Source organism: Xenopus laevis, chromosome 1L, assembly GCF_017654675.1.
Source record: "Xenopus laevis strain J_2021 chromosome 1L, Xenopus_laevis_v10.1, whole genome shotgun sequence".
NCBI lineage: Eukaryota > Metazoa > Chordata > Amphibia > Anura > Pipidae > Xenopus > Xenopus laevis.
Genome location: NC_054371.1, coordinates 150300540 through 150412472, shown reverse-complemented (window position 1 = coordinate 150412472; position 111933 = coordinate 150300540). Strand labels below are relative to the sequence as shown.

At 38.7% G+C, this 111933-nt stretch overlaps 4 protein-coding genes across 7 annotated transcripts; 1 reads left to right on the top strand and 3 right to left on the bottom strand.

Annotated features, from left to right (window-relative positions):
* Positions 1-3818: 3818 nt before the first annotated feature.
* On the bottom strand, positions 3819-7826 carry nedd8.L (neural precursor cell expressed, developmentally down-regulated 8 L homeolog). The gene is made up of 4 exons (XM_018259334.2): positions 7668-7826; positions 7268-7315; positions 4805-4887; positions 3819-4085 (listed from the first exon to the last, which is right to left on the bottom strand). The coding sequence occupies exons 1-4, from the start codon at positions 7683-7685 to the stop codon at positions 4001-4003; spliced, it is 234 nt and encodes a 77-aa protein (XP_018114823.1). The 5' UTR covers positions 7686-7826; the 3' UTR covers positions 3819-4000.
* A 30-nt stretch (positions 7827-7856) lies between these two features.
* Positions 7857-19707, top strand: LOC121394268 (GMP reductase 2-like). The gene is made up of 10 exons (XM_041564813.1): positions 7857-8457; positions 10927-11046; positions 13183-13302; positions 15213-15296; positions 15726-15899; positions 15989-16070; positions 16417-16523; positions 17379-17421; positions 18215-18374; positions 18561-19707. Exons 1-10 carry the CDS (start codon positions 8329-8331, stop codon positions 18739-18741), a joined length of 1200 nt encoding a protein of 399 aa, XP_041420747.1. The 5' UTR covers positions 7857-8328; the 3' UTR covers positions 18742-19707.
* A 16389-nt stretch (positions 19708-36096) lies between these two features.
* On the bottom strand, positions 36097-55798 carry tgm1.L (transglutaminase 1 L homeolog). 2 transcript variants are annotated; one of them, XM_041564797.1, is made up of 15 exons: positions 55692-55798; positions 48883-49082; positions 48415-48606; positions 47528-47746; positions 47236-47354; positions 46746-46853; positions 46353-46527; positions 45328-45466; positions 43155-43258; positions 42921-43009; positions 42622-42775; positions 41219-41503; positions 39923-40083; positions 39349-39485; positions 36097-38168 (listed from the first exon to the last, which is right to left on the bottom strand). In XM_041564797.1, exons 2-15 carry the CDS (start codon positions 49046-49048, stop codon positions 38024-38026), a joined length of 2193 nt encoding a protein of 730 aa, XP_041420731.1. In that variant the 5' UTR covers positions 49049-49082; positions 55692-55798; the 3' UTR covers positions 36097-38023. The 2 variants fall into 2 exon arrangements, with proteins under 2 accessions (XP_041420731.1, XP_041420737.1); XM_041564803.1 differs by lacking the exon at positions 55692-55798 and adding an exon at positions 49454-49564.
* Positions 55799-85867: 30069 nt separating this feature from the next.
* On the bottom strand, positions 85868-110878 carry rabggta.L (Rab geranylgeranyltransferase, alpha subunit L homeolog). Of its 3 annotated transcripts, none has more exon segments than NM_001093286.1 (17): positions 85868-87273; positions 91057-91144; positions 92314-92427; positions 92523-92639; positions 95840-95928; positions 96463-96551; positions 100885-100936; positions 101052-101157; positions 101317-101409; positions 102542-102624; positions 103653-103736; positions 104112-104309; positions 104396-104583; positions 106478-106602; positions 107113-107223; positions 108192-108219; positions 110801-110859. In NM_001093286.1, coding segments are annotated over 16 exon segments (1698 nt in total). In that variant the 5' UTR covers positions 108195-108219; positions 110801-110859; the 3' UTR covers positions 85868-87115.
* Between the last annotated feature and the right edge of the window lie 1055 nt (positions 110879-111933).

Sequence of the window (111933 nt, the reverse complement as noted above, 5' to 3'; positions counted from 1 at the left end):
AACCAGCATTATTAGAAATGTTCCTGACTTTTTGAAGTGATCTGATAACGTTATTCTGTCACGCCAGCCACTCGTTAGCATTTGTAAACTTGATTATATTACGTTTATTCAATTTAATTTCTTCAGGATCATAAAGGAGAATAAAGTACCCCCTATTGTAAAATATAAGGATATTATAAGTTACCGAGGAGTTTCATGACCATATACAGGTCCATATTAGGGTTGCCACCTATTTTAAAAAAATTTACCGGCCAATGATGGGGGTGGTAATGCCGCGACAAAAAAGGGGCGGGTCACGGGTAAATGGGCGGAGTATGACATAAAAAGGGGTGGAGCCACGTACAGCGTGACACAAAGGGGCGGGCCCCATCACAAGAGGGGCAGAAGATGAGGGAGGGGTAAGTTTCTGTCGGAGGGCCAAGGGCTTTTGTTATAGGTATTACAAATTACCGGCAGCTACATTGCCGGTAAATTTGTAATATCGGCAGGGTGGCCAGGGCAGCCATCAGGGGGGGACAGGGGGGAGAGTTGTAGGGGGCCCAGAGGGTAAGGGGGGCCCCGGCCACACCACACTTACATGATTATCCGGGCCCCCCTGCTTTCTGAGAGCTGCCGACTTCGGGAAGGCATGGACGTTTAAGGGGCCCTGGCCACCAATTTTCTTATAATCTGGGGGGGGGGCCTGGCCACCAATTTTTTTTTCTTATGTGGGCTCCTAGCCACCAATATTTTTTTTATGGGGGGCCCTGACAACCAATATCTTTTTATTTTTTATTAACATGTGGGAACCTTAGCCACTAATATTTTTTTTTTTTTACTGTGTGGTGGGGGGCGGACCTGTGGGGTGGGCGGACCTGTAGGTGGGGCTTGCGGTGGGCGCAGCCCAGGAAATGTTGTCGTATGGGGCCCTGTGATTTCTGATGGCAGTCCTGCGGGTGGCAACCCTAGTCCATATACAGGTCATGGAACTCCAAGGTAACTTCTAATATCCTCATATTTTGCAACTGGGGTTACATTATTTATTATAATACACAAGTTTCAGTGAGTCATGTGACAGAAATGACATCAGAACTCACCATTTATAAGGATATAATTTACAAGATATTCATGGCTTTTGTGTATTATATAGATATATATGCAGGAACCATTGGACTAAGTTTATTCTGAGTAAGGAATATGGAAATACAGGTATTGGCTTTATTATCTGAAACCATTTTGACAGATATGTTTTTTTTGTTCATAATCTGGATCAGCATAGTTTAAGGCTAATAGAAAACATTATAATATGTTAATATTGCCACCAATATAAATTCAAGATAGCTTAGTTAGGGATCAAGTACAGGGTGCAGTTTTACATTACATAGTAGAGAAAAAAAGGATAGAAAATTAAAACCATTTGCTTAAAATAAACTTTATGTGAGATGGCTTCCTGTAACTCTATTTTTTTTTTTATAAATGACTTTTATTGCTACAGACATTTTAGGAAAACAATTTCTGTCAGGCTGCAAAGTTTTATAATAAAACACAACTTAACTACTAAAACAAGAGTGGTGTTGTCATATCTTACAAGTTGTCACAAAAGGGCCTGTAATTCTAGTTATTGGATTTCTGGTATTTTAGCTTGGAGGGCCCTCTTGTATCAGTTATATTATATATTTGTCTGTAATCTGTATGTTAAATATATACACCAATTTATTGTAAAGTCTTGCGGAATATGATGGCATTTTATAAATATTTATATATGGATCAAATGCATTCCTGTGCTAGGAAAAAGCTATAAAGTAGAGAAGGGGGGTTATGGCTGCTCCATACTCACCTCATGTGTGCGTGATTAGTGCAGCTCCATTCTGCTCTGTCGGGTGCTCAGCCACCAGCGTTCCCACTGTAATCAAACTTGCAAAAAAAATGGAAAGGCGGCACTCACAAGAAACCACCTTTTCTTTTTAATCGGAGTGCTGCCTTTCTATTTTTTATGCAAGCTAGAAAAAACCTAAACAAATGTGTGTACTGTGGCACTGAAATCTGTTTTTTAAAGAGCAAACAGATTTTCTAATATCTAATTTTGGAATTTAGCATGGGGCTAGACATATTGTTGGTTTCCCAGGAGCCCTAAGCTCATGTGACTTGTGCTCTGATAAATTTCAGTCACTCTTTACTGCTGTACTGCAAGTTGGAGTGATATCACAATGGGCAACTAACCAGATAGCAGATATCTGACACCATTGCTGAAGGATTTGTTTGACATGAGAATAGCACCAAAGCAGTAAAAACCCCTGCTTTTTTTCTGATTGGGTGCTATTCTCATGTCTAGGAAGCACTTTAAGCACTGCAAACATGACCCATGTCGTGGTATAATGCAATGGGAAGGGGAGAACAATAGCTATCCCAAAGCAGTTCTATCCTGAAGTGCTGACTCCTTCTCCGAATTCAAGATCAGGCACAATGTACTGAAATGGGTGCCTCCACATCAATATTACAGCTAAAAAAACATTTGTTGGTTCAAGAATAACATTTTAAATAGTATAGTGAATTATTTGCAATGTCATTTAGAAATAAAAAGTAAACCACAAAAAGCATGACAGAATGCCTTTAACATCTGAAATTGAAACAGTATAACAGTTACTCGACAGCTATAATGGACCAGTTTACACAGGAAACGTGAGGAGAGACAAAGAGAGGCTAATTAGGAGGCTCTCAAATAGTATGCTGCAAATTGCTCTGAATATTTCTGGAATAAGGTCTTTGTTGTCCATCAACCCTGGAGTATCCACAAAGCACATCCTATAGACCACATGAACAAGATATAATGAATTGGCATAAGGATAAGTGAAGTCCCTCCCTATATTGTAGGCAATAATATATGGTGGTGGTTTTGCTTGGCCAAAAAATATATCTTTAAAATGGCCTCTTTATTGGAGCTCCTTATATTTCTGCTACAGTAACTCTCCAGGTTTCAAATGAGGGGTGGGCGTGTCTGAACGGTCTCTGCCAGAAAGCACAGTAGGAGAGTTATTGGCAATCACACAAGCAAAGTCAGGCTTCAGTTTCCTATCAGGTCAGTCTAGCTGTTGATTGGTTCCTTTCCTACAGTACAGTGTGCCGCTGGCTCCCCTGCACAGCCTGGGACAGGAGGCAGCAGGAAGTGGAACAGATGGGTGGGACTATATTCTATATTTAAAAAAGCTATAATGCACTGGAACACTGTTTTTCACACAATATGTCCCCTTTAAGTTAAACCACACAGATAACTTTCAATTTCACATCATACAACTGCTGTTATTAAAAGTACATTGCCACATCTTTTTCTGATAAACCAAAACCAGATAAATCAATAGCTTTTTAATGCATCCAATTTAGACAGACTAAATTTAGACTAAAATGTTTGAGTGATTTGATACTACTATCATGAATTTGCAACAGAAGCAACCACCATAAGCTTAAGTCACTAATGCAGGAGGCTTTTTCCAGTGCTTCTCTGCTCAGGAGTGATATAAGTGAGCAGAACAGCAGGGGGCACTCATGTTGCCATTATCTATGATAAACTTCTAATATCATAAAAAAATTGCTTGGAAGGGCACTCTGAGCAATTTTGCATGAATTTGTAGGTATAGTAACCTTTACATTTCTTTTTTTTCAACACGTGGTTATGTTCCTATCACATTCCCCTCCCATTTCCTAAGCAACTCTAAGCTTGCTATGTGCTGCTGTAAATACTGTCTCTAGAACAGATGTTCTATGTTATCTCTACCAAAAGTAAATCTGCCATATGAACTCTGTCTTATAAAGAGAGATTAGTGCTCCAATGAAGAGGCAGAGAGGAGAGGGGATCATTTATTTAGGGAAAGAAAATAAACTCATGCAAAAAAAAAAAAAATCAATACCGTCATTATTTTACAAACAAGCAGATATGAGGGGGATACTACAGTCCACTCCGCAGTCCCCCACAATGGATGGAGCTTAATCACCAACATTCCACACAGCAGAAGGCTGCAATCCAGCTTCAGCAACCCCCTCGAAGTGCAAGGACCAAATGTAACACTGAACCACCCTGTATCTTGTAGTCAGCTGCTGTTTTCTCATCATTCCTGGAGATGAAATCAGATAACAACAAGATAAGAGTACAGGCATACAAATGTGAGCAGCCATTTTAAGAAGGAACATTTGTCTGCCCATATATCAGTACCATGTCAATTATTTTGTATCTAAATGTCAATACAAAGGCTTCTATAACAATATATATGTGTATGTTGGTCATCAGAATTAGCTGCAGACATTCTAGAACAGTAGTCCCGAACCAATGGCTTGTGAGCAACATATGGCTCATCAACCACTTCAATGTTGCTCTCAATGGCCTTGGAGTAGGTGCAAATATTTGAATTCCAGGCTTGGAGGCAACTTTTGTTTGCATAAAAAACAGATGCACTGCCAAATAGAGCCTTCTGTAGGCTGCCAGTCCATATAGGGGCCATAAAATAGCCCATCACAACTCTTATTTGGCATGCACAGGGACATTTTTCATGCTTGTGCTGCTCCCAAACACATTTAAATTACATTATAATGTGGCTCATGGGTAAAAAAGGTTGGGACCCCTGTTCTAGAAGACACAACTTAAAATAAAGAGAACTTTAAAAAATATATAGTATATTTGCCAAAGATTGTTGTTTTTAGCAATATATACTATATATAGTTGTGTCAAAGCGTACTACATCAATTATTATGATATGGAAAGGATTCTTCAAGCTGTACCTAAACATAGGCAAGACATATGTGCTATTGCTGGATATAAGGCGTCATTACTACTCACATTTGTTTTCCACTGTAAATCAATCTTTGTTGCTGTGGTGGGATGCCCTCCTTTTCCTCCACTCGCTCCTTTATCCTCTCCACCTACGCAAAACATAATATACCAGTAGTTTTACAAATCAAATTCCCTAGAATCAACACAGTTCAGCATTCACATTTCAGTTAGATTTCTTGCCTTAAATTACTGCCTCCCCTTTATGATCGGTGTATATATTGCTACCTTTACTCCTATGAACTGTAGTAGGTGCATATATATATATATATAATATTTATTCTGCACATTGGAACCTTGAAACCGTGACACACAAATGCCAACAGTTCTTAACTGCTTGCTTGAGAATGCATAAGGGAATGTAAAAACATATAAAAACTCTGATCCAGGTCTAGTAACCAAGGCAACCAACATTTTCTGGTCTGTGAGATGGCAAACATCTAGTTTGTTTCCATGTTCTTTCAACTTTGTTTTTTTTTTTTCAAGTTAGAAAACAAAAATCTCTAACATTTCTTATAAAATGTTTACTAGGTAGAATGGCACAAATTATCTCAGAGCATTAAATGTATTATTTGGCATCTTCCGTTAGTTTAAAAATGTAGAAAATACGCTCATACCCCCCAACAAATATCGTACTGCTCAATTACCCAAACCTGTGAGCTTATCCTCCGTAGAGCTCATATTAGTTAACTTAAAATAATTCCTTAAAGCCTATATCAGAACTGATGTCAGAAAAGCATTGATAGAAGTCACAACTAGGAACAAGTCTAACGTTGCATCTACAAGGAATGATGCCTACATCATTCTGTAATAGTCAGGTAGTGGACAATAAAGGGCTGTATTTCAACTGACATACGAGTAAAGGGTGAAAATTAAGCATTGCATGTTATTGACCAGGACACGACTAAGATATTGGTTGTGATTTTGAGTCACATTGAACAAGAGGCGGTATTAAGCATGTTGTCTCTCACAGGCATACAACCCCTTTATTCTACATCCCAAATCAAGAGAAATATGTTGTCAGTTTAAGGCTTCAAAACCTGTGCCATATATTATGAATTCAGCAGTTCATAATTTTTAGACCAGAAATACAACTATGTTTGGAAACGGATCACATGTCTACCAAAGAATTTTACACGTTTCTGAATTTTTTACATTTGCCTTCAGTTGTCCATTACAGGTATGGAATATGTTATCCAGAAAGCTCAGAAATTATGGAAAATGAATTCCATTTTAATCAAATAATTCAAAATGTATTTCCTTTTTCGCTGTAATCATAAATCAGTAGCTTTCACTTAATCCCAACTAAAATATATAATTAATCCTTATTGGAGGCAAAACAATCCTATTGGGTTTATTTAATGGTTACATGATTTTTTTTAAGTAGACTTAAGGCATTAAGGGGTTTACCAAACACAAATCATACAAAGAGTGCAAATTGGATTCAGTACATTTCTGATTAAAATGTTTGCCAACTTTATGGCCAGAATCAGTTTTCTTGAGGTTTACGCATTTGTTTGGCTCAAAACAGAAAATTTTAGCAGTGCAGCTGCCCAAACTCTCTTGCCATAGCTCCTAGCGATGGAAATCCAGCTGAAGATTTTGTGGGAAATGTGGGAAGCAATATATTCCTAGCAATAGAGGATCCGCACTCTCATTTTCATTTCAAAGTTATAGCTTTTATTTTTCACATCACAATCCGACTTTCGGTCCCTCCTGGGGACCTTTCTCAAGGATAATGTGCACAAACAGTGTAACCAATTAAATACCCTCCCCCTCCAGTGAATTTGGCGCCCTCCTGACGTCATGAGTCCATATATAGTCATTTGAATAAATATTTTCCTTTTGTTGAAGAGAACCCGTGTGTCCTTATTTTCTTTCACCACTAGGTGTCAGTGTTGAGCTTGTAAGTGACAATATAACCACATTTCCTATTACTTCTATGGAGGAAACATTGTTGCAAAGTGTAAGGTGTTACAAAAGAAACAAAAAAAAACATTTTTTTGTTTCTTTTGTAACACCTTACACTTTGCAACAAAGTGTCGGATTGTGATGTGAAAAATAAAAGCTATCACTTTGAAATGAAAATGAGAGTGCGGATCCTCTATTACTTATTCCTTAAACATTGATAGAGCACCTCGAATCAACCATTGTCAGAGGTGCGGGCATTCCAGAAAAAGTATATATATATATATATATATATATATATATATATATATATATATATATATATTTATTTATAAAACACCAAGTGAACTCGGATATAAATGTACAGATATAAAAAGTATTCCACACTTTTTCTTTTGTTTTCAACATCACGTACATGACTTTGCTGTGAGGGCAACCTCTGAGACTGTTCTATCAACTCAAATGTTCAAGTCTGCTTCCATCAACTTGATTTAAAGACTAATCAGACTGTTAAAAAAAAAGAGTTGTACTCCCAGGTCTGCACAATCATGCGTTGCCTTTTACCTTGTCTGTTGGCTCAATGTCAATTTCGATCTCCTTGCCAGTCAGCGTCTGAAATTATATAAAAAGAGAATTATATACTGAACAAATGTACATTGTTTTCATGATTTAAAAATGTTTACACAGCACCAACTGCCTACACATCCGCCATCTACTGTGAGCATTGGAGGCTTCTCAAAAATGACTAAGCTCACTCTCCCAGGCCCACAGCAGCAAAAGCTATCATCAATAATAAGCCACTGTCTGGAGCTCCCAACATGCATCTGGCCTCTGTGCAGTGATCCCCTTTCATTCTCCCTCCCTTTCAGCCTAAGATTCGTCTCACGATGCAGCCTCGATCGTTGCATATGTCCACATTTCCAATACTCCCCGGGTCATCAATTTACAATGTAATCCCCTTTACCTTCACTTTGATCAACATCCTGCAGTTTCCTGTGTGTAAGCCTTTCTGCCGCTATCTCTGCCGCTGGCTGCGTAACTTCCGGGAGCGGGCAGGAAGTTACAAATGACAGGGCTTGTGACGTCACATCACCCGGAAAAAGCCTGACAGGATTCTTCGTGACACAGTACAGTAGTATACGTATATATGAATGTCTGTTCTTAAATTGCATTAGTTCATTCTCAATTCATTCTACCCAGAGCACATGTAAATGGATATTCTGGGGTTCCCATCTTCTTAGCTGGTTGCTTCCTACTATACAGTCATTTACTCGTGCGCAGTCATTTGTATCACGGTGCCATACTGTAAATGTCGTGCGTGTCGTGTTGCTGTAACTAAGTTAAGGCTTGTACTGGGTATCTACAATAGCTAGTTCTCACTTCTCTCTTTCCTTTCACATCTGCTCACTGTCTCAAGTATTCTCTTTTTCCCCCCTTTAAATAATATTCATCAAATCATGTCCTGTAATGTTGCCACCTTTAATGAACATCTAAATTATTTTCTATTAATAATACTGGCATCTAATATTCTTAGCAATGGGATTATCTGTCAGGTGGCAAACCTAGTACCCTTATTTTACTAATGTGCAAAGTGCCATATCAATCACCTAAAAGTTAGAATTCAAATGCAAAGATCTGATTGGTTGCTATGGGCAGCATTACCAGTGATACTTGTCTCCAGGGTTGCTAAACACACCATAGACTCTTTCTTTTTACAACTCTTCCATAAGAAGCAACTTGGATTCATCTGGGATGTAAGTACCAGCTTTGCACACTGTTCGTGAGTGATTATCTCAAATTCTTCCACTTGCTCCAGGTCCGTTAAGCTAGTTTAATTGGATGATTTTATTTCTACCATAATTTGCTGCTGATTCTCAACTGAACTAATAAGAGTTCTCATAGGGCCATTGGAAGACGTTCACATTTTTAACTTGAGCCACTAGTTCTTGTTTGGGATCATTGTTCTTCTAAAAGATGAAAAGATGCACATTTGGCCATGTTTAAGTTACAGTACTGATACAAGTTCTCTTGCAGTATTTTATTGAATGTTGTACCTTTCATTCTAAGTTTTATTTAAATAAGATGCCAAGACCCTATTATGAACAGCAGCTAACCACCATACTGGTAACTTCTGTTACGGGTTAGCAATATCAACATTTCTACAACACTTAATTGTGAAAATGAACCATGTAAAAGTTTGTTTGGAGCTCTTTCATGTAACTTAGTGTGGTTCTATGAGGCTGCCTTTCATCATCAGGGATTTGTCTTACCGGATTCTGCTGTAGAAGCACTATCATTTAAATATTTTAGGGGGGGGTAATTTGGTGGACACTCTGACCTGGGCTGATGCTTCTCGGGGTTCATTCTTCTAGATTGCCACACTACTGCTTTGTCTTCTTCACAAGTGTCCTTTTTAAAGATTAAAGGGTAAAAATGCTATTCCCAACCAAAGGTGCGGGCTAATAGAGCCTGCATTATGGTTGGGGATAACAGTCGTTTTTTGTTTCTTTTTTAAATGCCTCCGCCAGCACTATGCTACCCGCGAGCAGCCATGTCCGGTCACTCACATGCGCATAATGAAAATTTCCCCACCGTATTGCTCATTATGCGCATGCGATGGACCGGACATGGCTTCTAGCACTGGGAGCTCCCTCCCACTGTGGGTAGCGTATCGCTGCCGGGGGCATTATCCTCTTAAAAAACTATTGTTATCCTCAACCGGAATTCGGGCTCTATTAGCCCGCACCTTTGGTTGGGGATAACATTTTTACCCAACAGGTGCCCTTTAAAGGGGAACTCCGGCTTCCAAAGCGAAATTTGATAAAGAGGCCCACATAACACAGAAACCCCTAATATACCATCACAGTTACCTGTTTCTTCAAAAAGTATGAATAAATGCAATTTTCTATGCTGAAATCCAGCTGTTTAACAGTTCTTCTCTTTCTGCATCATTTGAAATCCTGGCTGGGAAGGAGGGACTAAACACTGATGTTACATATATATGTAACAACTTCTCCGCAGCTTACAGACAGCATGCATGAACTACAGAATCCACAATACATTGCACTGGAATATTCTGTTCCTTATTGAAATCATGTGTGCAGGGAATTGTGGGGTTTGGAGGATGCGGGCTGAGGACAGATGGCTGTTGATACAAAGTAACGGTAGTCAGCCAGCTCAGCAGAGTAGTCAGACAGATCAGCAGGAGAGCAGGGGGCTAAGCTTAGCTAACTGTTCCAAACCATTACAAATCATGAAAAGTCTGCATATTTTTTAATTGATGTATATTGTAAAGTTGCTTGAAATTATGTTTACTTTTCAAAAAGCTTAAGTTATGTTTGTGTGTTGTTCCCCTTTAAAGATAATGGAATATGTACAGTGTACAGTGGTGTAAGGTGCTAAAGCAATAAAACAAGGTAGCATGGGGCTCCAGATGAAATAATTACAGTTTAATACAATTTTAGTGGAAGAAGCACAACTAGCTTGGTCCAAAATCCAAAATTTGTTGTACTAGGGCTGGCCATGGAATAATAGATGTGCAAAATATGGGGTAATAATGCTGCTTCAAACTGCCAAAAAACAGAAGCTTGGATCAAAAGTTTATATTCCAGGACCATGATCCCAGAACAAGGGCAGTGTAACAGTGTAGCGGCTCAAGAACAGAAAGATGAACAGCCTCAAATGCCTCTATCAAACCCCTGATATCGATACAACTGAGACCTGTGGCAATAGATATAACTTAGGTTACAATGACATTTTTAAGTATAACCCGAGCAACCTAAAGCAAACCTGCTTGGAAGAATGGATCAAACAGTGACCAAAGCTAGTAAATTCTTACTCCTTTATTACTTTAAAAAGATGGTTATACAAACTATTGAGAGGTAAACATATTTAATTGTTTCCTCACAGTATTTTATAACATGAAACTAATTTTCAGTTTCAGTATTTTGAATTAAAAATATCACAGAGAACAACATTTTAGAGTTAGATTTGTAATTCAGTTAAATTCAGTAAAATTCAGTAAAATACGAGGATTCAAGGTTCTAAATACTTTTGTAAGAAACTGTAGCTTTATCTGCTGCTGCGATAGTAGTTTAGCAAAAGGAGGGTTACACGTTGGCTATCCCTTTTCTTATGTGTCCACCCATGTCTCCTATATAGGTGCTCTCTGTTCTATACATCAGGCATTTCCTCACTTCCTCATCTATATCTATATTTTTCAGCTAGTTCTCCCGTTCAGTGGTCTAAGTAGCAGAATGCCGCGAATCGACAATGATATTAAATTGGATTTTAAGGATGTTTTGCTACGACCAAAGAGAAGCACATTAAAGACTCGGAGTGAGGTGAGTGTACATTAAAACTAATTTTGGTGCTGACAAAGGAATTGCTTAATTCACCATTTAGTTTAGTTGAAAGGAAGACTAAACCCTAAAATGAATATGGGTTAAAATGCCATATTTTATATACTGAACTTATTACACCAGTCTAAAGTTTCAGCTTCTTTATAGCAACAATGATCCAGGACTTCAAACTTGTCACAGGACAGTCACCATCTTGGAACGTGAGTTTTGAGTAGCTGTTGACAAGTTAAACATTAGGGGTCATTGCAAATTTACAAGCAGAAAATGAGGTTTGTCTGTAATATAAGCTGATGTTACAAGGCTGATTATTAAATTCTGATGCTAATTTTAATGGTTTCTGAGCTCACATGTAGTAATTATATGTATTAATTACTAATCAGCCTTATATTGGGACATTGATATTCTATGTGTACTGTATATTATGAGTGGGTCCCTTCACTCAGTAAGTGACAGCAGCACAGAACATGTGCAGTGAATCAGCAGAAAAAAAGATGGGGAGCTATAGGGGCATTTTTGGGGGCACAGATCTTTACTGCTAAAGGGCTGTGGGTTGCCTTGGGTTGGTACAGAAGTCCAAATCATAATGTAAAACATTTCTAGCCTATTTTTTAAGTTAAGTTTTAGTTCTCCTTTATGTAAAATCAAATAGTCCATGTCTGGATAAAATCATGCTACCAACTGCGTTTACAGATCAAATCCACAACCTTTATAAGACATGGATGACTTCATATCTCATTCTCCCTCCGTTCTCCTTACAGTTGTCAGGTTGGGTAGAGTTGGGTTTAAATTTGGGCAACCATAACAAAATGCCACTGCATTCACATGGAAATCTGTGAATATTCTTCAATGGTTAATTTACCATCTCATGTAATGTTGGCTGGAGTTCAAGCCTTGAGCCCCAGGGAATCTTATGAATAGTGTGGAACAGCGACATATTTGTAGTGGGATACAATTCTTGGCCTGTGAATGGCAGCACTGCTTCTGCTTGTTGCACAAAGCTCTCAGTCAAGACCCCAAATAGAGGGTGCCTTACTTTGCAGCAATCTTTGAAAGAGATCAACATTTTTATTCTTCTGTCAGCATTCATGTGCTACTGATATTGGAATGTATTAAATGAAGTTACAGGTATGACAACCCTAATATCCATGCCATCAAATATCTTGGGATGCATTATAAGAAAGTGTCACCGTTATGGCTTCACATTGTTAATCTTATATGCAGTTCAGCCTTCGACAATTAAAATTAGGCCAAGATTTAATTGGAAAAAGGCTTAAAAATCTGTTTGGCTAAGGATTGCATCAGACCATGGCTGCAGGTCTCTCACCGTCTACACAGCCCCCCCATGTGATACAATCCTTGGCCCAGGGACCAAACTGTTGCGTCTTCCAAATTCTCCCTACTAACCAGGTGCATATGGGTGTCTAAGTAGGCAAAGATCTGCTTGTTTGGAAAGGTGTATGACCCTTGCATGCCTAGCTTTAGTCTGTTTTGTGTTGCATCAACAAACAGCACTTACAAGCTGTTCTGCTTTTGTCTCTCTGAGTTATTAGCTGATTGATCAGAGGAAGTAGATTAATTTATGTTTACAGTTTATCAGATGCATTAAGCAATAAGATGTTGACTCCATCTGTATAAGGAGAAGGAAAGGCTAAAATTAAGTAAGCTTTATCAGAAAGGTGTTTATAAATACACCAGTAAACCCTCAAAGTAATGCTGCTCTTTCAAAAGAAACACAGCATTTTTTTCCTTCTATTGTGTCCACATGGACTTCTGTACCAGGCTTCCTGTTTTCAGCATAAACCTCCAGGGCAGGGCTTGAGCATGCTCAGTTTGCTCCTCTCTCCCCCTCCCTTTACCTCCTCACTCCTCCCCTCCCTGCTATAATCTGAGCCCAGAGCTTTGAGTGAGCAGGGAGAGACTCAGGCAGGAAGTGATATCACACCAAGCTAATATGGCAGCTGCTATCTTGAACAAACAGACAGAGCTTCTAGAGCTCTTTACTCAGGTATTGTAAATCATTCTGCAGAATAAATATAGTTTTATAGCTTGCACTATTGTGACTAATCTATTCTCCTTTAAAAAATGAGCAATTCCCTACTGTCATTATTTGTCTTGCAGGTGGAGCTCACCCGTTCTTTCATGTTTAGGAACTCCGGACAATCCTATCAAGGAATCCCTATTATCGCTGCCAATATGGATACTGTAGGGACTTTTGGGATGGCAAGAGCCCTGTGTAAGGTGAGGCTTGTTTGTTTATAGTAGATAACATGGCACAGGTGTTTGCACTTTTCAAACTCTCTCGTCTATTTTGTGTATTTTTACTTTTGCTCTTAAATCTAGGTAGAAATGTAATATAAATTGAAATGCAATGTAGTGTAGCCCGCTCGCACAACCCTGGCCTTCAGCAGTTCAGCGCCTGGTGCACGGTGTTGGAGGGATCAGCACCCCCCTCAGCAAATTGTCCAAGAAGACACTGGCACACAAAGGCTAGTAACAGCAGGGTTATACCCTTGCGTGTTTATTCTGCAAACGTGCAACGTTTCGGGGTCATCATGCTTGACAAAGTGGTCTGACCCCGAAACGTTGCACGTTTGCAGAATAAACACGCAAGGGTATAACCCTGCTGTTACTAGCCTTTGTGTGCCAGTGTCTTCTTGGACAATATAAATTGAAATGGCCATGCTAATTAAATCAGTTTAAATATTAAGATATTAATGTGTAGTAAAGTATTTGTAAACTTTTAAAAAAATGACTGTAAAATTGCTCAGGATGCTTTTCTAAATACATTTGCATTATGCATTAATTTTTTGTTTTTGTTTAAAAGAGATACACCTAAAATTAAACTGTATTTTTCACATTTATCATAACATTGGTTTACACAAGCTTTATAGTTTTGCCGTAAAAGTACTTCTTGATGTACTTTCTGATGATTTTACTTACCTAGTCAGGTTGGCAAACAGTAAGGTTTAGGAAGTTCAAGTAACGATTTCTCACAAAAGCAAACCTACTGATGATAAGTGATCAACTTTACCTATAACCATATCACCTATCACCATAACTTTTTTATGTCCATTAATATTTTGAAAATATATTTTTTTTATTTTGCAACAAGAGTGCCACCTACTGGTCACAAAACAGAAAACTGTTCTGATGTTCTGCTAAACTTCGAGATTCTTTCCTGAGCAAATTTACTTTCGTTGTTTTAAGGTTTACATGTTTTTTAATGCTCCTGTTAATGGCTTTCCTTAAATTGTGTAAAGGTGTTACAGACGGTGCATGCAAATGCCTTACTATTAATGCTCTGCACAAAGGGACAGTTTTTCCACTAAAGTTTTTGTTATAGTTTTCAGAGCCCTTTTCTATTGTCATGTGTTCATACTTGGCTTAGGTCTATGAAAGAATAAACAGACAGCCTATGGGGTTTGGTTAGCACTAAAAAGGACTTTAAAGAAGCAGGCAAAGGTGAAGCACACAATCCATTGAGTTTGCTTTTAATTTGTATCAAGAAAACATAAAATATTATTAGGAATCATTTACAGTGGTTAGACACAACTGCTTGAGAAAAATGCTTATAAGACCAATTTTACATTTTTATAATTATGCTTTATGTCTCCTTGAACATTCAAGGAGACATTTTTGCTTCCAATAATTGCCCAGAGTTGATTCTGTTCTTTGTAGGGAGAAAGGTAGGCAATGAGGTTCAAAATAGGTCCTGGCATTTTAAGTACTCAGAGGCCCAAACAGCCCCCCACCAGCCCTCTAAATAGTCACTGTCTATAGCATCTTACAGCAGCCCCTCTGGCATTTGCCAGAATCCACAGATTTTGGCTTTTGGTGACTTGCACGAAAGTCAGAACATTGTTACTGACTTGACCATGTCTAATAGTAGGTTGCTTCTCATTAGAAGAAGCTACACCAGACAGGTTCACACTTTAGTTATCTTGCCTAAGAGCCTCCTGTGCTTTCTTCTACTTTCCTCTACACACCCCAACATATTGTACTGTTTTCTAGTCATCTACAAATATATATTGTATGTATGTATATTAATTATTTTTTTTTCCTAATCAATCCTCTCTGTCCAAAAACAGTTTTCTTCTATTTAAGCTCAATTCTGCTCTGTCATCTAATATTTAACCTTCTTCTCTCAGTTTTCTCTCTTTACAGCCATACACAAACACTACACAGTGGAGGAGTGGAAAGACTTTGCTGCAAGTTCCCCGGAATGTTTGGAGGTAAGAGGTTACTCACTTATATAACGAAGCCCCCCCCGCATTCAATTAATTACTACTATTATCTATAACCGAGACATCTCACACTCAAGCAACTACTACTAGTACTTAAACTGAAATTAATCTTAATTATGTACACCTTTTATACCTAAACCAACATGCTCACTTGTTTACAGTAGTATGCATATGGCAATTTATATATGCGTTGTGCTGTTTTTGTCATCTGATATGAGCACTTTCATATATTAGGCGGATACTAGCTATATAGACAAACATATACATAGAGAGATAGACTAAACAACAGACTGTTAATTGCTTTGGTTTTCTATCCATAGAACCATTTGATTTATATGTTTCTACCTTTTCAAACCAGAGCTTTTAGTGATTGTAAGCTTTTGTCTTTACACTGTGTTGTTTAATTACTTTTTGCAGAATGTTGCTGTGAGTTCTGGGACAGGTCAGTCAGATTTCCAGCATTTAGAGAAAGTCCTGTCAGCTGTCCCTCAGGTTCGTTACATCTGCTTGGATGTGGCTAACGGATATTCAGAGCAGTTTGTACAACATGTGAAGGATGTTAGAGCCAGATTCCCTAAGCACACCATTATGGTAGGAACGAAGTTAGTGTTTGTCTGTTGTACTTATACTTGTCTGTTAGCTCTTTTCCTTCTTTTAACCAGAGATATTTTTGTCCATAGGCTGGAAATGTTGTTACTGGGGAGATGGTAGAGGAGCTGATCCTGTCTGGCGCAGATATTATAAAAGTTGGCATTGGACCAGGTATTAGCTCACATTGCTTCCTCTACATTTACACTAATGGACTTTACCATACATGTACAATTATTGAATTTACCCACAGGTGATACTCACATTCTGAAAAGGAACCTGCTTGTGCTGCACTTCCCAAGCTACAGACACACAATCTCAACTCATTTTTATCATCGACAACACATACATTCTTCATAGTCTATGCTTCCTGAAATGCAGGAAAGGTTGTTCTTTAGTACACAGCATACTATTATGTTATTTTCCTACACTCTCATTTCTTGTTGTCTGTACATTACAGTGTGTAGGTTACTGAGTTCCATAGCTATCAGAGTAGCCTCTTAGCCTCATTCTCCTGTAGGTTCTGTCTGTACAACCCGGAAAAAGACTGGAGTTGGATACCCCCAGCTAAGTGCTGTTATTGAGTGTGCAGATTCAGCACATGGACTGAATGGCCACATTATATCAGTGAGTAAAAAATGTAGACAATCAATCAAATATGTTGCCTACTGAAAAAAAAATAATCAGAAATAATGTTCTTAGGTTCTGTCTTTATTTTCTGCTTGGTTTGGTGTATGGATCATCATCTTTTTCCGGTTTTTATAGGGTTTGTGCATATGCAGTTATCAACTGCACTGTTACTTTCATGTTTCTGTCAGTTTAGTTTATTTCTTACATATCTATATTGTACAATAATACACATAATCAATTATTATGGGCTATTTGAGAATAATCATGACATACAAGGGTACCTTTAAGCCTTTTGCATTCACTGGTGTAAATTGCATGCTTCTCAATCTTGTTGCAAATCTTTTTGCAGTAATGTTAATCTGTGTCCCAGTTTATTTGTACTTCTTATCCTGTCATCAGTCAGCCCATCCATAATGCTCTTAACAGAACTTGTACACATATGTAAAGAATTACCAAATATTGAAAAGACTGGTTGTATAAGGATCATTCTAATAGATTAAGCCAAACAATTTATAATTTTGCATTTCAGCACTGAACTGTGTGATTGTATGTGTCCAGCCCTTGAGATGATTGATATGCTGAATGAACCTCAGTTCTAAAATCAATGAATGGCTCAAGTAAACAATTTGCATGTATGAGGTTGTGTGCTGACCCACAAATTCACAAGCTGTTGATCCCATTCCGTTCAATCACTGTAATTTGGCCACCCATATGTGTATTTGACTTAGTGAGAACAAAATAATTTAGGGTTGTAGATATTATAAATAATGACTGTACATATGTAAAAATCTATTTATTTTTTTTAATACTTAACAGAATTTTAAACAAATACATCTCTTTTTACTTTTTTAGGATGGAGGTTGTAGCTGCCCAGGCGATGTTGCAAAAGCATTTGGTAGGTATCCTTGTTTGCATTGTGTAATGGTGCCCTAGCCAAAATCTAATTTTAAAAAAAGTGGAAAGTTCACCTCAGACAGCAAGTCAGCAACACTCCTTCTATCTGGTTATATCTTGAGTCTTGTGTATCCTAGGCAATCTCTCTTTTAACCCTTTGCAACAGTGATACCGATTTTCAAAACAGATGTACTCTATTTGACCTTTGTGAGTTAGTTGTATTTATCATCTTTACTCTGACTAAAGCTGAAGTAGTGTTAGCGGCGATTTCATGTATTTATATTGCAATATATAGTGAATAAAGTACCCCCTTTTGTAAAATATAAGGATATTATAAGTTACCGAGGAGTTTCATGACCATATAAAAACACGAGGCCGAAGGCCGAGTGTTTTTATACAGGTCATGGAACTCCGAGGTAACTTCTAATATCCTCATATTTTACAACTGGGGGTACTTTATTTATTATAATACACAAATTTCAATGAGTCATGTGACAGAAATGACATCAGAACTCACCGTTTATAACTGATGACATCAGAACTCACCGTTTATAAGGATATAATTTACAGGATATTCATGGCTTTTGTGTATTATATATATATATATATATATATATATATATATATATATATATATATATATATATATATATATATATATATATATATGTATATATATTGTTTTCACATATAATTACCATATTGATTTCACATAAAACATTGATAATTGAAGTTACAGTTGGGTACCACCTTGCTAAGCGTATGCACTAACAGAAACTATTTAACTCATCAAGGAGCTGGAGCAGACTTTGTGATGCTGGGGGGGATGCTGTCAGGACACACAGAATGTTCAGGAGAGATAATTGAGAAGAATGGCAAGAAATATAAGCTTTTCTATGGAATGAGTTCAGAGACTGCAATGACGAAACATTCAGGAGGGGTGGCGGAATACAGGTAATCAAATGAGGAACACATCAAATATTTCTGTAGACATAATATATTTAAAGGGGATCTCTGCCCAAAAACTGTTTTTGCACAGTGAAATATAATGCTATTCCGAACAACTTTCCAATATCTATTAATTAAACATTATAAATGGTCTATTAAAATATGTTCTCACCCAATCTCATCTCAATTCAGGGCTTCGGAAGGGAAGACTGTGGAGGTTCCTTTCCAAGGTGATGTAGAACACACCATCAAAGACATCCTTGGAGGAATTCGCTCCAGCTGCACGTATGTGGGAGCTGCCAAACTGAAAGAATTAAGTCGTAGAACTACATTCATCAGGGTCACTCAGCAACTTAATCCAATGTTCAGCTAATTTATTAACAGACCTCACATGCCGTATTTAGTAACTCCTTTCCATATAGTGTTTGCAGTCACTGAATCCTTCCAGTGTTTTCTAGTAGTGTGAACTGTGTGAGGGATTCTTATTCTTTCCTTCACGTCATGCCTACCTTGGGTTGCCAAATCATTGTTATAAAATACACATATAATATAAATCACTTTCATAAATAATAAGTGCATTATATGTACTACTTACATTGATTGCACAGTTGTACAATGAACTAGCACCATACCTGCTGTTCACAATGCTGTAGCCATATCACTGCCACTTTCTAGTTTGAGGGCGATCAGATCCCTGTTACTTTGCATTATTATACCATCTATTTACATAAACACGCTAATCACATGTATCCTACTCTCACTGGCATCATTATCAGACATACTGACAATCTCTGCTCTGTGAATAAGTGTCTCCAGATAAATAAGTGAGCCAGATAATGAGATGAACTAGTCATTTCTTTCCAGTTTTAATATAGTGAGAGGAAATCCTCACCCACTTAACAGTGATATTCCCTTTCTTGCATGAGGAACAGTATTTGTGTTTTTAAATGTAATGAATACTATCTTCTCTAACAATGAGCATTTTCTATTGGAATGTGGTTTATTGTTAAACTGCAAGAGGCACTTAGCTGTGTGCCTGCAATTTATATGTCTAAAGTGCATTCCCACCCCTATGTCTTATTAACTGTAGTAGGACCAATTTCCATAATGTTGAATGTATGTAATTTGTACTCTTATAAATTAACGTGCAAGAAAAATTGGTGTTTATTGTTAAACCTCTAAATTAACTTTTTAGTGTCCCAGCAATTTCATCATCTATGATACATTCCCGACCTAGCTTTTATTAATTTAAATATTAATGAGGACCAGTTTCCTTTACTTGATGGTGAATACAACTGCATGTGGTTGATACTCTTACCAGTAAATATTTTGCTTTTAACAGTGTAAAGTGTTATTTTCTTTTGTGTTACACTGCTACAGCATTCTGGCAGTTTCACTGTATACGTAGTTACATAGGGGTTGTAGAAGTTGAAAATGTTTTCTTAAATAATTCCTACCTAAACTGACCTTTATCCAGAGCTGAAGCTATCCCCCAGAATTCTACATTTTTTTCCCCACAAGCTTGTTGGACATTCATCATAAGTATCAACACCAATTGCAGTAAGCACCAATAAATAGGGCGCTTCTGATAATGCACTCTGTGAATTCTACCTTGTTAAAGGTAAGTTGTGTGCAACTAAGTTGATACTAGTTGCCATTATTTTATTGTCAGAGGGCCAATCAACATAGGGAAATTTCTCCCATACAACCAACCACCCCCTTTTTTTTGCCCAGCACACTGTGCATCCCCCCAGTATTTATATTGCTATGTAAAAAACAGTTTACTTAAGAAAAACCTCAAGCCAAAACCTTAAGCTGGCCATACATATAGAGATTCGCAAGGTTGCCAAACAAGGGAATGTCTCCCAATATGCCCACCTTGAGGTGGGCGGTATCAGGCTGATCCGATCATGGGCCCTAGGGCCCAACAATTGGATCACAACGAGGAGAATAAGGGCTGTCGGATCAATGAACTGATGCGGTCTTCAATCTGACTCGCCTTTTAACTTGTCCGATCGATCAGGGAAGCCAGTCGGAAGGGCCCCACATGCTGCCCAATAAGATGCCCACTTAATCTGTCGGCAGCTTATATCTGCCTTTGTAAAGGGACCTTAAGAAAAACATCAGCACATTTCTCTGTTTACTGTCTAGTGCAGGGGTCCCCAAAGTTTTTTTACCTGTGAGCCACATTCAAATGTAACAAGAGTTTGAGAGCAACATAAGCATGAAAAAATCCCTTGGATGCCAAATGAGGGCTGTAATTGGTTGTTTGGTAGCCCCTATGTGGACTGGCAGCCTACAGGAGGCTCTGCTTGGCACTATACTTTGTTTTTATGCAATTACAACTTTCTTCCAAGCCTGGAATTCAAAAATAAGCACCTGCTTTGAGGACACTGAGAGCAACATCCAAGGGGTGGGAGAGCGACATGTTGTTCAAGAGCTACTGGTTGGGGATCATTGGTCTAAGGAAATAGCTGTTTGTCTTTGACTGCACAGTTACAGGAACTGACCAGCACGTGGCACCGTTGTTACAAAAGCCATTATATCAGCAATTAATAAAAGTTTAAATAGCTAATGACAACATATAGAAATAAAGTAAACATTGTATTTGATTTAGCAGGGCAATATACAGTAACATGATGAAGTTATCTTAATAAAAATTCAGTTTGAATAACTATAGCATAGGAGCTTGGAAACTTTAGGGCTCGTCTGTATTATCCCTTTCTCAGTCTGTAACCTACAGGCAAGGTGGTATTTTCTATAGAGGCACCTGAGGCATGTCCATATATTAGCATCTTCAGGGAGGTGGCTTACGTGCCTATATTTTTTACCGCACCACCTGACATGTGCAGCTAAATCTGGCAGCAATGCTGCAGGGAGGGAGGGGTTACCATCCTCCTGTATGATTGACACCTGCACACATACAATACATGTAATGATGCACATGGCAAATCTAGGGCATCTCTGAATATCAATCCAGAACTGCATATGGATTGAGACCCAAAAGTGGTCCACATGCAGCTAGAAATTACTTTTTATAATAGAACACAGAAATAAAGTTGCAAGGTTCAAAATTTCTTCTAAAATAAATCCAAAATGTTGATTCCCATACTTGATCTCTGTCCCTAACAAAATGCTCTCTGCTTAAAGCCTTTCCCCTTTAGTACAGCACCAACTTGCATGCTCATTCCCCAATTTTATTCACCCCTTCAGGAGTTGTTTTTAAACTTTCCCTTATACACCCTTCATTTGCCATGTTTGTTGTGCTCACCTTCACTTCTTACACTACACCACTCTTATGCCATTCCCTCTCTGCTTTTCTTCCCAATGTTCCTTCTCCATGTACCCTTCCCACCCCCTTGTATTTATTTTTACCTTCCCACCTTCATGGGTCATTGTCTTTTCCCTCACCCTTTTACTTTGTACATCAAGAAAGCCATTACACCTATCCTTATCCTCCTCTTTACTATCTACATCATCATATGTCATTGTTTCTCCCTATCTTTTCTCCATGTGACCTTGCCTTCCATTTAGCAACTTTTAACATCTGCATCTCTATGTGCCAATCTTTACTTATTCACTGGTTACATTCTACACTTATGCTCCTTTGACTCCCCTTCTCTTTTTCCTTGTTCCCTTATATCCCTATCCATTCCCTCTTTTCTGCATTCAGCTTTACCCATATGTCATTATTCTTTCCTGAAAAAGATTGTTGTGCCGTTTGTTAACATGCCTCCGTTGTGCCCATTCCAGCTCTAAATGAGCCAAAGACAAATCCCAAGGCATCGGCACCAGCAGGAGGAGCTGTGATCAAGAGTGTACTGGCACCATTCTGAATTTAACTTTTCTGCAAGAAAAAGAAAAGTCAATAGGGGAATTGTATTTTTTTACAGGAATGCAGAACATGGTGAAAAGTTATTTTTATATATTGAGCAACAAACCATTTGACAGCTGACATTCTTTCATATTTGTTTATTTTTTTCAATATATGAGTGAAATAAAAGGGTGGAGAGTTCTCATGGAAACCTATGTCACATTTTGTATCTTAGTTAGCACTTTTGCAGCTGTATTTCCATTATAGCCTGGAGGCTGGGGCACAGTGAAGTGGAAAGGGCCATTTAAGGTTACAGAAATATATATTATATTATCTGGCATTTCTATGTGTGGAACTTCACAGGATTACTGTTACTATTATACTTATTTGTTGTTTTGAGCTAAGAAGAACCTGAATTTAAGTTTAGCCTAAACTTTCAGATCTAATGTAAAAGATTCCCTGGTCATTTACTTGTGACATTTAGCACAACAAATGATTCTGTTCATTTTCTCATTTATTTCGAAGGATCTAATCTGTTAATCTGATTCTGTGTAGACATACACAGGACTTTATTATTGTGTTACCAACACATGGATAAGAGGTTCACTTAGGTCACTTTTCATGAATATCATCTGACGAGTGGCACTCAAAAAGTGCCATTAATTCTCTGTTGCATTGAGATCAGGATTTGGGCTGGGCTATTGTAGTTCACCTTTTTGTTCTTTAGCCACTAATGTGTTACTTCAGCCTTGTATTTGGAGTCATTGCCCTATAATATATGTCCCTCTATTTTTCACCATTGCATTTAGGTTAGGGATGCACCAGATCCAGGATACTGTTCCATCTTACTCCTGCTGCTGTTCTTTATTTGAACTAGGAATGGTTATATATTGAGCATTCATCGTACAGAAATGACTGCTTCATCACAATCCTGCTGTGATTCCTACGCTAAACAACATTTTTCATTTGTAGTAGTGACACAAAAAGTAATGGGCACCTATGGAACAGATCCTTTGTTGTCCCTTCCATATTTCTGCTGGAGAATCTAGAAGTAACCCTGCTAAACATCATGCAGGAGCACTGAAACATGACTAGAATAAATATTGGGCCAATCTCATCTTATCTTTCTTTACAGACATCCCAGTTACATTGGTAAACAGGAATTATTCAAGGGAAAGAAGGTCTAGTCCTTAAAAGGGTTCCCCTTTAAATGAACTTTTAGTATGACATAGAAAGTGATATTTTGAGAAAATTTGCAATTGGTTTTTTATTTTTTATTATTTGTAGTTTTTGAGTTATTTTGCTTTTTATTCAGCAGCTCAGCAATTTACATATGTTGGTATGAATAAGAGACTGGAATATGAATATGAGATGGTCTGCACAGTAAAATGAGACATAAAAAGTGGCAATAACAATACTTTTCTAGCCATACAGTACAGAGCATTTGTTTTAAGATGGGGTCAGTGTCCCCTATTTGAAAACTGGAAAGAGTCAGAGGAAGAAGGCAAATAAAATAAATATATAAATAAATATATGAAGAGTGTATTTTTTTAACAAATTACTCTGTATGCTGCTAGACACTATGTTAAACTGCAGTTGAGGACACTGTTCACATAGATCCTTGTGTTGCTAGTATTCCTTTAAAGCCTTAAAGGAACACTAACACCAAAAAATAAAAGCGTTTTAAAGTAATTAAAATATCATGTACTATTGCCCTGCATTAGTAAAAAGTATGTGTTTGCTTTAGAAAGACTACTATAATTTATATAAACAGGCAGCTTTGTAGCTGTGGTGGCAGCCATTCAAACTGGAAAAGGAGATAATGCACAGACTATTTAGCAGATAACAGATAACCTCTGTTATATAATACAATGGTACAGATTGCATCTGCTATGTAACCTGTGCTTTGAATGACTGCCCCCATGGGTAAACAGAAGCTTGTTTATATAAACTATAGCAATGTTTCTAAAGCACGCACACCAATTGTACTTGTGCAGGGGAACAGTACGTTATATTTAATTTACTTTAAGCCAGTTTACATTTTTGTTGTTACTGTTCCTTTAATGCCAAAATAGTAGCCACTTGCCAAGTATCTGTTTCTTGGGTTTTGCATTTTCAAAGAACAATGCATTAAATCATTTCAGATTGCCTCATAGGAATGTTATTAATCATATGCTGATAATAAAAAGCTGCATACAATAAAGATGCTTTCCTTTAATTAGCATAGTCACTTACTTGTGAAAATAATTTGCTGGGACACTTACCATTCAGTAGGGGCATGAGGATTATTATTAATTATACTGATTATTATAGTATTGTATAATCCAGCTGTGCAAGAGCAATCATTGGGCACTGAATTCTTTTTAGAGGAACTTTTTGTGGATTTAACATTTGTGGATAAACCTGAAATGAACTAGGGTCCCTGGTAATCAGGAAAACATGGCAATTCTATTATCCACGCTGCATCCTGAAAAGTGATCACCAATACCAAATCAAATGAAATAATGTCAGAGCGCTGGTCCCTTGTTTGGACGTGTATATTGAGTGAGCATGACTTGGGGCACAGACAGTACATTGATATTGGCAAAACAGATGCACAGGAAGGATAGACAAAACAGAAGATGGTGAGCAGATTACAGATCCAGATTTACAATGCATAGTGCAAAAAAAAAAAAAAAAAACTGTTATTTTGCAGACTGCATTCTGCTTGTGTAACTTACCATAGGCCTCTGCGCTCCATTTCTGAGCAGACAGGAGGGCACCTAGGTTGTGACAGGCATTCAGGAGAGGCATATATGCTCCACCTCCTCCTACTCCCTACCTGCATGTTATTCAGAGATAAAGGGTCGGGAGCACAGGCACTAAAAACAGTGATTGGCTGCACCTTCTGATGCTGTCATGGGTGGGGGCAAGTGCTCTGTAAGTGAACACTAAGAAGGTCGCTCTTGTGCCCCATTGTATATAAATAACCACTCATATATTCTACAGTCAGGGACGGACTGGGCCAGGGTCGGTCTTGCCCAGGCCAGAACCTAGGGTTGCCACCTTTTCTGGAAAAAAATATTTTATTGATGTTTTTTATTGATTTCCCCTTTAAATAACATTGGCATCAAGCAATATTTTTACCGGCCAGGCCAGTAAAATAGTGGCCAGGTGGCAATGCTACCCAAATCCCGCCAGTGCTCCCTCAGACCGCTGATCTCTGTCCCCAGCCCCAGTGGGTCCTGTACCCAGGGCCGGATTTCTTCTGTGGCCGCCCCTAGGCCGTGCGGTCCTAGCGCCTGTCCACAGTACCCCCCGTAAGCACACGCTCACATGCGCGTAAGCGCTGGCGAACTGGTGAGGCACGGTTGGGCTACATGCCGTCCCTATTTTTTTGCCGCCCTAGGCCCGGGCCAGTGTGGCCTCGCCACAAATCCAGGCCTGCCTTCACCCACCAGTCAAACCCTGTTTACAATTCGCATCACTTCTAGTTTTACAGCTGCCAAATACTGCGTACCTCCCAACTGTCGCGTTTTTAGAGGGACAGTCCATTTTTTGACAGCTTAACCCGCAGTCCCTCATTTGTACTAGAAAGTCCCATTTTTCTCTGCACTGAACAGCCAGAAAAAGAAACAAAGTTTCTAATTTAATTGGCTTTTGGCAGAGAGCCCAGAACAGCTACAACAGCAGATAAGATACTTTTGTAACAATTTTGCAACAAGTAATTGTTACAATATAAGATAACAGGTCCCTTGGGAAAAGTTAGATTCACAGCTTAAAGAGCAATTCACCTTCATTAGCAAAACTGTAATAACTGAAAAAAACCCACAGAAATATGTTCAAATTTCATAACATGCCAAATTTTGTAAAATGAACATGGTAAAATAGGCGTGGTCAAAACATTTTCACTGCGATACGCGTGCCAACTTTTTGTTTTTTTGCACATACCTCCAAAATGTTGGGAGGTATACAATACTGTTCTGCTTCCAACACCCCTAAACAGCAAGTGGCCTCTGGGGCACAATCACCTAAAGGCCCCAGACAATAGCAGACATGGGGAAACCATCTCCTGCCTCGATTCAGGTAAGCGACACATACTAACATACAAACTTACTATTTTAGGGCATGGGGTTCTTTATTGCACACACACACATACACACTTACATTCACACATACAACACACAATATAGGGGCCGCAAACATTACCAGGAGAGGCAAAAAGCCTCCTCTGGTTACGTTTTTGAACATGGAAATTTGGCTCTGCTAGTGCAACACTCACTGCACTAGCGATGCGGCCCCCTGGACCCACTCCGGCACTAAAATGTGAAAGCACTGAGTGCGGGGAGCAACCCCTGATACGCCACTGTCTACAATACTGACTAATCTTTTTTTTAAAAAGTAATATTTAAATTAAAATAATAAAGTCATTCAATTATTTTTTAAAAATGATTTCCTGTTTTTTCTTTAGCAGCAAAACAATCCAACCCCAGTTCCCAAGCATTACAGAAACTAAATCCTATACTGGTTTTTGGAGCACTTAAAGGAGAACTAAACCCTAAAAATAAATATGGCTAGAAATGCTATATTTTATATATTGAACCAGCCTAAAGGTTTAGCATCTCTATAGTAGTAATAAGCTAGGCCTTTAAAGTTGCCACAGAAGTTTCCCATCTTGGATTTTGTCAGTGACACTCACAGTGGGCTTTGAGCTGCTATTGAGAAGCTAAGCTTAGGGGTTGTCACAAATCATCAAGCAGAAAAATTGTGTTTTTGTCATATAACCTGATGCTACAGAGCTAATTATTAAATTCTTAAGATAATTGTGCTGGTTTCTGAGCTGCCATGAACCAATATTCTGAATTATGTACTACTTAGATACAAGAGGTCCTCTACATTCAACCCATTATAAATATATTAAGGCCATTGAGAAATTGTGTGTCATAAGTTACTACAAAAAGCCTTCCCATTTAAATAAAACAGGGATTGTTTGTCCACATATTGCAATATATTTAAACTGGGCAACTATGTAAAAGTCATCACTGGTCTGGCCAGTCCTACACTCAACTTTAATCTGATTCATTAAGAATTCTATTGCTTCATTATACATTTTTACAAAGGGACTACGTTTTACCGGCAACTTACTAGCTGCTTTTTAAGGTTAAATCTCCCAAACATGACGTTGACATAGTTGTCCAGCTTAAATACTGTATATTGCAATATATGGACAAACAATCCCTGTTTTGTTTAAAGGGTAAGGCATTTTTCAGTAGCAGTATGCACAAAATGTCTTATATATTTTGATAATGGGTTGAGTGCAGAGGACTCTTGTATTTATCCATGTGAATTTTGGGGTCACAGCCTCATTGCACCCCCTCCTAATGGTTTAAAAATGAGTGATAAGCACAACTTTCCCTTGTATATTAATATTTATAAAAAGAAGAAAACAGCTCCAAATTGAACTGCTAAGTTCAAACTTCAAAGTGCATAAATATGGAATAGGGATACAAATAAATGAGACAGACTAACTACAAGCATGTTCAAACAAAACTGTTATGCCTTCTAGAGATATTGCTGACTCTTCAAAGGACACACATAACATTATGTAAAAATGGTTTTAGAACATGTTTTGCATTACTGGCTTTTTCATGCTATATTTCCAAGATGGTTAAAAAATATTTTGGTCTCGTTTCAGGTTTTGCTTTTCTATCAACAGTTATTAGTTACTTAGATTGTATAGCTTGGATTAAATTGTACTTAGTTATTAATTACAAGTTGAAAACTTTCTGACTTCCAGTATACCCCAGAATGTGGATAGTTTATAATAGGGATGCACCGAATCCAGGATTCGGTTCGGGATTCGGCCAGGATTCTGCTTTTTTCAGCAGGATTCAAATTCGGCCGAATCTTTCTGCCTGGCCGAATATGCATATGCAAATTAGGGGTGGGGAGGGAAATCGCTTGACATTTTTTATCACAAAACAAGGAAGTAAAAAATGTTTTCCCTTCCCGCATATGCAAATTAGGGGTCGGATTCGGTTCAGTATTCGGCCGAATCTTTCACAAAGGATTTGGGGGTTCGGCCGAATCCAAAATAGTGGATTCTGTGCATCCCTAGTTTATAACATTGCTTCTGAGAATTACCATTTGAGAGATCGTTATGTTCATTAGTAGCACATGTTATTTTGTATTTTGTTTGTTGGTTTTAAACGTGGGAGGTTTTTTTTTGAGAATATATACACTTGCCTCCTGAACTACTATTCTATGTCTAAAGACTGGTATTTTGGGGGGCTAAAACTACCATTTCGCCTTTACTCATACCCATCTGAAAGTTATTTAGGCCGTGTGCCCCCGTTATACATCATTGTATTTGATCCCTTTTCACATATAGAGTGACTTGTTATAATTTGTAATAATATTGTATTTGTTAGGGAGTATATCTCAAAGTGTGTTTCCCCATTATTTGGATTACTTTACAAGTTTCCCAGTCACTCCCACTGCCATAGGCAGATAAGTGATATAGTTATAATTAGCTTAACTACCATAAGGAAACACTGAGGGGCAGATTCACTAACGGGCGAATTTTCGCCAGCGTCAGCTTTGCATTCCTCTCACCGCTTTACCAGGCGCAAATTCGCTACCACTACGCTAATTCACTAATTTGCAAAAATGCGTCCTGGGCGCCAATCACTGGCGACTTTCCACTAGCGTTACTTCGGCAGTGCAAGCATTTCATAGCGAAGATGCGCTAGCGTTCACTTGTGCCTAGCGAAAATTCGGTAGTGCTCTTGTGCTGAGGTCAATTTTCATACGGCAGGTAATTTAAAGTTGTATGGACGTCTTTATTATAAATGTTGGTGAAAATGCTTGAAGTAACCACTTTTTATTACAAACGTCCAGGGAACCTTAATAAAGACAAGAGAGTTAAAGGATCAGTAACATCAGATTTTAGAAAAAAAAAAGAAAACGAAAAAAAAACTCACAAAGACAAATAAAACTTTGAAATCACTATGTTTTATTAAGAAATAATTTACCGAAACTCCGATTGCGCTCCTCTTCAGAAAAAGCAATCCAGGGATCCATTGTGCGGTGCTCAATTTGTCCTCCCTGCCTTCCTTATAGGAGACAGCCAGGGAGGAGAAATTGATTGCCGCACGATGGATTGTCGCCCTGTCGCCTGAGTGCAAGCAGAGTTTCGGTAAGTTATATATTAATAAAGACTTAGCGATTTCAAAGTTTAATTTGTCTTTGTGTTTTTTTTTTTTCGATGTATACTAGCGATTTTTTTTTAAAAAAAAATATGTAATGTTACATAGAGCATGAGCCCACTGTAAAATGAATGTTTCATATGTTATAAAATGTCTGGAGAAAAGCGGTTACCCAAAAAAAGTTTAAGTCGGGACTTTTGTAGCAAATTCTACTTCAGAAAAGGAAAAGTCGCCAGCGTTTTTGGAACTTTAATGCATTTTCAGCTCACAAGATATGATGTAAGTGACAGAAGATTGAGGAAGATCTATCCACTCCATTGCACTTCGCCTGGTCTGAGGTGGCAAAGTCAACTCTGGTGAAAGAGGTAACGTTCAGTAAAATCCGCACTTTAGTTAATTTGCGGAGTAACGACCTTTCACCAGAGCGAAAAGATGTCTGTTGATATAGTGTGTACGAAGGCTAACGACAGCCTCTTTTGCTAGCGAATTGGCACCTGCGAATTGGCGATTGCTAACGCTGGCGAAAAGTCGCTAGCATTAGCCACTTTGTCCTTTAGTGAATCAGCCCCTGAGTTTCTAAATATGTAAATATATAAAATAATACATTCAGTGAATGCTGATTTCAGGTGATGTCTGTCATCAATAACTGTCATAATAATAATAACCTGGGAGCTAGGATACAGCAATGTCTAACAATTGCATCCTATTTAAAAAAATCTGTACCATAATATTTTATATTCTGACTGGTTCCATGCCAGTCATTTGGCTTCATAAAACAAAGATACTGTAGATGAAGCAAGATGAGAAAGGGACAACTATTGAGACTTGGGTACAGACCCTGTAGTAATGAACTGCAGTGGACAAAATATGGTACGATATATTCCAACAAATTACAGTCAGTTGTGTCTTTCATATTAAGTGTCCCTTTATTAATTTATTTGGAAGGTCTAGGATTTCTGTGGTTTATGGTTAAGGCACTATAGTGAGGAGTGGAATAAATAAATGTAGGTAGGACAGATTACAAAGGCATCTGAGCATAGCAAGCAGGCACACACTGTACTTCAGATTTCTAAAAGTATGAAACATAAACATTGTATAGCACAGGAAACGACACTGCGGTATTTATTCTTGTGTAAATATTAAGTCAATCATAAATATAAAGAACTTGTCATTTTATAAAGGGATTATTCCTTTAAAGTTACCATGACACTCATTAGTCAGTAAACAAAAAGCTGTTTGCAGAAGCCTAAGAGGAACACCTTGTAACTGAAGATTTTAATAGGCTGAGCAGGGAGTATACATACTTAAAGGGGTACTGTCTTGGGTAAAAAAAAAATGTTTTCAAAATAAATCAGTTAATAGTGCTGCTCCAGCAGAATTCTGCACTGAAATCCATTTCTCAAAAGAGCAAACAGATTTTTTTATATTCAATTTTGAATTCTGACATGGGGCTAGACATATTGTCAATTTCCCAGCTGCCCCAAGTCATGTGACTTGTGCTCTGATAAACTTCAATCACTCTTTACTGCTGTACTGCAAGTTGGAGTGATATCACCCCCTCCCTCCCCCCCAGCAGCCAAACAAAAGAACAATGGGAAGGTAACCAGATAACGGCTCCCTAACACAAGATAACAGCTGCCTGGTAGATCTAAGAACAACACTCAATAGTAAAAACCCATGTCCCACTGAGACACATTCAGTTACATTGAGAAGGAAAAACAGCAGCCTGCCAGAAAGCATTTCTCTCCTAAAGTACAGGCACAAGTCACATGACTGGGGGCAGTTGGGAAATTGATAAAATGTCTAGCCCCATGTCAGATTTCAAAATTTAATATAAAAAAATCTATCTCTCCCTCCCAGTCCTTCCTGGAAGCGACCATAACAGTACTGCCCAAGCTGGGTAAAGACCCGACAAACTGCGCTAGCTACCGTCCCATTTCCTTATTGAATGTTGACACGAAGTTGTACGCCAAGATGTTGGCCAACAGATTGAAACCCATACTGAGCACACTTATACACACTGATCAGGTGGGGTTTGTCTCCGTTCTCCAATATGCCCAAAGGCATAAAATCCCACTCATCATGTTATCAACGGACGCGGAGAAGGCCTTTGATCGGGTAAGCTGGAAATTCCTCAGGGAATCTCTCATGCAGACTGGTCTGGGGCAATCATTTATATCTAAAATAATGGCATTATATACAGTCCCAACGGCTAAGATTAGAATAAATGGAACTCTATCAGAAGCCTTTTCTCTCACAAATGGAACGCGCCAGGGATGCCCCTTGTCCCCCCTGCTCTATATATTAACAATGGAAAACTTAATAACTGCAATCAGGAATAATAATATGATACAGGGCATGAAAATAGGTGAAAGGGAGGTTAAAGCAGCTGCATTTGCAGATGACCTATTCGTTTATGTGAAATCCCCATTTCTATCAATCCCTCCACTCATGCAAGAATTGGACAGATTCGGCCTTTATAGTAATTTTAAAATTAATATGACCAAATCTGAAGCGTTAAATGTTTCTCTGTCCAAACCCAATCTACTCAGACTGCAACAAAATTTTCCATTTGCATGGCAACCTAATTCCCTCAAATACCTCGGGATTCTGGTCCCTCACGACAGTTCCACTGCCGCGACACTCAATTATTCCAAATTGCTAAGCAAAATTAAGGCAGACCTACAAAGGATTGACCAGTCACACATCACTTGGTTTGGGAGGATTAACTTTGTCAAAATGATAATCCTACCAAAATTCCTCTACCTTTTCCAGACCCTCCCCACACCGCCTAAAATGACTATCTTGCAAAAAGCCAATAAGCTCATCACGCAATTTGTTTGGGCTAACAAGTCACCCCGGATCAAAATGTCAGTATTGCACAGGCGCAAACAGAATGGAGGAGCAGGCTTACCCGACTTATATACTTATTGGCAAGCAGCAACCTGCACTAGACTGGTAGACTGTTTTCACCATCGGGATCAAAAAGATTGGATTCAGATAGAACAGTCTCAGGTGAAGCAGCCTTTAGAGGCGTTACCTTGGATTATTCCCAAAGATCGGCAGGACGCTTCGATGTTACCCATAACTATACACAATATATTATTGACATGGGACAAACTCATACGACTAATACCCTTATCAGTTCGGACAGGGCCAATGACACCCATGATTGGGAATCCAGTGTTTCCGCCGGGTATGCTTAGTAAGGGTTTCTTGGCTAAATGACAGAGGGAGAATTATCCCTTTATAAAGGTGAGAAGTTTGACAGGAGTGGCCCCTCTAGAAAATAGTTTAGAGACTCCCACGCAGTCCTTTGCACAGAGGTTTATGCACCATCAATTAACCCATTGGTTTCAAACACACCCAGAGAAAGACTTGCTATTGGCGGACAGTACAGCATTTGATGATCTCTGTTTAGCTAAACTGAAACCTGCTCATACTCTAGCGCAGGTGTACTCCATACTCTTGGAGCTGAAAGGTACCCAAGAACTTAAATTTAAAGCACACTGGGAGAGAGACCTTAATACTTCCTTCAGTGTCAAAGACTGGGAACAATCCTTTGTCCTTACTCACAAACTGGCAACTGCGTGCAAAGCACAGGAGACTAACTATAAGATTCTCACCAGGTGGTATAGGTGCCCCACGACCCTGCATATTATTTACCCCGGGGTGTCCGATTTATGCTGGCGCTGTAACATGGAGAAAGGGGATATGACACATATTTGGTGGGGCTGTCATTTATTGCAACCCTTTTGGGTATCAGTCTTCCATCTCATCTCTCAAGTCATAGGGGTAGATATCCCACCTGATCCCTCTTTAGCACTGCTAACGATACCTTCCCCCACTGCACAGTTGAAAATTGTACCAAAGGGCTTTGTAGCATTTGCAATAGCGGCAGCTCGAACTGTCATTCCCAGATTATGGAAGAGTACTAGACCGCTTACAGTGGCTGAATGGGTAGCGGAACTCAATCAGATACAACGTATGGAAGAGTTATTCTCATACACAACCAAATCCCCCACCAAGTATATAGAAACCTGGGCATCCTGGACCTTATTCAAATCATCCCTGGATTATACCCGTGCTTTGGCTGCTGTATGATGTTCCTTAGTGAGATGGGTAATATCTGCATATGTGAATTTCTTTTTACTGTGAACTAGATGATAGATTGTGATGTTGTTGTATTATTAGGATTTGTTAGATTGTGATGTACTGATCCACCCTTGTCTTTTTATTGTTTTGAAGACCCTTGCTGCAACTGATTAAAAGGAAGTTAATGGGTTCTACTTATGTTGTTCCAGAGATATTGTCAAATATTATGTACTACTGACTGCATTGACTATACATACATCTTGTGAATGCAACCAGGGGTCACACCCTTCTGATATAATTTTTTATTATTCTTATTATTTTATGTTTTCTTCTTTCTGTATATTGTCTTTGTTTTACCTTTTTGAAAAAAGAAAACCAAATAAAGAATATGTAAAAACAAAATCTGTTTGCTTTTTTGAGAAATGGATTCAGTGCAGAATTCTGCTGGGGTAGCACTATTAACTGATGTGTTTTGAAAAAAACATTTTTTCCGATGACAGGATCCCTTTTAAGTAACATCCTAATTCTGTGATATATTAAACCGGATTAGGATCCAAAGGTGAGTGTGTAACATATAACAACAATGTCACTGATTGTGAATAAAATGAACAAATCAGATATGTGCTTTTTCAGTTGTTGTAGCTGTAGCAGTTACGGTACCTTTCATTTGAAAAGGAGATGATTTCAGCAGCGTGTCTTCAGCTAGACAAGTTCAGACAGAGAGTCCCTATTAAATCATGCCTTTCTTTTAAAAAGGCACATAACATGCACTAGTAGTTAAACAACATTTCACAGAGCTGTTCATTCATCTAGCTCACATCTGCAATTGCCAAACCACTTTATCTTTTTATAACATACTTTGATGTCTAACATGGTGTGGAGATATTGACACATTACTCTTGTGGTGCCCTGAATATAGGAGGCATTTACCAAGTGGAAGGAAGGAAAAACAGGTGCAATCCAAAACTTTTTTGCACTTTGTACAGTACCTTCAATTCTAGTCGAACTTCCGCAGGAGTTAAGAGCCCTGCAACTACCCACATGAATACAGCACTGCCCATGTATTTTCATAATGTTTGGATGTATGGAGATATATAAGTTTCCTCCTTACCACCTCCACGCATCCTAATTGTTCTTCACTCAAAGCTTGGGAGCAGTGGAGGTTGCAGACCACAACTGGGCTGGAGGTGGCAAGATTTTGCAAGAGGTTGGAGTACTGTATGTGCTCCAGCATATTGCAGGATTTACTGAAATAACTGTTAGTTCAGGGGGCAGCTTGGGAGGAAGGCACTTTTATAGCAAAATAATATAGAACTCTTTATTTTAGTAAAACTGCCACATTCCTTTGGACACATAGTGAGCAAAGGGCAGGCAGAGTATGACACACACAGTGAGCATATAGCAGGCAAAGTATGGCACACACAGGGAGAATACTGCAGTCAGAGTATGACACACACAGGGAGCATAGGGCAGGCAGAGTATGGCACACACAGGCAGCATAGGCAGGCAGAGTATGGCACACACAGGGAGTATAGAGCAAACAAAGGATGACACACACAGGGAAAATACTGCAGGCAGAGTATGGCACACACATGGAGCATAGGGCAGGCAGAGTAGGGTTCACACAGGGAGCATAGGACAAGCACAGTATGGCACACACAGGGAGCATAGAGCAGGCAAAGTATGGCACACACAGGGAGAATACTGCAGGCAGAGTATGACACACACAGGGAGCATAGGGCAGGCAGAGTGTGGCACACACAGGGAGCATAGGGAAGGCAGAACAGAGCAGGAGACAGGGAAACCTATCAGGACCACTCTAAGATGTACTACATACAGTGTCACAGTGCTTGTGCCCCACCAGTAGTTTGTACGAGGTGTGAACAGGTGAACGATGTGGGCAGTTTCAGTCTGTGTGAACAGTGCAGGGCTTTAGGAGTGTGAACAATAGAGGTTTTACATATGTGATTTTACTGTCTGAATTTGAGGTGTAAACAAAACAGGGGCCAGTTAATCTCAGTACTGATACTTTTTAAAGTTTACACATGTTAAGCAGACACATCAGGCAGACTTTCATGTGGGGGCCACACATAGGCTGCCAGTTGGACAGCACTGCTTTAAAGGGTCAACAAAGAACCCTAATACCATAACTGAATGCTCCCTTAGCTTGCAAAATATGGTTATATAATGCAGGGTTGCAGAGAACATTCCCTGGTTGTTATTGGTAACCACAAAGGGAACAAACACTGTAGCTGCTGAATAACAAGCAGTCAGTATGTGCATTGCAGGCTGGAAACGCCTAAGGAACAGACAGCAATCAGGTGGGACAGAGGTGTGCCTGCTGATGAGTTAAAATTCAGGTATTTGAAATAGAACAGTGTATTCTCCAAACTAGGTCACAGTAAGGAGATGATGCAAGGGCTTTACCTTACTTAGTCGTGTTGTCATTTACATTGTTAACCACAAAATGCTCAGTGCCAAAATTCCTTAGTTTACCATCTGTGTTGTCTTCAACTATTTGGATCTGATAAACTGCTTAGTATTAATATTGTAGTCTATAGCTGATTAAAAACTTAAGCAACATGCTTTCATTATGACTACTGTCAACACATGACAAAGGCACAAATTGTTCTTTTAATATTAAAAAAAATATTTATTAAAACATTAAAATATATATTTGATTTTCAGAATTAAAGAGGGCTAAACAAGTGCATACATTCAATCTAAGGGTTTATTTCCCATCACCTGTAGGGCCTTTACTGGCTACAATGGGTCCTTGCAGGAAAGCACAATGGCTGATGGGAAAAAGCACATTATTGTCCACTATAAAGTGCAACAAATATACAGTAACATTGCCAATTGGAGGGAAAATCAGTTACATAATTCAAGGAGAATGTCGTGCTCACAAAAGCTTAAATCTAGGAAACTGTAGGAACATTTAGAAAAAGGAATACAAATCTTGAACTTTCTTGTAATTTCTCAAGAAGATATTTTCTCCAATTTCATTATTACAAGTGTTACAAAATTGTAAATTACAAACTGGTCCAAAGGTGGCGACTGCCAATATATATATATGTATATATATGTATAGCTTGGCAAGATGGAGACTGTAACACCTTATTTCAGTGGGGTCCAATCTGCGACCATTCAGTTTAAGAACGACTGTTACAGCTGTAGGGCCACAGGTGGGACAATCCTTGGCCCCACCACTAGGAAATGGTTGCCCTGCTTTGTAAAACAAACATAAATGGCAAGCGCAACATTCATGATCTTTTTTTAAAAAAAATAACAACAACAAAACAACAAAAAAGTTTGCATTGGTAGTTGGCAGGTGAATGAAAGCCTGGTTAATACCTTGCCCTCCTCCAGAGTCCTTCCTTCCCCCTTGTGAACCACACCACTGGGGACCCCCAAAACTTCACAGCTTGTTGTACTTAGTTATAAAAAGGAGAGTAAGGCAGCAGGGTTGGCTGGCACAATTTCAGGTACTCTTATTGGTGAGTATGACCTGGAGCATGTGCAGTTGAAGCCAGGTCCAGACTTAAACAGGCTTTCATTTCCCTTAAACTGACTGTACATATGCCAATATACATTACCTATAAATATTTACTTTCTTTGATCACAGTTAAGAACAACAGTCATACTGCAGAACCGGTGGTATTAATGTATCTGCATCGTATATTAACAAAGTTTATGTGCTGAAATGGGACATCACTCTATATAAATTTAAGTACAGTGACCAAGTATTGCATAATGAATACAGGACGCTGTATCTTGAAAGCCTGTGATTGCCATCAGCTACTGACTATTAAGCTACTGAGCTTCGCCAAACATGAAATACATTTCTTTTGACCTTGTTGCAAACCATCAAATAAAGCTGTGACATCAATAATGTTTTTAAGAAAGCCATAAGAGGAGGATAGGGGATGGAGGAAAAAGCAGATCTGACTTGTGAGTCCAGAGTTGAATCCAAAAAGCTGTTTTACCTTGAGAGTTGGGGAATAAACACCCTTTTCACATAACCTGCAGCCAAGTGCTGTATATCTCATTGAACATATCTGGCCTTTCTGGCAAAAAGCTATCTTTGTCTTAGCAGCCATACAGCATAGACTGCAGGTTTGCTTTACAAGCTTTATTATATCATAATTAGTTCTGATAGGGAGTGACTAACTCCGTGGACCCATGGAATTCCAGAATACATTTCATTTCTATCATTTTTTCTGGACTGGGCCTTATGGGACAGAGATGCAACGTATCCCTAAGATATTCTTTGCAGTTAGTTTACTGAGCAAACAGTTGCAGTCCTTCTAGTGAATGAAGTCTGGTAACCTGTCTATATGGCAAAAATCTGAACATTGAGTTTGATGTCACATAAGATTATCATCTTTAACATGATAAAGTCACTTGTTATCGTTTGGCATTTTCCACATTTAATACAAAAGTGTGAGGTCATTGTGTTGCACCTGTATCACCTAATAATACTGAATTAATAGTGCAGATTGGCTCTGGATTAGCTATGACTCTGTTCTGCATTGGTGCTGAATGGGCACTGCTTTGGTTTAGGAGGATTGTACAACTACTTCTATGACTCCATGTACTTGGCTCAATTCGTTACTCTCCAAGCTGGCGATAAACTGTCGAGGACCAGGACGTCTAGGTGTGAAGTGCTCTGTGACGGTTACAGTCTGGAGAGGCTCAATATTACTGTGGGGAAAAAAAGAGTAGATTTAACTATAAAGCAGGAATGTGCCCGTTATTCTAAATACTGTATGCTCATTTGATGCTCAGTCTTTTCACAGTAGAGTACTGCAATATTTTAGCCTCTGCGCTGTGTGCCTCCTCTAATTCTGACAAGTCTGGATTCATAAAGTAAAGGTTTCTTGACATAAAGACTGTCAATTCCTTAGTGACATCCTGTGACAGCATAAAACAGCAACTACAAGTCTTTCTATCAACTGCCAGTAGCCTCTGTAATGTCGCACTATGGCTTCTTAAATCAAATGTGATGGAGATGGAGGTTTTAAACAAGCAGATCTGGGATGATTTGAATGACTTCTTGGAAAAATATAGTATCAAAGGCTACAGTGATCTTAAGATCTACAATTAGATTAGTATAGGTACAGGTATAGGATCCCTTATCCGGAAACCCAATATCCAGAAAGCTCCGAATTACGGAATGTCTCCCATAGACCCCATTTTATCCAAATAATCCAAATTTTTAAAAATGATTTCCTTTTTCTCTGTAATAATAAAACAGTAGCTTGTACTTGATCCCAACTAAGATATAATTAATCCTTATTGGAAGCAAAACCAGCCTATTGGGTTTATTTAATGTTTAAATGAATTTCTAGTAGACTTAAGGCATGAAGACCCAAATTACGGAAAGATCCGTTATCCGGAAAACCCCAGGTCCCGAGCATTCTGGATAACAGGTCCCATACCTGTACCAATTATGTAAGTGCATAAATTGGTCTGTATGTGCATATAAAAGCACTGGGGGTCAGTTGGAGAGGTTAAATTTGAGAGGTTTAAATTATTTCATACAACATTAACTAAGTAATTATATCTTTGTTGCATCTAGGCTTTTTGCAACCTTTAATATAACTAAGCCTCAGGCAAAGAAACCAACATTTTATAGACAGGGAATATTCCCATTTTCAGAGAGTTAGAAGGATGTGTTTCGCACTACAGAATACCTTTTTTGTATTTAAGTTTAAACTGCCCTTTAATATAAGTGGGCCTTAGGCGAAGAAACAAACATGCAATACATGAGAAATGTTATGTCTGGAGAGAGAGAAGTGTTTTAGATGAAAATGGAACAGTAAGAGATGTATTTAGTAGTCCAGTTTTATTAGAAGCAATGAATAAGACATAGGGCACATACCCGAATGGTATAACCTTGGGCCTCTGCAGACCTGGCCCTTCCACATGGAACACAGCATTGTGTAGAGTTGTGTTAAGTGGGTTCTTGAATACAACTTCTGCCACTATCTGTTGACCAACGATAGCATCTCCCTGGACCTGCAACACAATGGCAAACATTGTCACTTACATATGTCTCAAACCATTCAGACAGACTACTGGTTCATGTTTATGGCTAAAAGTATGGCCACCTAGAAAGGTCTGATCAGGGTTCCATCATATAACAGTTGAGAAATCTGCAAAATCCAGTTGGGAAAGGACCACACTGGCCTGTAGATGCACTCCTCTCCCAAAATTCTCTTTAGGCCCTTTCAAAGCATCCAATCATTGGCCAGATGCCAAAAAGATTAGATCAACTTTGATTTGACCCCTAGTAAAATAACCCTTACATGTACTTTATGATTCACAGTTTGTGACTTCTCCCCCCTTGCTTCTCTTTAAGCACTGAAAATATTTTCTACAACATTAACGTGGTGGAATTCAACAAGTGATGAAAACATAGTATTGAAATTTTACATTAATGCCCCACAAATTACCTTGATGACCAGATCTGGAGTCCTTGTTCTAAATGTGTGCTGTTTGGCAAGTCTCTGACCCGTCTCTTTTACTATTCCAGACACAGTGAGCATCATGGCGCCCTGATCCACTAAATGCTTACTGTACTCTGCATAACTAATCAGCATCCCAACTGCCTTTCCTGTTATGGGAACAGATATAAATAGGTTATTCAAGTACCAAGTAAAAAGCAGAGAGAAATGAATTGGCAACCACAGCAATGTTAACATGGCTTAAGAAAAGTAAAAATATTGCATGGGCGGAGTTTATTATGGGTCTGCCCCATATAAAATTTTTACATTTTGTTCTGTTTCCATCATTCCACACGCTGGAAGAAAAAAAAAAACTAAAATATAATGTAGCGTGATACACTACAAATAATCAATGACCACAGGAGTGGTGTTATAGCTGAATGTGAATGGGATTTCAGGAAACATGAGAAGAGCTCTCCTTAAAAGTTGAGTCTAAATTGATGCTATTAAGCAGTAAGTATAAATTGGGTACATACACTCGGTGACATTTATATAGTGAATAAAGTATCCCTCTTGTAAATTATAAGCATATTATAAGTTACCGAGGAGTTTCATGACCTGTTTTTATACAGCTCATGGAACTCCGAGGTAACTTCAAATATCCCCGTTTCTAACTGATGACATCAGTACTCACCATTTATAAGGATATAATTTACACGATATTCATGGCTTTTGTGTATTTTATATATATATATATATATATATATATATATATATATATATATACATTTTTTATGTACAGAAAGTACAAAATGAATCATTGTGAAACACAGCTGTCTCGCATGTCTTTTTTCCTATGTCTGCAATGTCTGCGAAAGAATTTTCTTACTATATACCTAGAGGGTATAAAGCTGTAAATAGAAGCTATGTGTAATTGGCACATTTATCTAGCCACATACCGTGTGTGAGTGTTAATTTGGCCCTCTGTTAATAGAGAAATATACTATCTTTAACTTAATTTATTGTAATTTGTATTTTTTTTGTTATTCTTTTTATTTTCTCTCTCTCAGGAACCTTGAATCTGCCACCTCATCCCCAAATATGATGCTTAATGACAGTCAAGCAAGATCCCCATCTTCTGCTTTTAGAACCTGTGGCCCCCTACACTTTGACATAGGGGAAGAGGTTCCTGTTTGACACTGCTTGCGCAGTTGGGCAGTTCAGTTCCTGAAGGGTTGTGTTACGCTCCCTGTAAAAGTAAATGAAAGTAATAGGATGACAAAATAATTACAAAGTAAATCTAACCTTCTCCAGGATTCACTAACACCTCTTTGGTCTCATTTTTGAATGATTCTTTGCAAACTCCATTGTAGTACATGACACCAACAGCCATGGACAAGGACACGCATCGTCGACTATTGCTGTTATTTTTCAGTATTACTCGGATATTGATGTCACTTCCCCTGATGACACCATCCTGTGACTCAACAGTCATCACCACATCACTTGTTCCTTCAGCATCCACAGACGCCATTGGTTTGTTTGAATAGCCTGCAGCACTTCTCACTGAGTTACGCTCTTCTGCTGATCCTGGGATTGTGCAAAGGTGAAAACGGTATGACTATTATTGCAGAAGAAATGATACTCGACACATGTTTAGTATACTGTGCCACATTGGGGCAGATTTATCAAGGGTCGAATTTTGAAGTACTTCGACATTCGACCATCGAATTAAAATACTTCGAATTCGAATATCGAATTCAAACTCTTTGTCATCGAACGGCTATTCTGCGGTCGAAGTAAAATCGAACGATCGAATGATTAAATCCTTCGAACATTTTTATCGTACGATCAAACGATTTTTGCATCGACTTAGAACAATGCTGTAGAAGGTCCCCATCGGCTAACATAGCACTTCGGCAGGTTTAATTTGGCGTATAGAAGTCAAAGTTTTTTTAAAGAGACAGTACTTCGATTATCGAATGGTCGAATATTCAAACTATTTTTACTTCAAATCGAATTCGAAGTAAATTCGAAGTCGTAGTATCCTATTCGATGGTCGAAGTATCCAAAAATTACTTTGAATTTCGAATTTTTTTACTTCGAAAATTCCCTCGAATTCACGTCGACCCTTGATAAATCTGCCCCATTGTGACACAAAGTAAATCAAATTAGTGTCATATTATATACCCTATTTATAAGTAGGTTTTGCAGTCACCTTAGTGTTTTATAAAAACATACTATTTATTCCGCACAGGGAACATTACATGTAACCAGAGATTTTTTTTTTTATTCATATATGTGAGCCTAATAACACAGTGGCCTCCAACAGGCAAAACTTTATGGAATATGGTTGGTACAATGCGCTTCAGCTTCACTGCGCAATAATATCTCAGAAACAATTCTCATTTTATTCAGCAGGAGAAACCATCCAATTCTTTTTTTTATAATGTATGGTTCTGATTTTTGGTTTACCAAACATTATAGCCATGTAATGCTCCACTATTTTTTTTCTAACTACCACATTATTTTTGCCCTTTTATTAATGCACTGACATTTCTAACTCCTTGTCTGCCGTCTATGACTAATAGGGTGCAGCCTTGAGACACAATATAATGCCATTATAGGTCTTTTTTTCCTTTAGAATTCACAGCAATAAAACTACTTATAATAATTTATAGGATCTGGTACAGTCTGGCTAAAATTACCTTCTGGGTACTTGTACAGGTAAGTAATGTCCTCCCGTCCAAAAGAGCCAACTGCTTTGGTGCTCATACAGTGACCAACTGCTCTCTCCTCCACGAGAACCTTCTTAAATTGACCATTTGGCATTCGCTGGTAGCAGATCTTGTCACTGTTTACCTTTGCACATAAAATACATACTGATAAAACTACTTTTCAGACACACAATGTTTGAAATGCAGACTAACAACTTGATCCAACTGATTAATAAGTGCACACTAGAAGTACAAATTAATTGAAAATATCACACAATAATTTAAAGTACCTCAGCAAAGATGAACGGTGCGTCATATTTTATATTGGTCTGTCCATTCTTTATGGCAAGTACAGGGCAAGGACCACAGCAGTAAATGCCTGATAAAAGGAATAACAGAAAGAACATGTGAGGAAAAGAACATATGAGGAAAGAGACTACACTGAAAAGGGAGAGGAAGAAAAAAGGTAAAAGAGAATTTAGTGTGAGTAATTGAGAACAAATAAAGAGGCTGGGCTTCCGCACCATTGCTGGTTTCCTGAGGGGTAGCATCAATTGCCTGCCAACCACCATATCCTGCAGGCAGGTCTGGGCGTGTCATCCAGCAATCATTCCACACATGGTAATTCCTGGGCACAAACAGACATGAGAAAATTATTACAAAGCCAAACTTTTAAACAGCCAGACATAAGACAAATAGGATGTGTATCTGTATATACATTTGTTTAGGTTAAACGGGTATGTTTGTGTCTGAGAAAGAGTGGCAGAACATATTTTGTGTGTAAGAGCCTGGATTTTATATAAAAATCAGAAAGCTTGTGATTGAACTAATGCATTTGTTATACATAGTTATGCATAACTAAGACAAGCTAGAATTGATTGACAGTTTTTGTGAGAGAGAGACTGCGAGACATAATTCTAATCTGTGCCTGTAAAAATGTCATATATATAAAGCAATTGTACTTTCCAACTGTAGCATCTAGCTTCTAACGTGGCACAGTGGGGGCAAGAGAACGTTGTGCTTTACACTGTACAGTAAATACATGGTTCCTTTGAGCAGTACCCCCAAAGCTGTGTCATTTTTGCATAAACAGAATTGGCTATGTAAGAGATGTATGTGTATACCATGCATGCATGATGCCAATACTTACATATTTAAAAACTGCCAATGTTGTCACTTTGCCCCACCTTAGTAAATTAGGCAGCTATCAATGTTAGTTTGTGTATAAGAGGGGAAGCGAACTGATTTCAAATGACTTGCTCATACAAGCTTGTGAGAGAGTTTATACATGTGTGTGACACAGCTTAGAGTTAATTTGAAAAGACCCAGGACAAAATGGCAAGCAACTAAAGGGGCGAAAAGTCATGCATCTTACTATCCACCACTGTTTCCCCCTCCTGCTGGGACAGGTAGAACAGATCTGGACTGGGAATCAAAATAGGCCCTGGTATTTCAGGTACACAGAGGCCCAAACAGCCCCCACCAGTCCACTAGATAGTTACTGTCTATAGCATCTTACAGCAGCCCCTCTGGCATTTGCGAGAACCCACAGATTACCAGTCTGGGCTTGTGGGAGGGGGCCACCTATGTGCCATACTCTCCTGCAGGTCTGGACTGAGAATAAAAATAGGCCCTGGCATTTCAGGTACACAGAGGCCCAAACAGCCAACATAAAGGCCCAATCAGCCCCCACCAGCCCACTAAATGCTGAATTTCTATGGCACCTTATAGCAGCCCCTCTGGCATTTGCCAGAACCGACAGATTGCCAGTCCGGACCTGCACTCCTGTCCCTCACGAAAAAAGAGCTGTATAAGGCAAAACCCGCTGGTTTCTATGCTCCGAAACAGAGCCCAATAAAGCAATTCATCAAAGTTTTCTGGATAAGGTTTTTTTTCAGTAATCTGAACCATTATGCCTTAAGGCTACTAAAAACATTTTAAACATAAAAAAATTGTATTGCCACCAACATTGTTACTTTCAAATACAGTACAGAGAAAGGAAAATGTTCTCTTATAAACAGCAAAAAGATCCTTAAAATAGCCTAGGATCAGAAACAAAACAAAAAAGTCTTACTTAATCAGTTAATAATACATTTTCCTGATTTTGTGCTCCCAGCATAAAAAGAATATTAAGTGGCTGCTGCAATTTATATTATTTTTTTTTATTTTGTATGGGTTTCTGAGATATATGCAGTTTTTGATTGCTTTTTGTAAATTGCAAAAGTGCTCAGAGAAGTTCTCTGAGTAAAGCTGGCCATTCACTACAAGATCTGATTGTTTGAAGAGGTCACCAAATGAGTGGATCGACATCTGGCCAATTTCCAGCCAGATATGGTTCAGGTGGGCCCGTTGAAGAGCCCCATACACAGGCTGATAAGCTGCTGAATTGGTATTTTAAGATTACATCAATTTGTTTTTGGGTTTAGATTCTTGCTAAACTGGCTTTTTCTACATTGTTTCAAAAGTCAAAACCACCAGGGCAGATAATAGCAAGGGACAGATCCATTTACAAATAACTTTGCTTAAAATTAAATTTTCTTCTAAAAGGAATTTATTTACTTGGAACCTATATTGACTTTTAGTGCTCACGTCGCTTTACTAGAGACTAAATACATACTAAGAGGTTTGGAGGTACAAGATTCAAACTTGGATTATATTTCTCTCGGACATTGTGTATAAAAATATCTGCAGACTCACCAGACCGAGTCACAGTTCTTTTCTTCAATGGGCTTCATGTTCTCATCAAAATAGATATCAAATGTGAGGTTTCCATCAGCATCATGAGCAGATGCAAAATTGGTTATGGTTCGTCCAGCAATTCCAAGACATCGTAGGACTGCAGTAGGAAATAGAATCAGAGGGTTATTGAAAGTTATTAGGACTAGGAAAAGAGCACAAAAATGCAATATATGTTAGAACTTAAACAAGAACATGCAGTGTCACCAGGATGTGTTTTGACCAGGGGAGAGAAATAATTTGTCCTGGCTCCCAGAGAAGGCTGGTTAGGCACAACAATTTTTTAGTGGAACTGTGATCTACTTACTTCCCTTTGTTTCAGACCTCTAAAAAATGTAACAGTCAAGCTCAATTGTATGCATATATTTAATTAAAACTATAAAGCATATTTCTACAGTTCAAGACAAAATATAAATTACAGAGTCCTTGGCCAGAACACAGCAACAGTATGATTTGCATACCTTAAGTGCTCATCTGAGAATTAAGGAGTCTTAACCTACTCTATTTCTCAGTAGCAGCCAGTTTACCAAGGATTGGAGACGGATGCCAAAAGGTTCGGCTCATCCAATGGAGTAACTAGATGTTACTGGGCCCCACAGAAAATTCATTTTAGGGCCCCCAACATATCCAGGGGTTGTCCTGGTTACGAATAGATGTCTGCTGAATAGGGTCTGCTTCCTCTGTAGTTACGCCCCTGGGCTCATCCTTAGAAAGTTCTAAGCTGGCCAAAGAAGCGATAATAAAACCTGCTAACTCTGCCCCTCCAGATTGAGCAGCTTGTTAGCCTGTCTAAGAATGAATACATTTCTAATTCTTATGAATGAATTTCATTATGCAGTTTTTGGGTGGTGATACTCCTTAAGTATCATTGGTCAGTTCAGTTGACAATTACTGATTTAGCTGTCTTACTACTTTTGTGACCTTGACATACTAAGACATGACATTTATTCATTAATAAATCATGAGGTTTATCCCACACTTATTACCTGTAGTCGTGACACCACCAAACACCCAGCACTGTCCATATTTAATTGGGTTTCCAGTTTGGTGATATCGGAGTAAAATGTCTACACTTCCAACCCAGGCAACAGGATTTACTCCATCTCCATAATTTCCAGACCAGCTTCCTGCAATCACACCATTGTCATCCATTGAATTTACCTATGGAAGAGTAGGAAAATAAAAGGAAGGCAGGAAGGTGAATTGCTGGCGATCCTTGCCAGTGCAGAAGAACCCCCATCCCTTCCCAACTGCATACTCTCACCCCCCCCCCAGTTAACAGTTTGTTGTGTATTATACAAATATTAGTTACAAAGCTGTAAAACAATATAAAGTCTACTCATTATAGAAAAATAAGACACCCTAGCAAAGTATCTCACCATGGCGGAAACGACTCGGGTGACAGTTATGGGATCTCCTCGTGAACCAGGTGCTATACGACCACGGTCTAACAGAAAGAGGCAGGCATCAAGGATTCCTTTATCAAACTGTGGAAAGACATATGAGCTTAGATAAAATAATCCAGATAATTTGGGGTTGAGACCCACTCTATGGTCAATCATAGATTTACATAATACAATTAATGGATTGGGATCATTCGGTGGGTTGATTTCAGTGGATTAACACCTCACCTATTTATTAGGGTGTGCATTTGAAATTTTTGCGAAAATTCGCCGCCGTCAAAATAATTTTTCGGCGGCGCCGAAAAAAACGGACGCCGTTTCGCGTATTTTTTGCCGTTTTGAGAATTTCGTGGGAAATTCACGAATTGTCCGGCAAAGCGAAACGGCACAAATTCGCCCATCACTATTAAGAAAGAAAAGAGTATAGCTAGAAAGAAACCCCTCCACTTATCCCTCAGTTTCAGACCTGTCCATAGTTCCAGGATCGTTCTCCAATCTGATTTTCAGTGCCATAATATATCCTGCCAATCTCATTAAGCACGTACTCCTGACGCCATGCTTCATTATCCAAGAAGACTGAATCCACTGTTAGGGGAAAAGATGTAAATCATGACCATTAAAAAAAGGAAAGGTGAAAATACAGCTTGAGTCAGGAACAGGCAGAACAATAAGGACAATAGACACTGGAAATTTGAGATGCAGTATTTAGGCACCAGAGAATGTGTTGAAAGTGGAGAATGAGATAACGGCAAACTTACTCCGGCACCAAGCATTGAAGAGGATATAGACTTTGAGATTGGAGTTTGATTCTCCTCCGCTGTTAGTCTTCACATTCATTTGGTAAAGTCCCACCGGAGCCTGAGCTGATGTGTTCAACCATAGATATGCATTACAACCACTGACCTCGGCTACTTGACATCCCCAATTACTTTCATCAAATTCATTAACTTGTTGAAGGGTGATTGGCTGAGAATTTGCTAAAAAAAAAACAATGTAATATATTAATGGTCACAGTATTAGAGGATTAGAGGATGGAGGATGAGTAAGAGAGCAGTAATAATGCGAAACAAACTCAAGATAAAGCAACATAACCACGAGCTGCTCCATACATAACCACTAGTGTTGTTAGAACATGGCAGCCTTCCATGAAATCAAAGCATATCACTGATCACACAGACAGATGGAAACACTTAAAATTACTGAGAGACAAATCATTTGGAATAGGAAGCACATAAAAGGCAGGGAAATATTTGCTACATTGGATTATTGTTTTGTGAGATACGGTGCAATCCCGGAAACTACAGTATTAAAGAAAACTGCATTAAGGCAACTCTTGAAAGAGTTGCTGATACTATAGTCTATGATTATTTTGAGATAAATATAGCAGAAATATATATCTCAGAAACCATTATAAATAGGAAATGAATGCAAACTGCAAAAGTACTCAGAGATTTACATGAAGTAACAAAGCCAACTTTCCTAAAAACTTTACTTGCCCTTTCAAACTTTTATGTCATCTGACAGTATTGCCAGGGTAGTCAATAGTGGTGATGAGGCCCTCCTTTACCACACAGACAGCAGTACAGGAACTAGTTCCAGAAAAGGTAATAGATGTAGTTATAGCAGTAGTGCTGCGTACACTTACCCATTTGCAGCACAACAGAGATGTGATCACTCTTGGGGTTGAATGCTCTCTGGAAAGTAACACAAATTTTGAAGGGCTGACCTCTACGCACAATCAGCTCATCATATTCAAATTCATCGGTATGGTGAGCTCTGCGTGTTTCTCCTCCACGCTGTTTCAACAGATCCACACTTTCAACCTTCAGTGCTCCCCCTGAAAATCAGTGAATAGTTTAGGAGATGTAGTGAAGTTAAAATTGAGGCGCTAGGACTTGTTCAGTGAGTGGGAGAAAATGTCTCACAGACTGATAGGTGGGCAAACTAATGCAGATTTTAAAGAAAGAAGAGTTGCTTGGATGGAATGAGAATATGAGAAGACTATGTAAAGATCTATTCGGTAATTAGAAGAGAAGTAGTAAAAACAGCAAAGGTAACACATCAGGATAACAAGACAGAAGACAGGGTGGATAGTTTTCTCCTACTGTCTCACCTATGGAAGGTGTAGGAGAAGGTGTGGGGAAAGGAGAAGTAGGGGGTCCATCAGGTTTAACTACTGGTCTCATAGGATTGTCTTGATTATTTTGGCTTTTGTCTCCGCAGCAACATGGGCAAAGCTTCTGCCAGAAGGACTTTTTCCTCTCCTCGTGCCGAGCCATATTTCCTGTGGCAGTAAGTGCAAAGCAAACAACTCTGTGTGATCAGAAAAAGAGAAAGGGTTAAACATTGGAATTAGTACACAATTAAACATAACTTAAATTTTAAAGAGAAGCAGAAGAATAAATAGTCATGTGAGAGACAGTTGTTATTGCCTGGAGGTTTCTTTAGCAGATGAGTAATGTTATTTTACTGTTTAGCCCAAAGCTGGCTCTATAAATTAAAGCATGTGGGCTCATGATGATAAAAACAATCACCGGCTAATATAAAGAGCAACACAATTATCTGAGGAAGACTTTGCTTCTTTAAAGTACTCTCTCAGTGGCAGGAAAAGCTCTCTCACTGCACGCTCTAGACTGAGCAGCGTTCATCTGTAGTAACTGAGGCACCCATGTTCTGTGTCTCACCAGGTCATTCTTGCAAAGTGTTACAGAGGCAACCATACAGCTGAATGACTTCCCAGCATTGAGCATGAACTTTTCACCTAATGTTTCTAATGTTCCACCCTACACCCAAACTTGCTATCGACCTATGCCTCCCACCCCTGACATCCTGCCATAACACTTAACACAGCGAACCAAAATAAGAACCGAAAGTGCAGAGGAAGTTAACGTCCACCACACCCACCCTCTTCTATCTCCTCTTCTACATTGTTTTTTTTTTTTTTTTTGCTGTACTACTTTTCTCTCACACACCCTGTCTAACTTCCCATACAGTTCATTAAAATGGCTGCTTGACTGATTCATTGGGGCTCAATTACTAATATAGAGCAAATTTACACCGCTGTGGCCCAAACCATAACAACCCATCAGATATTTGCATTCATTATTTTACCACCAGTAGACTGTGCAACGCTAATAGCTATATATGGGTTACTGTGGTAGTACAAATGTGCCCAATTTTTTTATTTCATTGTACTTATATTTCCAAAACGATTTATGAAGATTATACATAATTCCCATCAGTCCCTACAACAGAGGAGTTTACAATCTAATGTCCTTATAACATTCACACAGTAGTAGTAGTAGTAGTAGGGCCAATTTCATTAGGAGCCAATTAGGAAAGCCCAGTTCCCGAAGGAAACCCCAGTTCCCGAAGGAAACCCATGCAGACCGTTCGTGACAGCGAACTAAAGCAGGAAAAAGAAGTGCAAGATGTGGATCTGGGCCGGCGGGGCCCACAACAGCTGGGGACCCACCAGGTTTTTTCTTGGTGTCCCGCCGGCCTAGTCCGACCCTGCATGCAGACAAAATGAGACCCACTGAATCTGGTAACCAAACAGCAATTGAATATATGCACTTACTAATGGACAAGTTTCTGGATTTAAGTAAAAAATTTATTTTTGCAACTGCAAATATTTCTATCCGATTTTTGAAAAGATAAGCCTCATGTTAGTATTTTTTCCTTTGTACACAACAATTTAATGATTTTTTAATGTTTCTGAAACACCACTATAATCTATGGCCAAAGTTATTGTAAATTCGCCAAAATTCTTTAACCATATGAATTTTCGATGAAAAATCACCAAAAATTCTTCATGCCTGGATGAAAATTCTTCTAATGATAACACTGAACATCTTTAAAGAAAAGTCTGTGAAAAATTAGCAAGTACAGGCAGAACAATATTTTTCAAGTGTTTTCACACAGGAAAAACTATTGCTTGTACAGAAAGAGGTAAGGCAAAAAAAACGGTAAACACACTTTAAAGACATTCTCAAAATAAGATATTTCTGCATTGTCAGTAAAAAAAACATGTTTAATTTCATCCAAAATTGCACCGGTTTCATTAAATGGAATATTATAGATCTAAATAATATTGTAAATAGGAAAAGCCACCAAAACATTAAATCACTGAAAATACGTCTGCCATGCATTTACAGCAGTACTGGACCTAGGACTGGGAGCACCAAAGGCAACTACCCCCACACACACGCACACACACACACCAGCCTGCTCCTCTCTTCTCAACTCAGAACACACACACTGTCTTTCCCACATTCACATGCACCGAATTGCATGCGGGAATCTGAACTTCACATGTGCCTATATTAGTGGAAGGCAAGCAAAAAAGATATATATGCCCAGCCCCCAACAGTTGCACCCAAGGTACGTGCCTCTCCTGCCTACCCCTAGCTCTGTTCCCTGATTTCCAGATGTACTGTGTTGTATTCAAACTGTGGTGAATGACCTAAGACTACAGCCACATGGGTCTGTTACTCCGACTGTGTATAAACGTAGACAGAGAAACAGCCAATCTACTCCCATCTTCTCCTTTCTATGTCTGAACTGACAGGCATGGCATCAGGACAGGAAATAATGCATTTTCATGCCAAACCCCATCCTTGTGTCTATAAACAGACCAATTCAGTGCCTGTCGGTTCAAATACAGGAAGGACAGATGGGAGCGAATTGGTGTATAAATTCAGGCGGAGAAACATCCTAGTGGCAGTAGGCTTAGGGTGGCCCAGGGCCCATAGTCTGAAATGAAGCAAATATACAGTAAACAGAAGCAGAGCCATGATGGGCCAGGAGTGGAGCTGGAGTGGCATAATGTACCTGTGAACTCCCCCAATTTCCCTGACAGTTGCCCAGTTTTGGCCCCCTTCCTAAGGACTCCCCCATTTTTTTTCAATTTCCCTGTGTGTGCATCCATAGTATGTATTCAGTGCTACGAAAAGGGCCTCTGTGCATTTGTGTGGTGGTATAATTCAATAGGCTGCACTAACAAATTTTCATCAGACTCCCCTGTCCCAGCCAACAGTAATTGACAGCTATGGGGTAAGTCTGTGGCAAACCTGGGTGGATCAGGGAAGGGGACAGGCCCCCACCCATGACTGGAATATAGGTTAATCTACCACTGTGTAAAAAATTGCATATAGGTACCTGTGAATACATTTTTGGAGAACGGGTTTCTTTTCAAAAGCAATTACGAGGATATGTTAAACCTTTAGTCAACTTAGTTCTCATTTACCAAACTTGTGTCTTGGACATCGCACTCCTCTCATTAATGTGATTAGTGCTACCTTACACAGGTTGGGCTGTACTGATCAGGAAATTACAGGTCCTTGTGCTCAATTCAGGGGCACTGTGCCAATGAGGTGAGTTTGTACACTAGCCTCAACCTGCAGCACCGAGCAAGTTACCAGGGTCAGCAAAAAGCTGTTCCTGCTAGTTTTAGGAGCCAAATTCTCTGTTTTAAACTGTAAATTCGGCTCTCTGCAACTAGCGATGCGGCTCCCCTGCAACCCCTCCAGTGCAGGAAAGGTAAGAACTGGGGGGGGGGGGGGCATTCTAGTCTCAGGCAGCTCTTGCCCCAGAAATGCTGCTGGCACCATTCTGGAGAGCAAGTATCTGCTTCTGTGGGCACTCACTGTGGGGCAGGGTGCAAAGTGTAAAAAACACGGTGGCTTGCTTCCCTTTGAGTAACCTGTGCATGTTACTGAACTCATATACACATATCACACAGTCATACTGTATTCAGTTGTGCAAGCTTGTGTGGTATACACAGGATTATTTGTAAGATGACACAGCTAAGCATGAATTTAAAGGGAAGAAAACTCTTTTGTGAGTAATGACTGCACCCTGTCAAGGCTCACGTCTAAACTATGATTAAATGCTTTGCAGTTGGCATCTTTGTGCTGCATACCAGCACCACAGCCTGGCTGGAGGCACAGATTGCCCAGTCCCACAGCAGCATATTTATAAATACAAACCAGCTTTGTGGGGAGCAGCTGAGTTACCACAGAAGGATAGAAATAGCCACCATTCAGCACTTCAAAAGATTCCAGTAGGGATGCTGGGAGGAGTGTGTCTGCAACATGTGGAATACTGAAGGTTAACTATATCTGTTTTAGGTGCTGGATACCTTAATGTCCTTTTATATTAACATGAAGTATGTTATACAAGGTCGTAACTTCAGAGGTGAACTACCCTGTGCACTGGGTCGGACTTGCCTGCCGGGACCATGGAATAAACCCAATGGGTCCCTAGACTCTTGCTCTACTTAATTCGCCATCGCATAATAATCTATAATATATTAAAATCGAGTTTTTGCACATGGACTTTTAGAGTTCTTGAAAACATTTCATAATCCGAGTGGCTTCTTCCGTTCAGCTTAGTGGTATGGAAATCCCCGGCATTGAAACCTATGAGGGTAGTACAGTCACAGACATCCAATCACAATGGTTCCATTGAACTTCAGTAAAGTGTTGGCAAGTGTTGCCTTTGACTTCATTTGACTTAATTCTACTAGATACTTTATCTTAACTGTTTTGTTTTTTAAACTCTTAAGGAGTAGTATACCTTTAGGTTAACTTTTATTATGTTATAGAATAGACAATTCTTTGACTCAAACCATTGCCTGGTTGCTAGGATAATTTAGAACCTAGAAACCAGATCCGTGCTAAAATTCCAAACTGGATAGTTGAACATTTTTTATTTTAATGTAATATTGTTATAGCCATTCCAGCTTCTTCTTTTTTTTTTTTTTTTAAATAAAAATGATATTTTTGATGTTTGTTTTGTTTCCTGGTGGGCCCCAGGTAGAGTCCTGTAGTGGGTCGGGTACATGCGGGTGACCGCAAAAAACCTGTGGAACCCTGCAGGTTGCAGATAGAAGTTTCGGGAGCGGGTATAGACACGGGTCAGCGGTTCTCCGGGTTTGCGGGTCGCGGGTCTTCTCAATAGAGAGTTTTACTCCTTTTTTTCTGATCACACCAACTTCTAATGATGTCACTTCCGGTTTACAATGACAGCATGTCCTGTTTCTTGATGGTCAGTGGGTCGCGGATCGGGTTGCGGATAAGGTACTTGCGGGTCCGGTAGTGGGTAAGTATGCGGGTTGCGAGTCCGGGTGCTGGTTGGGTTCGGGTTTAACAAATTGGTTCTGCGCAGGACTCTAGCCCCAGGCACCCTCAGTTCAAAACTGCCTGTGCATCTGGTATCTATTTACTACAGTCATGACTACCTTGGCCCACTCCTGTACATTCACTACAGTTTGCCATTTAGAACCATATTTGTGGGAAAAATTATCCAAAAGCTCCAAATTGAGGTAGGTTATGCAGCTTTGCATTGAGTTTATAAGCGTTTCTAACTGCAATAAAAATGGTGACATATTCTGTTTACCATGGCACATTATCATTTAATCATTTACTCATAAAACACAGAAAAGTCCTAAGAGGCTTTATTTGACAAGTAATACATAACTGACTACATTTAATCCGCAACCGAGAAAATAAAAGAAACCATTTTCTAAATCATATCAAGAACCGTTGCAAACAAATAAGGTTCCTCCCAAATTCTTTATCTTTATCTGACAGTCGCCGGTTCTTTTCCAGCAGTCATATGACATATGCTAAGATATTTATATCATGCACATCGGCGCATGGAATGCCAGAAGTTACTAAAACCTCCTACAAATGTTTAATGATGTTAGAGGTCACAGGCAACACATATTATCAAGGATCCTCAATACACATTGTATGACCCTTTAAGAATACGTTCTCTGTGAACACAGACATCTAGAATTTTGCACATACAGTATACAGTTAAATGCATGGAGCTACAAGGCAAGCCAACCATCTGGTCACAGATCTGTGCACCTATAATGTCATGTTGCTGGAGCTCCCTGTGCCGGATTATAGGGTTATGATAATGACGATGATTATTATTATTAATAACCTGTATTTATAAAGCGCCAACATATTCCACAGCTTTGCACAATAAATGGGTCTATACACTCAACATTCACATTATATAAACAAACAAAAATGATGCAAGAGGTAATGATAAAACAGACTGCCGATACCTGGAGCCAGTGAGGACTAAAGGTGTCCATACACGCACAGATATTATCGTATGAAACTTTCATTCGTACAATATTCATTGTGTGTATGGCTGGAGACAAGGAGACTGATATTAGCTAAACACTTGGAAACTGGTCGCCCATCTCATCGATCAGCCAAGATGGAAAATTTTGATTAAACATATGCCCGGTTTCTGCTAAATCGTCAGAGTTACAATTTTAGCGCTTCTACCTGTATATCTGACCATTCGGCTTTTAACGTTTGTAATAAAAACAAACAATCTTTCCCAATGTAATTGTTAAATGTATGGCCAACTTAACCCGCAATATCTTCATCTGATCCTTAGCTAGAACTGTAGTTACAGGTTTGGGGAAATTATATCTTTCTCAATTGGACAGTTCCCATGGGCTTTCAAAGGACCCCTTATTGAATCCCTTAAGGCTGTTGTAGATGGGGAGTTACAGTTTGACAAGCACCTTCTCTGTTGATTAATAGCGTTTCCCTTAGATGGATGAGTCCAGCCTTGCTGCATTGTCTGGGACCCTCATTTCTTCAACCTTGGTCCAGCTTGAGGGATGTTGAAGGTTGTAGTGTAACAAGAATCAGAGACCGACAAGTACAACATCCATAATAACAGCAATAAGGAAAAGGGTAACACAGACTGTATTATCTGTATCTTTTTTTTTAAATACCCCAAGTGATTGAGAATGGAAAACTACTTTGCCAGACTTAAAAGCTGCCCTAAACTTCTGTACTGCTGAGATGGAGACTGTGCCAGCACCCCCCACACACACACATTCATATGTCCCATGTCCCCCTGTGAAATGAACGTGGCACTGACCTTCCTGTGCAGCTGCTGTGGAGGCGATAATGACAGCTCCTCGGTGCTTGTGTGAGTGAGTTCTGTGCTATGGGGGGTGGCTATAAATCCCGGGGTGGATCTGACCTGTCATCCCCACCCAACTAGGCGGCCCATCCCGCACTCCCCTATCCTATTGGAGTGGAATCCATGGAATGTGGGACATGCAGCAGTGTTAGTGCGCATCATAGTTCTCCCACGGTGCCCGTTTGCTTACACTCGTCATTAGGGTGACTATTATACCTGTCACCTGTCTCTATAGTATCTCACACACCCTTGGTGGGACACAAATCTATCTTATCATTGCGCCATAACTCCATATAAGAATGCTTGTTGCCTTTCCGCTGAGGCAACAACTGGAACAACTGGAATGTACAGCTATGGGCAGAGTACACTGACTGCTTGTTCTTGCTGCTTTATAATCACCGTGACAGAGATACCTGCTGTCTGTATTGTGGTGTTATTTGCAGAAAGCACCTTATCTGTGCATCTGCTAAATACTTCAATACACACACACATGCACGCACAGCACATTCTCCCCTCATTCCTTCATTCACACAACAGTTTGTCTTGTCACTATAGAGAAAAGATTTACATTTTAAGGATAGAAATTAATTGTATATCAGGCTAAATCAATACTTTTAATTTTTGGTCTAACTGGTCCCTTGGTGGTGACACGCTAAAGATTCCGGGGAGATTAGTCTCATCGACAAATCTCTTCTTCAGGCGACTAATCTCACCGAAAAGCCTTCCAGCCTGCTAGAATGTAAATCGCCGGTCGGGATGGCACTCGGAGCGCTTTGTTTTCCAAAGTCACCCAAAATTGCCTCACAAAGGAACTTCGGGCGACTTTGGAAAACGAAGCGCGCCGAGATGCCATCCCGACCAGCGATTTACATTAAGGGTCGGACTGGGGGGCTCGGGCCCACCGGGACTGCTGTCCAAAGCCCCCCCCCTTTGGCGACGCCCATGGGTTACAAACCCCGGTTTCACCGTGTGCTTGAGTGAACAGAGCCACGTGACGCACATGCGCAAACGGTGTTGCATGACACCATAAATTGCTCTTTTTGTAGGGCAAGCAGATCGGGAGAGGGGGTCTGGGCCAGCGGGGGCCCACCGGGTTTTTTCCCGGTAACCCCCTGGCCCAGTCTGACCCTGTTTACATTTTAGCCCTTACCCAAATGATGAGCCAGCTACAGGCTGAAATATGGCAGCTACACTTTTTAGGAACTGGCATTTGCCTAGGACAGATAGTAGCAGTACTGTATCTACAAGGACTTGCTCAGGTTGGGGGCACCCTACAATATGAATGATTGATAATTTCAACCCCTTCCTCTGCACACCTTTTCTCTCTGCAAACCCATCAGTCATGATCTGACCTCTACATTAAACTACCCAATGCACGAAAAAAAAAAGAACACTTTATTTTGCCTTCCAAATACGAATATTTCTCTAAATAGCTGACATTTAGCAGGTAAAAAAACTATATACCTGTATTTGTTTCTTCTCTTACTTCTGGCTAAGCAATAACGGTATGTTTTCATATGTGTCCAAGTCAACCAAAGACCCTTCAAAAACCTTATTTTAATCTGATATATATATATATATATATATATATATATATATATATATATAGTTCAGAAAAATGAAGGAAGAAATTAATCACATTAGTCCCTGGCACAGTAAATTACAGTCTAATGGCCATATACTTTTTAATTACAATCTTTACTGGAAAAGATCTTTAGAGCAAAGATAGTTTATTCCAATGCAGAGCTGAATTGTCAGATATACAGGTGAAAACAATAGAATTCTACCTGTATCTGACGATTCAGCAATAACAATGTTGCATTCTGAAAATTTAATTAATGAGGCATATTCCTGCATTTAAAGGAAATCTTTTCTCTGTCTTGATGTGCCATTGTTTTACTTGTAGCATTCCTCTGATCAGGTTCAGGAGTCACACACATGACGTAACCTTAATAAGTTAATGGAGGAGAAAGACTTTTGTGTGGTTAGATTTGTCATCCAAGGAACAGAAGAAATACCTCGGGCTGTTTGGCAGTGGGCAGAGCAATTTGACGTATGCCGGGATTAGGATATTATTACAGATTTTATTGCAATCTTTTATTGCCTTTATATAACATAGGATTCCATTGAAAATTCCAAGGTCAAAGTTTCCTAAATGTAATGCACACTAACTTCTTGTTTATGAATAGGCTTCCACTCTTAAAACACCAACACACAGAAAACTTTAGGAAGGGTGGGTAGCTGAAATTGGAATTTATTAACAGCTGGATCAATAAAGGTAGCTTGCTCTGGATCATGGGTGTGAGAGGCCCCAGTGCATAGTTTCATTATCTCAGCTCATTTATCTTTATCCATATGTAATCTACAAAATATCTAACTCCACCCTGATGGGGCCCTTATGTACGTAGCAGTCCGCTTTTCCTTTTCCATTATTCTGGATCAGGTTTATTACACAACTGTGCAGTGTAACATTTAATAGTGTAAAACTGCTGCTGAGGTTGAATATATGTGCTGAAAAATGATTTATTCAATGCACATATCAGGTACCGTATTATTAAGTGTATTTAGGAATGAGCAACATACAAACTTTAGTTTGTTTAAAAGGGATCATTTTATGTAAAATTAGAAATGTTTGTTCTCTTCTATGGAATCATGTTTTAAAGGGGTTGTCTGGTGTTTCCTTCAAAACTTCTTATATTTTAGTATAATTAAAAATCTCTCCTCTGAATGTCTGCTGTTAACCACCATTGTGATGCAGGTATGGAATATATTATCTGGAATCACCCTGCCCTAAAGTTAACTTTTAGGGGCACATTTACTTAGCTTGAGTAAAGGAATAGAATAAAAAATACTTTTGTTTTTTTTGGCTACTTCGACCATCGAATTGGCTACTTCGACCTTCGACTTGGAATCAAACGATTCGAACTAAAAATCGTTCGACTATTTGACCATTCGATAGTCGAAGTACTGTCTAAAAAATACTTTGACCACCTACTCCACCATCTAAAACCTACCGAGCATCAATGTTAGCCTATGGGGTCCCCATAGGCTTTCTAGCAAATTTCTGATCGAAGGAAAATCGTTCGATCGATGGATTAAATTCCTTCGAATCATTCGATAGGAAAGATTTTTCCTACGATCGAACGAACGAATATCGGTAAATCATTCGACTTCGACGGTCGAATATCGAGGGTTAATTAACCCTCGATATTTGACACTAAGTAAATGTGCCCTTTAATGTTAGGGATGCACCAAATCCACTATTTTGGATTCGGCCAAACCCCCGAATCCTTTGTGAAAGATTCGGCCGAATACCGAACCGAATCCGAACCCTAATTTGCATATACAAAATTAGGGGTGGGAACAGGAAAACATTTTTACTTCCTTGTTTTGTGATGTCACACAATTTCCCACCCACCCCTAATTTGCATATGAGTTCTGATGTCATTTCTGTCACATGACTCACCGAAACTTGTGTATTATAATAAATAAAGTACCCCTTGTTGGAAAATATGAGGATATTAGAAGTTAACTCGGAGTTCCATGACCTTGTGTTTTTATATGGTCATGAAACTCCTCAGTAACTTATAATATCCTTATATTTTACAAGAGGGGTACTTTATTCACTATATATATATATATATATATATATATATATATATATAGTTTTAAATTACATGTCTTCTTCTTCTGACCCTTTCCAGTTTCAAATGGGGGTCACTGACCCCATCTAAAACCTAATGCTCTATAAGGCTACAAAATGTATTGTTATTGCTACTTTTTGTTACTCATTTTTCTATTAAGGCCCTATTCATAATCCAGTCTCTTATTCAAATCAATGCATGGTTGCCAGGGTATTTTGGAACCTAGCAACCAGATTGCCGAAATTACAAACTGGAGAATTGCTGAATAAAAAGCTAAATAACTCAAAACAACAAATCATAACAAATTAAAACCAATTGCAAACTGTTTCTCAGTTGCCTCAAAGTTAACTAAAAGCTTGTTACATTGAAAAAAAAACTCAGGGCTATTTAATTATTATAGAGAAAGCTCAAATCAGTCCATAAAGAAATTATTACATTCTTTGCTTTCATTGGTTACAGAACAACTGTTACAATGGGAGCATGATAGGCAAGGGCTTAAGTAGAGGTTTACAAAAGATGTAGCAACTAATGGAAAAAATTGTAACAGTTAAGAGAACAGCTACTGAACTGCAGATATGAAATCCAAATAAAAATCAATTTTTAAAACTTATATTTTAGAAATATTGTAAAAAAAAAAATTAAGGCTCTGGTGGCTTAGCTTTGAAAAAGAGAAGATTTTGTAGAGGTGAAACGCCTGTACAAAAGTTTGATATGCATTCCAGTAATGTATACCATAACTGGAAAATTGACATTGAATTGTTTTCGTGCTCAGCCATTCATTCACATTTATTATCTGTAATTAACGTGTGAAGGCTGTAAGTTACACAGGAATAAACCAAGCAAGCAACAGCTTTTAATGGACCAGTGATTTGCAAAAAAATATTACACACAGGTCTAGGATGGCAGCATGCCCACCATACAGTTTACATATATTTATACTGTTTGAAACTGTTATTAATGAAGGCAGGGCCTCCATCAGTAATCACAGGGGCCCATTGTACTAGATTAAAATGGCCCTTCACCAAAGATTACTAATTATTAGCCCACCTGTCAACTGGCCCAGTGGCCATGTCAACAAGTAGAATGGAGCCCCCATAGAAAATGAAAAAATTCCCTGTGCATGCATGGTCAGGCCCCCTGATGAAAGTCTTGCCCACTCTCTTGCAAGTCATGACCACTTCACAACTCATGGATTGCATCTTTTGTTTCTTCAGCCCCCTTTCCAATGACGTCACTGGCTGGAGTACCCCCTGTAGCCCCCAGATGGTGGCCCTGATTGGAGTCTGACAAGTTTGTTGAGGTTAATACAAATAATAATAAAAAATATATATATTTTTTTATATAGATTGGTTTAGGGTGGCATAAATTGGTAAATGTGACCCTTACTATGACTAGAAATAAATTCAGGCTGCTCATTCAGCAGGTGTGGGTGTAGGGGTTTACAAATAAACTGGTCATGAAGGCTAGTTCTTGATAGTTAACACATAACCCCATATGTAAGAAAAGGTACTAAGCTTGCCCAGGAGCAGTTACCCTTAGCAACCAATATGATCTTTGATTTCAAGCAAGTGACCAGTACATGCTACCTGTTGATTGGTTGATTGGTTGCTATGGGTTACTGCTCCTGGGCAAACTTAGTGCCTTTTATTCCATAACCCCATATTCTATTGTACAAGTAATATTTTTGCATAGGGAGCTCTTACAGATGAGTTAGTCCGTGTTAAAGAAGATAAAGAAAAAAAGCCTAAAAAATAATATGTCTAGAAATGCTGTATTTGATATGCTGACCCTACAGTAACAACCAGAAGGTTCAGTAGCTCTATAACAGGAATGATCCATGCCTTCAAAGTTGTCCATAGTCCATAGGCTATCTTTAGCGTGCCAGTGACACTGCACATGCTCAGTGCTAATATTAGGGGTCATCAGATCATCAAAACATTAACAGAATGTGAGGTTATATATGTCCTGATGATTGATGTTGATTGTCAATCTATTCTAAAATAGAATATCCTGGATTCTATGCTGGAAATATTAAATTAGTGTTAGTACTTTAATTATTACTAATCATCCAAGTATTGTAAAATGTTTATTGTATAAGTACTGCAAACTGCAAGGCAGACCCTAAGCACAGGTGATAAGAGCCAAAGGTTTGAACTAAGAAACAGCAGAGAAATTATAGGGGGCACATTTGAAGACACAGATTTTCACAACTAATGGGTTCTGGTGGCCTTGTTTTCAACATAAGTCTTATTTATTGTGCTCATGTATACCAAAAGTACAGTTCTAATGTGAAAGACTGTATTATGAAATGCACAAACATGTGTGTGAAATCCTCCATATGTCAATTTCAGTGCTGGACTCCTGACTTAAGAGACCAGTTCCTTCCTATGCAATTTATCTTACAACTGTCACTGATACAGAAGAAGCAGTAGTCATTTTATTCAGTAAAGTCATAGAGTGTACTCTTATATAACTACACATTGCAGTAATCTCTGAAAGCAGGAAAAGAAATTCAGGGCTGATAAAACCACTTCCCTTAGATGTACCAGGCACAGTCAGTGGCAATTTTAAAAACTGTGTGTGGGTGGAAATAAATACAAAATGATGTGTTTTCAAACAAAATTTTGCATATGCACCACAATTTGTTGTGTGTATATATGTGTATATATAAATTAGAGAGAACACTGGTCAGTGGCTGTGCCTTCAAATAGCTCTAAGATGTTAACTTCAGTAGTAGAATATAATTATTCGATACATTTCTCTTTTGACACTCTCTGTAAAGTGCTTTTTAAATTGCTGTTTTGTTCAAGTCTCAGGCTCCAGTTTATAATGCAATTATTCTTTATATTTTACCCTCTCATTATTTTCTGCCAATTTTAATATTGAGAATATTGTTAAATATTGTTACATGTGGTTTAATCAAGTTTTTTTTTTAAAAAAAACTCCAATATTCGAGATGTATTATACCCAGACCCTGGAAATAGCTCAAATCTAAATATACACCACCTAAAACCAGTCAAAGTTATATAGAAGCCAATGGCGGAGGTCCCTTGAACCATTTGAAGAGGTCTGCTTGATGTTCAAGGTTTATTCTGAGGGTTTTGCTCGAAAACTGGAATAATTCCAGCAATTCAAGTTTTTTTTCCACCGAATTCCAGTTTTTGGGTTGCAGCACTCGAACTCACATAATCAGGTTTTTCACATTCGCATTTTTTCTTAAGTAAAATACCATTCAAGTTTTTGATTTCATTCAAGTTCATTTGAGGTAAAAAAAACACTCGACCTTTGATAAATAACCTATGACAATATATTGATGTAGAACAACATATGACACATATTTCATAACTGTCCATCTGTAAATGGCAATATTGAAATGTAGGCATGGTTGTGGCTGCAGAGTAACATCAGTATAAAACAGATTATATACATATTTACAGAAATGGTCCTGCGAGTGCCAAAGAGAAGAACCACCTATGATTTTTGTTTTTTTGGTGTGTGTGTGTGAGTGAATAATGCTGAGTGAAGCACTTCATAAATATGAGGAAAATTAAAATAGTTTCTATTTTAAATATTATAACAGTAATTATGTTCCTATTTTTTTTATTGACTTACTTTTGTAATGTTCATCTCTCTCTTTTTTTTACCATTTCATACTGTATATTTCTACCACCCATTATAAAATATAAATAAAAGAAACTTTAATTTTTGTAACCATTTGATATAAGATGTTTAATATGAAAATATCCCCAAGATATTATCAAATACATTGTCAAAATGTCATCATAACTGAGCAAGAATATGTATATCAAGGATAGAAAAAGAACCCCTTATTAACCAATTAGTTAAATTATGAATCCCTTGTTAGGGTTGAAGTGCACATTTATTGGTGCTGTATTATTAAAACTCTCATCTACAAATTGTATCTAGTGTATATATTAATGATATGTCCCCACAACACGCAACCAATGATTCTCTATGTTACAAAAATTGGATCAACAATGAATTAGTGCAATTAATTAAACCTCCTTCGATTAGTTGAGGTATCTAAAGTGCATGTGCTTCAATAAATTAATAAGCCATTGGGATTAATTGCTTCAATTTAAAGTGACTTGTGTTAATAAATTGATCAGTAATACATAACCTTCAAATTCCCATCTCATACAGCTCAATTCATTTGAAGGCTAGGAAAATTTCTAGATGGCGGAGTTGTCCCAAGAAATTAGCTCTCATTTGCTATCTATGGGACACCACAAAGATGGAGAAGTCAGCTATACCTGGGACTGTGGTCTTGTTTTTTTAAGCTTTCCTATCTGTTAGAGAGGACTAACTAATCTAAAAAACCACAAATCCCAGGATGCTTAGAGAGAAGGAGAGATTGAGAAAAAGAGAGGATTGAACAAGCTTGAACAACAACCACCCACAATTTGTTAAGTATACCTAAAATCCAGAATTAAGAAATTAGTTTAAAATTTCCAATAGTATTCTAAAATATGGGCCATCTTGCGTTTCGCCTAATAGCTTTGTCAAGGCAATAAATGCGGCTGCGCCAGGGGCAATCTTGCCCAATTTGCCGCCTGATGCGGCCTTTGTTTTTGCCGCCCCCACCTCCCCCATGGCACTCACCTTCAGCGCTGGACGGGGGTCGGGGGGGTCCACGTCGCTAGTCCAGAGATTGCAATTGCGCTCTCTGCACTAGAGAAGCAGAATTTCCGGGTTGAAACCCGAAAATTCAGCTCTTAGTTACCAGGAACGGCATTTTTGCTGCCCCTGGCAACCAGGGGGGGCGCTGCCTCCTGAGGCGAGTGCCTCAACTCGCCTCATTGGCGGAGCGCCCCTTGGCTGCGGACGCTTGTTATTTATCACTTCCCCAATTGGCACAGCGTAATGTCGCACCGAAAATTATGCACAGCGAAGAGATTCATAATTTAACTAATTGGTTAATAAGGGGTTATTTTTCTATCCTTGATATACAATTTTTATTGGCACTGACGCTTGTCAGACCCTGGTTTTAAATAAGAGTTTTGAAAGTGGTTATTGCAAGCGTTATCTAAATTGCACCAAGTTGAGCAAGAATATGGCAATCTACATTTTGGCCATTCATTGAATATGTGTCCAGTAATAAAATATAATATTAACTATCTTTATTATTTTATTTTTACTAGGCAATATGTTTAGTTGATTGTATTGTCTGGTCCAGCCCCAAAAATATGTAAGCCAAAACTGGTAAGGGAGCTCTCCATAAAGTAGTCAAATGCCTGGGTGCTTGTTAGTAACAAAAGTAAAAAGAGCAGTTAAATGTTACAAAATGATGTCTGATTCTTTGTTTTGATTTAATGGGGGTATGCTTTCCTTACATTTTAAAAGGGATACAGTATCTGATCACAAGGGTTTTATCTTAAGAGAGCAATAAATAATTTTTTTAACCATTTGATGAGAAAGATACAGATCTTTCCCACATTATATTTTATTTGTTTAAATTTGGATTATAACAGCTGCAGATATCAAAGTAATGGGAACAGAAAGGTTGGAACAAAACGGATCAGTTTGTTTGGCAAGGTCTTCAAAGAAGTAGATCTTTACTTGATTTATTCGCCAAGTTGCTGGGCCATCGGGTGGCACATGAGTTACAATTATAAGGAGGCTTACCATTGCCAGGGCTTATAAAACTCATATTTAATATGACTGCCTATATAACAGCGCTATTCGAATATTGAGAGGTGATTAGAGTGTTAAGATTAAGCTTAAGGTTAAGTATAGGAGAGAGTTTCATCGTATAAGTGCAATTTTAGGACTTTGGGGTATGAGCAATTAAGTACTCGTTCCCAAATCTGTAAGGAGACTTGCTATTGCCAGGACCTATAAAGCTACTAGACCCTGAGATCAAGAGGGGCCTGGACCACAAAATCTGCTGCACAAAAACCTCCATCCTGAGCCACTTTCTAATTTCCCTGGGCAGACACACATGTAGAGAGTGAGGGAGGTGGGGACGGGACACTTGTTATGCCACTGCCTTTAAAGTGAGATTAGCAGATTTTCAATTGAAATCTAGTGACTCCTATAAAAACACCACATTTATTTAGGCGACAACTCCTTTTGAACCACTCCCCCTAGAGCAAAGTTTTGAGCCAAAAAGCAGCAGGGACATTGTTGATCCAATACTGTAGCTGCAAGCAGGAATACTTTTCCTTCGGGACCATTGTCCTGAAATGAGGACTCTCCCACTGAAATGGGGACTTGTAGAACCATACCTCAAGGGGGACAAGGCTTGCAATTTGGGAGCCACTGATCTATATTACAAACAAAATACATGGTAAGAAAGAAGCCCTCATATTATAAATATTATCAATATTATAAAAGGAGCACAAACTTGGGATTAGAGTCATTAGAATTTATTGTGAAAGCTTTGATAATTGAATATGATTTCATGATTGCATATAAATTCTCTTCCAGTTGTTGAGAAATTGCCTTCAATTTCAGTGGAAGCATGGAGTGGAAATTACAAAAGATCTAAGGAATGCAGGTGCAATATACACCCAAATAAGTAATGAGTAACAAGCAAAGATAGACAAAGTAAACATTTTTTTAAAATGACAGTGAGGTGTAGAAGCAGGGCCATGTAACTGTAGACATAGGGCTAGGCAACATGACGTTCTTAACATTTGTTAATATAAAAATAATAGACAATTACAGAGCTCCTAAACATATTTCTTTTCAGTAGGTTCTTGATTGAGAGGTTACATGAAACACTCTCAGTGAAAAGCAGAACCTCCCTTATAAACACAAAAACAGACCAAGATAAGCTGAACATGTGTGAATTCTAGTGGACCACATTGCAGCATTTCCTAGATCACATGACATAACTGCCCTTCTGATTTGTTGAATATTGTCACTGCATGCTGCTGTTATAGCAGTGTCACTGGTTTGGAACATGCCTTGCATTACTACAGACCACTATCTCCCAGCTGTCTTACTGTAACACATTCCAGACATAAGCATATGTACATTCCAGTAAGGAGTCCATCTCTCTCTCTCCCACGGAAACTGCTTTTTAAAACGCAAGGGCTTTTTAAGGTCCTCTTTAGATTATTGGGCAATAATTCTGGTAAATGTCGAAGAGAGGTTGTTTCTTGTTAATTAATGATTTTACATTTGCCTCTATAATGCCCATCTAATTTATATTTATATATCAAAATGATAACCTAATTTAAATAATAAATATATTCTTTAGATCACTGCCTTACTGATAGATGCTGGAACGGAAAAGTAAGATGGCTGTAATATGTCATTGGAAGACAATTTTGTTTTTTCTCAAAGTGGTTTTGTCCCAAGTACCGTTTAAGGGAATGCATAATAAAAGAAAACATAATTCTAAGCAACTTTTCAATATACATGTATTACAATTTTTCTATGGTTTTTAAGTTATGTGTATATGCATTGCTATTAAAAGCAATGTCTGTCGCTTTTGATGGCTCAAACTATGGTAACAGTGTAAGACAAGCAGCTGATTAACAGACCTCTCTTTGCTGGGGAACTCAGTCTCTTCCAAACATTAACAACCAGGAGTTAAGCAAATGCTGCTTTCAATAGCAATTGTTTTTTTTTTTTATAACTTTAAATATTGGAACGTTGCTTAGAATTGTGTTTTCTTTAATTAGGCAAATTTTAATTTTGGGGTTGACTTTGCCTTAAAAGAGCAGTAAAGGTGCCACAACTATTAAATAAAAACAACTGAGCAAAGGGAATTGACTGGGGTTTGTCTTTTTCAGAGTGAGTTGTGCAATATGCACAGCTGGTTTCTGGACAGACATAATGTACAACATGGTGAACTCTTGTGTTGTATACTAGCAGCTCTGTAGGTAATCTATATTTTCATACCTTCTTTCATGTCTTAGAGCTTGCATACATTTACCAAAGCAATAAATGGGCACTAAAAAATGTTAAAGCTTAGGCAATGTGAGTGTAGCTTGCTAGTGCCCACACTGGCATGTGAAGTTGGTAGGAGAACAGCGTCACTGCACAACAGCATGCCCCAACAATACCTCCTTGTGAGACAAGAATTATTACTGAGCTGTGCCAGAAGATTGGATTGTTTATATTACAGTACCTTTGTCTAGGCATGTTGCAGGAAAGGTGCCAAAAGGACAGGGTGACGGTGCAGAACAAAGGAGAAGCAAAAAGTACCAGTAACTGGACTGGAAGGTGAGGGAAATGCAGAGAAAGTAAGAATATGGAAAACCTGGAACAGGATAATGGAGTAAGCCATACAACCCTTCTTAAAGGAACAGTTCAGTGTAAAAATAAAAACTGGGTAAATAGATAGGTTGTGCAAAATAAGACAATTAGCCAAAAATGTAATCTATAAAGGCTGGCATGAGTGGATGTCCAACATAACAGAACCCAATTGTTCAGTGAGTTTCAATTGATCCTTAGCATGCAGCTCAGTTTCAAAAGCAAACAGTTATGACCCATGTGGCCCCCCTTCAGATCACTGATTGGTTACTGCCTGGTAACCAATCAGTTGAAACCAAGAGAGTGTTCTGACTATTATGTCACAAATCCAGTCACTGCAGCCTTTATAGATTACATTTTTGTAACTAACTATATTGAAAACATTTTTTATTATACACAGCCTATCTATTTACCCAGTTTTTATTTTTATACTAAACAATTCCTTTAAAATGTTATAGCAGCCTCAGCAGGACTGACAGACAGTATTTTTTTCCTTGGTAAGATTAATAGTGGAAAAATGTAAAGGAGTTTGGTAAAAAGTTACTGATAATTACATGACTAGGCCTCTTGCAATTCTATTTTTAGTGTTTTTTAAAATACAAGTCATTTGAGACTGCTAATACCAAGCTTTTTACTCAACACTTCACTTTGATTATCAGGGTGTCTGTGACACAATTGTTAAAGGACAAATACATATTGTGTACTTGGGTCCAAACACCTTGCTGCACTTCCACAAGGTTGTCTGTGTGTCTGTTCTATCTCTTCTGATGAATGTTATGCAAATGTACCTACTGATGAAAGGGAGCCCTGGAGCTAGCACCACCCAAAGACTCACGGTTCCCAAAGACTTGCGACCAATAAATAGGAAGAAAATACTGTCTTGAATGCTTGCTCTGGAAGTGGGCAATGCCCAAAGGGGGTATTTACTAAAACTTGACTTTTTCTCACTGTAATAAATTTTTTTTTGACAAACACGAATCTCCTTAATTTACCAATAATTCTTCTCAAAAAGTTGGTGCAAAATAACAGCGAAAAATTGTGCGTCGATTCGAATTCTACGACTTTTTTGAATTGACGCTCTGAAAACTCGACATTATCGAATTGTCTACGCGACAACTCGAATTTATCAGATTATTGAACGAAAACCATCGCAGATCACTATGTCAAGACACATCTTCAGGGACATCTGTCATTGACTTCTACATGACCTCGACAGGTTTAGCTGAAGTGTTTTCAGATTTTTAGCAGCTTTGGGAATGAATCTCTAAAAATTAAAGTTTTTTTTTCCTATAAAAAAATGTTAGTTTTCACCTTTAAAATCGCAACCAGAAAAATCTGAGGTTTAATAAATAGGCCCCTAAAACAGCTAGATGCAACTTGCTCCTGATACACAGTAGCATCATTGAGTAGGTCTAATGAAAGAGAAATGATTGACTGGTATGAGTTACTACTCTAGAGTAGTAATTGCTCAGTTTTTGTGAATTTTCTCCCAAATATGACTATTATGGGTGATTACATACACATGGGCTATTAGAAGAACTTGTAATGCATTATGACAGGGCTTATTGTACTGGAGGCTGAAGTTGGGTGCATGGTATATGCAGTAAAACTATTGCATCTGTGCATAACACAATTGGTTGTTGTATGACATATCCAACTGTTTTAGGTGTAATTACAGCATTTTTACAATGTGCCCAATCGTTATTCCCCGCTTATTGGGGTTGTATTGCAAGTGCTACTAAGTGCACTCGTCGCATAGAATATTTTTCTATTCTGTTCTGGGTGATAAAAAAAAAGGGAAGAGGGAGAAAGATAGGGCGAGGCCCTACTGTAAAATGCTGAGAGGCAACTTTGGGAGTGGTTGAACACTGTGCACTTAAAGGGGATCAGACACAAAGGGTACATTCCTCAGCATTATACAAATATTGCTGCTTCGGATGAAGTAATCACTCATAATATGAAGAAACACAAAACACACTGATAGCATGCTGGGAATGTGAGAATCATAACAACACCAGGAAACTAGAGGGGCTAAAGGGTCATTCTGCATACATAGTATCAGGATCATGGCAATCGACCTTTTGCAATAACATGCCATTTGTCATTCTGACACGGGAACCCACAAACTGCCCTGCCTGTTTCAGATATTTTATTGTCAGAATTAATAGCAGCACTGTAATAATGACACTATTATAGCCATTACTTAACCAGTTTATTATGGATCACATTAGTAAACCTTGCATGACATAAATTAATTGTTTTGGGTGGGGAAACAATCATCTTCCTCGAGTTCACACAAGGCAATTTATCTTGTGCGGCATTCAAGGATAAAGGAAGTGACATGAGCAATACGCCGACAATTACTGACATCACACTACATAATAGTGTATCTCTTTTAAACAAAAAGTGTATTTAAAATAATTGTTTTAAAATCGATGTAACATTTTAAGTTAAACAAAGTTAATCTGTGAAACGTGAATAAGCTAGAAATTGATTGGGTATACAACAACACTCTGATAGTTTGTATTGCAGGAGGCTTAAAGTGGCCATAGATGTAACAATTATGATCTTTCCTGGAAAACATCTGTTCAAGAAAGATTGTTTGTTTCAACATACACGTGTTGAGCCGAATTGTCAGATATACAGGTATAAACAATAGAATTCCACCTGTATCTGATGATTCAGCACTTTCCAGTGGCTGATGTTTGGATGCCTTCAAAGGCACCCAATCAAAATGTTCTGCCTGGGCTGTATACGCACCGAATATCGTACAAAAATTTGTTTAGTACAATAATATTGGTGTGTGTATGGCCACCTTTAGGGGGTGAATTGGTGAAGACATTTGCTACAAATAAAACTAATTAATGACAAATAAATACAAATCAATTCAATAACTCCCTCATTGTTAACAATATGTGCAGTAAGTTATATATGTATGTGTATACCTATGCTGGCATTGTTTTTCATTTCTTCCAATGTAGAATTTCAGTGGCATTGCAGCATGTGCAGAATTCAGGGCCGGATTTACATAGTGGGCGCCCCTAGGCCCACTACCGTTCGTCGCCCCTGTCTCCTCCAGGGGGACAGGAGCAACGGGGATTGGCACACAGGAAATTTAAAAAATGACTGTATCTCCAGTGCATCCCCAGTGTTTTTGAACCAATGTGGGTGTGGTTGGGCAGCATGCTGCCCCCCTAAAATCCTGCCACCCTAGGCCCGGGCCTAGGTGGCCTTTCCACAAATCCGGGCCTGGCAGAATTGCATCAGCCTCAATTGTGAGTGATGTATCAAGACAATGCCCCCCTAGGCTCACAATCCCATGCAAATTTCTCTCGCACTTTGTTCCATTATGGTCTGTACAAGCAGTGTCGGACTGGGACACCAGGGGCCCACCCAAAAACCTTAGAACAGGGGCCACTCTCAGTACTATTATTCTTCTTTTCTTTTAAAATTATTTTTATCGAGATTTTCATTAAAATACAAGGATTTGACAATATGATAATCATACATGTTTCAACAAAGAGCAAAAGAAAATTACATACGAATAAAGGTCAGAAAATTTGTCATGAAAACAATAAACAATTAACATAAAATATTAAAATAATAATAAAGTAAAATAAAATAAAATAAAATAAATAGACCTGTTATTTTTTCCTTGCAAATTAAAACCTGCCAATGAAAGTATAAATAAATAACACTCATGTGAATGAAGGCACTAAACAGTTCCTCTAACGTGTCATTAGCATAAATCTTGTCCCATAAGATTAAGGATAAATGACTTCCTATCAGCCTCTAAAGTTGAAATATAAAGGGACCATCTATTTTTAATTCTATTTCTTTGGAGAAGATCATCCATTCTAAATCTAATTACCTCTTGAGTACATAAGTTAAATAGATAGGAAAGCATATCTTTCAAAGAAGGGGGGTTCTCTTTTATCCAGTACAAAAATATGGATTTTCGAGTAGCTGCCATAACCAACCAACAAAAAGACAATATTTCATCTGAAACAATAATAGGAGAACCATTGTAAGATACCTGAAAATAATCTTTCACATCTACTAAAGCATACTGCGGGTTTAAAGAAACATCTAAATTAACTGATTTTTTAATAAAACCTATAATTTTCTCCCACAGGTTTCTAAGAGTCATCACTATTTTGGAACAATAAGCCATAACCTAAGTGAATGAGCCGAAATTGCTGATCTCTCCAACACTCAGAGCATATATTCTTTCTGAAATTTTGAAAAGAATTCAGGAGTTCACTGGAAGAAATATTAGTTCCCAAAAATGAAGACCATTTTTTACTCGAATTCTCAAGTGGATCTATATCTTTGGAAACTGAATTTAAAAGATGTAATGAGATCTATGAAATACCATTTAGTTTAATATCTTCAGCTAATTGTAATAAAGATTTATAAAACTGATGATGACGTAGTTGTGCTTTTGTTCTATTATCAATTAATTGGAAACCTTGTCTAATCTGCAAATAGCTTAGCCTTTCCTTCTCAGAAAGACAATACTTTTCTTTAACTATTTTCCAAGGAAGTGGGTCTCCCAAAATAGATTCTAAAATATGAATAATTTGATAAATACCAAACTTTCTCCATTTATAAGAAAATTGATTCCTTTGCTTTATAGTAAAACCCCTCAAAAAGAATGGAGAGAAAAAAGGTGAGACATTGAAATTCAGATTATTCTGTTTACATAAAATTTTCCAAGTACTGGTTGGATCTCTAAAAATTGGATTTCTCTTAATATCTATATGCTGCTCAGACCAGTTTTTATGCAAAGAAGATATATGTTCTTTTGAGTCCAAAAAGAATTCCAGATCCAGATTAGTACATTTCTCATTACCAGACAACCATTCCACAATGTATCTAATATTAGCACCAATATTGAACTTTCTAATGTCGGGGACATTAAGTCCTCCTAAACATTTAGGTTTCCTAAGTTTAGATAAAGAAATTTTAGGTTTTTTTGCTTAGGATTCGGTCTTACTTTTGCACATCAAGATGCTTTAGCAATAATGGAAGGTTCGGGATAGGAAACGCAATTTTTGGGAAAACTAGCATTTTAAATAATGCTATTCTTCCCATTAGGTTCAATGGACTATCCATCAATGTTTTGCAAAGGGTATTCATTATGTGACTTAATGGAGAAAAATTTAAAGGGTACAATTTAGAGAGATCAGAAGAGATCATTATCCCCAAGTACTTTATTTTACTAGAAGAAGATTTAATTTAAAGATTAACTAGTAATTGTCTTGGAATGGTGGAACAAATGTTAAAAATATCTGTTTTACTGGAATTAATAAAATATCCCGAAAAAGTCTTATAATAATCAAAAAAATTTAAAATATTTACGTTGGATTGCTAACAATCAAAAGAAGGTCATCAGCATATGCTAATGATTTGAAATGTTTACCATCAATCGTCAAACCTTGGAATATATTTGAAGAATCAAGAAATCTAATTAGAGGCTCCATAGAAGTATTAAACAAGAGTGGAGACAAGGGACAACCTTGACGAGTTCCCCTGAAGAGATAAAAAATCTCTGATAGTTCCCCAACTGCTGCAATTCTTGCTTTGGGATTCGAATAAATAGAGCTAAGCAATAACATAAACTGTCCTCTAAGACCAAATCTGTCACAGCATGCCGAAAGATATTTCCAAGAGACATTGTCGAAGGCTTTCCCAGCATCCAAACTCAATACTAAGCATGGAATCATAGCTTTCTTGGCTTTAGAAATAATATTTATTAAAATACGTATATTCTTAACCCCAGTTCTATTTTTTACAAAACCATTTTGCTGAGAAGAAATAATATTGGGTAGTAATAAAGAAACTATTATTCCTCATCTCCACAATCAACCTCTATTCTCCTCGTCTGTTTTCTTTACATACTATAATCTATTATTCCATCTATTTAGCCTCTTTGTTCTCATAGAAATAGGGAATGGCCATGAAATAGGCCAAATGTTAAGCAGCATGAGGGGCCACTGACACCTTGGCCCACCGGGAGTTTTGCTGGTATCCCGGTGGGCCAGTCCGACACTGTGTGCAAGTTATTTTTCCTGAAATCAGGTAGGTTTGTGCTTATTTACATAAACTCATCAAAGGGATAAGGGGTGGAATTTTCTTTGTAGCACCATTTTTGCTGCCAAAAGTTTGTGACATATTGAACCTAAAATTTGGAATGAAGCAAGGGACAGGTTTGAATTTTTGCATTGGTGAATGCTTATGGATCTGGATCTACTAAGGTGTTGCACTCTCATTTCTGATATCTACATTTCACAGTTTGTACGTATTGAAAATGTCTAGACATTGGAAGGAAATGTATAAATAACACATATTTCATATTTTTAGTTCTTATTTCTTAAAGGAGAAGGAAAAGCCTTTTTACTTGGGGTTGCCAAAAGTTAGCTTACCTGAAACCCCAGGCCGGTGCACCTATTAGGAGAAAACTGCACCAGCCTGGAAGTTGTTCAGGTTTATTCTTTCTTCGAATTTCGGGGGGCAGACACATGCGTGATAGAACAAAATAGCCGGCTTTTTCGTTAAACTTCGGCTTTTCACCCTACTATGCATGCGAAGCCACAAGAAAAAAAGAAGAAGCAAAAAGTAGATCGCTCCGTGGTGCTTGCTGGGCTGGTGCAGTTTTCTCCTGATGCATCAGCCAGGAGTTTCAGGTAAGTAAATGCGATCACTTGGGGGTGCCTAACTTTTGGCACCAGGGGCGATTCTTGCTATAATGCCGTCTGAGGCGGCCTTCTTTCGCCGCCCCCTTCCCTCCTCCTGGCACTAACCTTTATAGCGCCGGAGAGGGCAGGGGCGGTCCGTGACGATTCGTGCAGAGAGCGCAATAGCGCTCTCTGCGCTAGAAGAGCCGAATTTCCGGTTTGAAAACCGGAAATTCGGCTCTTAGTTACCAGGAGCGGCATTTTTGCCGCCCCTGGCAACCAGGGGGGCGCTGCCGCCTGAGGCGAGTGTCTCAACTCGCCTCATTGGTGGAGCGCCCCTGTTTGGCACCCTCAAGTAAAAAGAACTTACCTTCTCCTTTACCTGGGTTATAAGCCGTAAAGGGGTAGTTCACCTTTTTTTTAAAAGAATTGTTTTTATTGGCAATTTTTAAAACACATGAACAACAACATGTACAGCTTGTGTAACAAAATATTAAAACAGAAAGTGTTATAGATATGTGTCATATGTGTTATAGGCCATAGCCACATTCTACATCCACATTCTGATGCAGGTATTAAGTTAATGACCACATGATTGTATGATCATATACTGTACAGTAGTCATAGTTGTCAGCTTAGCTGTGACAGAGAAAATCAGTGTAATCTTAAAGTGATGAAAAAACAAACAAACGGGTAGTTCACTCTTGAGTTAACTTTTAATATGTCATGGCCAATTCTAAGCAATATTTCAATTGGCCTTCATTATTTATTTTTTTTATAGTTTTTTTTAATTATTTGCCTTCTTCTTGTGACTCTTTCAAATAGGTATCACTGAAAAAATGCTCTATTATGTTACAAATGTTTTGTTATTGGTACTTTTTATTACTCATCTTTCTTTTCAGGCCTCTCCTTTTCATATTCCAGTCTCTTATTCTAATCAGTGCATGGTTCCCAGGTTAATTTGGACCCTAGCAACCAGCTTAATGAAACTGCCGACTGGAGAGCTGCTGAATAAAAAGCTAAATAACTCAAAAACCACAAATGATAAAAAATGAAAAACAATTGCAAATTGTCTTATAATATAGTACGTAGAGATCATACTAAAAGTTTACTCAAAGGTAAAACCTTTACTTACTCAGACAGTTGGGAATTTTTTTAAGACAAAATGACAGATAATAGGAAAGGGCCTGAATAGAAAGATTAGCAAAAAATAGAAAAAACGTAATCCGCGTTGGACTGGGCCAGCGGGACATCAGGAAAAAACCCAGTGTTCCCAGTCACATTCACACATATGAGTTATTCAGATCTATGGAATTCAAATTTCACATTCTATATCAGAGATGTTTAAATATATTTGTTAGACCCCACGTCGATGGATAACAAATACTCAGGGTGCCTAGCCCATGACACACACATATACCTATACAGTAAGTAGTTAAAGGGCCAGCTATGAGCAATGTTCCCAAATTGGTACTTCCGCAAACCTCCCAACATTTTGGAAATAGAAAGAGGGACAAAAATATTTGCCACACCCATTTTTGTGGCCACACCCCTAATTATTATGTTCAGTTTACAAAATTTGGCAGGTTATGAAAATACATCTCTGTGTTTTTTATGTTTTATTATAGTTTTGCTAATGAAGGTGAATTGCCGTTTAAGATGCAAGTCAGTTTCCCCAATATACCTGCTTATCTTAAATTGTTACAATTGTTTCTTTGCTTATCTTAAATTATTACAAAAGTATCTAAGTGCACCTGGTGGCTGTTCTGGGCTCTCTGCCAAAAGTCAATTAAGTTTTAGAAACTTTGTATATTTTTCAGGCTGTTCAGTGCAGGGTCACCCTGAACCTGATTTCCTTGAGCTCCTGAAAACACTCTATGAGCGACTATGGTCGCTTATTAGTCCCTACTACAAATACTTGACCAGTCAGTGTTGGCTGGGGCCCACCGGGCTGTCACCTCAGGGGCCCCCACCTCAGCCACTGAGTTGCACTGAATTGCACACCAGAAAATTAATTACCAGTGATAATTCTCTGCTTCTGCGGGCGACTAATCTCCTGTAAAAGCTTTCCTACCGGCAATAAAGTGACTTGCTGGTGGTAAAACCTATATGTCATTTCAGTCTTCCAAAAGTTGCCGGCAAAAGCAGAGATTTATCACTGGTGACTAATCTCCTGGTGTGCCATTGCCCTCATTAACTCCTCTGCTATCATAAACCACCTGCTGTTATTCTGGAATTTTGTGAAATAAAGCTTTATGGGTAAAAACATGACAATTTCACCTGTATTTGCACTTAGTACATTGCACTCAGGATAGTAAGTGGGTCCTAAATACATATTCTCTGTTTTTGCAAAAACAATATGAAACCCATTTTTGCACCCAGGCAGTAAATCATTAATCAAGTATTAGAGCCGATATTAGGGGGCCCATTCCCTAAGTTTGAGTGAAGGAATAGAGGGAAAAATACTCGAATTTCGAGTAGTTTTTTGTGCTCCTCGACTATCGAATTGGCGTAAATTCGTCTGTATAGAATGATTCGAATAGATTGAGCGCAAAAATGCTGCGACTATTCGCCCATTCGATAGTCGACGTACTGTCTCTTTTAAAAATACGTTGACTGCCTACTTTGCCACCTAAAACCTACCGAATTGCTTTAAAAGCCTATGGGAAAGTCCCATAGGCTTGTTTTCTAAGTTTTTGATCGAATAAAAAGACATTCGATCGATCATTCGATCGAATGAAAATCCTTCGATCGAATATTCAATCGTGCGACTATTCGCCGGGCGAATATTCGCCCATTCCACTATTCGCCGGCGCATAAATTTGCCCGAATTGCCTATTCGATTCTATTCCCCAGTCGAATTTCAAGGGATTTAACACCTCGAAATTCGACCCTTGATACATCTGCCCCTAAGAGTGCAACATCTAAATAACCATAGTCAGCACTCACAACAGGACAATAAGGGGGTTATTTATCAAAGGTCAAATTTTAGACTTTGAAAGAACTTGAATGAACTCACAACCTGAATGGTTTCTAATTTAAGAAAAAACTTGAACGGAAAAAATAAGCGTTAACAGCCCAAAAACTCAAATTGATCAACTTTTTGGTGAAAAAACCCTCAAATCGCTCGAAGTCATCGAGTTTTCTGGCAAAACCCTCCACATCATGCAGGCTATTAACATTATTGACTCCTACATGACCTTAACAGGTTTTAGATGGTGTATTTTTGGATTCGAGCTATTTCCAGGGTTGGGGTATAATAAATCTCAAAAAAATTACGTTTTTTTATAACTAAAAAGATAGATTTTTGATCAAAAAAATTACCTCAAAAACTCAAATTTTTGTGGAAAACATAACTTCATCCTTAATAAATCTGCCCATAAGTTATGGAATCTTCCATGTAAATAATATAGGAAGATCAGGCAGGGGTCAAACAAACCGGGCGCCCAAGGCAACCCAGCCAGCCGATTCGCCCCCTTGCCGGCACGGCTGCGAGTGCGCATGCACGCCCGCTTTTTTCATTCGTGGAGGGGGAAGAGAGCAGGCACAGATGCACGCTGGAGAGTGCCGGTGGGTGAGAAAGGGTCCGGACCAGGGGGCCTACCCCTAGTTCCGGCCATGAGCAGGACTGTATTTAGGTCCGACGCTGCCCTAGGCACCAGACCTAAACACACCCCCTATATGACACGCGTGACGTGACTTCCGCCAACCAGCCCGGCCCCATAGCCCTCATCCCCCCCAGCTCTTTCACCAGTTTTTCTATGGAAATCCGTGGAAGAGGCTGGGCAATTATTTTTAATTTAAAAAATAAATTTATAGGCACCCGAGGGCCGCCGAGGTGCCTTAATATAAATACGCCCCTGGCCCTGAGGAAGACTATCCCTTATTCTAATAATCACAAAATCAAATAATAGAAGATTTTTCCAATAAGCTTTCGTTCAGATAGCCCAGTTGTCTAAAGTCTGCGAACACAAGTTTGACTTATGAAGTAACAATATTACTCATAGTTTGCATTTCTTCATGCTCTGTTTGACCTGTTAAGACCCTGTATTTTGCAAGATGCATTTAAAACAAAGAACTGCAAAGCACTCAACTAGCCCTTTCTTGCAATATATTTCTTAAGAAAGTCTATAGTTCCCTTTTTGTGATAGTGGTTATTTTTCCTGGAAGTGATGTGAAGTTTAGGATCTATTATCTGGAATGAATGGGACCTTGTGTTTTCTTTATGAGGAGTCTTTCTGTAATGTGCAACATTATAGCTTAAAGCAACTAAAATATTACATTTAAAAAGAATACAGTAGGAATATTTTGCAGTTGAAATGGATTTATACTATAACCACTGCCATCAGATCAAATGCAAGGTATTGTCTTTCTACTGCAGACAAAAAAGCAAATCAGACAAATATAAAGAATTGTTAATTCAAATTGGGCACTGGGATCTTTCATGACAAAAGGATTGTATTTGGAAATGGTCCAAAAAGAAGAAAAACACATGACACTAAGGGGGTTATTTACTAAACCTCGATTTATTTCAGATCTGGCTTTTTGGGGCGTGGGAAAAAATACTTGAATTTTTCAAGATTTATTATACCCTGATACTGCAAAAAGCTTGAATTCAAAAATCCGGATATCAAACCTGTTGAGGTCATGTAAAAGTAAAAAAGTTTTCGAGCGATAACCTAAAAAAAGACCAAATAATTTGTACGTTTTTGAGTTTACGCTAAATTTTTTGAGTTTTTTCCTGGCCTGACTTTTTCGAGTTATTTTATTGATAAATATGGTAAAATTGAGAATGGGAGTTTAGCTGAGCTTTGTTTAATAAAAAAATTAGATCAACTTGGATTTTAGTAAATAAACCCCTAAAACATATGCAGTGCTTTCCTCCCATCAGACCAGTATAACAACCTGTCAGAGGAAAAATCCAGCATGCAAAGGTAATTACACTAGGTTGCAAAGCAGTACCGCAGTCATAAAATTCTTGGAATAATTAACTCATAACAAGCTGCAACAGAAACAATATACTGTAAGCCTTTAAACTGCTGTATTTTATTTGGGTTGCATCTTATGTATGTCTTTTTCCATTGTATTATGAATGTACTCAAGATCAAGATAATTTGATACAGGTATGGGACCTGTTATCCAGAATGATCAGAACCTGGGGTTTTCTGGATAAAAGATCTTTCTGTAATTTGAATCTTCGCACCTTAACTAGAAAATCATGTAAACATTAAATAAACCCAATAGGCTGGTTCTGCTTCCAATAAGGACCAAGTACAAGGTACTGTTTTATTATTACAGAGAAAAAGGAAATCAGTTTTAAAGATTTGGATTATTTGGAAAAAATGTAGTCTATGAGAGATGGTCATTCCATAATTCGGAGATTTCTGGATAATGGGTTTCCGGATAACGGATCCCATACCTACAATTTCAGATTTATCCCCTCTTTGTCAGCATTTACTGGGGAAAACAATCATTTTAACATCACACACATCATGAATGAGCTGGGGGCTTGCAAAAATAGTATTGTTTCTGAAGTATGGGCTCTATTAGTCCCCAACTCCGAGGGGCAGGGCCGGCCTTAGGCCAATTGGGCCCAATAGGGCCCCGCACCTCTGGGGGGCCCCGCACCACAGGGCAGCACAGATAATATTTCCCTCAGCACATGATGCTGCTTGGCCTGCCCCCAACTTTGAGAGTCCAGCCCATCCCCAAATCCATAGGTCTAGCCTGCCCCCAACTCTCATAGGCCCAGCTTTCCTCCAACCTTGATAGGCCCTGCCTGCCCCCAATCCAACCAAGCCTGCTCCCAAGCTGAATCGGCCCAGCCCCAAACTAATTGGCCCAGTCCACTCTCCTATTTCCTCCCTCTCTCTCTTACCCTGTGTGCCCCTATTATGTTACCTTGTCTGCCCCTTTCCTTTCTATTTTGTGCCTGTATGCCCTTATTTTCCTAAATACTTGGTGTGTCAGTAGCCAGCAACACTTTGTCTAGGGGCCCCGCCAACATGGTCCCAATTGGGCCCCACATTTGATAGGACCAGCCCTGCCGAGGGGGACACTGTTTTTCTGTGATAGGTGCCCAATACACGGGAAGGTTTTTTGATGACCTATAGGCCTTTGTAACAGGGGGAAGTGTTTGCCTCTCTGCTTGATATCTGTTGGAGAGAAACCTATCAAACAAAGACACAATGTCTCATTGTAGGATTTGTTATTAAGTAAATTTGGAAACATTATCAAGGGTCCATGGGATATTGGCATAGCTGAGACAGTGTGCTATGGTGACCATATACTGTCAGATTTGACTGTTAACCAAGTCAGAAGCATATTGGTCCATCTAAAGGTGGCAATACACAGGGAGATCCGCTCGTTTGGTGAGGTTGTGGCGGTGGTGAATATAACAGAACTTCATGGCAACCTGCAGCAACCTAATTTAAGCGAGATGTATATTTATTATGGTGAACAGCCAGGGGTGCCTAATATTTCCATGACAGCATTCTTGTCACCAATATAGGTAAAAGATGGTTAAAGCAACAGAACCACATGTCAACTAAGGGACTGAAAACCTATGTGTAGGTGCAACTCAAAAGGGCACAAGAAAGAACCAACCCAAGAAACAGAAAATAAATTTTAATGCTAATCTATACACTAAAGTAAATGAGTCCCTTTATGTACTGGATTCTGATTTAATTTGGTGCCAATCTCCCCTTCCAAATAACTTCCATGTATTCACAATCTTAATCACAAGATGGAAATCATGACAATTCTCAGTAACCAATACCTTATAGTGCTGTCCAACTGGCGGCTTGCAGACCCCCTTGTGTGGCCCCCCCACATGAAAGTCTACCTGCTGTGACTACTTACCTTGTGTAAGATTTAAAAGGTATCAGTACTGAGAGAAAATGGCCCCTGCATTGTTTACACCTCAAAACTCCTGTATTGTTCACACCTTTAATCCACTCTGCATTGTTCACACCTATAACACCTCTATTGTTCACACCCCTAAAATCCATGTACTGTTCACACCTCAGCCCCAGGCTATAAGTGCCCACATTCTTCACCTGTTCACTTCAGATAAACTGCTGCACCAGGTTCTGATAATTTTCCCTGTCTCCTGCTCAGGGCTGGGCCATACTGGCCTGGTGCCCCAGGCAACTCGGCGGCCGAGTTGCCACCTCCACAGAGCACGCGCGTACATGAGAGTGCGCATGCATGCTAAGAGCCATGTTCAGCGCAATCCACACTCCCCTTACATAGGCGCAGCCACATCACCGTGCATGGCACACTTCTCTCACGTAGGCGCGCACATGCGCACAAGTAGCAGGACTGCATACCGGACTGGGGTAGGCAGCAGCTAAAGGTACGTGCCAGGCGCCCCCAAGCTTTGCGCCCTAGGCACATGCCTACTCTGTCTGCCTGCCCTATGCTGCCTGTGTGTGCCATACTCTGCTTGTCCTATGCTCCCTGTGTTCCATATTCTGCCTGCCCTATGCTGCATGTGTGTGCCATACACTGTCTGCCCTATGCATTCTGTGTGTGCCATAATTTGCCTGTCCTATGCTCATTGTGTGTGCCATACTCTGCCTGCCTATGCTGCATTTGTGTGCCATACTCTGCCTGCCCTATGCTCCTTGTGTGTGGTCATAATCTGCTTGCCCTATGCTCCTTGTGTGTGGTCATACTGTGCCTGCCTATGCTCCCTGTGTGTGCCATACTCTGCCTGTCCTATGCTCCTTGCAGGCCCGGATTTGCGGCAAGGCCGCATAGGCCCGGGCCTAGGGCGGCCAAAAATAAGGGTGGCATGCCGCCCAGCCGCATTATGGGGATGTGTGCGTCCCCATTCAATTACACCAGCTGCGCCGGCGTTTTTTCGCCGTGCGCTGGGAAGGGGAAGTGTAGGCGGTGTACTGGTCGGACTGCGCAGCCTAGGGGCGGCCGGCAAAGAAATCCGGCGCTGGCTCCTTGTGTGTCTGTCATACTCTGTCTGTGTGTGCCATGCTCTGACTGCAGGAAGTGAACCTGGTGGGGGTTGTTAGCATTTGGAAATACCTGTTAGGGGGTCTCCAATGTCTTTAATCATGTGCTGGGGGTTGCTGTGCTATCCACAGGGGAGGATGAGACATATGGATTTAATGGTATGTCGTAATATGATTAAATAAACTTGTTTAACAAATGAGTGATGAGTGATATCCCTGCAGTGAGCACCAACCGTTTGGTTTTTTGGTGTGTTACCACAATTAATCTGGATATCGTCTTAAAAGTTCTTGTGGTAACATGGGTGTGGTTTAAAAGAAGGAGTGGTAAACACTGGCTTCCATTATCAGCCCTCCACCACGTACCCCAGAAGAATTCCAGCCCTCGGTACCACAGAAGTTGGACAACACTTTCTTATAGCACCACTCAGGGCTGGAACTAGGGGTAGGCAGAGTAGGCACATGCCTAGGGCGCAAAGCTTGCGGGGCGCCAGGCATGTACCTTCCACACTGCCTACCCCAGTCCGGGCCTCTGAATCCGGCTTGCTGCTGTTGCCGAGTGAATGCGATGCCGAATGGTACGCATGCGCGCGCTCACCGTGTGGGGAGGGTTGACGCTGCGTGTGCTTGCGTAGGAGCGCATTCGTGCGCTCTCGAGTAGGCGCGCATGCGCGTGCTGATATGGTCGCTCGCGGCGGAGGGGCGATGTGGCCAGCTGGGTTGCCTGGGGCGCACAGCTGGCCTGGCCCGGCCCTGGCACCACTGTAAAGCAGGATTCCACTGTAAAGCAGGATTCTTCCAGGGTTTGGACTAAGGCTGTCAATAAATCTGCACCTATGTTGATGTTTAAAGTGTCTTCTTATGTTATTTTTCTCTATCTGCAGTTGGCAGTTCTCTCCGGTGCTTTCCCTGCTTGATCTTCCAGTAAGACTCTGGTCTATACACAGTGCCTGCACAATCACCTGCCATATGATTCTGACTGACTGCCATATATATATACAGGCCCGGACTGGCAATCAGTGAGTTTGGGAAATGCCAGATGGGCCGCTATCTTAAATATATTGCAATATATGGACAAACAATCCCTGTTTTGTTTAAAGGGTAAGGCATTTTGCAGCAGTTTAAGGCACATAATATCTCAATGTCCTTAATATATTGACAATGAGTTGAGTGCAGAGGACCTCTTGTGTTTGTATATATAGGAATGTATACTGATCCAATGATTTAGATTGATGCCTTCCATTAACCACCAAGATATACATGATTTTAATCATTTCACAGGAACCCTTCAAAAAAGCCCTAAAACAAACAGGCCACTTATACAACTGGAGCCATTTACTAATGAGCGAGAAGCAGTGGTGAAATCAAGATGACACTATAGGGCAGATTTACTAAAGGGCGAAGTGACTAACGATTTGCCAGCGTTACCAGTTTCAGGGACTTCACTGATTTACTAGCGGGTGCAGGCGTCACTTCGCTAGCGAAGGAGATTCACACTTTATCGGCAGGCAAATTTTTGCTCTGGCGAATGAACGATACTCCGCAAATTCACTAAGATGCGGATTTTACTGAACGTAACCTCTTTCGACCAGACTTGCCTTCACCAGCCCAGACCAGGAGAAGTGCACTGGAGTGCATAAATCTTCCTCAATCTCCTGTTACTTACATCATATTTTTTAGTAGAAAAAGTCCAAAAAACGCTTTTCCTTTTTTTGCCTGCAAAAGTCCTTAAATTTTTTTTTGGGTAACTGGATTCCCCCATACATTTTCTTACATATGGAACATAGACTATACAATGTGTAGGGCATTATAACAACTCTATTTTCTTTATTAAGGTTCCCTGGACTTGTGTAATGTAATGTATTTGCCGCAACATATATGTCCATTCAACTTTAAATTTCCCGCCCTATGCAAAATAGCTTGAGTGAAGACCTCTAACGAAGTGTTTTTAATGACAATATTGGTGCAGGGTTGTGGCATCTTTTTTTGTGACAATATTGCCCATATGCACAGCTCCTGTAAATTATATTCACTGACACTGGTGCTGTGCTTGTTTTTGTGTATTTAACATCAAAATCATGCGACAGCTGTAGAGGCAACTTTTACAGTATTTTCTTGCTATATTTAATTGTAACCTGTACTAAACTTTATCTTTTACAGACACGGCTGTCCGCCCCCTCCCTTGGATTAGCACTACTGCCTCACATGCATTATGTAAGGGAAACCAACCATTTATTAAGCCGACACATACATTTTATAGAACTTGGTTAAACCACAGGGTTTGCCCTTAAAAAACAATGAAAGTAAAACTAAAGAAGTAGACTAGAAATACTGTACATTATGTTTTGGGCTTCTGTACCAGCGCAACGCAACCACAACCCTTTAGCAGGGAAGATCTGTGTCTCCAAAGATGCCCCAGTAGCTCCACATCTTTTCTGCTAATTCACTGAACATGCTCTGTGCTGCTGTCACTTACTGAGCTTAGGGACCCACTCACAATATACAGTACACATAGAATATAAATGTCACAATATAAGACTGATTAGTAATTAATACAGATAATTACTACATGGCAGCACAGAAACCAGTGCAACTAGCATCAGAATTTAATAATCAGCCCTGTAGCATCAGCTTTCATTACATTTTCTGCTTGATCATTTGCGAGGACCCCATAGCTTCTCAACAGCTGCTCAGAACCCACTGATCATATGAGTGACAGACACTTTCTAAGATGGTGACAAGTTTGAAGTCCTGGATCATTGCTGCTATTGAGGAACTGAAACTTTAGGCTGGTGCAATAAGTTCAGTATATAAAACATGGCATTTTAAGCCCTATTCATTTTTATGGTTTATTTCTCCTTTAAATGGCTGTGTGGATGTAACTTTGTATATTGCTGTTTTCTCAATGCCTAGTTCTTTGCTCAGACTTTCTGATCGAATTGTGTTAATTCTCTACTGGATTCAACTGTTTATTTGGCTCAGTTTTTGTGTTTTACTTGGTATATCAGATCTCAGAGTATCTTTAGAATTACTATACCCCAGTGGCCTCAGAAAAACAGAAAGCCTCGGTGTATCATTGTTATTAGACACAAGTATCTGAATCTATGGAATGTTTGGTTACCTGTCCTGAGAAGATACCTGCACCTGTTTCTCTCTGTATACATGTTACTACATGAATAATCCTCTATTCACCTGTGAGCACGGGCTGATTCACCAGGAAATAGTGCCCAGGGTGTATGCAGTTCTACTAGGGTGTAACGTGTGGGAAGGCATTGCCACCCTCTTCCTTACTAGGCTTGGTCAGTTAAGGCATAATTGCCCCATAATAATGGGTTTCATCTAGAGTCTCGACTGCTCCCAAAAAACACAGCAGCCCAAACCCATTCCTCTCACCTTGTCACAGATTCCATAAACCCCAATTTGACAGTCCCTCCCATATATGACAGATAAAATGAAAACAGAAATGAGAAAGGATGTGAAGTTATAAGATAACCGAAATCAGGAAGTAAAAGAGGCAATCAGGTTTGGGTGTAATCCTTAATGTGAAACCAGCTCTCCTACATTCAGGTTCACTGTACAAGACAAATAGATCTGTTGCCATGAAGTGGAGAAGGATGTTAATTACAAACAACTGGGGTGTCAGAACAAGAATGATGCTACAAACAGAATATGTGTTTGATCAGATTGTCCTTGGCACACTTTATTAGAAGGCTTGGGTTAGTATTTCATATGGGGATTTGTACTGGTCACAGAAAGTTTGCTCAATATTTTAAAAGGTAAGATACTGGGATATGGTTTCACTCGCAATTTAATTAAACTATCCCAGATCCCTAAGATCACATTTACAGAAAGCGTAATAAATACAATACAGAAACACAAAGCCATTTTTTTTTTTATAAATACAGGTATGGAATCCGTTACCTGGAAACATGTTATGCAGAATTACGGAAAGGCCGTCTCCCATAGACTCCATTATAATCAAATTATCCAGATTTTTCAAATTGATTTCCCTTTTCTCTCTAATAATAAAACAGTAGCTTGTACTTGATCCCAACTAATATATAATTGATCCTTATTGGAGGAAAAACAGCCTATTGGGTTTGTGAAAATCTACATGATTTTCTAGTGGACTTAATGTATGAAAATCCAAATTACAGATCCGTTATCCAGAAACCCCCAGGCCCCGAGCATTCTGGATAACAGGTCCCACACCTATATAAGAAAAATTCACCTTAAAAAGGAAACCGTAGTAGAGAGCATTATAGAATAGTGGCACACATTCTTGAACTGAAACTTAAAGGGTTGTTGACCTTTAAATTAACTTTTAGTATGATATAGAGAGTGATATTCTGATACAATTTGCAACTGGTTTTCATGTTTTATTATTTGTGGTTTTTGAGTTATTTAGCTTTTTATTCAGCAGCTCTCCAGTATCAATTGTAACAATATGGTTGCTAGGGTCCAAATTACCCTTACAACAATGCATTGATTTGAATAAGAGACTGGATTACTAATAAGAGAGGATCTGAATAGAAAGAGTAATAAAAAGTAGCAATAACAATAAATTTGTAGCCTTACACAGCATTTGTTTTTTTCGATGAATCAGTGACCCCCATTTGAAAGCTGAAAAGAGTCAGATGAAAAAGGCAAATACAGTATTTGAAAAACTATATAAAAAAAAAAAAAAAAAACAAAGGTCACATTAAATGCAGAATTAGAATTAGCCGTCCTATTATATACTAATAGTTAAATTAAAGGTGAACCACCCCTTTAATAAGAAAAAAACAAATTGAACAAAACCTTTCCATCTATTGGGTTTATTGAAAGTTGACATGATCACCTTAGCATTTCATACATTAAATAAGGGACAAATGGATTGTGTTCACATGAGGAAGAAGAGCTTCCAACTGAGTCCGCGTATCTGCCTTCTCACACAGCGGGTTACCTTGTAGATGGAGCACTGACAGGTGAGGACAGCTGGCAAGTGGTTGGAGATCAGACACATTCTCTATTTCTGAGGACATTTGCTAAAGAAAACCATGGGACATCCACAAAACTAAGAGGAAGCTGTTTATAATACAGCAGGGCATCACTTACTGTATAGGTACCAACAAAACTGAAGACTTCCTACAAGTCAAAAAAGTATTTCAATTATTCTAGAAGCAATGTAGAAGTCAACTCTCTTCCAGTCAAGTTGGAATGAAGTGTTGGCTAAAGGAGAACTGACTTCTATGCTGTTTCAAGATTCAGAACAAAGGTTAAGTGGCGAGAGCAGAAAATGGCAAACAGAAATAAAAGCAGCAACTACATTTATTAATAACTTTAAAACCATTGACAACTGAATTCTAAATTAATGCTGGAGAAACAATATAGCCAGTTTACCATACAAATCATTGGTGAGCGCCAGATACTGGGACAGAGCTCACTTTTGGTTTGCACAGAATTTGACAATCCAGTAAAATATTATCACTTGAAATCATACACAGAACCCCATCTTCTTTTTGGAGTCTTTCCCTTGTGCATTAAAGAGCAAATTGCCCATTTTCACACCCATGTGTAGGCTTTAACATCTTTGGTTTGAGGGTCAAAAACCCACCCTTCATTTCCAGCAGCCGACTTCACTTAAAGGTTTTCCTATGAAGTGACCACTTGCCATGCACATGACTAATCCCCTCCAGAAGCAGAAAGAGCAAGTCAGGGGAATTGTGCTTAAATGAAGCCAAAAAGGTAAAAGAGCTCACAGCAGAGTAGTGTATATTGCACCAATGTGCGAAGGCTAAGTCATATGTTTTAGGAACAAGATTTACCATCAATGTGAAATGTCACCCTGTCACCCTGTGTGCATGTTCTAAATACAGCGCATGGCTCATACTTCTATCCCGCAGCACCAGCCATCTAAGTTCAATTGTGGGCACTACATGGAGTTTCTCCTCAATGTGTTTGCTCTGGGTACTTTGGTTTTCAACCTAACTCCAAACACCTACAGCAAGGTTCATTCATTGCTGCTAAAATTGACCCTACTGTGTGTGAATGTGAATGGGCCCTTAGATTTTAAGCTCCACTGCAGCAAGGACTAATGTGAATGATGTATAATCTCTGTAAAGTGCTTTGTAATGTGTCTGTGCTACACAAATAAGACAAACAAAAATAATTAAAAAAAAAAAACCTGTTTGACCTTAAAATGACTGAACTATGATCCAGCTTGAGGATATATAATGGAACCCAAGGACCAACTGTAGAGATCACAATATTTTCAGACCTGGTCATAAAGACTTGAACAGCCATACTTATTTTAATACTCAAATATTCGTTAATTATATGGAGGCACCAAAACCACTATTTAAGGATTTGGCCGAATCATTTGTAAAAGATTCGGCAAAATAACAAACCGTAAAGCTCTAATTTGCATATGTAAATTAGGGCAACAAGGTATAAAGAGTACCGCGCATGCAGCTAAAAAACATTTTTGGACTTCCTTGTTTGTGTCACATGATTTTTTTTGGATTGGGATCAGTTTGGCCAGGTACTTGCATTCGGACGAATCATGCCAAAAAAGACTGAACCACGACCGAATCCTTAAAATCTATGATGCTTAGAAAACTTTGCATCCTATCTTTAGTTGTATTGCATTTTTAGATTGTAAGCTCTTTTGGGCAGGGCCTTCTCTACCTCTTGTATAGGTTTTTGGTTGTGTTTTTGAAAGAAATCTGCATGTTCAATGTACAGTATACATCCAATTATTGTACAGCACTGTGGAATATGTTGCTTTATAAATATGTGTTAATAATAATAATACAAATTAAGGCTTTGTTTCCAAGGGCATTCCAATTTGTGTCTGCCATGTCACAACACAGTAGCTGTCCTGCTACATGTCTAGCTCTTTATTTGATATGTTAGCATTTGTTGCCTTGGTATAAAGATAATAAAGTATTCTGCAAGAAAATTAGTAACTGATCTTATTGTTCCTGTCGGCGTATAGTATGTTCTATTAAAATAAAGCTAGAGTAGAAGAACACTGTATGTCTGGGATGTTTTATTTATAAAGCTTACTGGAGATTCTGTATTCTAGGTGGTATGGTTGCTGCTAATGGACTATGCTGAATGGCCAATATGTGACAGACTTCTTAGAACAATGTGCTTTTCGCGTGTTTCATAGTCCACACGAGAGTCATACATGAATTGTTAGTACCTTTTCTAGAGATAAGAGATAATTATGACTGATGTTATTTGAGATACAAAGTAGAATACAGTCACACCTCCTTGTAGAATTTTATATTTTAGTGGTGCATAGTCACAAGATATATGACAACACCCCATTCAGGAATGTTAAGGAAGCAACAGACCGGCAGGGGCGTTTACTCAGACGTGACTTCCGCATTTGTATAAACAGAAATGTAAAGCAATCCATACCATCCAATAAATGCTCAGGGGAGCGTAACCCATTTATTGTGCCACCACGAATAAATGTGAAACCACAAGATCCATGTCTCTGTTTTGAAGGAGAAAATCTGAAAAAAGTGTTTCCTATCCCCACAAAACAAAAAATCTTGTGGTTTCACTGGGACAATAAATGGAACAGGCTCCCCTGAGCATTTAAGTGTTGGGCAGAGTCTGTTTATTACACATGTGGAGGTCATGAGTGAGTGAAGCTGAAACAAGTGCTTCCTTAAAGTACTTCCTTCTAAATATCTGTAAACACAGCAGGCATAAAGGTCATGATCTGAGGTAAATTTAGGGCTGCACAAGATGAGAAGCATTAAAACAATACATATATAAGATCATTGCTATGGTACATAGATGTATTTGCTGTTAACTGCTGCAAAACTACTGGGCAGATTTATTATGCTGTGTAAAAAACGGCTACAAAATACGCCAATCTTCGTCTGCGTAATTTTTTTACGTGTTTTTTCTTAGAGTGACTTACGTCAGAAATTACTTAGAGAAGTCTGAAGCATGTAACATACTGGCAGCAAATCTGGCAATCGCCAGAAGAGCAAATGTGCAGGTCCATTGAGCAAATTATTGGGAAGAGCAAAACTGGAAAGGGGAGAGAAAAGAGTAGAATGTGATGATGGAGGGAATGGAAGAGAGGCATAAAGGAGAAGGGCATAAAAGAAGGCTGAAGAGGAATAAAATGCACATGTGAGGACAGAAATAGAAGGGTAGAAAGTGACAACAACAGCAGAAAGAGAGAAAAAAAGAGAAGAATAAAAGGTGAAAGGGTCACAAAAGAAATATGGGAATCAAGAAGAGAAGGGGAGAGAAAGGACAATGCAAAATAATTATGGATAGAAATACAAGAAAAACAGCAACAAAGACATTTACAGAAGCACAAAAAATGGAGAAGAGAGACACAACAGAAAGCAAAAAAAAAAATCCTAAAAGAAAAGACAAAAGGGAATATCAGAGAGAAAACAGAAGTAGGGAGTAAAGCAGTATTGGGATATTGACTGTACCACATTTCAGCAGTGCTGTAGGCCCCTGTCCTTTAATATAAGCATCACTTAAAAAAACAATGTTTTTTTTTGATGGGGGGAATAACCGTATTGTGACCAGGAGGCCTGAGTGTTGTAAGGAGCCTAAATTTCTCCTCACCACAAAAAAAGTTCAAAACCTATGCTTTATAGCAAGAATGCCGAACCCCTTGTTTTTTACAGCTGAAAGGCTGTATGGAAACAATTGCCCAACTCTTTATTCGACCACACTGATACAATCCAAAAACTGTGAACAAAGTTTCAAATTAGAAATGTAAATTCAGGAGCATGTTAACCAGATAGAAATAAAAAATAAAGGATACGGTTGCACTGCAATGATAACTCCTCCAGTTGAGGCAAGTTCCACAAACCTTCTAGACGTACAACCTCATTATTATCAACTTCAAGCATCTAAAAAAATAGAAGAAAGCAAGATTCCATGCATTTAAAACCGACTATGTGAGACCTATGTGACACCAAGTATTCCCAACAATTCAGTGGAAATGAAACAGAAAGTAGCTGTGGGCTGTGTGGGTTAGAGCAGCTCTGTTTGCTCTTATTTTAAAGGGGAAAAATGATCAGGCATCATACAGCATTTCCATTGCAGTTTTCCCTAAAATGATGCCAGAGATAAAAAAAAGCAATTTTACAAGCATCCCCACACTGCCCTTTCTCACTTCACTGAGACCTTGGTGTTAATATGAACTATTCAATAAAACAAATGCTTGGCTTTTCAGAGTTAGTAGAATATGGGTGGATTTCAACGAGTCTACTCTATCCACCCTTTCTGTATTAATGGAAAATTTTAACATTTTTGAAGTTGTTCTCAATATAGTGAATTCAATGAATAAAAAGAAATGTTATTAAAAAGACAGGGTAACATAGGAAATAAGGGCTTATGTGAGCTAAGGTACACTCTTGCAGTGTATTATACTGATGAAATTAAATACTAAAAGTCAGGTCAAGGATACAAGTAAAAAAGTAAATGTTTGCAGACATTTTTGCAACACTAGTGTGCCACAGCTCTCAACATGTTACTATATAAACAATATGTATGCACTGATTTCATTTTAATATGGTGCAGACTTGGTTCAGAGAAGAAAATAATCATGTGTATAACACACAAATGCATACAACAAGACATAAGTTATGAGCATGATCATGCACAGACAGAACCCAGAATTAACCTAAAATAACACTCTTTACAGTTGCACTTCTTCCTTCATTACTGTACAACATTAACAATAGAGGGTGCAGCTATGAATCTTGCTTCAGCGTCATGTTAATATCAGCATCACTAAATCGTGACTGATTCTCCTTACACACACACGCACACATTTAAAAGTAGGTTTTTCTCCAAGGTGGCACAGTGCTGCCCCCTCTCAGCTATGGAAGGAAAAAACAGAAAGCAGAGATAATGTAATTAAGTTGCAAATGATAATTAACTTCCTCCTGCTGTGATAGTTTCCACTGTCAGTTATTTAGGCTGGAAATTAATATTTTGCATAATTAATACCCAAAGGTTAAGTTCATGTATTAATTTCCATTACAAAATGCAGGCAGCACTGAAATCCCATTACCTGAAGGCGTCGTAACATGGACAGATTGCTAGGAAGAACACGGAGCCGGTTAGCCGAGAGATTCATGTGAGTGACTTGTCCCAGATGCTCTAAGTGACATAATCGTGTAAGCCCCTAAGGAAATATAGATATATATACATGTATTCTGTCACAATTTATCCAAAGTTTGTTTGTCTCTTCTTGCATATTTCACAATAATTCACTTTTACCTTCTTTGAGAGATCAATAATGAATGACTCGGCATACTCCATTTTCAATATGGCATTTTCCATTTGGAACTTGCTGCGCAGATCATCATAATAGCCAGAACGCATAGGGTCAACAACCTGGTTAAAAGGAAAGCATTGTTTGGGGGCATCTCTGTCTGCTTTTGTAGCACAGTAAACACAGTGATGAATAACAAATTTATGTATGAAACGTGGAATGTACACTTAGTGAAAACAAAGAACAGCATATGCTTAAGGCACATAGTCTTTTTCAGCTGGTGTACTTCAGCTTGTGGAAAAATGCGTAATACCACTCAGGTACTCCTGTTATTGATATGGATGAAGACCACCTCAATTCAAGTGGTATTTGTCCCCAATATAAAATGGGGAACCAAACTGGTTATGGTGAGAAGGGCTGAAAGGAGCCAAAAAGCCCTTAGCTAGCAATTATATGCAAAGTGATGCCTTCTGGAATCAGAAGGTATTTACTTGTCTCGCGCCATACACACAGTACTGCCTAGATACCAAAAATGAGAGTTTTGATTCTCCCATAAGGCATCATGGGCGGAGACATGCAAATCACTCCTATGTGTCCCTTTGGCCAACTATGCATCCAGAACCACTAGTTTATAGCACAGATACAGCCTAATGGTTCAGAGCCATATATCCAAACTTGCAGACAGCCTGTTTCGATCTTGTTAGATCTCATCAGTGCAAGACATTGGAACATGGCTTCTGAGAGGGTAGGACTTGGAGAGTAGCAAATCTAGGCAGTGCTGTGTGTATGGCATGAGACAAGTAAATACCTTCCAGAAGGCATCACTTTGCATATAATTGCTAGCTAAGGGCTTTTTGGCTCCTTTCAGCCCTTCTCGCCATAACCAGATTTGGTTCCCCATTTTGTTACTCTCCAAGTCCTACCTCTCAGAAGCCATGTTCCAATATCTTGCACTGATGAGATCATCTGATCTCATCCTGATGACGGTCCCTTGAGGTACCGAAACGAGTAGATGTTTATATGATTCAGTAAAGGACTTCTAACAACCTTTATGCCGTGAGTGCTTCCTTTTATTTTTGGACTTTATATTGAATTGGGTTAGCACCCGGCGAAAAGATCGAATGGCGGAGGTGAGTGCCGGCAACCAATGGCTATATATATATGTGTATCCAAAAATAGGTAAGCACTCGCAGGTCTTATGTGGACAAAGATACAACACCGATCTTCGGTAAAGCACTAAGTAGGATGTTATGTTCTATGTGCGCACCCTCGAAAATATTCGTTTGCACTTTTCAATATGTTTTCTGGCACATAATGTACATTTTATCTATGTAAGGTCATATCAAAGTTACTGCGTATATTGCTACTTAATGAAAATTTGAGGATTATCCCTACAACTCGCTACTATTAGCAATAATGAACTTTTTCTTATCTAACTAATATAACATTGTATACATAGTACTAGTATTGTCACAATGTAACGATCCCTTCTCACATTAGGTACTTCCACATGATTTATGTTTTGAACATTCTTTATTGTCTATTTGTTTTTCTGCCTTTTCTTTTTTGCCCAAAAAGTTTTTTCTTTTGATGTAACTTTATTCACACCCACACTGACGCACTATGATGTCATGACCTTCCCGCCATTTTGTGTTTAAATGTTTGATTGCTAGTTGTGTTATGCACTTTCAGAAAGGCTAGAGTGCAAGGCAAAACGTTAGCAGTTTTTTGCTGAATAAACACCATTATCTTTGTCCACATAAGACCTGTGAGTGCTTGCCTATTTTTGGAGATATATATATATATATATATATATATATATATGCATAAAGAAAAACCGCACCAACAGGTCTTTATACAAAAATAGAAAAACTTTTATTGATCAACGCTTCGGCTCAACCGCTGGAGCCGTCTTCAGGTTCCTGAAGACGGCTCCAGCGGTTGAGCCGAAACGTTGATCAATACAGCAAATGAAGGCGCATAGGTCTGGTGCTGGTTAGGATAGAAAGGATTTTTTGTATCGAAATGTTATATAAAAAACTTCTTTTATTGAATATTCTTTAAAAGCACACAAAAATCGCAGAGCAGGGGAGTGCATGGCTCAACGTGTTTCGTGACTACAACGGTCACTTCATCTGGCTTCTGATGAAGTGACCGTTGTAGTCACGAAACGCGTTGAGCCATGCACTCCCCTGCTCTGCCCTTTTTGGATTTTTGTGTGCTTTTAAAGAATATTCAATAAAAGAAGTTTTTTATATAACATTTTCCCACGTGACCAGAGTGGGCTGTTTGGATGCCTTTGGATAGAGCTATCACCTAGCCTCATGAATGGACTTTGCCTGCTTCACTCTGAAACGTTGATCAAGCTTGAGCGTTGAAGCTTATTACGTTGAGCTTATTACTATGCATTGCTCTTTGGTTGTCCGTGTGCACTGTGTCTAAATTTACTATATATATATATATATATATATATATATATATATATATATATATATATATATATATATATATATATATATATATATATATATATATATATATATGTATATAGTCAAAAGAACTACTGTCACACGTGGTGATGGGAACCAACAAGGGTTATTTGGTGTATCGCTGGTTGAATTATGCCACAGGGTTATGAATAACATACGCTGCAGCAAGTCAAAGTGTTCTGAATAACATGGCACATTGATACATTATTTTCATCTTGATTATATTAGAAACAGTGTCTGCCTATGGAATAATATGTTACAATATACAATACTTGGAACAGGTAAGGGACCTGTTATCCAGAATGCTTGGGACCTAGGGTTTTCCGGATAACGGATCCTTCCTTAATTTGGATCTTTATACCTTAAATCTACTTGTAAATGTATTTAAACATTAAATAAACCCAATAGTTTTCTCTTGTGATTTTACCTGTTCACTTTCAATAAAAACATGTTATAAAAAAAAAAAAATAAACCCAATAGGCTGGTTTTGCCTCCAATAAGGATTCATTGTATCTTAGTTTGGATCAAGTACAAGGCACTATTTTATTAAAACAGAGAAAAATAATTTTTAAAATTTTGGATTATTTGGAGAAAAATTAGGCTACGGAAGACAGCCTTCCCATAATTCATAGCTTTCTGGATAATGGGTTTCTGAATAACAGATCCCATACTATGTACTGGAATTGCTCTGCCTCGTTAATGAGATTTAAAAGGGTAGTGTCGCAATCAGTTCACATTAACACAAGTTCCTGTAAAAATACAGGGTTGTGTATCACTTTAATGCTAGCCAATGACAATGTTCTGTTCCGCAACTAAGGAATTCCTGCCTTTACCTTCAGTGTTTCAAAACAGCCAAGAGATTCCTTTTCATAGGCTAAGGGATCCAGAGCTCGCATTAGAAGAATAATAGTCAGCAGGCACCCTAGAAAAAAAAGGGACAGGCAAGGGGCTCTCAGTTAAGAATCAGAGCTTGCAATGATGATTACTTCCCCTTTAATAGGCTGAAAAAAATAAATAAATGATCAGTCAATTTGAAAATATTTACAGGTTAACAAAATGACACGCTGGGAGAAATAAAATTCTACTGATGAACCCTTAAACAACTTAGCAATGCCCTATTAGTTAGTGTATTCCTATCAGTACAAGAAATATGCAGTGCACTTAGAACTGCAATATATCTACTGGAGCACATGGTAGATACCAGTTGACTTGTGGTCAAGCTGACAGACTCACGCTACTGCTTTCATAATTATATAACCCATGTTTCATCCATGCAAGCAGGGATGTCAATTCAGTGAACCTGCACCTTCAGTTTCTCAAAATACATTATCAAATTCAATTTGCAAAGTTTTGAAGTGCCTTCTGAAATCACTCACTAGTTTTGATGTCAACATATTGTATAAGCTGATTAATTTCTTGATCATAGTTAGCTAATGCAAGCTAAATAAAAACATACACTTGTTTTCAGGTTCCAGTTCTTGAAGCTCTTTGCAAGATTTTAGCTCCTGTTGCAAAACATTGCTCTTTCCTTCTGACAGATCCAAACTGTGGGGGAGACAAATAAATGAGAAACATTGTGGAAAAAGCTTTAAACGACAGGGCTGTTATAAAAAGGGTTTCGATTGAGCACAATCTGAAACACTTTCACATAGACATGGAACATAAACCCCTGTGGGTGTATAGATTTTATTTAATCCTTAATAATATTACTAGCTTGCAAAATAAATCATTAATATTGAGTTTAGTGATAACTGTATCCCAATGGTAACTGAAAGCTGTCTATTAATAAGACATAATTTACCACCTGCTTTAATATATTATGATATCTAACATCACCTTGCAGTTCCATAGCCAGCATAAAGGCCTTTGGACTTCAGTTCATAGCCTTTTTATGGCCATGGAACTACTCAATCACTTGAAGGCCAGTTATTTTTCATATAATAAAAATAGGAAGAAGTCAGTGGATCCCCTGATAACACTGGGGGACATAAAAATCCCCTTGAAGGATTCTTACGACCCTTCTCAAACATATATTTTCATCAGCAAAGCATAAGCTTGGAAAATGGTTCTCTTTAACTAGATTGGACAATTAGTGCCCTGACTGTAACTGACCCAAGCCCTTTACTTCAAGGCAGCAGTGTTTACAACCTGTGAGGCATCTACCAAAGAAGCAGACCTGTGACCATGGGACAGGTTGCGGCAACATCTGAAACTACAGGTGGGTGGGCCTTGAAGTTACAATGTTAGCAATTACTAGTATATTTATTTAACAGTAAAAACCTGCACGATAATCTTAAGAGCAAGCAAGTGTGATTAGAATAGTTTCCTGATCCACACCTCCTGCCTCGCGTTTAACTGCGTGTAAAAGTAGAAAGCAAAATCATTTAACTTTTAGCCCAACTCACAGCCAGTTTATGTGTTTATAGATATATTCCCATACCAGTAAATGCAGGTGCTGTTCATAGATGCATCATATGTACTATGGGTCGTTTTCAGTGCCAGCCTCTGTGGTTCTATTGGCCCTCCCTAACTTTGGTTTCTGTAGTTTTTGGTTATTTTAGAGAATTGTGTTGTAATGGTATACTAGAAAATGCAACATAACTGACTAAAAATGAAAATGTATAAACTCTAGACACCAACTTCTGTAGATACTAGCATTAATAAGTGCATCTTCTATATTGTCAGCCTGCCATAAAACTAATAGTAATACAATAGGTTAATGTATCACACTTTGTACAAGTACAATGCCCAGAATTGGGATTTAGAAAGATGTCCACAGAATATAAAACTGAATCTCAGCTTGCTCAGACATGCAGGACAACATTGTAATAAAACCTCAAGAATGCAAACCAGAGATACAGAAATGTACTCAGTTTGGAGAAAAACTTGTGCTGGCATATCTGTGATGTAGACTGTGCTGCAAGTATGTATGCCTGCATTATACTATTTTCAAATATTTCTAGCTAGTTATATTCTGAATGTTTTCAATCCGTACCCCTGGGACACTAAAGCTGGCCATACGTATACGGAGACAAGCTTGTTTAATGAGGTCGGCAAACGAGCAGATCACCGATATGCCCAGCTTGAGGTCCGATCGTGGGCCCTAGGGCCCAATGAGAAGAATATGGACAGTCGGATTGAGGAATGCATAAACAAACCAACACGGTGCTAAATCCGACATTAACACACCCGATTGACATTAGCCGACTTTCGGCCAGATCTCGATTGGGGAAGTCCATCTGAGGGCCCCATGCACTGCTCAATAAACTGCCTACTTAATCTGTCGGCAGCTTATATATGGGCCTTTAGCCATATCTGCTGGCTATTAACCATACATAGATGATATAATGTAGAACAGGCCTGTTTAACTAGAGGCCTAAGGTCCATTTATAAAATCAGAGTATTTTTATTGCACCAGTCTCCCTATGGGCTTCTAAACCTTCTTTGTATAACATTATGTGATTCTATGTAACTGGAAAATGTTCCAACCTTGATAACTTTCCCAAGACATGAATGCTAGAAAGCACTGAAGTAGGCTGTAGCTACACAGTAGATAATTGCAACGAAGACAAGACTTAAATTTCAAACTGAGTTAGATAGTCTGGCTTCTTGTGAAGGAATTATAAACACATCAGGAATCTTGTAGAAAGCAATAAAGGTAATGAATCACTGGGTGGTTTTAAGGGTCTGCATTTTCATCAACCACCTTCTACAGATTGACTTGCATTGAAATTGCATGTACGCGCTTGTAGACGGCCTGCAATGGGGGTGTCCTGAAGAGGTGGGCAGGGGTATGTAAAACCAATTGTGGTGAACACTTAATGGAGAAGTAAACCCTCCCCAGAGACAAAGGCCCCAATTCAACTGCCCTCTATTGGTCCTCTCGTTACATAATCTATTACAAGGAAAAAGTGTTCCTGTTTGTAAAGGTGACCTATAGATACATTGTAGTGAAGAGGAGTTCATCTTCTGTATTTTCAGGTTTACTACAGATCAGTTTGCCGACACAGAGCTTGCTAGCGCATGTGCAGTTCAAGCTAATGCTGGAGTATCTTTTTTTTTTATAGGTAAAACGTAAAACAAAACATATGCCATAAATGCGATGGGTTATTATTACAGAGCTTTGAGCAGAATATTTACAGATTCGTGTAGTAGTTTGGATGATACACTTAACATCCAAAATAAACCGTCAAAAATGACATCAAACCGTCATACATTGAAATGTGAAAGTTATCCCTGAAATACCTATCAACATTGAACAGTATCAGCATGTTCTAGATAAAATTAAGAACTTTTGCCTTTTATATTATAAATGTTTCTTTTCATGTTAGGAAGCCCTGACCCCCCCCCACCCCTGCTTCCCACCATGGGCTCCACGTTTTTTCAAATCTTTTCAGCGAGCCTCTGGCTAGTAAGGTGAGTTTAATGAGGGGCAGATTCTGGTTCACCAATGTTATCCAGTTTTGCATTGTGGGTGGTTGGGGACCCATCCATGCCATAGCGATTACTTTTTTGGCATAGTATAGCAATGTTCAGTATCTAACTCTAGCATGATTAGTGTATATAATGTTGTCTATAACTCCAAATATGCACACCTGTGGGGTCAGTAGCTTAGGGAAATCTAATTTATCTGCCAAGATATTCATAACTTCGGTCCAAAACTTGGAGATCGGAGGACACAGCCAAGCCATGTGTAGGAAGTTTGCACCTTTTGCCTCACACCTATGTCATCTTGCAGTTGGATTACTTCCCATGGCCTTTAATCGCACAGGGGTTATATAGAATTGATGAAGCCAATTAAATTGAATTAGTTTGTCGCATAGAGTAGGGGTGACTATAACCTTTGTCTGTTGCTTCCTCCCATTCCTCATCTTCAAGGTCTGGGATGTCAGCCAGCCATTTTTGATATGCTGCCTTAAAAGGAGGGGGACACTTTGCAATAAGGTCTTATATAATGTAGATGTTAGTTTAGTTATTTTAGGAGACCATAACAACACTTCAAATGGGGTTGTGAGGTTTGTATTTCCATTCCTCCAAATTGTGCTTCGAACACGTGCCTCAGTTGGAAATACCGAAAGTCGGCTAGATTGGGCTCTGCAGGTTTTTATGCAGGAGTATCTTTAACTGCGATGTGCACTACTCTGGTGCACTACTCTGCTTCTATAGGTCATCTTTACAAACAGGGACAAGTTTGCTTGTAATAGACTCTGTGGGGAGTAGGGCCGATGGAGGGCAGTCAATGGGGACTTATGTGTGTGGAGGGTTTTATATTCCTTTAAGTAAATGACCCATAATGACAAGTCTAAAACTGCAGACTGAGCCAGTAATACCTTCACAGAATCTTAGGAAGCAACAAAGCAAAATAATATATATATATATATATATATATATATATATATATATATATCAGCATTCACAAAGTAGTTTGTTTAACACTTGGCAAAGGTAAATACAATTTTTTTTGTGTAGTCTAGAGTGTGATGTAAGAATTATTAGGAAATGATGTAATTTAAATCTGTCAAATTATAGATTTAGGAAGACACACTTGTATGAGCCTCTCTCTTCTGCTTGGAATCTTTACCAAGAGGGAAAACACTGAATCACACATATCTGTGGCAACAGGCAACAAAATGAATCATAAGCTATGTGTAGGTAAAATAGCTTTACCTGTTTTAATTACTGAAATCTATGCAAGTTCAGGGACATGCAGCATCAAAACACCAGGTATGTTATTCTGTTTTGTGTCACTATGTCTTTTAAAAATATCAATGTAGTCTTTATGGTCCACTTGCATAAGTCTTTAGCTGACTACCAAATACAGACAATTTGCAGGGCGGTTTACATCAAATGGAGGAACACAAAATAGATAACTTCATACCTGAAGAATTCATTTTCTGTAGCAGAATCACGACACCAGGTTTCTCGTGTTCCTGCAAAGGGAGAATTAGAGATTAATACACAAATATCAACAGCAACATTTTTGCTTACCCACACACAAACAATTTCCACCCCTATCGTTCACTGATCACTTTTGCTCATCTTCACCTGGATAAAGTATACATTCCTTCTTAGCTTCTCCATCTTTCCAAAGGACCTGGAATTTGTACTGGCAACAACGGTCATTAATACATTCCTTGGGGAGGTCACACACCTGGAAGATGCATATAAGACTGCTGAGTGACTAAGACATGTAAAGAGAAGGCATCCAATAGAGACAAAAGAGGACAGATGTATGCAAATAGGTGATATGTAATAGTTACACACTACCATAAACACAAAGGTATAAAATAAATAACATGTCAGTTGTTACCCAAAATAAACTTCTCTTTTCTTTTCTCCCAGCAGTTCTCCATGAAACAAAAATAGGTTTATCATTAAGAAAGAGAATTAAATCATCCTGCACCTACAAAATACAAGGGAAAAAAGAAACACAACAGATAATAATTAATATAAACATTGCAGTATCTGGTTACAATGCAGTATTTAAAAAATTGTCAGATGAAATCATACTGGTTACATGTGTATTTAGCAACTCCCTGAAGATGTGGAATTCTCTCCCTGAATTAGTTGTACAGGCTGATACATTAGATAGTTTTAAGAAGGGGTTGGATGGCTTTTTAGCAAGGGAGGGAATTCAGGGTTATGGGAGATAGCTCATAGTACAAGTTGATCCCGGGACTAGTTCGATTTTGGAGTCAGGAATGATTTTTTTCCCCTGAGGCTAATTGGAGAGGCTTCAGATGGGTTTTTTTTTACCTTCGTCTGGATGAACTGGCAGTTAGGCAGGTTAAAAAAAAAGGTTGAAAAGGTTGAACTTGATGGATGTGTCTTTTTTCAACCTAACTTACTATGTTACTATGTAACATGAGCTTGAGCTGAATACACTTTTTGCCTATTGTTTCAACTAAGACATACCTATGGTTTTCATTATTTCTTGCACTAATTAGAGCAAAAATTTTAAATTGAAAGATGGATAAAACAAATCACCAGTTCACTGAATGGATCTTTGTATAATGAAACCCTTCAATGTCTCCATCTGCAACCTTTGATATTAGCTCAATTTACAGAGGGCTTCTCAGTGGAGTCATCATTTGTTTTATCCAGCTTGTCAATATCAGGAAGCAGAATGTCATATTACTTTCAGTTTAAGTGTTTGCTCTGTTTAGTGCAAAAACATGGTCCCTAACTACAGGTGCCATACATATGTGATATGGTTAAATATATTAGTGGATTCAGCTAAGCTGTAACATAAGTATTGAATCATTACCAAAAAACTGAAAAAGTCTCTAACACACTGCACAAAGTGCCATCAACAAAACAATATATGTAATCGCATTCTTTATATAATCCTCCATACAATATAGCAACAAATGTGCACATAAACAATAATTACCATAAGGAACTAATTATGTATGTTTCTAGTATGCAGGCATTTTAAATGACTATGGCATCTAGAAACATGCCTTTCCCCATTTTCCTATACAGTTCAGAAAACACTAAAGTTGTATAATGTCAAATACAATATGCAAACTCACTGCGACTGGTTGAGAGAAAGTTACTGACACACATCCTTCATCCAGGCTGACCATAACACATCGAATTGAAAGAGGGTGATCCGCTGCAAAAAGAGGAAATGGGAAATTCATCAAACCAAATTTGTACTGTTTTGTAGCTCAAAGGACTGGCCAAACAATAAAAATGTTTCATATACATTTAAAGGAACGTTTACAAGCACAAAAACAAGTGCAAAATGACAAAAATGGGTGCATAATTGAGAACGCCTTGATTCTATGTACATGCATTTCTGCCCCATCCTTTGACAGGCGCCAATGTGCCACTTTAGCCTGCTTCAATTAACATTGGCCTCTACCATTTACATAAATCATTTTAACAGTGGAGGACCCTATACAAGTTTATTGTAAGGGCCTATCTGCATGGCTGAGAACATTTTGACATAAAAACAGAACTGTTGCTGTCAATATATATTTTATTTGCAGATGCATATATTCATAGATATAGTGCATTTTTACTGTTCCCGTAAGGAATGAAATACAGATCAGTAAAATTTACACATATGGATTATTATTATTATGGATTATTCTGCATATGGAATCTTTTTTAATTATACTAAAGAGTAGCTGGTTCTGGTTGATGTGCAGAGTTAGCAACTTATCCTTTTAATTACACACGTGTTTTCTAAACAAAAGCTATAATGAAATTATTTGTGCTGACATTCTCATATTCTCTCTTTTGATGTCTCTATAAACAATATTGGGGATTGTTTCTTCTAATTCCAGAGAATTGCATGTATAATGCAGCAAGATGAGCCAGTAATCTATTCACAAAAACTAAAACAAACAAGCAGAGGGAAAATATTATATATTCCACTCCTAAAATGTATAGTAGAATGACACAAACAGAATATTGAACAAAAGATATAGCAATAATTAAGAATATGTGCTAATTCAAGCTGAAGTTCAAAGATTGTTCAAACTACACAAAATAATAGCAAATATTTATTATATTCCTGAAAGAATGTTCAAAATTTCACTTGCCAATATCCTTTTAATAGTAATATAATCCATTAATAAGAGGTTTATAACAACAATCTGGTTGAACTTTATTTACAATGCATCATTTTCTTACCTCGTCCAAGAAGCCAGCGATGATAAAACCAAGCACTCTGGTCATTTGGGTCAGTAAAGAATGCATTCTGTACAAGTTCTAGCTCTGTAATTAAATTAATTATGATGTGTAAAATGAAAGTATAATTTCCATCCAATGTATATATTATTACCTATTAGCTCTATTTGCCAACAATATTCATAGTGTGCAAGAAAAAAAAAATAATATATTCCTATTTTATTAAATGGATATAGACACAATTCTGAATTTTTGTTAATGTCCTGGAGGTGGTTCTTTTTTACAGCAGCCACACTTCCTAAAGTGTTGATTAGTGAGACAGGAGCATTCAAAAATTATTTGAAAAAAAATGACCACCCCCAGGATATCAGGTCCTGTAAGTGGCATAGCAGAAGTGTCATAAAAGTGTTATGTACTATTTTAATATGACTTCAACCTGCAAAAAAGTTTCCCTACTCTCACCATTTAGCAGGGCCCCTTCTGTCACTCTACCAATTCTGAGCTGGTCTGGGTGGATCTGTGGCAACAGTTTGCTACGGTAATGCCAGGAAGAATAGTTGGAGAAGTTTTTGCTAATTAGAGAAGTAGTAAATTCAAGCTCTTCTGGATCTGGAACAGATGAGGACTGTGTGACAAATCTCCGGTAATCCCAACAATGAACTGTATAAAATAAAGGCAGATGTTGGGTAAGACAGTAGTACACTAATCTATAGTAATAAAGTCCCACCCAAGCACATCCCACTCACAGTTTCGCTCATCGATCTCAAGAAAACGGTTACAGAGTGCCAGTTCTCGTGCCCAATCTGGTTTAGGCATGATCTTCATAATCCAACATCGGTGATACCAGGTTCCATATGACTTTGGGCTTACACGAAGGCAGTTCTCAAGGAAGGAGAGCTCTCCCGAACAAAGAGACTGCATCTCTTCATCTGACCTCAAGTAGAAATAAAGACAAAATGCTGTGTAATAGTGTATCAGCAAGACATGAAATAAATACAGGCAGCAAACAGATATAATAGGTACAGGCCTACTGAAGCTTGAAAAAACAGGACTATACATACTCATAAAATGCTGACTATGGTTTTTAGTGTAACTAAGAGGTCTATGAAGACATTATATTGCTTTAAATAATCTTTCATTTAACCAACACATTAAGTTGGCTGAATCCCACCATTCATGTCACTGTAATGGATTTTCATACTAGAGTTTCTTTATAGATAAAGCACAAACAATCCAATGGTTTCTTCCACCTTCTGCAATCTAAGAGGCCTGGATGATGTAGTCACAGCCAGCAATGCAGAGAAATGTATAATAATGCATTGGATTGGCCACTTCTTATCACCTGGGACTCATGTTTCTGACTAATAGATAAGACCCCCCCCCCCCCCAATTACACATACCGATGAAGCCAGAGGTCATAGGGTTTGCAGATCTTGCCATACAGGCTGCTGAGTGACTATGATAAATGCCCATCCAGAATATCTACTCCATTTTTTGCCATTTAGTTGCCATTAGTGAGGAACTCCAACTACTTACCCCATCTTAGATGTCTTTAAGAGTTTGCTTACTGGCCAGCAAAAGGTCTTAGATTTCTGGGAGATACTCCGACAAATCAGGTATTCCCTATCCCTACCATTCAACAACTGAAGGTACAGCTCAATGAGCCAAATGTACAACATACCTCCAACTTCACCATGCCTTTGAAGCTCAGTTCTCCACTATGGAGGTGGCATACAATACTCCACCAGCAGAATTAATACTACGTGACCCAAAGCGGGAAAAGCTGACATCCCGGCGGTAACAGAAAATCATAGGCACAATTCCACCACTATTTAGCTGGGCCAGCGACGCTGGCAGCAGGCTATTCCTGCCCTCAGCGAGGAGCAATGGAGGCTGATAAAATATAAATTTATCCACCAGCTGTACATTACCCTGACAAAAAAGCATGGCACTGCCCCCCAGTACAAAGTTTCTGGAGGGAGGTGTTGCAATATTTGGCTGATAATCTAGCTCTTCCCAATGTGTATGCCCCAGAAACTTGCCTACTAGGACTAGTGAAGTACCTGGTGCCCCTGAATAAAACCAGAACACTTATGCGTGTCACAATGTATTATGCAAAAAAACTGGTGATAATGAACTGGATGGGTACAAATGGCTTCACTGTTATTCAATGGGCTAATTTAATCAATAAAACTCTTCCCTCCATTAAACTCACTTATCTGGCTAGGGGGTGTCCAGATAAATTTGAAAAAATATGGAGCCCATGGCTAGACCTCAACCTGTTAGTACTTCCTGACTTATGATACCCATAACATTGGCTTATCTTGGTGAAGCGACTTGGCAGGATGATGTGTATGATTTTGCATGTATGTACAGTACTGTATAATACAATGTACCTATAGGCCTCTTGGTGGTTCCCTCTGTAAGGCTGTGACCATGAAAATCCATATCTGGCATGTAACTTTCCAGATGGAAATCCCTGCATTAGACTATACCTCAAGATTAGTTATCCCACTTCAAATCCTAATGTCTTATCTGCATCCTTAGTTTTTAGTAATTTTCTGCTGCAGAAAATAATGTTCTTATATTCTCTAATATTCTTATTACCATTATATTCAGTAACTTTTGCACGCATTTATATTTTTATTTAAATAGGTACCTGTATTTGTGTATGCCACCCTGTATATTTAAACTGCAAATGCATTTAACAGACATGGGAAAATATTGATTTTGAAAGACACTTAAACCCCTTCAAAGAACAGAAAAAAACAGAAAAGGTGTAAAGAAAAGGAATCTGTTTTTATAACTAGAAATAATAAGGTGGTTACCGATCAGTCTGAAGCTGCAGAAATACTTCCCTTCTCAGGTTCCATAGAGAAGCAAAATCGGGGTTCAGGGACAATATCTGGGCAGTCAGATCAAGAGCTTCTTTATCAAGCTGCCCATTTTCTCGCTGTAATAAACCAGATATACCAGTATAAAAATTCAAATATCAAAACAGGGAAATGAAGAAAAAAAGTGATGGAGTAAAGCAGATTAATACATAGTAAGCACACCCTGCAACATAGAGGGGGCCCAAAAGGCTATATAGTTACATTTAAGAAAAACGTTTTATTACCAAAATCTAGAAGGCTGTAAATAGCTAAATCTAATAAAGTCACTTATGACACTATAGCAAGCAGTACAAAATGAGGACTGAAGTGGCAATGAAAGAGGGCTTATGGGTCGTTATATGTTAAGCTTTTAGTTACAAAAAGAGAGAAAATTAGCAAGCAGTACAAAATGAGGACTGAAGTGGCAATGAAAGAGGGCTTATGGGCCGTGATATGTTAAGCTTTTAGAAAGAAAAAGAGAGAAAATTAAAGTTTATGAACTGAGAGACCAAGAGGAAGGAAAAAAAAAACAGGGTTAAATAGCAAGAGGAGAGAGCAGGAGTGGAGGTGATGGTTATGTGTGGAGGCACCTTTTGCAAAGCAGCTTGTGTTGCGCTCACATACAGCTGCAGCTTCTTTTCTCTCTCTTTACGCTTTGCCTCTTGCTGCTCCAAGGTAGTCTTCACTTTAATGCGCCCGTGCTGAAGGTACAAATCCATCATTGTAAGTTAAAAACTTGCACAGACAAAACTAACACAGTGATTTATTTTTACCATTCTGACAGCCTAGGGGAAAACCACACCATCCTGGACTATACCCAAGCATTCCACATTCCCTTTGACACACAAATATACATGGCCTGTCAGAGGAACACACTCACTCATATGTAACTAGTGCCAGGGCAATTCACATATTGCACCAATGTCTATCTCCCACTCTCCCCAATTTAATTTCCACAGCCCTTCCCTCCACTGTCCATCTTGCTCTCCATTCTTTACTATTTCACTTCTTTCTCATTGCCAGGTCTTTTTTATTCTCTTCCATTATCTCCTTGTACATTTAATATATTTCTGTATTTACCCTGTGACCTAAAGCAAACAATTTCTAGAATGCCTTTTTCCTTTACTGTAAGACAGGGCTGTCTTTGGGTATTCCGAGAGGTTTTTTTGTTTTTTTTTACCCCTAGACTAGACTGCTCAAGAGATACACAGACCACTTAAGATGACCATCGTATTATAATCTGCCTCTCAAACTTGTAATATAATGCTGCCACAGATGGCCTGACCTGCCCTTTCCTCTGATGTTTAGTAATATACCTGGCTCTTGTCCCCCTTTCTCCTATGCGTTTATACCTTAGTTTTCTTTTTGTCTCTGGTTTGTCTTTGCCCCTGTCCTTACTCTATGCACGATGTCACTGCGCATTGACAACAATGTATATTGCTATATTGCTGTGGAAAAACTGGCCACTGGGAGCCCTAATTAAGGTGCCATTAGAAGAAGGTACAGATCACTCTTCAGGTGTGGGCATTCAGTGCTTGGCCTTACATCTTTATAAATGAGCCCTCAGATCTTAAATGTGGCCAAGACATAGTAATGAGCTGACTCAGCTAGCAAACATGTACTCATGCTCTCAGCTTGCAAACATGTGTATAGTGTTTTTTGTATTTACCATTGTGATTCAAAACTAAAAACCGCTCCTGTCAAAAAAAGAAGAGAAAAGACATTGAATTAGACATTCTCCCCAGATCTCACCCTAGCCCCTATGTCACAGCTTGAGGATAGGCACACATCAGTTTTAGTAGTATTCCATTTAGACTGACAGCAATAGACTGGACTAAATTGTTAAGGTGGCCATACACGTGCCGATAAAAGCTGCCGACAGACCGAGTCGGCAGCTTATTAGACCGTGTATGGTGCCCCCCGACGGGCTTCCCCGATCTAGATCTGGCCGAAAGTCGGCCAGATCCGACGGGACTAAAAATACCCTCAGATCGCGGCTGCATCTGTTCGTTGATGCGGTCCCACGATCTGACCGCCCGTTACAATTTGTTAGGATCTGATTGTTGGCCCACGATCGGATCAGCCCAATATTGCCCACCTCAAGGTGGGTATATAGGGGAGAGATCCACTCGTTTGGCTACATCACCAAACGAGCGGATCTCTCTGTGTATGGTCACCTTTAGCCTTGATTTCAGATGTTCTAACCTATTTATCCTTCCATTGGGTAGATTTGTTTTATCTAATCTATGTTTATTTGAACTTTTAAGTAGAAGATATATATCTTGCCTGGCTGTGACAAAAAATTAAATTTTCGGTTGAAAACATTAGAGAATGGCTAAGTTAGTGGACTTTAACTCAGAAAGCCCTTTGATTGATCCATGCTGTTACCCCTGGAGGCCTCGGCCTACATACTTTTGCATTTTCGTGTCAAAAGTTCCTCCATGTGTCTGCACACGGGCTGACACAGTTCCTGTCAGTGCATATACACACAGGAGATGATGAGTACGGCTTTTCTTTGCCTGCCTAAAAAGTGCAATAGAGTAAGTAACAGCAGGGCACTCAGATATTTATTTTATTATTTTTATTTGCATAATAACCCAATGCATTTCAACACCTTTGGGGATCAAACAGAGTAGGGTTACTATGCAAATAAAAATAAAATTATTTTTTTAAGTATTGGAGTGCCCTGATATTCTATTTCTGTATAACCTTGTGGATCTTAAAGGTGCCCCCTGCAGTGAGCACATAAAATTATGTTTTGATAAAATATAGGAGTTCACCATCAACTATATTCTTTACTATTTGTGTAAAAAGAGCAGACAGAGAAAAGTGGATATCAAGCCATGGCCTGTTTGCCATTAACCTTAGTCCACCCGAAACCTTTATACAGGGCCTCCACATACTGCCCATTGCTATCCATGATCATTTCTTTAGCAAATGGCTTTAATTCTGGCTTTACATTATGACCAACTCCTCTGTCTCTTTTCATCAAATACATTGTTGGCTCTTTAATGCTTCCTTAATCTCAGATGCTCCCCAGAATACCACTTTACAGTCCTCTGTTAGCACAATATATAAAAAAACAGATGGATCATGCCCAGCACTACCGAACTGACCACATGCAGAAATTGTACTAGTAAACAAGCTACAAGGAAGTGCACAAAAGTGCATTATAGTGTAATATGTTAGTGTATATGTGAAATCAACCCACACTAAGGGGCTTATTTATTAAAAAACAGCGGGATAATACACTACACATCGACAGGCTTCACCGTGTAAAAAAACAGTGTCAATTTTTTTTTTCTTCTTCAGATTGGCTTCCACCGGAAGCAATGTACACCATCTTTTTTTCCTGAGGAAGCCTCACTCATTGGGGGTAAATTATCAACACTGGGCAAATTTTCCCAGGGGCAGTAACCAATGACAACCAGTCAGATTGCTGCATACATCGTTCTATTTGCAGCTGGCTTTAAAAAGTTAATGACTGATTGGTACTATAGGTAACTGCCCATGGGCAAATTTTCCCAGTGTTGATAAATGAGCCCCATTATCTCAATTAAAGAGCATTAAAACAGGAAACATAAATAAGATATTATTAAGTTATATATTTCATTTGTGTCCATTCTCAGAGACCCAGTTACCAAGCACCCAGTCATAGAACAGCTCCACTGGCACCTATTTATACCGTTTGTTCAGGTGCAACTAAGCCCTGTGATACAGACAATTATACTGTCCATGCAATGAACACATACCCCCATCACCATCTCATCCTTTTAAAATAGTCAAATAAAAAATACACATCCTGATGGGATAATAATCCATTTGATTTTGTATTTAAGGTAGTGCAGAAATGTTACGCTATCTTTCAGTACCCCTAAAATGAATTATAAGCGCGTGTCTAGATTGGTCGAGTAGCATAATGTAATCTTGATGATATATATATAACAAATTTATGTAGAAGCAGGCCAAACTATTTCCTCTGTGCTTCTTTTTGCAGATATGTGGTGCTCATGACAGAAGCACAATGGACTATATGTCACTGTGCTGATTCACCATATCTCTGTAAAATGGGGATTTTTCACTGCGCCAATTGATACACAAGGGAAAGTGTCCGGAGGATATTCTTATTTTAATACAACTACTCTCATGGTTATGAGCGCTCTTGTGCATCTTAGGCTGAGCGCATCCAGGCACACACTCCGGGATAATAGACAGGCCCCACATAGCTCAAATAAATCAGTGTATGGGGGGAAATAGAAATAGCAGGCCCTATTATACCTTCCAGCTTCTTATTACACAGCCCGAAGTCCCGGATTACCAGTCCTTCCGTACCTTCCGGCTCATTAGCCCAGAGTCTCTGACAGTCTCGCGAGATGAGATTGTGACGTCGCAGCCACTGATTCTGAAAACTCGGTAAAGCTGCAAGTAGCAGCCTATGTGAAGTAACTTATTCCTCGTAGCTAGTAGTAACCATTTTAATTCTCCTGCTTTTGCCGGGACCAAAAATAAAAAATTCAAGGTTACCAGCAATACTTTTTTTCATCAGAGCTTTCATCCCCCATTATTTTGCCAGATTTTTCACAGTGTAGGGACAAAATAGGCTAATTTAGGAGAGGGCCATGGGTGAAGTGACAAAGATCGTAAGCTTGCCTTGTAGCTAGGGCCAGAAAATTTGAATTAACTTTTGGTATGATGTAGGGATGCACCGAATCCACTATTTTGGATTCGGCCGAACCCCTGAATCCTTTGCAACAGATTTGGCCCAAAACGGAACAAAAATTAGGGATGGGAATAGGAAAACATTTATTGCTTCCTTGTCACGCGATTTCCCTCTCTGTTCCCAATTTGCATATGCAAATTCAGATTCTGTCAAATCCAAATCGGATCCATACTGTCCCTTTTTCGGAGGGACAGTCCCTCTTTTGACAACTCAACCCGCAGTCCCTCATTTGTACTGGAAAGTCCCTCTTTTCTCTGCACTGAACAGCCAGAAAAAGAAACAAAGTTTCTCACTTAATTGGCTGTAAGCGGAGAGCCCAGAACAGCTAACAGGTGCAAATAAGATACTTTGTAACAATTTTGAGACACAAAAACACAGTTTAGATAAGGAGAAATATTTTCAAACTTTCATAACCTGCCAAATTTTGTAAAACAAACATGGTAATTAGGGGGTGTGGCCACAGAAAGGGGTGCGGTCAAAAAATGCTGCACTACGTGCGGAAAAAAAATTTTTGTCCCTCTTTTTACTTCCAAAATGTTGGGAGGTATGGAATCCTGCTGAAAAAGCCTGCATCCCTGCCGAATCCCTGCTGAGTCTTGGATTCGGTGCATCCCTAGTATGATGTGGAGAGTGATAAAACTTGCAATTGAATTTCTTTTTTTTATTTTGTCATATTTGAGTTATTTAGCTT

Coding starts and splice junctions, on each gene's coding strand:
- LOC121394268 (XM_041564813.1), top strand. CDS start 8,329: ATGCAAAGATCTGATTGGTTGCTATGGGCAGCATTACCAGTGATACTT. Junction 13,303..15,212: donor TGGCAAGAGCCCTGTGTAAG/GTGAGGCTTGTT, acceptor TTCTTCTCTCAG/TTTTCTCTCTTTACAGCCAT. Junction 15,900..15,988: donor TCCCTAAGCACACCATTATG/GTAGGAACGAAG, acceptor TTTTGTCCATAG/GCTGGAAATGTTGTTACTGG.
- tgm1.L (XM_041564797.1), bottom strand. CDS start 49,048: ATGGCTCGGCACGAGGAGAGGAAAAAGTCCTTCTGGCAGAAGCTTTGC. Junction 48,607..48,882: donor TTCTCCTACACCTTCCATAG/GTGAGACAGTAG, acceptor ACTGATTTTCAG/GGGGAGCACTGAAGGTTGAA. Junction 39,486..39,922: donor CTCCAGATCTGGTCATCAAG/GTAATTTGTGGG, acceptor ATTGTGTTGCAG/GTCCAGGGAGATGCTATCGT.
- nedd8.L (XM_018259334.2), bottom strand. Junction 4,888..7,267: donor ACATTGAGCCAACAGACAAG/GTAAAAGGCAAC, acceptor TGTTTTGCGTAG/GTGGAGAGGATAAAGGAGCG. Junction 4,086..4,804: donor ATTTACAGTGGAAAACAAAT/GTGAGTAGTAAT, acceptor TTTCATCTCCAG/GAATGATGAGAAAACAGCAG.
- rabggta.L (XM_018246459.2), bottom strand. Junction 96,552..100,884: donor ACAGAAAATGAATTCTTCAG/GTATGAAGTTAT, acceptor TCTCCCCCACAG/TTTGGATCTGTCAGAAGGAA. Junction 92,428..92,522: donor TTATTGATCTCTCAAAGAAG/GTAAAAGTGAAT, acceptor ATATTTCCTTAG/GGGCTTACACGATTATGTCA.